At 35.3% G+C, this 106,182-nt stretch overlaps 18 protein-coding genes, 1 long non-coding RNA gene and 1 other non-coding gene across 24 annotated transcripts; 8 read left to right on the top strand and 12 right to left on the bottom strand.

Annotated features, from left to right (window-relative positions):
• Positions 1–908: 908 nt before the first annotated feature.
• PIT1 (RING/FYVE/PHD zinc finger superfamily protein) lies at positions 909–3,493 on the top strand. Its single transcript, XM_007051026.3, has 7 exons — positions 909–1,152; positions 1,271–1,342; positions 1,885–1,964; positions 2,228–2,378; positions 2,901–2,981; positions 3,060–3,155; positions 3,300–3,493. The coding sequence occupies exons 1-7, from the start codon at positions 1,018–1,020 to the stop codon at positions 3,372–3,374; spliced, it is 690 nt and encodes a 229-aa protein (XP_007051088.3). The 5' UTR covers positions 909–1,017; the 3' UTR covers positions 3,375–3,493.
• A 309-nt stretch (positions 3,494–3,802) lies between these two features.
• Positions 3,803–12,716, bottom strand: MSH6 (MUTS homolog 6). The gene is made up of 21 exons (XM_018127583.2): positions 11,600–12,716; positions 11,134–11,230; positions 10,716–10,821; positions 10,581–10,634; positions 10,429–10,503; positions 10,169–10,237; positions 9,959–10,042; positions 9,317–9,511; positions 8,584–9,131; positions 8,375–8,504; positions 8,036–8,127; positions 7,744–7,922; positions 7,468–7,670; positions 7,261–7,362; positions 6,679–6,841; positions 6,119–6,408; positions 5,908–6,045; positions 5,496–5,575; positions 5,305–5,404; positions 4,917–5,046; positions 3,803–4,409 (listed from the first exon to the last, which is right to left on the bottom strand). The coding sequence occupies exons 1-21, from the start codon at positions 12,462–12,464 to the stop codon at positions 4,159–4,161; spliced, it is 3,951 nt and encodes a 1,316-aa protein (XP_017983072.2). The 5' UTR covers positions 12,465–12,716; the 3' UTR covers positions 3,803–4,158.
• Positions 12,717–19,872: 7,156 nt separating this feature from the next.
• CKI1 (Signal transduction histidine kinase) lies at positions 19,873–24,371 on the top strand. The gene is made up of 7 exons (XM_007051029.3): positions 19,873–19,926; positions 20,242–20,478; positions 20,581–21,267; positions 21,635–22,010; positions 22,112–22,686; positions 22,773–24,041; positions 24,156–24,371. The coding sequence occupies exons 1-7, from the start codon at positions 19,873–19,875 to the stop codon at positions 24,369–24,371; spliced, it is 3,414 nt and encodes a 1,137-aa protein (XP_007051091.3).
• Positions 24,372–24,831: 460 nt separating this feature from the next.
• Positions 24,832–25,817, bottom strand: LOC18613687 (uncharacterized). Its single transcript, XM_007051030.3, has 2 exons — positions 25,676–25,817; positions 24,832–25,262 (listed from the first exon to the last, which is right to left on the bottom strand). The coding sequence occupies exon 2, from the start codon at positions 25,249–25,251 to the stop codon at positions 24,994–24,996; it is 258 nt and encodes an 85-aa protein (XP_007051092.3). The 5' UTR covers positions 25,252–25,262; positions 25,676–25,817; the 3' UTR covers positions 24,832–24,993.
• Positions 25,818–26,441: 624 nt separating this feature from the next.
• On the bottom strand, positions 26,442–28,154 carry DIM1A (Ribosomal RNA adenine dimethylase family protein). Its single transcript, XM_018114065.2, has 2 exons — positions 27,673–28,154; positions 26,442–27,445 (listed from the first exon to the last, which is right to left on the bottom strand). The coding sequence occupies exons 1-2, from the start codon at positions 27,985–27,987 to the stop codon at positions 26,717–26,719; spliced, it is 1,044 nt and encodes a 347-aa protein (XP_017969554.2). The 5' UTR covers positions 27,988–28,154; the 3' UTR covers positions 26,442–26,716.
• Positions 28,155–29,701: 1,547 nt separating this feature from the next.
• On the bottom strand, positions 29,702–43,417 carry LOC18613689 (WD40 domain-containing protein). The gene is made up of 25 exons (XM_007051032.3): positions 43,096–43,417; positions 41,859–42,229; positions 41,176–41,324; positions 40,586–40,825; positions 39,215–39,324; positions 39,029–39,106; positions 38,843–38,949; positions 38,456–38,550; positions 38,238–38,368; positions 38,018–38,121; positions 37,846–37,920; positions 37,617–37,695; positions 37,248–37,416; positions 36,085–36,155; positions 35,504–35,584; positions 35,301–35,371; positions 34,210–34,306; positions 33,999–34,058; positions 33,756–33,810; positions 33,271–33,671; positions 32,395–33,197; positions 31,387–32,314; positions 30,725–31,288; positions 30,540–30,598; positions 29,702–30,134 (listed from the first exon to the last, which is right to left on the bottom strand). Exons 2-25 carry the CDS (start codon positions 42,209–42,211, stop codon positions 29,939–29,941), a joined length of 5,076 nt encoding a protein of 1,691 aa, XP_007051094.3. The 5' UTR covers positions 42,212–42,229; positions 43,096–43,417; the 3' UTR covers positions 29,702–29,938.
• A 1,043-nt stretch (positions 43,418–44,460) lies between these two features.
• On the bottom strand, positions 44,461–51,108 carry PRL (Minichromosome maintenance (MCM2/3/5) family protein). Of its 2 annotated transcripts, XR_001926260.2 has the most exons (16): positions 50,952–51,108; positions 50,793–50,860; positions 50,585–50,644; positions 50,226–50,449; positions 49,439–49,616; positions 49,076–49,198; positions 48,888–48,977; positions 48,530–48,672; positions 48,150–48,327; positions 47,688–47,879; positions 47,208–47,380; positions 46,821–47,024; positions 46,215–46,380; positions 45,695–45,916; positions 44,826–45,002; positions 44,461–44,586 (listed from the first exon to the last, which is right to left on the bottom strand). XR_001926260.2 is itself a non-coding variant. In XM_018114334.2 (15 exons), the coding sequence occupies exons 1-15, from the start codon at positions 50,980–50,982 to the stop codon at positions 44,898–44,900; spliced, it is 2,157 nt and encodes a 718-aa protein (XP_017969823.2). In that variant the 5' UTR covers positions 50,983–51,108; the 3' UTR covers positions 44,461–44,897. The 2 variants fall into 2 exon arrangements, 1 of the variants encoding a protein (XP_017969823.2); XM_018114334.2 differs by having other exon boundaries at positions 44,461–45,002.
• A 178-nt stretch (positions 51,109–51,286) lies between these two features.
• TRNAH-GUG (transfer RNA histidin (anticodon GUG)) lies at positions 51,287–51,358 on the bottom strand. The gene has a single exon. It is a non-coding gene; the product is annotated as a tRNA-His (tRNA).
• A 279-nt stretch (positions 51,359–51,637) lies between these two features.
• LOC18613691 (Vps51/Vps67 family (components of vesicular transport) protein) lies at positions 51,638–59,110 on the bottom strand. The gene is made up of 20 exons (XM_018114007.2): positions 58,761–59,110; positions 58,428–58,567; positions 58,115–58,169; positions 57,896–58,003; positions 57,529–57,627; positions 57,320–57,397; positions 57,156–57,233; positions 56,679–56,834; positions 55,949–56,049; positions 55,747–55,814; positions 55,223–55,296; positions 55,018–55,084; positions 54,405–54,520; positions 53,780–54,046; positions 53,534–53,650; positions 53,204–53,275; positions 53,046–53,096; positions 52,674–52,904; positions 52,410–52,586; positions 51,638–52,272 (listed from the first exon to the last, which is right to left on the bottom strand). The coding sequence occupies exons 1-20, from the start codon at positions 58,929–58,931 to the stop codon at positions 52,153–52,155; spliced, it is 2,346 nt and encodes a 781-aa protein (XP_017969496.1). The 5' UTR covers positions 58,932–59,110; the 3' UTR covers positions 51,638–52,152.
• Positions 59,111–62,399: 3,289 nt separating this feature from the next.
• On the top strand, positions 62,400–63,657 carry BZIP53 (basic region/leucine zipper motif 53). Its single transcript, XM_007051040.3, has one exon. The coding sequence runs from the start codon at positions 62,951–62,953 to the stop codon at positions 63,386–63,388; it is 438 nt and encodes a 145-aa protein (XP_007051102.3). The 5' UTR covers positions 62,400–62,950; the 3' UTR covers positions 63,389–63,657.
• A 2,191-nt stretch (positions 63,658–65,848) lies between these two features.
• On the bottom strand, positions 65,849–66,547 carry CP12-1 (CP12 domain-containing protein 1). Its single transcript, XM_018114211.2, has one exon. It carries the CDS (start codon positions 66,458–66,460, stop codon positions 66,071–66,073), a length of 390 nt encoding a protein of 129 aa, XP_017969700.2. The 5' UTR covers positions 66,461–66,547; the 3' UTR covers positions 65,849–66,070.
• A 925-nt stretch (positions 66,548–67,472) lies between these two features.
• On the top strand, positions 67,473–68,532 carry LOC18613694 (uncharacterized). Its single transcript, XM_007051042.3, has 2 exons — positions 67,473–67,629; positions 67,817–68,532. The coding sequence occupies exons 1-2, from the start codon at positions 67,560–67,562 to the stop codon at positions 68,371–68,373; spliced, it is 627 nt and encodes a 208-aa protein (XP_007051104.2). The 5' UTR covers positions 67,473–67,559; the 3' UTR covers positions 68,374–68,532.
• A 2,431-nt stretch (positions 68,533–70,963) lies between these two features.
• LOC18613695 (uncharacterized) lies at positions 70,964–71,972 on the top strand. Its single transcript, XR_016023083.1, has 2 exons — positions 70,964–71,080; positions 71,264–71,972. It is a non-coding gene; the product is annotated as an uncharacterized LOC18613695 (long non-coding RNA).
• A 1,119-nt stretch (positions 71,973–73,091) lies between these two features.
• LOC18613696 (Prolyl oligopeptidase family protein) lies at positions 73,092–78,700 on the top strand. Of its 2 annotated transcripts, XM_007051044.3 has the most exons (11): positions 73,092–73,424; positions 73,526–74,519; positions 74,791–74,919; positions 75,470–75,769; positions 75,847–76,305; positions 76,437–76,502; positions 76,620–76,680; positions 76,775–76,924; positions 77,076–77,213; positions 77,506–77,819; positions 78,276–78,700. In XM_007051044.3, coding segments are annotated over exons 1-11 (2,925 nt in total). In that variant the 5' UTR covers positions 73,092–73,111; the 3' UTR covers positions 78,277–78,700. The 2 variants fall into 2 exon arrangements, with proteins under 2 accessions (XP_007051106.3, XP_088661462.1); XM_088805336.1 differs by lacking the exon at positions 78,276–78,700 and having other exon boundaries at positions 77,506–77,823.
• Positions 78,701–78,961: 261 nt separating this feature from the next.
• LOC18613697 (Cytochrome c oxidase subunit Vc family protein) lies at positions 78,962–80,802 on the bottom strand. 2 transcript variants are annotated; one of them, XM_088805337.1, is made up of 3 exons: positions 80,661–80,723; positions 80,477–80,580; positions 78,962–79,463 (listed from the first exon to the last, which is right to left on the bottom strand). In XM_088805337.1, the coding sequence occupies exon 3, from the start codon at positions 79,433–79,435 to the stop codon at positions 79,244–79,246; it is 192 nt and encodes a 63-aa protein (XP_088661463.1). In that variant the 5' UTR covers positions 79,436–79,463; positions 80,477–80,580; positions 80,661–80,723; the 3' UTR covers positions 78,962–79,243. The 2 variants fall into 2 exon arrangements, with proteins under 2 accessions (XP_088661463.1, XP_007051107.1); XM_007051045.3 differs by lacking the exon at positions 80,477–80,580 and having other exon boundaries at positions 80,661–80,802.
• A 786-nt stretch (positions 80,803–81,588) lies between these two features.
• Positions 81,589–84,198, top strand: LOC18613698 (Calcium-dependent phosphotriesterase superfamily protein). Its single transcript, XM_007051046.3, has 2 exons — positions 81,589–82,157; positions 83,486–84,198. The coding sequence occupies exons 1-2, from the start codon at positions 81,722–81,724 to the stop codon at positions 84,025–84,027; spliced, it is 978 nt and encodes a 325-aa protein (XP_007051108.1). The 5' UTR covers positions 81,589–81,721; the 3' UTR covers positions 84,028–84,198.
• Positions 84,199–84,514: 316 nt separating this feature from the next.
• TBL6 (TRICHOME BIREFRINGENCE-LIKE 6) lies at positions 84,515–87,752 on the top strand. The gene is made up of 5 exons (XM_007051047.3): positions 84,515–86,128; positions 86,226–86,418; positions 86,518–86,708; positions 86,992–87,150; positions 87,239–87,752. Exons 1-5 carry the CDS (start codon positions 85,362–85,364, stop codon positions 87,576–87,578), a joined length of 1,650 nt encoding a protein of 549 aa, XP_007051109.3. The 5' UTR covers positions 84,515–85,361; the 3' UTR covers positions 87,579–87,752.
• Positions 87,753–88,420: 668 nt separating this feature from the next.
• SWN (SET domain-containing protein) lies at positions 88,421–96,214 on the bottom strand. 2 transcript variants are annotated; one of them, XM_007051048.3, is made up of 17 exons: positions 96,055–96,214; positions 95,517–95,618; positions 94,951–95,225; positions 94,322–94,483; positions 93,736–93,820; positions 93,448–93,594; positions 93,277–93,324; positions 93,125–93,196; positions 91,814–92,502; positions 91,295–91,445; positions 90,518–90,738; positions 90,166–90,297; positions 89,690–89,777; positions 89,534–89,581; positions 89,293–89,421; positions 88,985–89,062; positions 88,421–88,915 (listed from the first exon to the last, which is right to left on the bottom strand). In XM_007051048.3, exons 1-17 carry the CDS (start codon positions 96,091–96,093, stop codon positions 88,724–88,726), a joined length of 2,658 nt encoding a protein of 885 aa, XP_007051110.3. In that variant the 5' UTR covers positions 96,094–96,214; the 3' UTR covers positions 88,421–88,723. The 2 variants fall into 2 exon arrangements, with proteins under 2 accessions (XP_007051110.3, XP_017979678.2); XM_018124189.2 differs by lacking the exons at positions 95,517–95,618; positions 96,055–96,214 and having other exon boundaries at positions 94,322–94,488; positions 94,951–95,092.
• Positions 96,215–97,290: 1,076 nt separating this feature from the next.
• On the bottom strand, positions 97,291–99,230 carry LOC18613701 (DELLA protein RGL1-like). The gene has a single exon (XM_018122461.2). The coding sequence runs from the start codon at positions 99,228–99,230 to the stop codon at positions 97,413–97,415; it is 1,818 nt and encodes a 605-aa protein (XP_017977950.2). The 3' UTR covers positions 97,291–97,412.
• Positions 99,231–103,226: 3,996 nt separating this feature from the next.
• Positions 103,227–104,432, bottom strand: LOC18613702 (uncharacterized). The gene has a single exon (XM_018116456.2). The coding sequence runs from the start codon at positions 104,221–104,223 to the stop codon at positions 103,378–103,380; it is 846 nt and encodes a 281-aa protein (XP_017971945.2). The 5' UTR covers positions 104,224–104,432; the 3' UTR covers positions 103,227–103,377.
• Positions 104,433–106,182: the final 1,750 nt, after the last annotated feature.

The following is a 106,182-nucleotide window of genomic DNA, read 5'->3' on the forward strand; positions in this document are numbered from 1 at the left end:
ACCTTGCAAGACCATAAATATTGAACAATAAATTACTCTCAAAATTCTCATAGCAAAATATATTTATCTAATTTTAAATGTTTCTGCTCCATTTAATTGATATTTTTACTCTTTATATTTTTATAAAAAATAAAAAAAAATAATCAAACGGAACCCTAATTTTTAAATCCAAATATCCACTTGAATATTATTTTTCTACATTTTACATAATATTATATTTTACTTATGACATTCAATTAGTATTATATTAAATTAAAAATATCGAAGGCATAAACCTATTTGTTTCACGGTGCACAAGCAAGGAATCCTTGCTCCAATGCCAAGGAACTACTATAAGAACACGAAAATGTGGGGTTTCTTAATGGAAAAGGCGACTTGTTTGTTCTTTTTCAAATTTACCTAAGAACAGCAAATCAGATTTCTTTTTTTATTATTTATAAATTATTTTCTTACCAATTTAGCATATACCTTATCTTCATCAAGGTTCATTCAAAAGACTCCAACAACCTTTCCATTTTAAGGATGAAAATCCAAATGTACTATTACTTCATCACAAATTACATTGTCTTGTGCAAGTATTAATCCAAATACAAATAATTACAAAAAAAAAAAAAGGTTTACTGTTTTCCTGGATTTAAGTTCTGTTTGACCTTTGAATGTTTAAATTTTGTTTTGAATGAAAGCAAGTCAAAGCGTTCCAGTTACAGCTTTCACAACCGGCTAAAAACCGCGTCACGGTTTACTCAAGTCTTTCTCATTCAAAAAAAGAAAAAAAAAACCCAAATAAAATAATAAAATAAGGGGAAATAAAATAGCCAAGCAAAAATATTTAATAATTTATCAGTTAAGATAAACAGGGGGGCATTTCTGGAATTTCGAGCTCTGTTTCTCATATTTAAAGTCCAGTCTCTGAAGGAGAGGAGAGACATTGAAAAAGGAAAACAGAGGAGAGCAAATTTTGAAACATCCGTAAGAAAAAGTTAAGTTTTCAAAAACAAAAGGGAAAGCTGAGAGGAAATGGGGGATGCTGTTGTGTTTGTTGATGATTTATCATCGAATTATTCAATTTCACACTGTAGAATTTGCCATGACGAAGAATTTGAAAGCTTTAAGAGCTTGGAAGCTCCTTGCGCTTGTTCTGGCACTGTTAAGGTAAGACTTTTTTTTTTTTCTTCTCGTTGGTGTTTTTTCATGCTTCTTTCCAGATTCTGGTCATTGAGTTTTCCTCTGTTTTGATGATTAATTCCTTTTTTGTTTTTGCTGTTTTCAGTTTGCACATAGAGATTGTATACAGAGATGGTGTAACGAGAAGGGAAACACAACCTGTGAAATTTGTCTTCAGGTTCGACTTCTAATGATCAGAACAAATTAAAGAAGATGTATTCATTTTCCAAAGCTTTAGTTACCAAAACGAAATTTGACGCTTCTGTCTTTGATGTCAAACTGGGTTAGCTGTTCACCAGGATGTTTTGTTTTCTCAAACTCTGTTTTCATCGTTCTTTTCCTTTTTCTTTGTTCTGTTTTTTGAGTTTTGGGGGCGTCCAAAACTTGTCCTGTTTGTTCAACTTTTCTTTTTGGCTAAGTCTCCCTTCTCTTCTTCCATGTGATTCAGCGGATTGTAAAATGTTTTATTGGATTCTTCATTATTAAACAAACTAAACTAAAATCTTAATGATTTCCAGTTATGATTCCATTGCTTCATTTAAATATCAAATGTCAATACCCTCAGATTCCTGGACTTCTCTTTTAAGAATGTTTTAAACAACTATTGCTATGATTGTTTTATTTGAAAAAACAAATTATTCCCAGAGATTTATTTAATCTTAACTTAATTATATATTAGAATTTGCAGTTAATAAATATCAAATCTCTTCTTACATGCAGGACTATGGACCAGGATACACGGTAACAGTAACAGCACCTTCAAAGAAGTCTCAGCTGATTGAAGCTGCAGTAACCATCAGGTAATTTTAATTTATTGGTAAAGCCGCGTGGCTTGCCAGCTGGTGCTGTAATAAAAAAACATTGCTTCACTTTAACAAAAATGAAATCATCTTTATATAAAAAGTGTTGTAATTTAATCTAAAAAGCCAGACATGCTTTTCCGCTAATTATTGTTCTGCAAACGTGCCTAGTTGCTCATACTAAAACCTGGAATTCTTTAAGCAGTCTCTTTTATATTTATTTAGTATTAAAAATTAAAAAAAAAGAATTGTTTGTGTCTCAGAGATAGCCTACAAATTCCAAGAAGAGAGCTTGAGCCACAGCACCAAAGGTTGGTGGCCTTAGCTGAAGGAATGAACGTCGAGAATGACTTCTCTCAATGTACTTCTGCTGCTGACAGAGGCGCCTCTTGCTGCCGATCACTGGCCCTCACTGTACGTTTTCATTCCTAATTAGAACCTTCAACCTTTAGGTGAAAATCACTCCAAGAGATCATCATTTAAACAAATGGTTTTGTGTGTGTGTGTCAAGTATTTTTCAAAGGTACCCAAGTGGGAGAACGATCAGAAAGAATGGGGTTAACTATTTTCTTGAAGTGGCAACCACGCTGGTAGTTGAAGAGGGTATGCCTAATTTGTAATATTAAAATCAGTACAAGTAACTTTAGTGTAGTGTGTAATTCAAACTACACCTATAATTTAGTAATTTCGACGGTTATGGTGGGTTGCACCACAGCCAAAAAAGTGGGCCAACCATTCCTACAACTGAAATTTGAAAGGGAAACAAACTGTGGAAAACAGTCTACCCACCGGTAACGGATAGCTGAAATTTTTTAGTTTCACTTTTATTCCCTCCCCAGTAGCCACCCCCTCCCTCTTTGAGAGAGAATGATGATTCTGTTGCTATTGGTTTTAGTTTAAAGTTGCTGACGTTGATAATGGTTAATAACTTGGCAGTTTACTGCGGTCTTGCTCGTCAAACATCTCTTTGCAGTGCTCAATGGCGAAACTGATCATTACCCATTTGCACTCCTTACCGTAAGTATCCATTTTATATGTGTAGATTACCTAAAGCTACTATCACCGTCATAGGACTAATTTTGGCATATTTTACAGATACTCTTTTTAAGAGCTACTGGAATTTTACTCCCAATGTATATATTGGTTCGGACAATTACAGCTGTTCAAAACAGCATTAGGCGACATTATCATGTCAGTTTCCTTTCTCATTTCCACTTTTTTGTTTTCTGTATCGACCTGGGTTTCTTACAAATTTTGAAATGGAGGTTTTACAATCTCGATTTTCCAGATAAATGCCGGCTGCATCTAATTCGATTCATTTGCTTCTTGTAACAGGATTCTGACGAGGAGACCTCCAACTCTGACGATGAAGACGATGTTGAGCAGCAACAGCAACTCCACACCAACTGACTCTCTTACCGTATTATCTCTAATTACTTCCATTTGTATCTGAGCATTACACTGATGCTCATCCTGTCTCCAATTTTTTGGCATGAATTGAAAAATCATAAATAGTGCTTTTGCCTACAGATTGATGCGGCAGCTTACTTTTTAAAAATGGAGGATTATTAACAGATTTTACTTTCTACCAATCCACCAACCCATTTCCTACTATAATAAAGAGATTTAAAAAAAGGCCTGGCAGCTCTATCTTAGTACCATGAATGGCCTAACTTGGTAACTTATCACAAAGTTTATGATTAATTTATATTTACTTTCGAAACAAGTCAGTTGATCAGCGAAATTTTACATATAATGGTGTAGGGTGACCAACAACCTTTCCCTTTCTTGGTTTAAACTGCTTCATTGACATTACAACCAGAATGCATATAGTAAAATTACTCTCAAGAAACAAACACGTCAATAAATTCTCTCAAAAATGTTTACTGTATGTACATAAGGGGATGGTCAACCCATTTGACCCTTTCCAGCTACGTAGGGGTTGCTCAACCCAACGAATATTATTTCTCCTTCCCAGCTAAACTTTACCAAAATGTTGGGGAATAGTAGCATTCACATTAATTGCTCAAACAGGATGTGGATAGATGCTGGTTCACATCACTAAAAATGGGGAAATAATGACCCGGTAAAACTAGGAATACTCCAGCAGCCCCGAAGAAATACTCTATAGTCTACAAACGTCAATGACTGTCGAATTACTTCCGCAGACATGAAATACATCCAGAAGATTCCATTAATGTTGCTGCAGAAGTATCCTTGCCCTATGTTGAAGTTCGGTCAAGGAGTTGATACAACTATCCTCGTAAGTGTTTAAGCAATTTGCATTTGCTGTAAGGCTGATCAATTCTCGAATAAAAGCTACCATCTTATCTGCACAACTTTGCATTGGCAAGTCGTCTTCAGATCCCTTTCTGTGTTTCCCATACGCAGACTCAAATTCTCTAGACTTAGCAGCAGCTGTCAGTAGTACTGAGTCCGGAAGCCCTGAAATAGTTACTAGTCAGAGCTGCAATTTATCATAACAAATGCTCAATTGTTGCAATTAATTAATTAATGGTTTGAAAAATTCATTCGGTGGATTCTCTACAAACAAAGAACTTATATGAACAAGATTTATTCATTAGGCTCACACCTCTATGTCCTTGAGAGCAAAAGATTCTTAATAAACAGAAGTCCAATTTTTTGTGAATATGTACTCCATTCATGAAAATTTCAGCAAAAAGCTAAATCTTTTTCTAGTACATGGGATGTGTCACATGAATTCTATAATGCAAACGTACTCTAATTAATACCACATCCTTGGTCGGACAAGTAAATGCAAGGTCCTTTGTTATAGTTTCAACCCTCTAGTTCTTCAAGTGAGTCTCCATTTTATATTTTTCATTGTATCAAAGTTATAAGCAACCTTTGAAGCTAATGAGCCCCATCACCAAAAGTCCAAATGTAGGTCCACAAAAAGGGGGAACTAATATTACAAGTGAAGACCCTTACCAGCTAGTCGTGCAACATTCACCCCATAGCTTTTTGGACAGGCTCCAGTGGTCAACCTGTAAAGAAATGTAACTTCTTCCACACCTGCAACTCCATTTCCAACTTGGCATGCCATATGGCAGAGAGAGACCTGTATAAAACATGGGGCAAAAAAATGAAGAACATAATAGGAGAGAGTTGAAAAGCCATGAAAATAACTGAGTCATTGACCATACAACCACAAATTTTCACTCAAAATAAATGACACATATGACTTCAAAAAAATTTTACTGAACTTGTTTATAATTTGTTATTCACTCTATTTGCACCTAATATAACTCCTCACGTACAAACACAATTAACTTCAGTTTCCAAAAAATGTTATCCAACAGAAGAAGCAGAGACATACCTTGGAATTGTTTTCATAGTCCACAGCCAAACGGTGATAGTGTGTTGAAAACATTCCTCGACACTGCACCTTGTGTACAAAATGTTCAAGAACTGATTCTCTACACAGAAATTGAAAAATGAGGAACTGAGACTAAGTCAAAAGTATCACACAAACATTTAAAGAACATGTTAAATACAAAAGCAACATACGCAATGGCTTGTCCATCAGAAGTTGATGTTCCACGTCCAAGTTCATCCAATGCCACAAGTGAATGTTGAGTTGCTGAAGACTGCATTAACCATCATGGATATGTTCACAGAAATTAAATGGTAAAATCAACAATTTCTACATCTATCAAGGAAAATGAATAATTTGGACAATGCTTAAATACACTGGAAACCTGATAAATAAATAAAACACTAATTTCTTCTCATGTAGATTGAGAAATGGCAATACTTGTATAAATGAAAACATGCACATATATAGTTTTCTCAGCAAGGATGTTTAGGATGATAAGAACAGTTGTGAAGAAATACAAAATAAGTCACTTTTCATGAAATGCCACAATCCTAACCAAATTCACATATATGGATTTCTTTAAATCAGAATGAAGTAAATTACCAGCATTAATGCAGTTTCTGAAAGCTCTGTTAAAAATGTACTCTGTCCCGCCATAATATGATCTTTGGCACCCATCCGGACAAAGATTCGATCAACAGGAGATAGTTTGAAATGTTCTGCAGGGACATCGGCTCCTACCTGGGGAGAACCAAGCGTGAAGGCCATTGAATATAATGAAACAACCTAGAATTAGCAAGAACCAAAACTTTACCTGGGCCAAAATCACAGCCAAGCAAACTTGGCGAAGAAGTGTAGACTTTCCACCCATATTAGGGCCAGTAAGAAGGATAAAACTTGCATGACCAGAGCCCCCAATAGTAATGTCATTGGGGACAAATGCACCGTTGCCTAAAGAATCACTTCTGAGAATAGGATGTCCTAAACTTTTTGCAGAAAGGCATGGCACTTCATTTGAACATGAGGAGCCCAAGATAAGAGGACGACATGTTGGCCCTTCATAAAAATCACTTGCAATCGCTAGACTGATCAGTACATCCAGTTCTGCAATATGCAACCACCAACTGAGATATGCAAAGTAAATCAACCTATATCGCATTCAATTCAATTATTCCTTTAGAATCAGTCATTACATGCAGAACTAAAGTTATAGACTAGAAATACAAGTATAAATGTTTGTATTGTATAGAGGGAATAAATTTTAAAAAAAGCTTAAAGCTGAGCAGTGCTATAACAAGAAATCTACTGGATTATATGATAAAGAAACGTGAAACCAAGCTTCAGCCAAATTTGCCTAGAAGTGGGCAAGCATACCTGCTGTTGTTGAAACTAGCTGCCGCCATTTATTGTGATCCTCACAGAATTGTCCGATTAACCTCTGGAGAATGTTCTTCAAAGCCATCTCCTTTTCAGATTCAGCTTGTGAGAGTTCTCCAATGACCTTCTTGATATATTGAGTCCAGTACCGGAAGAAACCCTGTACATGTCAGGCAGGAGATTACAAAGAAACTCGATTCAAGAATTACTTCTAATTTGATCAACTTTCAAAGTAATCTTGACATACTAATCATAGCAAAAGATTTCTTTCAAGCAGAGGTTATAAACTAATAAGCAAAAAATCTGAAGGGATGACACGAATTGAAAAATGAACATCAAAATTTAAACACGACTTCTAAATTTTGAATAATTTTTGACACAACTCTGGCAAGGTACAAAGTGAAACGTTTAAGAATAGTAAATGAGCAAGAAGCAGAACACATCTGCAGCAACTCTGGCAAGATTCTTGATAACATTGTTAGACAGTACTATAACAACAGAAATCTATTAACAACTGGATAAAATATCTTATATTTAACATACAGAGGGAGTCATTTATGCATAATGGAAGTAAATTACCTTTTTGGATGAACGTAACTCATAATCCCGAGGGACACTTCCGCGCAAGTTTTCTGGCACTTCCAATAGATATACATCTTTTCCAACTGTGACATAGGTGATCTGTAGTAGATGATCATATCAAAGAAAGTTTATTAAGACATTTCAAGAAGTAAACTACTGCTTATACCATCAGAACATCCAAGCATTTCCGAACAGAAATCTTACTGATGAATCTCCAAGTAACTTGCGCTGTTCCTTGAGGTGCTTAGTCAAACTAGATTCGATCTCCTTAACTCTTTCACATGCAGAGTCATACTCCATATCAACTCCTTCATGAGGTATTATACGTCCAGAATTGTTGGCATCAACCCAATCAAAGGCATCCTTGAAATGCTTAAGAATTGAATGGATATTGGGAAGACCTTTACCTACGCAAAGTCAAAAATATAAGCTGCCAGATGATATTTGCAAAACTATATAAGAAAATAATTTTTACAATACCAGCTGTTAACAAATGATGAAGCTGAGTAGACTCCACATTTTCTAAAATGACACCAAGGGAAGAACATGCTTGAACCATCAATTCACAACAACGTAGAGCTGATATGAATTCCTGGAGTTGCTTCTTTGCTGCATCTTCATATAAAATAACTTTATTTGCATTTCTTCCAATAGCTTTACTGCATTCAAACATAATAAGAATTTAAATACTAATAAGCAATGCTCAAGATATTCTGTATGCAACATGAATGAAATACATATTAATGAGCATGCATTTCTATCCAAGCTTTACCTGCTAGCAAAGATACGTGCAAGCAACCTCTCCATGTCAGGAAGCCTGGACAATGCCTTTCGAAATTCAAGTGCATATGATAGATTTTCACCCTAGAAAGCAGAAAAGACAACATAGTAAACAGAGCAGTAAACATCATGAAAAGGGCCACAGATTCAGATTAAGACCTAACACTAATCAGTTTAACTGAATGTTTGAAAATTGAGTAAATAGTTATGCAGACAAATTCAACACCCCCCCCCCCCCCCCCCCCCCAACCCAATAAAAAAGTAATCACCTTCAGTTTGCAAATCAATTTTAGTAAAATATAAAAAGTCAGAATATTTATGAGAAACTCACCTTTAGGCCTGCTACAGCATCTTGGCGTTCCTTAATCAAATCCACATGATATAATGGTCTAGCAAGCCATGTTTTTAGCAACCTTTTCCCAAATGCTGTCACGCAGTGATTCAATTGTGCATAGAGTGTCCTTCACAGACAAATATATTGCCTACATATAAGCTTGGAACTACTACAACTTTTAACATTTAAAGGGGATGCACACTTACCCAGAAGAGTCTCCATTTCTGCTGTTTTCAAAGATCTCAAGGTTCTCCAGGGCAGCAGCATCAAGAAGCATGTAGGGGTTTTGAGCAATACCACTGAAACCAGAGGACGGAAGTGACTCAAACTTCGCAAATCTAAGTAATGTCTCATCTAGAAAAGCCTGTTTTAGGTAATAAAGAGTGCCTCCAAGAGCTGAGAGTGCTAGGCTGCCATCCGCACCAGCACTCAGTAGATTGGAAAGGATAGCTGGCAGGCAGCATGACCCATCTCCCTCACAAGAATTAGCAGCATTCGGACCCACATGATTAACAGATCTAGCAGCTGATTGATCATTAATACGCTTGTAGATGGTTTTAACTTCACAAACAGTTTTCCCCGCATCCCAGAATTCTGCAGATGGGACCAACTCATTCACTAAGAGATTTCTTGTATGTCTCAACATCGCCCTCTCAGTTTCAAGACTGAGCAGTTTAGTGGGTTTTATAATTTCTACTGGCCTCAACTCAGCCAATAGACTACACAATCCGCTGCACTCAAAATCATCCCCAAACTGGAAACAGAAAGCCAGAGCAGATCAGCCCTTTAATATAAAATGAAAAACATCACATATGCAGAACATTTTTAAATCCTGTTGGTTAAAGCACTTTCTATTTAGAGGGAACAAGTCATACTACTGGTCAGATCTGAACAAAGGAGGCATAAATAAAACATTATTATAAATGGAACGGTCCTGACCTGTCCAAGAATAATCCTGCTAGTTGCAACATCAACGGCACACACACCAAAAATACGATCCTCATTCTGGTTTGTTGAACTTTGACAGCATTCAGTCACTGCCATGAGGTAAGAAGGGTCAGGATTTGCTGAGAGCATCTCTCCCTCAGTTAGTGTTCCTTTTGTAACCACTGCACAAATTTCACGTTTGACAACCTAAAACACATTGAAAAATATCAATGACTATACAGCTCCAAACCACACCAAATTCTCCTTCCCAAGCAATTCCAAAAGAAGTATCCCAAAGACAAATAACAAATTTAGAAAATAAAAAACTAAAATATATTACCCAAAAAACATATAATAAATATATGGTAAATCAAATGACTGAAATGAGCCATTAACCATCTAGCCAGAAGCCAGATGAAAATCTAACAGTCCTCAGCAACATATCTAAGAAAAGTTAAGACATTTAAGTATGCTACTAAGACCATGATAATATGATATTTGACAACTAGACAGACAGAGACAATAGATAATCAACACATTAGCAAAAGTTTAGAGAAAAGTACAGTTATTCAATGGCCAATCTGGGCAAAAATGAAAAATATGGGAAAACCAATTTAAAAAAAATAAATTGATCTTCTGTTATATCATGCGGACCTTATCCTTGGCACCTTTCTCTTTCCGACGAAGCTCCAGCTGTTCAGGAGTTTCAGTTTGCTCTACTACAAGAACTCGATAACCCTGTTCTGTCAATAAACTAGAGTAAAGTTTCCTCCATGGCACAAATTGAGCTTATAAAAAATATGCAATCAAAACAAAGCCCATCCGGGAGAACTACAACCTAGAATAAAAATACATAGGACCAACCTTTCGAGCTAATTTCTCCACATTCATAGAGAAGTTCCTCTCTGGAAATCCACAATGAGGTTGTTCCCCCTAAATATGAAAGTAAATGTAAGAGGAATAGTGAAAAAGAAATATCAGGAAAATAAATTTGTTAAAGAGTTGATAACAAAGGAGCTTCTGCTTCATTTCTATATCTTTTCCCCTTGGCCATGAAACAAAATTCCGATGCCAAAAATAACAACACTCCAGTTTCAGTTGAAAGAACACAGAAAAGGCCATACCTTCATATATTGCAAATCCAGTTCTTTTGCCCCAATATGAGCATCCATTTCAAAAAGTTCATAAAATTTACCCATCTGCTCCAACAAAGGTAAATGTTAAATGACTTTACAAGACAAATGACATCAATAAATTAGAGTAGACTCTGCCATACCTTGAAAAATAGAACTTTGTCCATATGCTTTGACTTAAACTCCCACCATTGCCTCTGCAAGGTAAAATAGGTCATTTGATAGAAGCCAAGGAAAAAAAGGGTTTTTCAAAGTACTTGACAATTGAATGCCCTTACCTGGCCACCTGATAGGCTCTTCAAGAAATCAAGAGGCAAGTATAAAGTCTTTGGATTGTAGTTTACATCTTCAGGACGTTTTCTATTTGCATCCCTACGCTCCTTGCTTCAATTCCAAAATACATTTCAGCATTAAATACATGGGTCCTCCTTACATTAGAGTTAACAATCTCCCTCTAAATCTAAAGCAATTAGCAAGCTTATATGCACTTTGTAATGTCATAAGCAGATGTTTACTAACTAATTGGCAATCAAATAGGTTAGATGGTTGCAGCATAAGACACCGGATGGCTGAACTAGTAAAACCTAATTAGTTAAGGAAGCCTGCATATATGTTTTCAAATCCTAGAGGCATAGTAATATTTTTGCAGATTCTATGTCACTTGAGGGAAATTATAAGAACAAAACAAGAACTTACGGTGTGAGGAAGTGCAACTTCTCTGCTTCACGCTTACCAAACCTTTCTGATGCATCACCCACCAAAGCATTATCAAAACCATTAGATGCCTTATCACCTGCAGTAAAACATTCACTTCTTCAGCACTCAAAGATTTGGAATCATTTATTAAGGTGGATTCTGCAGGAGAAAGAAAGACGGGAAAATAATCTGTTATATGTCAAAAAAATTTTGAATAATAGACTAGTTAACATAAGCCGAGGTTAAATAAATTTCTATGCAGATAGCAGCCATAAAAAATGAACAGATATAGCAGAAAATATTCGCTACAACAAGAACTTGGGAAATAACCCCAACTCTCATTGGCTTTAACTAAAACATACTCGTTTTCATTCATCTCCCAAAGAGAAGAAAATTTTAATTATTAATCTCTCATTTCAAACACAATCAACTAAAAGAATAGTACACAAGAAACTCCGCCACTTACTTTCTATTTTCTTCACAGGTTCCACCAAAGACACCTTAAGCTCTTGCTTACTAACATTTGCATTCGTCTTACTCTTTTTGCCAGACTCCAATTTCCCTCCTCCACTCGCCTTCCGTTTCTTTGCTTCAGTCTTTCCACTGCTTTTTCTTTTCGATATTTTCATTTCCTCCTCATTTTCTTCTTCTTCCTCTTCCCCATCCTCCAAATCCATATCTTCCACCTCGGCATCCTCACTCACTTCCTGCTCCACATTCTTCCCCCAATCTTCATCACTAGAATCATCATCATTATCATCACTCTCTGGCTCCACATTCTCTGTCACGCCCTCATCCTCATCATCAATCACCACCTTCTTAAAAACCGAAGAAGAACCCCCTCGCCGCAATCGCCTAAGCCTTCCCGTGCTTTCTTTAATCCACTCAATCTTCTCCTTCCCCAAATCCAACTCCTCCTCCTCCGCATCATCATACTGAACCAAATGCCGACCCGATTCCTTATCAAAAGACTTCACCACACCTTCGTACCACGCCTTATCCAGCGGCCAGTAAACCCTAATCCTCTTATCAACAACCTCCTTGCCGTAAGATTTGTCGGCCGGCGTCGAGGGAGTCGGGGAGGGCGTTTGGCCAATAACTAGGAGGGGCTTTTTGAGCTTGGATTGAACGGGGGACGGAGTGGTCGGACTGGGGCTTGGGCTTTTACTTGGGCTCCGATTAGGTTTAGAGTTAGGGTTGAGTTTAGAGGTCTGTTTGGAGATAGTAGGAGAAGGGGAAGGTGAGTTGGTTTTAGAGAAGAAGGAAGTAATCTGCCGTTGTTGATTAACGAGAGGTGATCTACCGTTGCTTTGCCGACGCGATGATGCCATTTTTCCCGATTAATTGATAAAAAATAAAAAAGAGAGCAACTTAAAGCAAAATGACAGACAATTGGGAAAATAAAGTGTGATTACTTTTTCTTAAAAGTGTAGAGGAATAAAAGGTGAAGCGGCGTCAATGTCTCCTTCATTGGCAAGGAAGAATATAGGCGTAAGATAAGGCGGGAATTCCCGGGAAATGTTCTGATCAGGGTTTTTCATTGGCGGGAACTCGGGAAAATGCAGGGCAGTTTGCACTGCACATCCTTGTGGGCTACTGACCGTACGCTCATATACTTATTATTATTATTATTATTATTAAAAAGAGTTTAAAAGTTGGACTGCAAATAGGCCCAAAGACAACCCAAATAAATGGACCGTAGGTGGTCCTGAGGACCTGAGCCAAGCCGAGGAATGACGTTGGCAGATCTAAATAATTCGCACCAACCCAACGACTTTACCGTTTGGTGTTAGCACTCTACCACCCTCAAGGCTCACTTGCCAGCTGCCGCTACACCACCGTCCCCGAACTTTAATTCTCCGAATTTCGCTTCCATTTACCTAAAAAATTAAAATAACTCCTCAGTTCCCGATATCCTCCTTTTTAATGGCGGTTAAATGTCTGTTTCTTTAAGGACTTCCATTAAGCCTCGAGCTCGAGAAAAGCTACTCATTGTCGATCAGAGACCAAGACTACGAGAAAAACGACGACGTCGAGGAGAAGACTGCTTTCCTTGGTGCACCTCTCTTCCCTTGTTTAGTTGGCCTCATTCTTCTCTTTCTTTATTTTTCCCTTTGAAAGGCTTGTAGTTTCATAATTTGGAAGATGAATAACAAAAAACAGGTAGATAGCGAAACAAAAACAGCCAGAGACCTGAGTATCCAGACCTCAAAATCTGCCTATTCTAAGTAAATCAAGAGGTAAAAGATTTACCAAGCATAGGCAGAAAGCAAAAGGGGCCTTGCTACACAAAATCACATAGAAACAAGAAATCATAAAAATATATGTACACGTGGATTCATATTACTTAACAAAAAAAAAAAGTCACTGTATTATTATTTAGGAGTGAACATTAACGGTGCAAAGTAAAATAATCGATCGAAATTGATTAAATTCAATTAATTCGAATAGAATTTTTTTTAATTTTGATATTAATTATTTCAGAAAAATAATTTATTTGATTATTTTAATAAATTCTATTGAATTTTTATGTTCAAAATTTACGATTGAATCTATAAAAAAATTTGAATAATATATTTTATATATGCGTGTATTAATATTTTTATAATATATCTCAAAAAATATGTTATGTATATGCATATTATTAATATTTTTAAAATATACTTCAAAAATACTCTCATTCAAATTGATATAATCCAATGAATTGATTGAAATAAGTCGGTTTCTCTTTTTTATTATAATTCCATTGATTTTAATTATTTTTTTTATAAAAATTCAATTTTAAAATTTTTAATTAAGTTGAATCAACCAAACACTCATCCGCCAAATTTCATATCTTTTTCCACACTGCTTTTCACTTCATTATTTTTGGGAAAGATTGCTGTTCAATTCTGCATGTTTATAAAAATCTTTTAACCCTAAATGTGACTGGGTTCCTCTAGCGTTACTAGTCCAGATTGTTGAGAAGCATGGTGCTACATTTTTAGGGAATGCATACCATATGGACAGCAACACAATACGAGTAGGAACATATTCAATTTACCATGATGTATGCTTGTCAAATAAAATGCATTTGTATGCTTGCTATCTTATTTTCATCCAGCTCACGGGAAAGCATTTACTTTGCATTCCCACCATGAACAATTCATTTCCATTTGCATAACATATCTTGCAACATTTGTCTTTAAACATAAAAATATAATTACTTTCCACCAATTGGTCCACACTAAGAAAGCTTTGGCTTACCTTTGGCGCGCACATGACCTCTACAATTGACTTACTACCAGTTATGATTTGCACTCCCACTATTCCAAAACCTTCAATTTCTAAGCAGTCACCATTTCCATTCTCATCCTGTGACTTATAGCTTCTGTCAAGGTTGATAAATTTTTCTTCTCTCCTTGTTATATGATTGGAGCAAGCATTATCAATAAGCCAAATATTTACTCTATTTAATTAATCAGGTTTCCTCACCATGAACAAAAGTCCATTTTCTTCTTCGTGTTGTTCCACCACCGTTGCTTTCTCTTCATTACACGTGCCTTTTTCCTTACAAACTTTTTCCATATGACCCATTTGGTTGCGTGATCTGTACTTAACATTGGGTTTAAACCAACAGAATTTTTCTAAATGATTTTCTTTTGCAATAAAGATAGAGAGGAAACTTTGCTTTGCCTTTTCCTGTCTTCCATTAGTTGCTTTGCCTTTTCCTGTCTTCCATTAGTGTCTTTCTTTGCTTTATTTTTTGTCATAATCATTTTTCTTGAAATGACTGCTATTGCTGCCTTTTTCTTTTGCTTTAGCAACCAAAAGCTCTTTCAATGGAATTTACTTGTCTTAGAGCTATTCGTTGGTCTTGGGCTTGAAGAGTATCAATCAACTCAGTTACTGAGAGTTGTGGCATATCTTTGGAGTCCTCAAAAAAATAAATTTTGACTTCAAATTTTTCTGGTAAGCTCACAATAATTTTATAAACTATCTTTCTTTTAGTCAAGTTTTCTCCCAACAATCTAAGTTGGTTCACAAATTTCGTAATTTTATCTATGTAATCTTTGACACTTTCATCCTCTTTCATTCTTGATATTTCAAATGCTTTAAGTAGATTAAGAATTTGAATTTGCCTAGTCTTGTCGCTTCCATCAAATTCATCCTTCAATTTGTCTCAAGCCTCTTGGTTACCTCACAAGCCATGATCCTGGTGAAAATTATGTCGGACACAGTAGAGTAAATGCATGATAATACTTTAAATCTTTTAGAAACTTTTTTCACTATGTTGTTTTAATTGGGTTATGTTGTTTCACTATGGTTGGGTTTGGTTGTCTTAGTTTTGAGAGTTGACATCCTATTTCCACAATATCTCAGAGATTGAATACTTTAAAATAGACTTTCATTTTGACAGCCCAAATTGAATAATTTTCACCTGAGAATATTGGAGCTGCAGTAGCAATAAAATTTGAGGATGCTATGAAAAGCTTTTAGTTGGTAATATTATCTGGAATGCTAGATATTTATTTGACATATTTTGGTTTTAAGATGTTGGTAGTTTAAGCTCGTTAAGGGGTTCTAATACCATGAGAAATTTTGCTTTTTGATAAATTTATCAAGTTAAAAATAAATCAAAAATTTTGATGGAGAGAAAATATTTGAGAAAAGTGAAGATAAAGAATAACACCCAGATATCTATATTCATAAAAAGTCGACCTTTTTAAAAGGAACTATTGGTTATTATATAGTTACAAAGAGAAAACCATTGAATAAAAATCTAACAATCTAAACCAATGAAAAAATGAAGCGTGGGCCCTATAACTACTACTATAGCAAATACAAAGTATCGTTCTGATCCAAACACAATCATTGAGCGTTGTCTCTTGTAAAGAGCCACATTTTCTATATAAACTTGTAACATTAAAAATGATGCTATATGAGTTTATGAATCACGTGACCCATTTATACGTGATTGTCTTCTTTCTTGCAACAAAAGACCACCTGGGGCAAAGAACAACGTTAAATATCTCCATGCACGATGGAACTCATTTTCTAACACATATAACTTTGAGTTGAGGGTGAGGGCTCCTTGCAAATCAAAGAGAGGAAATAGTTATTGGTGGGTCCATTCCTTCAAGATGGCTTTCTTTGCACTCAAATGGCACTTATCGTCGATCTGTTGAACTAAAGCTATAGGTGGTGTTCTTCAAAATTTTGCAGATGAATGGCAAGGTGGATTCACATTCCGGCTTGGGAAATGCACGGCTTATCGAACAAAACTTTGGGAGTATATCAGGGATTAAGCCTACCTTGGGACTTGCATCATCGAAAGATTGATCTTCAAGTTGACAATAAACTTGTGACACAAGCCATTACTTCCCAGTCGATTCATCCATGTTTCAGTTCGAACCTAATTCAGAGTCTACTTCATGGTCAATGGGATGTCCATGTTCGTCATGTTTTTAGAGAAAAAAATGTATTGACTGACTTTACTACGAACAAAGGTTTTTTTACAAACGAAGGATTTACTTTTTTTGACAATCCACTTATCAGAGTTTAAATCTTGATAATGAACGATGTAATAAGAGTTTATTTCTCTCAAATTATTAAATTGTAAATTTTATTTTTCACGTAAAAAAAATTGAGTGTATTTTGTCATCGCATAAACATTGTTGTGCTATAGCAAGACAATATTATTTACCGATCTAAAGAAATTAGTCTTGGAGGTTTATTATTTTTTAGCTATCTCTTCACAAAATAAGGTATTAGCCCCATTAAAGAAATCTGCCAACGAAACAAGAGGCACCAAATTGTTTATTACAGTTACGTTTGTTAAAGCTATTTATTTCTAAGATTTCTTTCACCTCAAACATTTATTAGGGCCACTTTAAGTGAATTGATTGAAGATTTTTCTGACCCTAATTATTTGTGTACAGTAAATATTTATAAGAACACATATATAGTAAAAGTATCTAAGAAATCCTTTTTCTTTTATTGTTACCATATCCTTCAGGATACAAGGAAGTAATTACCATATCTCCTATCATTAAATTCCAACTTTTTCACTTTTATTCCAATAATAATCATTGTAAAAAGTAAATCCAATAAAAGAAAGAGTCCATGGAAATTATATCTTTTCATATAATCGTAACAAAAAATTATATTAGATTAGATCTATGGTCTATCACATATCATCGTAGTTTATATTTAAATATTCATTTTATGATTTTAACATCATTTAGTATATTTATAGCTGACAATTTTTTTTCATAAAAAAAAAAACATGCATGAATTATGTTATTCTTATACTATTGTATGACAAGTGCAAATTATGTTAAAAAAAAAAAAAAGGACAGGGCCAAAATTAATATAATATTCCTCTTATCTCGAAGATTTTTTAGTGAAGTATACAATTCAATTTTTTTTTGAAAGGTTATACAATTCAATTTAATGAATTATGTATGTAATTTATTATTTTCATTAAATTGAATATGAATATAATAAATTACATACATAATTATTCCATCTATATATTGATCTAATTAAGGAGCCAATATAAATACAATACCTTTATAATTTCATATGTACTTGTGATTAACTCTTGTGTTATCCTCAACTCAACATATTTCCCGTTTGGGGGATTGCCCTGGTGTCGTGGTGTCATGAGGGCACCTTCAAAGGTTGTTCTCCTTGAACTGTGTCTTGATGTAACAAGGACAGTTATTTCATAATAATATCGTATCAAATTTGTAATTAAACTGAATATGACAATATATTTGAATCGATATCTTTATAATTTTTGTCATTATCAATATGAATTATGTTTTAAAAAAAAACATATAGATTATTATTTTCCTCAATTAATCATCTCTTTTTTCTGTTTCTTACAAAGTTACAGCAATGCTGTTCCAAGATCTTAAATATTACCATGTGCTGGTGCTTCTGTTGACATTTATTTTTTTTTTTCTTTTGCATGAAGCCCACATGCCTTGCTTCTATTAATCAAACTTGAATGCAGCTTAGCTAATTCTATTTTCACATGCCGACGTTGATTTCTTCTTTTCTTACCTTAATTGATTCCCTTTAATCTTTGACCCTCTATTTAAGCATTATCATTATGAAAAAATATCCAAAAAGAAGTCCTAATTAAATCTTTGACTGATTATTGAGCAAACAAAGGTCTGTATCTTGGCTTTCCATAAGAGTGTATAAAAGAGCTTAAATTCTTGTGATCAAAGAATAAAAGTCACATAAATCTAATTTCTTCAACATCGATCATAGACACGAAAGAAGAAAAAAAACATATTCACTCCCACAGAAGTAATAAGTCGCCATAGATATCCTTCCCCGGCTCCATCCTCATCACCCTTTGATGGTGTAATCATCTCTCAGGTTCTCATCTTTTTCTCCCAAATTCTCTCTCTCTCTCTCTCTTTTTTTTTTTTTTTAATTTGCTACATATATATGCTTAATATTATTCAAAGTTGAAAGTGGAATTTTCACAGTGGTTGCCTTTGAAATTAAAAAAAAAAAATTGACTTATTGGTTTAATGCGATATTGCTCTCAATTGGAGAAAAACTAAGATATTAGCTCTAGACAATTAGTAGACTCAAGCAGCTTCTTGAAAGCATGATAGTCCAGAAGGTTAAATTCCCTGCTTTGTTTTCTTTTCTCCAATTCTCTCATTGCATCGTTTGGCCTTATCCTCTAGTGCCTTGTTTCGAGTTGATTCGAAAGATGTTCATGGGATAAATAGGAGTAAAATTATTCCTTTTTTTTGGTGAGAAGAAAGGGTTGTTGTAAGCCTTTTCAATTATTTTAATAATAGAACCATATATTTTAGTTTAATATTTTATCTTTAGATGGTTGAATAATACAGGTCTTCCAAAGTGTAATGGCATCGCTTCCAAATTTTTTTTTTTTTCATAAAATAAGGTCTTATGTAGGTGCCAAAATGGTAATATAAATTTGGGGAAGTGGCAAGAAAAGGAAAACCATAAAGGGGAAGATGCTCAGCAAATTTAACCAAGTTATTACTCACACTAGGTTACAAAAGAATGAAAAAGATTCAACAACGTTTTGAAGTCAACTATTGAACTTTTCCCCCTAGATATTTAAATTTTTAGACCCTTTAAAAAACAAATATAATACTAATTAATACCCTATACCATAGAAAATAAGAAAAACTAATTAATATATAAAGCAGGCTAATTAACTAACTTAAATCTATATAAAATCACCATTAAACTCATTAAAAATACAACAAAATTACCAAAAAAAATCTTTAATTCAAGCATCTTCTTTCCATGTTGCGCGAACCTCTCTATGCTAACCGAAAAGTATATAATTATGTCTTTCTTGTTCATGGGACTTGTTAAAAAGTCTCAATTGGTGAATCTCCTATAATTAAGGAAAAAAATATAATGAGATTGCTTTTTATACGAATTTAAGTTTAATGTAAAAAAAAGGGGGGGAAAAACAGATTTGCTAATTTACCAAGGTTAAATGTACGAAGTAAGAGTAGGTTAAAGGAAAAAAAAAAATAAGGTCAAGTTTAAATTAATTAACCAAAGAGAGAAGCCCTACTCCATATATATAATTGTCTGAAATGGAAAAGAGAAGAAAATTTGAAGTTTCTTATGATCTTTTTATGAGAAAGAATTAATTTTGCTTGTTATTATTTACGAATTAAAATTTTCTTCTATTTTTTATGACAATGCAGAATTATTGAATAGTCGCTTGATAATGATCTAATGAAGCTCAGCACATTCATAGTAGCACGACCAATTTTTGTCTTCATTTCCTTGGTAATCTCTAGAATCTTATTTTGCTGCTAAAATTGTCGACCAATTTTCCTTTTCATTCATCATCCTTAGTAATTCATCAAGTATCAGCATGTAAATTTTCTTAATTGTTGTATTGTTTGATTAACGCTTTCACAGTGAGATTATGATACGTCTAGTCATGAATTTGATAGGGAAATCGTATTCCACTTTTCACCATCATAATCTACTATTAAGTTCATCATTGATGCTTGCATTAGGTATAATTTTTCCACGTAGATATGCGTCTTCAACCTGTGGTCCTCTGGAGAATCTCTAATTCACAAGTCTTCAATGCAGGCATTGCTGATATTGCTCCTTTCAAGTTTAGTGATCTCATGTTGGTACAAAATAACCAGACGAATTGAAGATAATGTAGATTTGAACACCCAAAACTTATATTCTGGATTGCTATCTGAAATTGAGAGCATAGCAAATTTGGTGCACCCACTGAATTCATCTGCTACGAAGTTAGCAAGACTTTTGAGTAGGTCCGTCAACCAAAGTGAAATCTCCTTCAATGAGATTGAGACTAAGGTAAGTATCCATCTACCATTTTTCTTGATATCGAAAAAAACAAAGAGATACATATATATATATACACATATAATAATTAGGATTCATGCATTATTGTTACAGGTGGCTCCTATATTATTTCAAGCATTGTCAACAATTCCTTACATATCACAAATTTCATATGTTGGATTAGACGGCCTCTTGTTTTCCTACTATATTGATGGCAATCAAACTCTGTCAATCTACGCCAACTCTTCATTGTCCTCCAATTCGAGTTCTGTGAAAGAACGAAAGAAGAATGTTTGGTACAAACAACCGGTGGATGATAACTCAGGAAAGCTCTATGGAGAAGCTGTTAGATCCCATTCTTTAGATGTTGTCAACACGAGCTGGTTTCAAACAACATTGAATGATTCGAAGGGATATTCTTCTGTCGAAAAAGGATGGAATAGTGCAGGCGATCCTATGTTTCTTAACAGTGCTAGCATACATGGAAGAGGTGTTGTCTCCTTAGCATTTCCAGTTAAAAGATTAACTGATATCTATGCTGGTATAGATCTTTATGGTGGAAGCTTAAGCTTGGCTACAAAGGATGGGAAAATGCTGGTAGATGGAATCCCGAACACCAAACTGATTTCTGTTAATAACTCCATTGCCTTGCAGTTTACGAAGCTGGATGGTGAAGTAGTTTACGCTCAAAATTTTACATGCACGCCTAGAAATGACACATCAGCAACCTATATAATGGACATTGGTGAGAAAAAGTACTGTGTTCATTGTTCGCCTGTTGAAATTTCAGGAGTGCAATCGGTATGTTCCAAATATTCACATAAGAAGTTTATTCCTTCAATAAAATTCATCCATGAGTACAATTTCGTTTTCTAGGTTATTTTTTTATGGTAATTACATTTTATTTGGTGGTATAAAATACCTTTTTTAGACAAATATATACTTTGGGCAATGTCTAATTATTTCATGATCAAAGCACATTCTGATTACAAGGGAAAGAATCAAAGGCTTTCAAGATTATGCTTGATGTTGATGTAGTTTCTTGCTCTTATAGGGTCAAAAAACATTTCAGAGAATAGAATTAATTAATGAAGGAAAAACAACATATCATACGCATAAAGCATTCATTTTAGCTAGTGTTTAATAACAATCATTAGTTTGGTTTCAGGTATATGCATTGGCTTTGCCTCATGAAGGATTAGTAAGCCTTGTTCACATGAACAGCAAGCTTTCTCTCATTCTTCTTGTAGTAATGATTGTCATGGTGATGATCTCCATTTTTAGTTTTGTGCTCTTAATGGTCAGAACGGCGGAAAGGAAGATGTGCTTGCATGCCAAGCTCATAAAACAAATGGAAGCAACTCAACAAGCTGAGAGAAAAAGTATGAACAAGAGTCTTGCCTTGGCTGGTGCAAGCCATGATATTCGTGCATCATTGGCGGGCATTACTGGTTTAATAGATTTATGCCTCACAGATGCAGCTCCTCGTTCTGATTTCGAGGCATATTTAAAACAAATGCGTAACTGTGCACAGGATCTATTAGGTAATTCAGTTGGCTTTTGTTGACAATCTCTTCTTCTGTCTTCACAAACTTTTTAGTTATCCCTTATTTTGCCTCAGTATTAACTGCTCAAAAGTTTTCAGGCTTACTAAATTCTATACTTGATACAAGCAAAATTGAAGCTGGCATGATGAATTTGGAAGAAGAGGAATTCAATTTGGCCGAACTACTTGAACACTTAGTTGATTTGTATCATCCTGTGGGTATGAAAAAAGGTATAGATGTGGTTTTGGACCCTTGTGATGGATCTGTTATCAAGTTTTCCCAAGTGAAAGGTGATAGAGGGAAACTCATGCAAATATTAAGTAATTTACTGAGCAATGCTGTTAAATTTACTCCTGAAGGACATGTATCTCTTAGAGCTTGGGTCCAAAAGCCTGATATTGAAAGTGCAATACTTGCTTCTGGCCGGAATGGCCTGCACAAGTATTTATCCTGCTTGTTTCACAATATCAATGAAGCGCGCAGTGACATGGAAGTGATAACTGCAGTTAGACAGAATCCTAATTCCATGGAGTTTGTGTTCGAGGTGGATGATACAGGTAAAGGGATTCCCAAAGAGAAGCAACAATCTGTTTTTGAAAACTTTGTTCAGGTCAAAGAAACAGCCACTGGACAAGTAGGCACTGGCTTAGGTCTTGGTATTGTTCAATCTCTGGTAAGTCACAAATTAGTTTTATTGTGTTGGTGAGATAACTTTTAAGTTTGTCTTATTACTAATTCAGGGCTTTAACTTCTTCTAAGGTACGTCTATTGGGTGGAGAGATTGGAATTGTTGATAAAGAGATTGGTGAAAAGGGGTCTTGCTTCAGATTCAATGTTTTCTTCACTACAATGGAGACTTCCTCCAGCGGAACGGAAGGGGAAAAGGAGTCTCAAGGTGATCCCATGTTGGGTGGCACGCAACAACATTCAGGGTTGACCATCCACACTCCTAGTCCTAGCTCGACCGTTCGAACTTCGAGTCCCAGACTTCCCATTCGTAGTCCAAGTACCAAGTTGGAGGGATCTCAAGTTGTTCTCTTGATACAGTCTGATGAGCGACGAAGAATTTCACAAAAATTTATGGAGAGTCTTGGAATAAGTGTATTGGTTGTAGATCGATGGGAGAGTCTTCCTTCTGCACTCAAGAAGATAAAATCCAAGCTAATATCCTCTCACCATTCTTCAAGGAGATTAGATTTGAGTTCCAGAAGTGACATTTCTAGTACAAGTTCCAAGGATATGCCTCTAAGTGCCATGGACGGGACAGAGCATAAGTTACCTTTGAACAAACGAAGAGGTGCACCAAGCTTCATACTACTTGTGATTGATGCCAACGCAGGACCATTTTCAGAACTCTGGAGGGTTGTGTCTGAATTTCGAAGAGGCCTTCACGGTATATGTTTTAAGGTTGTTTGGTTAGACAAACCAACTTCACGTAGCATCAATTCTATAAGCCTCGAAAAGGAGAGGCTTGATCCTGATGATGAAATTTTGTTGCAACCTTTTCATGGTTCTCGTTTGTATCAAGTGATTAAACTTCTTCCAGAATTTGGAGGTACCTTGTCACAGGGAATTTCAGCTAATCTAGAAAGTTCATCAGCGACAAAGAATTCTTACATCACAGCAAGGTCAAGAAATCCTCTACATAATGAAGAGATACAAGAAGATGCTAGCTCAAGCGATGAACGATATAGACAGAAAGGCTTCTCATCTGCTCCAGCTCACACTCATGTTAGGTTGAACTCAAAAATATCCCCAATTCATCAACTTGGACAGACTGAAATGAAAACAGATGGTGCTGAGTCAAGTACCAAGCAGCCCTTGAGTGGGAAAAGAATCTTGATTGCAGAAGATAGCACACTGTTAGGCAAACTTGCTACAGTTATTGTTAGACGGCTTGGTGCTAATGCTGAGCACTGTGAAAATGGAGAGGAAGCTTTAAAACTAGTTTGCAATGGTCTTAAAGATCAGAGAAATGATGGAGGTCATTATGTTCTTCCTTATGACTATATATTAATGGATTGTGAGGTAATTTATATGATTTCTTACTATTGCATAATTTTTATGTCTGGTCATGATTCGACATGCATGGTAGCTTGATAATCTAATGGGATATGCTCTTTTGGTCTGTGTTTGCGGTAGATGCCGATTATGAATGGATATGAAGCAACAAGACGGATTAGAAATGAGGAGAGACGTTATGGTGTTCACATCCCAATCATCGCACTAACTGCTCATACATCAGGTGTGGAGGCAAGCAACACACTTCAAGCTGGAATGGATGCTCATTTGGGCAAACCTTTGAATGCAGAAGAACTGATGGAAGCCATTGAAAACATCCACCACAAAAGGATGTAGTGATACATTTGGCCAGTAAATTTAGAGAATATAGAAATAGAAATATATTTTTAAATGAATTTTTTGAGCGCACAAACAGCAGCGAAAATGATTTGAATCTTTTGATGCTGAGATTAAGATAGGCAAGTATGAAACTCTTTGAACAGATGGATTGGTTAGTACAATTTGCAGTAAACGAAGGGGGATTGAGCAATGCTTTTGGTTTTTCACAGTTTCACTTTCGAAATTAAAATCCAACAATAAATTTATTCACCTCATTTCACCTAAAAATTGTAATTCTTGCTCTTTTATGAACAAAACAACCATAAGGCTAACTCTTTCCTAACAGGAGAATGTGTGATAAAAATTTCACAAATCAAACTATAAAATGGAGAATTCAAATAAACAAGTTCATAGAAATGCTATACAATCACAAACCAAATTTCAAGATAATTATGTCATGCATAATTAAAAACTTCCATGCTCCAAAACTTGGTCTTTACCATTTCCAAATCTATTCCACAAAGCATTTGGTCAAAACAATGTTTAAAATAGTTGACTCACCCTTATATTCAATAACCCAAGGAGAGCTTGAACACTAAAAAAATTCCATACATATTTTTGGAGCAATACAGAGCTAGTGCTAATTTATCTTTGCTTTCTTCGACTTGACATTAGGCTTCTTGGGTACTTCTTCCTCGTCTTCAGAAGAGCTCACAACCAATTCATCAGGGACATCATTGGGAACATTGTGTTTGGTGATGAATTCCCTCAATATGCTCATGCTTTCTTCTTTCATTGAAGACAGCTGCTCAGAGAGAGCACCATCCTTTTTGGCATTCACCGTATAAAATTCAGAACCAAGCCGAAGTGTGGCTTTAACCTGGGGTTGAGCTTCCATTACCACAATCTCTACAAAATTTAGGCAATTCAGAAAATTAGAATTCAATCAAGGCAAGCAGAAAATTAGTAACCCGGTAGCCTTTCAAAAGGAAATCCAGCTTATTTTTAATTTCTTTGTCTTTAAGCCACAAATCAGTGCTTGGGTCCTCCCTATAACTAGAACAGAGGAGAGTAGAATCCTTCCCTTGGTTTTGGACTAGCCTTATTTTTCTGTTTCTTTTTCCAAGTATTTAGTGCTCCAGCTCCTGAGCTGAAAAGTTTCTATGGCATGAATTATTCTAAAAAAGTGATAATACTAGGAGATAACTGCTAACTACTATCATTTGTTCTACCATTACCCCTATCATATGTAGTAAACATTTAGCTGAAAAGACAAAGAAGAAAAAAGGAAAACTTTGAGGAGAAAGAGGATAATCCGTTACCTGAGAATCTCCAAGCCGTAGCCCTTCTTTTTGTACTTCTTTTGGGTTGCGCTCTCTCTGTTTCTCTCCGCTGTTTCAGGAGGATTTGCGCTTAAGCGTTTCGTCTTTTGATTTAGGGTTTTGACTTTGTTGAAACGACGTCATTTTGACTTCTTTTGATTTACGGGTTTGGGTCCTCTGAAATCCCTTCAACTGAGTCTCCGTGTATCATTTTTTCTTTTAAATTTTTTATTTAAACATCCGAATATTTGATTTAATAATTTATACATGTTTTATTTTTATAATTCGGGAACAGTTTTCAGCTCTGGACTCTGTTTAGAATGTAGTCCTCTTAGTTGTTCAATTCTTCTTTTTTTTTCTTTCTTAATGCTTAATAAACTTATTTACAACAATTTGCCAATGTCAACTGGCAGATATCCATGCAAAAAAGCTGAGGACAAAGAAAAGAAAAATGGAAAACATGAATCCTTACATTACATCCTTCCAAGAAATAACAGTTCCAATTTCTTTCTGAAGATGAAGTAAATGGTACTTTCGTCTTGGTCTTCACCAAAAAGAGAGAACTCCCAAATAATTGATAACTACAAGAAAATTGTTTTAAATTGTAAATCTAAGGATTAGACTTGGTTGATAAGAGAACAAGCCAAAAAAAGCAGAACTTTAACTGGGGAAAATATAAACCTAAAAAAAAAAAAAAAAAAAAACCAAAAGGGACTGTTGTAGAATCAGGAGAAATGTATGCCAGCCTTGTTAAACATTAATCATTCAAAACTGGACTGAATAATATTTCTTACATAAATGAGATAAACCAGTACAAATAATACATAGCATAGCATGAATGTATGTAATGAATAGCTTGGCTAGCTAATATAAAACAACATAAATACATCCCTGGCAGAAAAATCTTTAAAATTGATGAATCTATTAATTAACTTTAGTTGGTATGGAAACAAGCCTAACAAAATTGGATATTCCTGTTACTTAAGGAAGGAGGACAAAGGAAGCACCAAAAGGGGAAAAAAAAAATGTAATGTTGCAGAATCAAGAGAAGTGTATGCCAGCCTTGTTGAACATAGAGAGTAAGGTTAAAAAACTTTCTTGTGAAAGCTTGGATGCCCTCTGTTCTTCAAAATTTCCCTCCTTTAACACACTTAAAACCTTATTTTTAAACTCAGACACCTCTCCTTCTGCTTCATCACACTCCACATCCATCTCATCATCCATTCCATCGTCCAATTCCATGCTCTGATTCCCTAGTCTAGCAACATCCATATAATCAATCCCACCCAAGGAAACATTTCGCGAGCCCTGTAGCGCCTGCAAAGTCTTATAGTTCTTCTCCAAAAGAGCAAGTACATTTTTTTGCTTGAAAATGGAACCAAGAGTTTTATTCTTCCGAATGAAACAAATCCTTATTAAACCATCCCACTCCTTGTGGTTCACTTCCGGACGCGGCTTCCTTGGCTCAATTCTTACCACAGAAGAATCAACCTTAGGCGGAGGCCGGAAATTGTTTTTCCCAACTTTGAGGAGATGGGAAACTCGAGCATAAAATTGGGTATTCACAGAAAGCCGACAGTAAAGATTGTCACCTGGCTGAGCAACCAAACGCATAGCGAATTCCCTCTGGAACATAATAACAGCACACCTAAAAGCAGGCTGATGAAACAGTAACTTGAATGTAAGCGGTGAAGATATTTGATACGGAATATTTGCCACACATATATCAAAATAGGGTAAATCCGTCTTCAGCACATCGCCTTGAATAACCTGAAAAACATTAGCATTGTATACAAATTGTCAAATTCCCAATTCTAAAACATTCAAATTTACCAAGTTATTTACTACTTAACCCCCTAAAGTTCGGAATTTTACAGATAAAAGAGCATGAATTTAATAAATGGGTCAAAAAATTTGGTCAATAGTAGCCAATTCATCACAATTAAAATTTTACAAAGAGAAGAAGCGCAAGTGAAAAACAGATAAATAGTGGATACCGTTAAGCGACTAGAGAAAGGGGTGCCCTGAAAGCGGCGTTGAAGCTCGAGGACCATACGAGGATCGAGTTCGACGGCGATTACCATTTTACCGGCTTCGAGAAGCTTCTTGGTGAGGTTTCCGGTACCGGGACCGATTTCGAGGATGACATCGGTGCTCTTGATGCCGGCTTTTTGGACAATAGAGTCGACTAACAGAGGGTTTTTGAGGATGTGTTGGCCTTTGGATTTGTGGAAAGTGACACCTCCTTGGTAGTGATTCGAAGGTGCCCTTTGCCCCTTCTGCTTCTCTTTCTTTATCTTTCCTCCCGCCATCAGAAATCGCGATTGATTGAGTCGCAGAGACAAGAGGGGAAATTGGTAGGAAGCTCGACTTAGGGTTTTGAGTTTAAAGTAGTGTAAATAAGTACTAGGGTTTTTGGGACCTAATGCAACTGTTATGGCGGAGAGAAACTTGCTTGCACGTGAGACATGAGATAAGATGTGGCAAAGGCATCGGAAAGTTTACTTACATTTTTTTTTCGGGTAAAAAAAATACTAAATTAGGAAACGCCCTTTATAATTAATTATAGGCATGAAATTGGCCCAAAAAAAAGTTGAATATAATTGAGAAATAAAAAAAAAAATTGGAGAATGTAAGTAAATTTATACAACGCGTGCCGTCGCCCTTTAAGAAAAGAGTTGTAGCACCTATTATCCTGCTACAAATGTAAATTACTTCGATTAACAAAATGTAAAAGTTCAAAAAGGGAAAAATACTCTATTTGAGCTTTGTCTATATTAGGATTTAAATTTTTTTGATATAATGATAAAAAAAGTCATTTAAATAATTTTTTTATTATTATTACATTCATTCAAGTTACATGTTTAGATAAACTGATACTTTTTGAATTGGTTGAATTAAGTGACTTTTTGTAACTGGGGAATGGAGGTGAGGTGAATGCCTTAGTCCTCATGTTGCAAGGTATGGTTTATGCGTACAAGTTTCTTCGAGTTTCTGGTCTATTGTGTAGTCTTGTAGGTGACACTTTTGAAGATGATTCTGAGCTGTTATTCTCAATTTTAGAGAGTAACGAATATGATTTTTTTTGTTTTTATTTCAAAAGTGGAGTTTTACTTTTTTATGTTTTTAATATATTATGAATTATTTTAAAAAAATATCTACATGATGTTGATGTGAAATATGATAAATATCACATGATCATATTATTATGTCAAATTAACATATCATGTCATCATTAATTAAAATATATCAATATATCACCTTACGTACACTATAAAATGACAAATAATATTTAATTAAATTAATCATTAATCGTACAAGTCAATAATGAATTATAAAAATTTATTTAACTCAAAATAAAAATAAAAAAATTTGTTTCACTTAAAATAAAAATAAAAAAATTTATTTAACTCAAAATAAAATTATAAAAGTTTGATTGAGTGTAAAAAAAATATAAATTTATTTAAATTTTCTTAAATAGTTTGATTTTTTTTAGATATTATACTAAAAAGTCAATGCCTTTGAAAAACTTACTTTTTAATCAATTTATGATATAATACTTACAAAATTTAAATAAATTTTTATTATTTTATTATATTCAGTTAAATTTTTATATTTTTATTTTAAATCAAATAAACTTTTATTCTTTAAAAATTAACTAATTCATTAGTCAATTGTCATTTAGTATTTACATAATATCAAACAAACATAAAATGATAAATAATATTTTAATTAATAATTAATTATAAAAATTTATTTAATTTAAAATAAAATCATAAAAACTTGATTAAATTAAATAAAAAAAGATAAATTTATTTAAAATTTTTTAAATAATTTAAAAAATTTTAAAGCATTATGTTATTATCATATTTTAGTCCGACATTTAATTTAATATAGTATTTTAAAATTCAGCACTTGCATCAACACCTCCAAAAGTAAAACCACGCCAGAAGCGTCCGGCACCGCTAACACAGCGGCAACATAAAAAAAAAAAAAAAGAAAAAAATGAAGAAAGCATGGACGATGTTTTTCCAAATATGCTGTGCATATTTTTCCTAAAACTCACAAGGGACATGCATCCATGCAATGAATAAAATATCTAGTAGATATGCATCCCTTCCCCTTTGAACCCCGTTTCTTTTATCAGTGTTCAGTAATGCCTAAAAATGATTTGTCTTACAAAATTGGACGGATGAGTTGTAAGAGATGTAATTAAGATTGAAAAAAAATAAAGAAAAAAGAAAAAAAAATCTATACAGCTTCCTACAATTTTGACAATGTCTTGGTAAACCAGTCTGATAGGCGCCTCATCTTGGAAGATAGGTGAGCACTTCGAACGAAATAACTCTCCGCATTTGACAGCATTATGTTTATGTCATGCTTCACTGCTTCCAAGGTCCGATAGTAGTTGTTCTCTAACCTAAGCCGGATCAATTCGGGATACAATGGAACTGGAAACCTGTAAGAATTCCAAAAATTCATTTATGTTGCAGATGCCTATGAATTACAGGCCAATGAATGTTCAATTATCTGTCTGTTCTGGCACAAACTATAATTTATAGAGAAGTGTAATAATGCACACAAATTATCAAAAAGAATAAACACTACTCAGTCATTTGCACAACACTTCTCTCATTGATTCTTTCTAAATACTCGAAAATCACTGATCTTTTCTATTTTCCTAATAAGACTGGAACTAATATAATGCATAAACCAAAAAAATTGAAACATGAGAATAAAAAGGTAGCTTGATATAAGTAAAGTTATATATGCCATTAGGCAATATTTTGAAAACAAGGTAGGAAGAGGCAGCATAACAGGAAAACAAATGCGATAAGGGTAGGTGTGGAAAGGGGAGTTATACCTGTTCAGAAATTCTGATTTCTCAGCAGCTTCATTCAGTTTCTGAAATCCATAAAAGTCCTGCACCGTTTGAAATGCAGAAGAAAAAATTTAACCTTGTGGAAAAACTCATCCTCTCCTACATTTAAAACAAAATTTTCACTGCAAATTCCAGAACTTCAAGGAAATAAGTAGTTAGAAAAGAACCTGATTTCTGCTCACTGAACGATCTAATTTAGCAAAAGAAAACAATAGCCTATTCCTGATTTCAGAATCAATATTTGGGTGCTCCCATGGAAAGTTAGGATCATGCAGTTCCCAAGCACTGTGCCGATACTTGCAGCCATCCTTGTAACTAACTTCGTATCTTTCCCAAGGACTATCAGGGAAATCCATAGATTTGGCCTGTGAAGCAACAATTCTACCATCCCACCAACTACCACCCTCCCCATTATCGTTCTTCCACCACACTAGGCATTTATCTCTACGGGTCCATTCTCTCCTCATTGCAGCATCATATCTTGTTTTCTCAATAAGAAAATCAGGAAAGCCAATCAACTCAGGCAGGGTCAATATAAATGCATCACCAAATGCACGTGATGAATTATCTACAAATTTAAGTGTGATTTTACAGCAACTCTCTCCAGAACCTGGAAAGTGGGAATAAGCAAGGTTTTCAACTCTGCAAATTTCCACTGCACTCAGGTATCCCCTTGAGCTCCATGGACCAGGCCCCTTTAAGCGACCTGATTCAATGCACTCTTCATGCCCCTGCAAAATAACAAAATCCATGTTCTGAGTTGTGAAAAAAAGTTATGTTTGAGTTTGTTCAGAGCAAATACAACTTATCCAGAGGAAGCATAACATACCTGTCTGAAATATACAACTTCATCACCCAGCTGGGGTATATAACGATAACCCTCCTCCTGCTCTGATAACATCAACCATGATAATTTTCTACCAGAAGGATTTGACTTCCTTCCACTTGAAAATTTTGAGTTATTGTCAGGATCTCCACCCCGCTTGGTTCTGGTGGTTCTTGATCTTTCTCTCACTTTGGAACTTGACATCCATTCTTCAGATATGATGTCATTATATGCTTTCACAGAGAAGTTGTCCTCATTTGTTGATGTCCCTGCTAAAGCATGCTCTACTCTTACCTTCAAGTTATGGTTCCAAGCATGCTGTTCCTGTGAACTTGCCTTCATCTTCATGGATCGTGTTCTACGTACTGCATCAGCTGCTGCTTCACTGAAACCAATTTCTGAATCATGATCATTGATGGCATTTAAACCTGTGGAATCAGTTTTGTCCTTATATGGGCTTTCCCCATGAATCTTGTTTAAATTTAAACCCGAGTGCAATAAATGCAGAGAACTTGATCTGTCAGAACCTTCACCTATTTCTTGCATGCAGTAACCAGGATTGTGGTCTACAGACAAAGTGTCTCTGGACCTCACATCACCTCCACTGCAGGTTGGATCATGCACTACAGTGAGGGATTTTAGTTTGGAGGGACTTCCAAGGTCTCCTGAAATTGCTTTTGTCCTTATTCTTAATTTCACCAATTTGTGTGGAGTAATCTCTTTTGATTCATGAGATTGGTTAACACTACCGACCTGATGAGTTTGTGATGAATCATGATTTCCATATTTATCACAGCTGCCATTTAGTTGGTGGTCACTTAGGGACAGAAACTCAGATGTTAAAGATTTGTGCACCTCATCAGGAGCAAACTCTTCCATTGTCACTCTATTCAGATCTTGCACTGCATGACTCCCTAACCGTCCATCCTCCCTGCAAGACAAAATATATCCATAAATATGGATTTTTATATTAGGAATAAAAGTTCCAATTCATTCTCAGATTTAACATACCCATTGACAGTAGAAATCCTGTTTTCATTGTGGACATCAGTTGGCATCATATCTCCTGATCTTGAACGCATTGATGTCCGAATTTTAACCTCACCCCATCTGATTTTGTTCTCTTTGTTCTCCTTGTCCCCCACAAATTCCTCCAAATAATCCCCAGTATTTATAGCTTGCCTTGTATCTGCCAGACCAATCCTGTCATGGTCCAACAGCTCCACATCTGCACAAGATAAGCCAGGGTGTTTGATGCAGGCATTTCCATTCTCATCAAAAGTTCCCTCAGGTCCAGAATGGTCCAGTAAATTGATCTGATTGTCACTGTTCAAAAATCTGGTGGCCTCTGGGGCCTCTGGCTTCTTAGAATCACGTAATGAGAACTTTAGGACCAATCTCTTCCTGTTCACAACATTAGATTGAGATTTGGGGAGTTCATGAGACCACGCTACATCCTCAGACTCTTGTTCTTTTTTCATGGACATTAGTTGTATGCTCTCCAAGTTTCTCTCAATATCACTGCTTTCAATACTTGAATCTTCCGAAAATGACTCACTATTAGATGAATCACCTTCTAAGTCAACTTCATCCTCACCATCTGTAGATGTCCCAGTGATTCTAGACATCATGCTTCGAGCATTTTGTGCTGCGACTCTCTGAGGTCTCAATGACTTAGATTTGGAAGACTTTTTCTTTGAAGCTTTTCTGCCACTTTTTGAGTTTTTAGTCCTATTGTTTCCAGATATAGAGCCATCATGCTCATCCAAGCATCTCTTTTTGACTCGCCTCCCTGATGAAGTCTTTACCTCAACCTGAAAATAATAAAATTCAGTTGACCATGGGCCAAACAATAATCAAAACTGGTGGAAGACCAATGCCACTTACTTCAGGGTTATATTTTCTTCTTCGTGATCTGCGAAGGCCATCTTTATGACTGCATTCAACGTCACTGTCTTCTTCACTACTCTCTGTGCCTCTAGAAGAGCTGAAGCACAATGCCCCCCGTTCACCTTCTGTAGAACATTCCTCAGCAACATTGTACTCTGAATCAGTGTCATCACTGATAACTTCATTTTCAGGTTCCCAATACATGGCATCTATCAACTCAGGTGGTGGTTCCATCATTCTCTCCAAATCTTCCAAGGCTGGCATTTCAAAATCCTGGCCTAAACTGATATCAGGGCCAATAGCAAACTTTGTGGAAGATGGACGCCACTCAATACCCAGAGCACCAAGTCGTCGTTTCTGGTACATAGTCTGATAAGGTTCTGGGTATGGAATCATGCCTGGAATTTCCCATCAAATCATTAGCTAAATTATGTCAGTATAACATGCTAAAAAATCTACAGAAGTAGGAGTTCTAGTCATACTGGCATCACAAATAAGATCTTGCATGTTCCTACGATGTGGAGGAAGTTGTGTCTCCTGCACCAAAGATTAAGTGAATAACACATCAGTTGCAAACAGACGCATAAGCATCACACAGAAACAAGAATAATGCTTCAAAACTCTCACACTTGTCCATGTTTTATGATGCAATGCAAATTGATACTGTCTGAATTGACAAACATGAGATCCACCGCATATTAGTTTAACATGGAGTTGCAACATACCTGATCAAGAGCATTTCCACCAAAATCCCAAATAAGGGGGCGATAGTCCCCAAGAAAGAACTGCCAGAAGAGAACAGAAAGACAACCTCATAAAGCAATTGCACGACGTCAACTTATATTATGAGCAGAGAAGGGAAAAGGAAAAAACATAAAGAAATAAATAAATAAAGAGAAAACGGGAGATATGCTTTACAAGCAAAATTTCAGCTACCTGATCATACTTGGCATCCTTTTGAGACTCACCCTGGCCAGTGTTCAGCAAATATATCTGCCCAACTTCATCCGAAAGTACAATTGATGTCCCATCCCTATTAACAAAAAAGAAGAATGCTACAGGTCTCTTCACAATAACAATTCTTAAGATTTAACAAAATAGTTCTGATTTGAGATGCACATAACAAGAATATGTAATTAGTTTTTCCAATAAAACAATTGCTGGCAAAAGAGCTACAAAATATGAACCACCCAGCATAGACACCTAATAAAGCAGTCTTAGTTAGACTCTTGTTATTCAAAATTGTAAACACATGTGTGCACCTCTCTTGCAAGTGTAAAATGTCAAACTCAATAAAATTCATGCTTGAGCATGTTGATGCTCCACAACCTTTTGAAAACAATACCATGGTTGAGCAACCACAAACAGACTAGAACAGCTGGAATATCATGCTAATAAAGCTAGAAACAGAATTCAATGTAACAAGGAAAAGCATATCTAATCCAAGTTTGGCAAACAGAAATTGTGCGAAAAGAAGCAGAATCCAGAAAAGAAATGGTTAAGGCTAACTAACATTCATATGATACAATCCATTCTCAAGAGATGGTTAGCCTAGCTGAACAGATCTGTTACAGTAAGATATACATTATACATAATAGTAAGATACTCTCTAAAGGCCCAAATTCTGCATTTTTTGTGGTTGTATCATGAAGTATAAACTACTAGAGAATTAAGCATCTGACTTGAATCATAAGGTATTTCATATAGAAGCTTAACATGCCTTTTTCTATTGTATCAACAGGCCCATATAACCAAGATCTAAAAACAATAAACACTAACTAGTTGACTTGATCATATAATCAAGTCTGATGAGAGAATACATGCAGTCAAGGATCATAAAATGGATGGACACATACCAAAATATGGAATGCTATAGAAATAAAAGTAATTGTCTAGATAAGACAGAGCAAGGCAATAATCCATGTTTTGACAAAAAAAACTTTTTCAGAATAATAAAAAAATGTAAGTCATCTTTCCAGCTAAAGAAAGAAAAGAAAAGAAATTAATGGGTGAACATTTTCACTTACGGAGAAAACTTCCCATCAACCAACTTAAAACGACCAATTTCATATATCCTGATGGGTATGCCCTCCCATATCTGGAAATATAGTTCCCAAAGAACTCAATAAACAGTCCACACTTGCATTAACAAATAAATAAAAAAATAATTTGGCAGTTTCAGAAAAAGTCAACAGATCAATGGAAAATATATTAAGAACAAGAAACTCACATCCCAAACTATTGTTTTTCCATCATATCCGGCACTCATAGCAATTCGAGGGTTGAAAGGATGGACATCCAAAACATAAGACTGCCAAAAGTTCAAAACCAATGAGCAACAGAATTAAAATGACAAATTCTTTCCAACATCATGATAACCAGTTGAATTGAACAAATTGATGTCCCAGAACACCAAGGCAACAAACATGTGAAGCACTATCAGAACATACCAAGCAATATTAATTGCATGAAATTCATCTAAAATCAAGTGAACAAAAAACTGAAATCAGGCAAGCAACTACATCTTGTTAATTGAGTACATTTTTAACAGTGAAGCTCAGATTAAGCAAATGAAGTTTATTCAAGTTATCCTCTTAATTAAAAAAGAAAAAAAATAAAAACCTGCTATCAACTGCATTTAAAAAGAGGCGAACAACTCCAATGAGGATGAGTTTCTGATACCCTCAAAGGAAATCATCTTTCTATAATTGTTTTATCTTGGTCAACAAGAAAAACAAAAAGACAAACAAATCAATACCACGATCATATGAATCTGTTGTGAAGGGCAAGAAAATGCTAAACACAACTTACTGATGCGACGTGACCGGTCAAAGAATGTACCAAGCTACCATCAACAGCATTCCACACACATATTCTGCAATCTGAATTCACAACAAATAGTTGAGATGCCCCAATGAACTATATTAGCAATTTTAAACAAGCAGCTCAAAATTAACCAAAAACAGGGCATTTTACCGCAACTTCAAGGCAACATAATCAGTAAAGGTTTATAGGATAAAACTAAAAGAAAAAAGCATATAAGCTCTAAAAATTACACGATAGACTAAAAATACAGGAAGTTTAACAAATAAAAAAAACACAGCTGCTAAATTATTTTAAGGGTTGGACTCAGTAAACTAAAAGGCCGTATAACATTGATGAGGAAAATGATGAAGGCTTTTACATTTTTACTGTAGTAACCATACGCCTTTTGTTTAAGATGGAGTAGAAAAAAGATTCAGCATGTTCTACCAACATTTTACAGCAGAAATATTCTAATATGAACATGGTTTCCAAGATACTGTTTTATTGATGGGGAAAGAGGCTGAAGGCATCTCAAGATATGTAATAGCCTCTTATAGCTTGCAAGTAAAACTGAATATACCAAAAATATTTTAACACAAAATTAGCAACACCCTACAAAAAGGATAATAGGGTTTACTATAAGAACTTTAAATTTAAAAAAAAAAAATCATGACAGCAAAGCATCATTGATTCAGAGAGTCAGTCAAACACTTTACAGAAGAGCAAGTTTTTCATATTCCTTGTTTATTTTCCCCTTCACAACTTTCATAGTTGTAAGATGTTAGAACATAACTTGATGAGAGCAGAACAAGATTAACAGATGCTGTTCACAACAAATTTTTGCAATAAGAGGTGTGCACTTCTGAAGGGCATCTTAAGATGCAGTCCAAAAGAAATTTCAAAATAACTATGCCGACAAAGAGAAAAACATATAGAGTATGTTCCTATAAAAATAGAGCAAAATAAATGTACCAGAGAAGTGCTTTTAGACTGTTGTGTCACCATTCATTACTTATAAAATTCAAAACACTAAAGCCACTAGGTTTTAAGCATATATTTAATAGTGATATATACAATGCACATAAACCAATAGAAGAAAAGTTATGATAGACATGTTATCTTAATGCTGAGTTTTAAATAAACTTCCATGTCCATGATCACTACTTTACCCATTATAGCTGCTAGAACAAAACGATTATCCAGGCTCCACACAATCATATTGACACCACGAGGAGTTGGGAGAAATCTCTGACGTGGGCCTCCTCGAGGAGGTTGAGGAGGTAGCGGGGGAGGTGGAACTTTCAGATGATATGCCTTTGTCCAACGTCCAACTTTTCCCTATAACAATGGAAGAATTGTAAAAGGAATTAATCTTCATTCAGTTTCATATTATTGAATTTAATTGCAGCACTACAAGCTTCATGGACTTTAAGTGCAACACAACTCCAAAATGAGTTTTTTATCCCTTTTTTCGTAAAAAAATTTTGCAGTTGAAGGCATTAACTGGAACTTGATTGTGGTTCATCAAAAGAACTCACATGGGATCTACGTGATCTGGGAATCCATATGATTGCACTACCATCACGAGAACAGGTAACAATGTTGTCCTGACAGAACCTAAAAACATTAAAATTTAAGCAATCAGATCTCAAGAGGTAGACCACAATAATTAAACATAAAAACAATAAACAGAAGAAGTAAAAGAACAACTAAAGAAAGTCTTAAGTTACAATAAATCACATTATGTAAGACGAGGGTATTACAGACCAGGAATTTTTAAATTTTGGAACATTCTCCTCCTTTGTATCAGACATTGAGGATCTTGAAGGTACAGCACAGCCACTGCAAACAGAAACAGAAAGCTGCAATGATATTTTGTTGCGAAAAAGAGGTATAGTAATATTAATAACAAAGTAGCTGACAATTCTAACTGACCAACCTAAATTGAACATAATTAACATCATTTTCATGGCCTGCCAAAACATCCAGCTCATGAACTGGTTGTTGTGAGTCATCTGTACTAGGCTTACAGGCACTCCAGACCTGCAAGTTTCTAGCTCTTACTAAAGAAATCTAAGCGATATAGATCAATTAAAGTTAAATAAATTGAACATGATTATAGATGAACCAAAAGATGCATTTGACAAGTTTAGACGCACCCTGGCAAAAGTGTCAGAGCTACCAGTGACAAAAACAGTCCCATTGACATTGAATGCACAACATAATATCTGATGGTTTTGTGGAACATTACTTGAGGAAGGTCCATTATTAGATGGAAAATTGCTCCTCCCTGCATAAAACTTATCAGTTGCAGTGTAAGTTCATATTATACAACAATACAACCATTAACAAAACAATCTAGAAGCAGTCCTCCAACCAGTAACAGCTTCAGAAGGCTTCGGCAGGTATATCTGTGGGCTACAATGTGAAAACCTGGCATCCCAGATTCGGCAAGTCCCATCATCAGATGACCTACAAATGTTAACAGAGAAATAACACCATCAACTATAAACTGAAGTGCCATAAATTTATAATTTGCAGCCTCCCAGCCAAGTAACGATAGAACAAATTATCAACATCAAAGACACTATATTGAAACCTTTCAGAGAAAGCTTCTAAGAACTAGAAGAAACACCGAATAAGTAAAAGCTTACACATGAAACAAACATATATTAAACCTAAATAAAAGACTAAAGTATCACAGCAGATCAACCAAATGAGAGGAGCTACAACAGGAAACTGCAACTGTGGAAATGAGGCTCACGATAAAAGCTGGAAAGCGAAGGCAGGCCTGGGACTAAATGCAATGGCAGTAACAGCTCCAGTATGCCCTCGCAGAACTGAAACTGGCAACCCATCCGGCAAGCGCCACTGTAAATCACAAGGAACCATTTAGTCATCCAGGGGTAGAAAGAGGAGCATATTATAAAGCAAGGTGAGGCATTCTTACAACTCGAATCACAAAATCATTTGAAGCAGACGCCACCAAAGCATTGTTTGAACTAACAGCCAGGTCCGTTATGTCACCCTGCATATACATGTAACAAGAAAATTGCTTTAGTTATATAGAAAAAGCAATAAAATATTACAGGCTACACTGATAGATCAAGAATCTCATATATCAAAATGAACTCACTTCATGTCCACGGCAGCTGGCCAAACAAAATGCAGTTTCCATAGACCAAATTTTGACAAGGCGATCATCGGAACCAGTAATAACATATCTCCCGGAGCGATCAAATATAGCTATAAGGCACAAACAATATTTGTTTAAGTCCGTTGTCTATTGAAGCTTGAGCAGTTGTACAGATAATATACATGATACATTATCAATACTGCACTTAATATAGAGTTTCATACCAAGAATAGGAAAGAAACGGAGTAACATTATTCCTTTCTTGTGAGAAGAAAGGATTGTTGTAAGCCTTTTCAATTATTTTGATAATAAAACCATATATTTAGTTTACTATTGTATCCTTGGATGTTTAGATAATACAAATCTTCCAAATGGTGAACTCAAGGAGTAAAAGTACATGGAGAAATGCCATCACTTCCAAAGAGTTTTTTTGCAAAATAAGGCCTTAAAATAATTACATAGGCACCAAAATAGCAATATAAATTTAAGGAAGTAGGAAGAAAAGGAAAAGACACTCAGCAAATTTCAGGGAATAACTAAGAAAATTGAAAGTACAATTTTATTGATTATTGCAGCTACAGCCAAGTTACAACTCACAATTACACATAACTCAAACAAGAACTAGGTTCAAAAGAATAGAAACAGTCCAACAATAACTGAAGTCAATAATAAATTTTTCCCCTAGGTATTTAAAATACCTAAACCCTAATAAAATATAGTACAAAATACCCTATACTCTAGAAAATAAACAAAACTAATTTATATATAAAACAGCCTAACTAACTTAAATCTGTAAATCACAATTGAACTCATTAAAAATATAAAAAAATTACAAAATAAAATCTTTAGTTCAAGCATCTCCTTTCCATGCTGCATGAACCTCTCTCTAGAACTTTCTCATGTTCCAATCAGCAACATCATTAAAAACAAAATACATTTTTTCCATAAAAATGAACAATGGAAGTCACTAAAAAACATATTGAGATAGACAATTTGGTCCAAATCTGAAAATGTTTATTGAAAAGGATTTTTCCATTACCGAAAATGAACAATAAAAGTCACTAGAAAACAAATTGTTTCACGACCTCAATTGTTCTGCTTTGAAGTTCTACAGAAATATAAAACTAAAAGATATATTTAGCCAAAAAAATTGGTTAAACCGGTTTCACGTGCACCATATTTCACCATTCCTGAAGAAAGGAACCCTTATGCACTACTAGACATACAAGGAAATTGACTACACCAACAATTTTACTAATGCTGTCAAATTCCAAGGGTTTCTTCAGATACTGACAATACCATACGAGGAACATCGACTGGAACAAAATTCCCCAAAAAGCAGATTCTAACTGTAAGTTCAGTTGATCATACCACAATAGACAGCATTGCGATGCCCCCTCAACTTTTTTATATTCTGCATCTTTTGCACCATGGTTGATGGTTTAGCAATAGCATAGCATGCAGAGCGAACAGAGGGTGCTCGGTGGTGCTTTCTGAAACCTCCACCAATTTCTCTTATACTTAGCCCCCGAACTTGATCGGCTTGCATATGGGGCCAACGCAGGTAGGCAGGAATAGGCTTGCCCTGTCTATTTCCCACACTTGAGTCAGCTGCAAAACAGAAAGGTAAAAGTTGCCACATAAGAAGAGAGATTATTGCTTTTCAGAAAAAAAGCAGACAGATTATGCAAAAATCGAAGGACATAAATCAAGGAAGAGAAACACATATATAATTCGGTACTCTGATCATCCTTCCTGCGTCCCAAAGTAACAATCTCATTAAATGTTCTTAACATATTTCCATAATCAATTATAAATACCAACTACATCAATTTTCAATTATTGTCTGTCAAACACAATCTCAACAGAAAAGTTGCATGTTATTATTTTTGCAGAAGAAAGGGAGGGGGGTTGTGTAGCAGACGGAGAATCAAGTAAATTACTATGAAGGTATCACATACAATTCAAAAGTGAAAAGGAACCAGATCCCAGTAATGTAGGGACATCAGCAGCATTTGGAGCATGGGCATCTCCTACAACTTCACCACACAGAGTACACAGTAGTTGCTTCAGAAGCTTTATCAAGTGATCCTTCTCAATGTGAGGATACCTGAAAGTTATACAAGGCAGAACTTAGTAACTTGAAATGGAATCAAGACCAAACAACTAATGAGAATATAAAAAAGTAAATAAATAAAAGAAAACATTGTTTCAGTCCAAGCTAATCTATGCCACTAGAATTTTAAATAAGATGTGGAGTTAAATATAACATGCCACCATTGATTTGTTACTCATAGTTTGACTTTCTGATCGTCCCTTACTTAATCTATCGAAGGGCAAGCAATCACGTCTAATATCTTTCAAGTACAGTTGGTTCACTTAGGTAAAAGCAATTTGTATTGTTCAACAAAAGAAAGAAAAACAACAACTAACTAGCAAGCAAGTATTCTTTAAAGGGGAAAACATGGAGTTAGGTGCTGTGAAAAATGTGAGAACTAAGTGGCTAGCATTATGGAATATGATATAAGCTATCATGACATCAAACATAAATGGTATATAGTTTTTCAATAAGCAGAACTACAAAGCTAAAACCTCTCAGCTAACATTGATGATTAATACCAAATGATATAAAATGCACATATACCTCTCCACTAAGTTGTTATAACTTAATGGGAAGGAGATGCCATCATCATTTTTGTTCCCACTATGCGCACCACTTCTTGAAAACCAAGCATGATATCTTCTGGGTAAAAGCTGATGTTCCAATAGTTCATTTGATAACTGTTCAAAAGTTCTCTGGCAAGGGCCAGCTGACAGAAATTGCATTATCAAGAAGTAAATTTCTCTAAGGTCTATATCTACATTAGTCTTCGCAGCATGATCAGTAACCCTCCTTTGTTGCTCAACCAGAGCCTTCTCCGGCATTGTAGTCGAGACATTCAAAGGTGCCTTGCAAAGAGAAGATGCACCAGCAGAAGATGAACACTTCCAGTCCATGTTTTGGTGCAATCCAACCTGACTATCCAAAAAAAAGCAGTTATGCGAGAATGAAGTCATAACAGAAGTGTATTAATTGCATGCATCAGCAATCCTCATTTTTTTAAAAAAAGAAAGAAAAGCCTAAAAGACATACCAAGGATGTCCCTCGAAAGGAGACAGGACAGCTAGTAACTGAATTGTAGGACATTTATAGCCTAATTCCAATAACTTATTCTCGTAATAGTTGCCAGGACAATAAGTGAGAAAAAAAGAGTCACAAGGAAGAGAAAATCCCTAAAGAAAACACAAATGCAACCACAGAAAAGATTTCTGGTTCACAGCGGTCATGTCTAATTACAAGCTCAAAATTCTTTTCATTCATTTGACAAATCAATAAAAGATGGAAATGTTTTTGTAACAAGTGGTCACCTTATGGTCAATTACGAGAAACAACGGTTAAAGGATGCTGGTAATAACATATCATCGCGGGAAGCCTAATTACAACTATCATACTAACTAAAATTTCTAGGCTATCCAAAACAAAAAACCCCCTAATTACAACTAGAATCCTTAAGAGGTTTAAACATTTTAAATTTAAAAGAAAAAGAAAAATTCAATTTTAATTTAAGCCTTCAACTTGTTATAGAGACGCCCATAATTTCAACATTTTAGCCATTTGCATGAGCAAATCATTCAACAAAAAAAAAAAGAAGTCAGCAAAAAAATCTTGCCTCATATCTAGCGAAATAAGCATCAAATTGGAAGCTATTAACACTCCGAAACGACAGCAGAATTAAAATTAAACGGCTCAAGATCTAATAAAAAAGGCACGTACAACAGCAGCCAGGGAGAATCTAAACGTAATTTTATCCAAAGTAGAAAATCAAAGAAGATCTTATTACCTTAATTAGAGTCGGCTTAGATAACGAGCATCAAGCACGTGCTTTCCTTTACTTCGCAACACTGATTTTGAGAGCTTTTTTAGTTATTGAAAATTTGAAATTAAAAAAAAAAAAAAAGTGGAGGGTTGAGGAAAGATAACGAGAATCGAGAAGTAGAAGCAGCTAAAAGTTACATTATGAAATTTCTGCGTTTTACTAGTTTTCTGGGAGAATTTGGAGTCGGGGTTTTTGCGTACGAGAAAAGAACTAAACGAACACGGAAATGGAGGGATGATAAAAAGAAAAAAGAATACATTTTTGGACAAAGCTTGAAGCCCTGCGATTAATTAACAAGTTTAAGAAAATAATTAGGACACGTAAAGTAATAGAACAGGGAAAATTACAAGTGATTTGGGCGCCTACCAGTTTTGATAAAGAGGGCGCTCCAATAAGTGAAAGACAAGCAAGCCCCCATGTGCGAGACGGTCTTTGACTTTGTCTGCTCTAAAGGGATTACCGAAATAGGGTTACGATTGACTTTTCTATCGGAAAATTGTTCGGTGGAAGTCAGAAAGTGGCCAAATGGATTTATGGAATTGCGAGCCGTTTTTCCCTTATTTCGTGTTGGCTGATATTTAGAATACTTCCTCTCATTTATTTTTGGGTAATTAATTACGTACTTAGTGTATCTCATATTGTTGCCTTTTGTCTGACAAAACAATCAAGTAGAGCTGCACCAAAGAAATACTAACATTCAACTGAACAGAAGTCTTAAGTCTAACCGGCCCGCAATATCCAGTGATTTTTTTTTTTAAAACTTTCAGGTATTTTTGCCAAATTATGCTGACTCCACTCCTTTAGTTGGTAAGTTCCCCTTTTTAGAAAACTCAGGAGAGTTGTTTCCTCCAAGGGAACGACTGATGACACAGCAACATTCCATCCGACAAAATATTTGATTAATAAATGACTAGACTATTTGCACATCGACACAGCCAGAAGAAATACCACATTATCCATTTATCATGATTGACAATTGGCTAAAATATGGTGGGAACCAATTTAAATTTTGAATTACCGCAGAAAAAAGGAGCCAAAATTGTTACTAGTACTTAAACTAGGGAATACATGAACTACATACAAGGTACCGAGAGAGTGAAAATGGTTGCACGTCCTGCCAAGGCCCAACAAACACAACTTTTATGGCCTCATCATACTTCATGATTTCATCTTTCCTTTTCACTTTTCGTGAAATTAATATTAGACAGCGGTACCACATTCTTTTAACATGAAAGATAAACCAAAGCATGAAAAGATGATGCCGTTCACAAAGCAGATATTCCGTACTAGACTACCCAGGACCTAGTACACACTAGAAAGGCAGAGAAATTGTTGCCAGCAAGCTTAATCCTGTACTTTTCAACAATCAGTGAGCCTCGTCCTCAAGAATTTCACTGTTTCTTTCACCACCATCAGTCAGTTCACAATCGATCCATCAAAATATATTCCCATGTGCTACACAACAGAAGGAAAGATTAAAGAAAAGATAAAGTTAATGACGATTGTTTTATCAGGTTAGTTAACAAAGCAAATTCATTCCGCTGATAAATAATCACTTCCATATTTCATGGTTCAAATGAAGCACAAACTCGAGCAGCTGGTATTTGACGTCTGCAATGCTGAGTACTTACACTAAGAAGGGTACATTGGACAACAACTTAAGCAACGGATGTGATTATAAACTTCCCACTCACTTTTCCCTTTGAGTGCTGATGGATGCAGCCTACTCTCCCGTTTGGGTTGCCTCCAATTAATTTACAGGAACTTCAGGCATCAATAAACCGGATGTCAAAGGTGTGAGGATGTATTTGCCACACATTTAAGGCAGCATATTCCTCTAAACATTCTTTCAACTGAGCTTCACTATATCCCTGTTTAAAACAAAAATCTTAAGCTGTAAGAAACTTTACGTAATCTTGACAACAAAATATACGCATTTCAGTCTCAGGGAGAAGAAGTATTAACATGCCAATACATAAAACTTATCCAAAAAGCAGTAAGAATAAACATCGAACTTTTGAGGTCTAGCTTCTAGACTACCAGCATTATATTGTAGCTTTGGGTGCTAGAATGGAAAATAATACACAAGTACCCTCCGAAAAAATGTCAACTGCCAGAGTTGTTTAATTAGATGAATCAAAACATCTTTAATCCTATTACTTAGTGGTTGGTGGCATCTATTGTACGGGCATATAATGTGACATACACCACCAAAACCCTTGGGGTTGCCAAAAACAGCACTCTGGGTTATAGGCTCGCACACCAACCATGTCCTCATCCTACTAATCAAAGATTATTTTCGTCCTAGGTGCCAGGTTAAGACAAAGCTTATTCCCATCAAAATGCAGTTCTACGGAGTTCCCAGAATATCAGTGATGGGTCATTTGTTTCTAGAGATGAAATAAGTCAAACAGTAACAACAAGATTCCATATTAAGGTACCCTATGTCTACAATATCGTCCTTGCCTTGGAAGGTGACTGGCTTTCACTCAGATAGCATTTCACTTCATTAAATAATAAGCAACAATAACTCAAGCTCAACTCTCATATATCAAGAACAAACCTTTCTAGAGATCCAATTCAGTGCATGGGCATAGCTCACATCCATCTTGTTAGCCCTTGCAGCTTCATCCCTTAAGATTGAATATATATCAGAGATGGCATCCAGACCAGATTTCTGACGATCATCTGAATACAAAGAGAATTTAGACATTTGCATCAACCTAAGAGCCTCATCCACGTCACTCTGGGCCACAGTTTCAGAGAAACGAAGCCTTGCTAGCGCCTGTGAGAAAATAATATTGATTTTATGTTAATTCACAATTCAAATAAAAGAATACTCCACTCAAGTGAAGATGTTTTTGCACAAAAACTTATAATTGTCAATCCAAATGCCAATATCATCTTAATTAATAAATCTGAAGCATTGGGTGGCACCTACATTTCAGATCCAGACAACCCACATCCTTTCTGCCCTTCTCTCTTTGCCCAACCCAAAAAAACTCACCCTCCCCACCCAGTTTACCAAGAAATAGGAAAGTATTATCAATTATCAAAAAAAAGTAAAGAAAATGATGACTTACTGCTGATATCCGAAGAATGCTGAGTAGAGTCCTCACAGTAGTATATGAATGAGGGGTATTCGATTTTGCTTCTTCTTGCCGAATGCTGGAATATGCTGTAGCAATATACTCTTCCAGCTCCTTTGGAACATAAGGTGATAATCTTCTTGCAGCAGAAATATATGCACTAGAAAACAAAAACAAAAGCCAGATAAAACAACTGCTAGAGGAGGCAAGGCCTTGCTTAGAAGATCCTGACAAACATAATGTTAGAACTTAAACAAAACCAACAAAATTTTAAGATATCAATACATGTAGCTACTGAATAAGTGTAACACAAACAGGATCTACAGAACACACATGACAGTATCAACTAATGTAACAGACCAGCATCTTCAAATTCATAAAGAAGCAAAGAAGAAAAAAAGATATGCAGACTAAATTTTCAAAGCTTTAATAATTTATCAAACTGGCGCACATGATTTTGCAACCATTTTTATCATGTTAACAACAATTAAAAACCAAGTCAGCAAAATGACTCACATAAAGTTATACTTTAATCAGGTGGGAAGCATCATCTATAAAGCTTAGACAAGTTCTCCAAGTAAAAGTAATTCTGGTACTTACCGAAGAACAGAAGGTTCAAGCGGAGTGAACCCAAGAGCAGGAGATTCTTTATTCTGGTGCACATAAACAACATGCCTTGCCATCTCAAGATCACTATCCATATCTGCTCGATCTAGGATCAACCACAGAAGATCAAATCTTGATAGCAGGGCTGGAGGGAGATTGATATTTTCAGCTGGAGTCCTACGTAGGTCATATCTTCCCCTTCAAAACAAGTTATATGACTCAAGTTAATAAAAATTGATCTTTCATACAGATCACTCTGACAAAGAAGGAATTCTCTTCCTTCTAACCCCCATTTATGTCCCTTTCAATTTGTGAAGGGAAGTTGCCAATATGATTAGAGTTACATAAAAAGAACTTTGAATGACCTAGGAACATTCTTACCAGGCTGGATTAGCAGCAGCAAGAATTGCAGTTCTTGCATTCAGAGATGTGGTGATCCCTGCCTTTGCAATACTGACAGTCTGCTGCTCCATAACTTCATGTATTGCTGTACGATCAGATTCGTCCATCTTGTCAAACTCATCAATAGCACATATACCCATATCTGCTAACACCTGAACAGGGTCAAGAAGTCTCCATTAAACCATAGGAAACTTGGAAAAAAACAATTAGATGAAAGGAATCATATTTGAGATGAGATATACCAAACGAAACTGTAAAACATAACCAACTCAAGTTAATAACCATTAAGAGAACAAGACATAATTTTGTAACATGGTAGATGCTGAAGAAAGGTCAACATGGTGTATATAATCCTTACAGGAAACAGTTACAGTTGCCACATTCTTTTACGCCATCTCATGTTCATATGTATCACTTAAAATACAATAATTACAGCAAAAAGAAAAGAGCACATCTCACCAAGGCTCCACCTTCCAAAACCATCTCATTTGTCACAGGATCTTTCTGCACGGCTGCAGTTAAACCAACTCCACTGCTTCCTCTGCCAGTGGTATAGACTCCCCTGGGTGCTATATTTATAATGTGCTTAAGAAGCTGACTTTTGGCAACACCAGGATCACCCATCAAACAAATATGTAAATCTCCTCTGATCTACAATTTAACCAAGTTATTCATATGTCAGAATGAAAAATAAAAAAGTAAGCAAATATCACAAGTAAAAATTAAAGAAATGCATGCAGAAGAAGACTCTTTGAGGAGGGAGAGAGGGAGTGAGGAAGATTATGCCATATTGCTCATAGGCATACCTTGCACTCTATGAGTAAAATAACAATCAAAAGATTTGTCCAATCTTTTGTAGTAAAGAAAATGACTGCAAACATATACACCACAAGAAAACATAAGATACAACGGCATTTTTACCTTCATCCCATCCTTTAGCTTCCGATGAGGAGCACCCACAAGAAGAAGAAGCAGAGCTTTTTTAACATCTTCATGTCCATAAATTTCAGGTGCTAATGACCGTGCCAACTTGTTATATATATCACCATCCTCAGCTAAACGTGCAATTTGCTCTTCCTCATCTCCCCTAAGTTCATACCTGCAGTAGAGCACAGTTGAGGGTAAATACTTGCACATCTGTATTGTTTAGCCTCATAGATTTCTTTCAGCATATTGAACTTCAAGACCTCTGTTTCAAATGCCAAATCTTCTTTACAAGCTCACATACTGACATTACAAAGCATGAAGATAGATGCTTAACCAAAACTGCCTTCTGTGATGAGATTTGGAAAGTGGCTTACTCTTCATATTTTTTCTTGAAATGGGTGACAGACATGGCTTCCAAGTATGTATCTGCAACTAACCCAGCACGCAGTGCCCTAAAACCAGTGTAAGGAATAGGAAGAAAGATCCCTGATAATTCAACAACATCACCTGGAGCTACCTGAAATTAACGAACAAGGTAGAATATAAATACATTGTTAGTGCAAAGGAGTTAAAGTTCATTATGAACAGGATGGTAATGTCTCCAGCCATGCAATGGGACATTGTAAGAGAGGAAGGGGAGAAAGGAAACAGTTGCAATGTGTACACTCAGAAATTGCATGAAATCAACTTTTTTGGTATTTTAGCTACAAGGAAATCAACATTAACACCAACCTTTCTCGTCAGTTCTCCTCTAAAATGTACCGTCATTGACCGTGGAATGTGACCTTTTGGAACATGCTCTGCCAACTCTTGAATCTTAGCCTGAAAAAATATATCTTACACATTATAAATAAAGCAGAGTGACTTCTTACTTGCTATTACTGTTATTTTTATCAATGAAAATCATGTTAAATTAGAACCTCCTGGAACTTCAAAAACTTGGATGCTCTAAGTTGAAGGATGAGGTTCCCCTTTGTCTTGTTCACTGAACAACGCTTTGATGGGCACTCAAACAAGGGCATGAATACTCGAGCAGTTACATCCTGTTTAACACGAGTGGAAGATGAAACAATAAAAGTTAGTGTAAAGCAGAAGAGACCAAACTGGCATTTTAAGCTCCCTTTAAAATCAATTACACAGATAACTATGTTATATGATATCTAGCATAATGGAGTTCTCTTTTTAGATGACTGTTCAACTATCAAATTGAACAAAATTGTATTAAACCAAAGAGAAGAAAATATTCAAATAATGCAACAGCATATCTGACTAGAGTTATTTACCTGATAAATTTCATAGCCACATTCTTCACATGTGTACACAGCTACCTGCATCAGAGGCTTAACATCTGAACAACGGGTCACAATACCAGATATTTTTACAAGCTGGCCAATATATGAAGCCTTAACCTCCCTAATGGTAAATGCCTGCCCCTTTGAAGGTGCTCTGATATAAACTTCACTGAATCAAAAACAAGCAAGCATCAGCCAAAAGCAATCACGTGTATCAAGAACAGATTAGATGTTCCCACAAGTTAAACAGAGTAAATGCATTATAGAGCATGCTAAACAATATAGCCTCACATGGAACGCTTAAGATCACATCATACCTACATTAAAAAAGAAAAAGCTCTTGTAACAAATTATCCACTCATAACAACTTAGAAATTGTAAGCCTGACGATAAAACAATAAAAAGTAATCAGTATCAGAAAGCACTGAAGCTAGCAGTATTTTGACGTCAGATTGCACTTTAATTCTGGGACTTCTGTTTTTAAAGGGAACAGTCAGCTACCACTTGCCATAACAAACTTTTGCATTTACTTGGTAAGCAAAACATAAAGGTGGGTGGAAAGCTCTTTTCATTCCAATGGTTTAGTCATGTGTTTTCTTTCCTAAACTTCAATTGTGCGGTTGGTTTCCCACACTGTAAGGATAATTTGACTAAAAAACCTACATCGACACTAAAATACCAGCATAAACTCAGCAATGAATACGTTAATTCTCCAAAGGGAGTCTTTAGAACAGGTTAAGTGCATCAAGAGTGAAAGGGTTTTCTTCTTGAAGCTTACTAGTAACGTTTAATCTCAGAAGGCATCTTCTGATGCGGATCAGACCCATCTGCATTATTGGTTCCATCCTCAGCCCTCTGTGTCATCAATATATCATGATCATCATCAGGAAAGGCCTCAGTGGGCTCCGGCAAGAGCTCATCGATTGCACCTGCGAAAATTCCAATATATCTTCGAGTGTTCTCAGTAACCCGCCTGAGAAATTCCTCATCCAAGTCTTTGTACTGTGAAGAGCGAATTTACAGCGAACGCACTAAATTAAGGGTTTTAAAGTGAAACAAAAAAAAAACATAGGCAACAGAGAATAGTACAAAAAAATAATCTAAAATAAATTAAGAGGAAAATAGGAAAAATTTTACGTTAAATAGGTCCTCAAGATCGATCTGCACTGCTCTAATTTTATGATTTGCGACATCTTGCTGAAATGGAGAAAAGGTCAGGGTTAAAACATAAGACGAGAACAAAAAAATCACTAACAATTTTCAGAATTTTTTCTTGAAGCAGAAAACTAGAGATCTAGGGTTTTTAATTGGTGAGGATGATGGGAAAGGAAAGACCAAGATTCACCAGAATGTTCATGTATTTGGCCTCGCCAGTCGCATCTGCGAAGTTTGAGAGGAACTCCTTGGAGAGAACTGTTAAGAAATAAAAAACAAAATAAAACAAAAATCAGGAAAAAGGATAAATGCAGCAGAGAGAGAAAGAGAGATAGGGGGAGGAGAGTACCTTTGTCTGCGTTGAAGTCGAGGTCCTTCATGATTCAAGCACCGAGAGTGAAAGAGCAAGCGAGCGAGAGAGAGAAATGTGAGGATGGAAAATGAGAATTGGACAGAGAGAACAATAAGATTTGGCGGCAAAAGATGAGAAGGGAGGAGTGTTTTGGCGGGAAACTGGGTGCTATAATTTGATACGGTGTAGCCAGGTGTAAATTGTGAGTTTGTAACTTAGTGCGTGGAGAGTGATGTGCGCTCTTGATGGATGTCGGTAGAAAAAGTTTGAAATTTTATGGGGCAGTGATATTGTCACAAACTGTAGAGTACGAAAAAAGAACGAAAATTTTTTGTGGCTGCTGGGATTCGAGCCCAGGTCTCTACGGCCACAACGTAGAATTCTAACCACTAAACTACAGCCACTGTAATGATATCAGGCGGTTCTAGACTTAAAATCTTACTATTCAAAATTAATAATTGAGTCTCGCTGAGTATATCTGCTTCTCTTCTGGGTGTAGCACGTTCGATAAGGTTAATGGAAAATCATAAGATGTTAACAATAAAACAAAATTTGGCAGATTATATCACGCTTCAGCGTTTGGCTCACGATTTATCTCTTAACATCAGCTGCTATAAAACAATATTAATGATCAATTTTATCTTATCTCTGGATATCAAGAAAATTTAAACCGCCTTCAAGCCTGGCATGCAATGCTTAATGTCATTATCATACCATCAATCAACAAGTAGTCTCCGGTAAAAGGGGACGGAACTTTCATGCGGATGTGATGAGTTTAATGTTTTCTTAGTACAAAGATATGTGATACCCATGTGCTACAAGGACCCTTTCATGGATAGATAAATGGAATTTTTTTCTTACATTTTCATCATTTCATGTAATAGTTTCCACTCGTTGTGACAGACGAGAAGCTCCCGAAGTGTTGGTTGTCCACAAGCTATGACTCATTTCAAAATGGTTTTAAGTCATACAATCAGAAATCCACTAGCCCTCCGTTGAATCAGATCATCGGATTACACACGGTAAATGCCAATGCCCGTGACGTGAGCGGTAACTATTGAACATGAATACCCTTCAGGAACCGTATGAACCTTTCGACCAAAGAATCACATCAGAGTAACTGAATTTGATGCTCAAGAAAATGTAGTCCGCGCAACAAAGAATTAGGGCCATTCATGCCTATTTCACCTTCCAACATCTAGGAGGCAATTGGATTCTGTTCCTTCGATTTTGCTAACTTGGCTTGTATAAGTCTATCCAAAATTGGAGGCTCCAGAGGAATTGGGTCAAGACAACGCTCTGAAGCAGCAACAATCACCTACCAAACAGAAATAGTTCCCACATCTTCATTTTTGTTACCAGTGAACTAAATTTAGATAAAAAGGAGAAATATACATAGGAGTTATGTAGTATATAGAAAGATCGAAACCCATAGCCAGGGAATTTATCTATTACCTCATCAAGTAAAAAGTCAATTGCCGCTTCATCTTCAACAGTTTCCTTTAAAGGAGTCCTTAAAAACTGAATATCCAGCTGGATTTGCTGGAATCCACTTCGATTAAAGGTCTGGAGTCTGACAAATTCTTGCAAGCTCTTAAGGCAAAGTTTTACTATTGTTGTTACAACTGACTCCTGCAATAACAAGCAAACGCAGTTCATTTTGCTTCATTAACAGCACTGGATATTTTTCCACCAGCACAACCATTCATAGATTCATACCTGTGTATATTCAACTTTGGTAAAAATTTCAACTTTTTGCTTAAACAATTTTGCTAGATGTGTTTCTAAGAGCTGGCTCCTGCCTCTGTGGGTATTAGACCTACTCATTTTATCATCTCGTAATGGGTTACTACGTGATGAGGTGGTGCTTCCATTGCTGTCAGAGCGCCGATGCTTACGGAGGAGCCCTTGAGGTAAAATCTGCTTCACCTCACTTCCTACTGCTTCCAACTAGTGCAGAGAAATTTGAGGTTATGCACAATAGATTTTAGAAGTTTTGCATAATCAGAATATTTAGTCATATTGAACTGTGCAGGAAAAAGTTTAGAAATTATATCCTTGTCTGATCAGAAAGTTTAAAGAGACACTAACCTCTTGAAGAAATAAATCCACAAACATATGAACTTCCCTAGGCTCCTTGTGCTGCAAATATAAAAAATCAGAAATTGTTTAAAAGGTGAATGTCAAACCATTTTCATGATAGGAATTTCTTTCAAAATTAAGGAAACATAGCCTTACAGCATACTAACCTTAACCCAGTTTGGTGTTGTAAACCTCTTTCTTAGCAGAGTAGATACCCTCTGGGTGCTCATATTTATATACTGCAAAATGGAACAGAACAAACTAATAATTAACAATGAGATAACTAACTTTACTTAAAATATAAAGATATTTGAAATGGTTCATCCCACGCCAGAAATAAAAATCATCAGAACTAAATATGTGCTCCCCTGAGGCAGCAAATTGGTATGACATCAACATTCTCATGAAACTGATAAAGAGCACATCCACACAGTTCCAATAAGTACTAATTTTAGTAAAGTCATTAGTTCAAAATGAAGAAAGGAATCAATTCCTACATGATGCAGAAGCTTTTCACCAGCTGACCTAAATATTCTACATATCTCCCCAGGAACAAAAGCAGGCCCATTTTCATAACCTCGAACACCACCACCAGAGAAGGAAGCAGCTATTTCCTGACATAAAACATGAAGATCTGACTGAAGCCCAAGAGAGTAGGGAAAGAAATAGAATTATTCCACTTTATTTTTTGAAATGGCTGTCAGCCGGTAATAAAAAAGTATCAGGTGAGGACAGAAAGTTGCCTCAGTAATTCTTGGGATGGCAGTTTGTTCAATGAAGACAGAAAGTTGAGCCAGCACCAAAACAAGACCGGCAAGAACTTTTTCACTTTGTGTTCCCTCCGTCAAACCATTATCTTGACTTGATGAATTATTTTTTCCAGAAAGCAAGAGAAAACGATCATCAAGAGCCCTGAAGAAGTCCTGAAACCCCTCTTGAACCCAATCAATTATGAAATCTCTCAGTTTAACTAGCAGCCCTAAGTCATCATCAAGAAGTTGCCGGAAATCCTGCAGTAAGCAAATAGATCAAAAAAGACACTCAATGAATAAGCTGCACATACATTATAAATTCTTACGCAAAGAGTAAAGAAAATGTAAAAGGTACAAGTACAGAAAACATAACAAAATAAATGGCCAGACCAAATAAAACCCACAACAAAATGCAAAGCAGCTACCCAATTGAGGCCATTTTTCAAAGAATTTCATTGTGCAAATTCATTTAATATGCATCCAAATAAGAGAGATAAATGCATATGAGCAGCATAAAAGATGGACTCAGATACATAAAGTAGCATATAAGGGATGCAAAGTTTGAGCCATTTCTGCATGCATAAAACAAGATTCTCTCCAGCATCTCATGAGTTACCAGTAAGACATCCATGCTGCCCTGAAGCACCGCTTTTTTGCTGGCCTCCAGAGCAACCTGCAAGGGGAACTCCTCTGCTGCCTCTTTCGGGCTAATATTAACTTTCAGGAGGGCATCTGCAAATTGAACAGAATAAACTCAAACTCTAAAGTAATTTTCATTAGATAATCTACATGAATAAAAATATCAAGTTTATCAAAATTTTCAAACTTATAAAAATCTATGTAGAATCTATTCATACATATGGTTTAACCCTTAGTGCACCTATCATTTTTCTTAAACAAATGCCAACTGAACATGCACTTGAAAGTATTAATAATGCAGCTATGGACATCAATTCAAGAATAGCTATAGTTGTCAGCGGCAGATCATAAGTATTATTTTGCCTAAGCTTCATTTAGGTTAATTCATTTTAGTTAGAAATACAAGTGAATAAAGACTCCTACAAAGTGGAGAATAGGTTAATAAGATTTCTTTAGACCTCCATCATAATATAGGTAAAAACCACAATCTGTCCATTGTTATTAAATCTAAAATAAGTTGTTATTTATTGGTGATTTGAAACTCCAAATAAGTAATAATATTATTCTGGAATAGCAATAGTAAAAAGAACCTGATATATCCTGTAGAAGGTGAGTGAATGTGCTGGCAACATACTGTTTAACAGCAACTTGGGCAGCCTGAGACCACATAGGATCATTATATGGAGCTCCATCCCTCAATATGGAAACTATGTATCTTTCTACTCAGATTAGAGGAGGAAGAAATGCAATATAGATTAAAAAAAATAAGGGTTTCAAATGAAATTCAAGAAAGACCTCCAGGGAAAAATCAGGTAGAACAGCCTCACATAAAATTTCATCCATCAGAAGCACATCTGTCCATATAGTCCCTACAATGGTTTGGCAATTAAGAAAAGGTATTTAAGTTGCAAAATAAGAAGAAAACAACTACTATAGAAAATATAAGCTATAAGTCCAGAGCAGACAACAATCGATTTCAACCAAACTCAAAAACATATAAAGTTGAATTCACACCATCACCAATAAACAGTAATAAGTATCAAAAATCAATCTTTTCATTGAAACAAAAGAAGGCTTAGTTGAGGCATTTGTTCAACAAGCACGAACATCAAGAGCACTCTCTTATCTCCATCAATACCCTACAGACATCTCCAAATATCAGGCAAGATAAAAAATTATTTGACTTATGTGGTCACTTGTAGAATTGCATTTGTAAATAAGGACAGGTTTTATAATTAGTTATGTTCAATATTTGGCTAGCATTGTTGAAATCATGAAGGAGAGGAGAAGGTGAGAAAAAGCACATGCACACTACTTACGAAGAACACCCAGGAGATTGGCAGAAGAAATCCGTCTCTTCACATATTGCTCAGTCATTTCAAAGTGCCTAAAAGAAAGGTAGCATGTGAGTAAAATGTTGTCATGCTTTCTAATCCGAGGAGAGGAAGAATCAACTCAGAGTAGGACTCAAAGATAGGTTACAACTTGTAAAAAAATGGGAATTCTGATGAAGCTGCTTACTTGATAACCAAGTCCTGTGCAAGTGTAATTAGTTGCTTTTCTGAGTCAGGAAATATTACTCGATAAGCACAGATAGCCTCCGCAAATTCACGGACAGAAGCCTAATTTAAATAACAGGAAACAAGAGTTTCTTCATTAGTCTATCTAGATGGCATTTTTTCTCCCTCCCCACTCCCCCCCAGCCTCCTTTTCTTTAGGGGATGACTGATTTAACTACAATCAAAGAGCCATAAACAAAGAGGGTCCTATATGGTAAATTAATAGGAGATAAATTTGGGAAAAGACATCATCTGGTCATCAAAGAAGATCCACTCACCAGGATATAAAGCACAAATCTACCAGCATTCAAGTACAAATGAAAATGTTTGGTCACTACATATGTGATACTAAGCATATGTTGGATTATGAAGAAATTCATTTAATATTTACCTAAATAGACAGCTAGAATGGCAATGCAGTAGTAAACTATTTTATGCATCCTGCTGCATCATGCATCATCATTCTCATTGAAGACAATGAATTCTAAAAAAAAGACGGAAAAGATTTCCCCGAAGCAAGCCAGGAAGTTTCACAAAAGAACTTGAATTATCAAATAGAGATAACCATCTAATTTGCACAAAAACAGTTTTCTTTTTCCTTTTGTAATTCCTTTATCCAACCCAGTTCCTACCCAACAAGCCATATATAAGAAATTGCTAAAAATGCTACTTCATGGCTCATGCTCACTTACCTCATGGGGCGTACTACGAATCGAATCAGAAACTTTTCCCTGTTTAGAAGGATCAGTAGACTCCACAGTAACATTCTCAAGTTCATCTGTTTTAAGCTGAAGGTCCCCTAGAGACTGTTCTAACTTTTCAAGAAGTTTTGCCTTTAAGCTATCCACCTGCCCAATTACAGGTAATATGTGCCATGCACAGGTATATATGTCAAAAAGATATATATCAAGTGACCTCAAATACTTGTTTAGAGAATAATATTACTGTACATTTAATACATATGGTGCACATACTAGAGGCTGTCAGCAATCAGAAGTTTAAAATATTTTAATAAAGAAAACATGAGATAAAGGGTGACTCAATTTTCATCTTTTAGCTGATGCAATTTCATGTGGAATAAAATGGCATGCATGGAAATGTAGTGTTTAAGCTCCATTGGAACTTTCGCAACCAGCTAGATAATTCAATCTGAAAGTTGCAGTACGAACCGGAAAATCCAACTGCTTCAAAAGCACTGCAGCTTCAGCTCTAGCTTGTATGGATTCAGAATCTGAGAATAGCTTTCTCTGAGACGGGAAATTTGACAAAACATTACAAATTTCTTTTATTTGCACCAAATCACCGTACGTTCATAAGACAAGAATAGGCATACCTGCAAGTTTTTTACTATTATAGCAACCGCTTCTTCAGATGCTCTTTTACAGTCCTGGAATGATGAATCTCCATATGCCTGGTAAGAAGAAAAACAAAGGTATGTTAAATCTTCTGAACAGTAAATTTTGAGATAAAAGCACAATATGTACTAACAACAGAATTAAAATAGAAAATACAAGAGAATGAACAAGGTAAGCAACAGCTGACCTTAAAAATTGGCATTGCTCCAGTGTAGAACTTGACTGCATCAGCATATGCTTCTGACTTGATGCACTTTCCAAGTCTAGCAGGCAGATCATAAATGAACTGTTCTTTTCCACAAAAGACAAATTTTGAGTAACTCACCGTAGGCAAACACCAATGCATAAGTAAACAGGGAGTATATCATACGAATCCTACCTAAAATTTTTCCTTAACAGTTTTAATTATGAGCTGTAACATCTAAAAACCATAAATTTGCCATGGGCTTCCCTATCTATTATTCGAATATTGCATTACACTCATAAAATTCAATCCTAGGGCTGCTGTCTCATTACTCACAGGTCACCACAAACATTTGACAGTTCTTTAATACCTGAACTTTACGCAGAAGATTACGTGTTCGGTGCAACTTCTCTATGTGTTCTCTCTTCTCAAAAAGAGAAGTGTTGACCCCATCGCTTCTAGATTGAACTGACATTATCTGAAATTATAAATGAAGAAAAAATTTAATTTGCTGTAATCTCCCTGCCTCATTTCTTCTACATTATTGAAAAAATTCAACTAGAGTTGACACAAAAACATTCTAACACACCTTGTCAAGAAGCTGCTCCATATTTGCTTCCATGCCTACAATATTACTTTTCATCCTGGTAAAAGCAAATTTTCAGTACCAGTGAATTGAGGTTCTTAAACAGCAGTTATGTAAGAACTTCAAGGATCCAATTGCAATAAATAAATTGAACAACAGTTACTAGCACATAAAAAATCCAGCCAAAATAAAAGGAACAACAGAATTTGAACAGAAAGATATAATGTTGATAAACCCTAATCCATTCTTCCCACAGTAAGAGTATAATGGCAGTGGCAATTGTTCACCGACGATTTTAAGAATTGAAAGAAGTTACCGTTTAATTGCATCCGTGGCACTGATAAACTTGTTATAGTTCTCGTAGACCAACATTTGCAAGTCAGTATCGAGATTCTTGATTTCGGCAGCCATTTCAACGTGCCTTTGAAGAAGCGCTTCCAAATTCGACTTTTGTACCTACACATTTCAATCCAATCCATGCGTAAGGGATCAAACCTTCCCATTTAACTACAAGTCCTACCTAAAACAGCATTAATCTAATCTAAACCACGAATTCCATTCCGAATAATTGATTTCTATAAAATCTATAATTAGAATTCAATCAAATTTTAATCCGTGATCTGGATCGAATGAATTAGAGTGAGCGTACGAGGAGGTTCATGTACTGATCGGCATTGAAAGAATTGGTGTTGATGGCATCTAATGCCCCGTGCTTTGAAGAAGCGTTGGGAGTCGACGAAGGATCTGGAGAGTAGAAGCTCGACAATAGATCTCTCATTCTCTTAGCCTTGTCGTCCAACGGAACATCGTCCGTCCCCATTTTTGGCTCTTCCTACTATTGATTAATTCTCTGCGAATTAGATAGAGATAGAATTTGGTTTTAGATCGGGAAATTTTAGTCAGGAGCAAGCGAAATCTTTGCAGGCAAGAGAAAGAACTACAGCAAGAGGAGGACGAAGAGCCTGAATCATAAAACGATATCGTCTCAGAATGAACAAAAAATCCAGCCTGGATTGCTTTTGACGTTTTTGGTGCTCTAGACACGATCCAATCAGAAACCGGGTATTTGTCCAAAGGACCAAAACAGTCCCAAATTATAAAAGGACCAAGACAGATATGCAAATTCTACAAATTTTATTTGTCTTTTAGTATAATTTATGTTTACAACACTTAACTCTCCTTAATTCCGCTACATTTCCACTCAAAATTATCAAATCTGATTTTTTTTTTTTGTGTGTGGGGAAATGAAAAAATCATATAACTTTTTCTACATATAATGTTACTAATGGTGGCAAAAGAAAGTCACAATGATCCAAACATTCCCCCTGAAATTGTGTTGGCATGGCCGCTTGGCTTATGTAATTATTTATAGCAGTTAAACTGTCCACGAAATTATGGAAAAAAAAATAAAGGAAAAAACACTAGAAGGATGACATATAATTGACTGCCTAACTAATTAGTAATTACTAGAAAATAGTACTCTTCTATTGTTACTTCAAGTTTTTTTTCTCTTTTTTCTTTTTCTTCCTCGCTCGTCATTCCTACTTCTCCTCTTCGCACCATTACCTACCTTCAAACGTCCTATGCAAAAGTCAAGTACTCACTTTGTTAACGTTCATACTGCCCTGAAATACTTATTTAAAAATATAATTTTAATTTCATAAAATTTGAATACCATTATTAAGATTTAGATAATTTGTTAAACTTAACATATTACATTAAAAAAAATATAAAAGAAAAGCTTTAAATGCATTTGATATAATATTTTAAACAATTCAAATAATCTTTATTCTTATATAATATTTATTTAAATTTTATATTTTTATTTTAAATTAAATAAACTCTTATGGTTAATAATTAATTAATTATTATTAATTAAAATATTATTTATTATTTTGATTAAAAATTTATTATTTATTATTAATTAAAATATTATTTGTCATTTTATATCATGTAATGATGACATAACATGTTAAACATGTTAAAACGAATTGATTGTATAAAATACTGACTTAATATGATAACAAAATTACGTAATATTTTTATATTCCACATCAATATCACGTGAATATAAAATAATAAGTGACATTTTGATTAGTAGAAGTTGATCAATTACTAATTATAAAATTAGACATCATCCAAAATAAAAATGTAATACCTTGATTGATTGGAAGTAATATAAAATAAAACTTTATTTAAAATTTTTTAAATAATTGATAAATTTTTAAATCATCATTCTAATGTGTTTTCATACTTCAAACCATTTGCAGAAACATAAATACCACATCCATCAAGGGCAATAAGGGGTATTAAATTCGGGTACTAAAAACCTACGACATCGCATTCATAATTCTCACCTTTACAATATTCTAAATGTGAAGCCTTGTCAACATAAAAAAAAAAAAATTTACATCCAAGTGTGATACTAAAAAGACCTAAATTTACAACTCCTGTTTGGCAATAGATATAGCGATTATTAAATTTTTAATAGAAAATTTGAGGTCTAAAATTTGAAATTCCACCTCTCTGATATTTCTTACATGAAAAAAAAACAATTTAAGTGGCACTATTTATTGTCATTACTGTTTATTAATTTGTATCTTTCAATTGGATTAGTCTATTAGGCGGTGAATAAAAAAATCTCTACTAGTTCTTTTTAAGAACATATTTATTGCATTGCAATATTGCATTATCAAGGAGCCTAATATCCTGCAAACTCGGTTTCGTGCTAACTACTACAAAACATTCACATGATTTCACCACAACCATATATTCTAATTCATAATAATAAATAATAATAAATATTTAAATAATAGGCCCTCAAAGCATTTCTTTTTTTTTTTCCTTTGTAATTTTGTGTAAAAAATAAATAAATTTCTTCACATAAATGAACACAATAACATGCCTGTAAATTTGAGAAACATAGTAGAAAGTTAAATACAGATTCTACGTTGGAATAGGAAAAAAAAAAGGAAAGGACGAAAGAGATTCTTTTTTTTTTTTGGGTTTTTAGACGATAAGCATTTATTGGTTTTACTAGTAAAAAATTTAATTTAAAAGAAAAATCTAATTTTGTTAAATTTATTAAGTAAAAGGCATTCAAACTTTAGTTATTTAAAATAAATTTATTATTTATTACGAGTCAAATTTATGTGATTAGGATAAAATAATGTAAAGATTCCATAATAATTATTACAAATTGAATTTGGATTATCATCACGTTTTGGGCAAACTGAGATAAGTGATAATATCATCAAGTAAATTGTTTTTTTTAAAATATATAGTATTGTTATTTTGATGCACTTATAAACAAAACGTTCTCATATTATCTCACATAATTTTACAAGATGTTAATTATTTTGACATGTTTGGATTTGTAAAACTATTATTAGTGGTGCTACTAATCCAATTATTTATTTTTACTAGTACACGATTAAAACAAGAATATAAAGATCTCAAGTAAAAATTACCCTCTTTATCCCATTTTGTTTATTTCTTTTTTTTTGGTTAAATAAATTCAATTTTTACCATTATTAATTATAATCTAAAAAAATATGTTATAATTTTATTAAAAATAAAGATGAAAGTTAAGTTAATTTGACAAAAAATTAATAAAAAACAAATAAAATGAGACTGAGAGAAGACTTAAAAAGTTAAATTATAATGTAAAAATTGATTCTTATGCACCAGACATGCCAGGTGTATTCCATGCAAAGTAATAAACATCTCACGATAGACAATTAGGCATGCAGATAATGGGACAACTGAGTACTACCCCAACAAGATTTAAGAGTAAAAGGAATCCAACGCACCTGCCTTGTATGTAAAGGCCAAAACAACAAAATTGGAAAATACAGGAAATAATACTGGAAAAGTTTGATTACCTTCTACTCTCATATTAATTTGGAAAATTTTGCTAATGTTTGGATGGCACTTATCTTATCCAGCAAGAGTTCCTTATTCAACAATCAGTTTGGTGGTATAAATAGTGGTAGACTGCTGTCAAAAAATAAATTCAAGATAAAAATAATTTCCAAAATTTCCTATTTTTTGGAAAACTAAAAGGAATCCAATGGGTTTATTCCAAATAGGCTGTGCAAGGGGGCGTTAAATGCTTCGCTGGCGTCACTTCGCACGCCAGCGGTGACACCAAACCCATAAACCCTTTCAAAAGTTAACCAGGGAAAAGACCCTAAATACCCCTCGAATATTATATTATCCACTACCTAGCCAATCAACCAATGAAGCCATCCTCTTTCCCCTATAAAAACCCCCTTCCGTTGCTTAGGTAACCTTCTTTCGTTTCGCTCTTAGTCGCTCTCGTTTCGTCCACTCGACGTTTCTCATCGCGTTGCCTTGTCTTCAACCAGCTAAGTTTTCTTATTTCTTAATTTTCTTCTCTCTTTTCTTTCTTCTTCTCTACTATTCGTCGTCCTTGCTTTTTCCTTTTCTTCTTTCGATCTATAGATCTGGTTTAGATCTAGGGTTACTCGGGGTTCTTCTTTGTTATTTTTGGGCTGTTTTGTTCACGTCCGATCTGCGGATTAGGGGTCAGGTATTTGTAGAAACATTCCAATGATTTTAGATTTTCTATGAGCTACGCAATCCTCATGCGTCGAATCCGTATTCTCCACTCGTTCTCGGTCGTCTTCCTTTATTGGTTCTACGTTTTCTCATGAATTAGCCCCCTCTTTGTTCATCAACCTCCTTATCTAGATCTAACCCCAGTTAATTTCTCTGACTGTTGAAAATTTGAATTCCCTAATTATCATTCAATTTATTAATCTCCATTAAATATTTTCCCGGATAAAAATAAAAGAAAAAAACCCTTCCCCTGAGATGGCTCCTTTGCAAAGGCCAGCGAGTTACGGATCCGATTCCGACCCGCGATATGCGAACGTCGACGAGAGGAAAAGGAAGAGAATGCTGTCAAACCGTGAATCTGCAAGGCGATCACGGATGAGGAAGCAGAAGCAGCTCGAAGATTTGGTTAGCGAAGCGAGCACATTGCAGAAAGATAACAGCCAGCTCTCTGAAAATATCAACGTCACCGCCCAACGCTACATCGAGATGGCATCTGCCAACAACGTGTTAAGAGCTCAGGCAATGGAATTGACCGATAGATTGAGGTCCCTGAACTCGGTGCTGCATATTGTGGAAGAAGTGAACGGTTTTGATGTTGAAATCCCGGAGATTCCGAATCCCCTGTTGGAGCCGTGGCGGCTCCCCTGTCCGATTCAGCCAATTATGGCGTCGGTCGATATGTTCGAGTGTTGAGCTGTTGATGGATAGACTCCTCTTCCTTATTCGGATAATGTGGGTCTCTTGTCGAAGTCAGTTTGTGCTCGTGAGTCGTTCGTTAATGTTATCTTTTTCCTCTGTTTTTGTCTGTGTTTTTGTTAATGTTAGATAATATAAACTTAGGTTTATTCTGATGTCGAGTCTGTTTAATGGGGAGTTTGGTTTTGCAGAAACCTTTTGGTGTTTTTTCTATTATGGACTTATGGATTTCCATGGATATGTGGAAAGTTAGTTTTCCGATGCAATGGTTCCTCTTTATAGTATCAGTTTCTTTCTGATTATTTGTTGGTTTGGATGCATGAACAGGATGTTTAATTGAAAAGTTGCTATAGAGTGATAAATGTGTAAGTTATGGTTTGTTGCTACGTTTGGTAGAAGAAGCCAAGAAGGGGAAGTTAGTTGTTTGAAACTTTGAATATATCCAATGCTTTGGTTACATAACAAGAGCGAAACGTTTTAAAAAAGAGTTTCATAACTACTATATTATTATTATTATATGAAAATGTGTTCACGCTTCCTCCCTAATGACAATCTCGGCATGTGCCAATACTTGTTGTTTTGATGACAGCAAGTGGCATTTATGTTGTGATCAGCTATGTCAAGAGTTTAATTGAAATTCAGCATTCCTTTGCGATAGTCACTCCATTTGTTCTTTTTCCAAATTATTATTGAATCTGATTTTCAGAGCAACGTTAGTTCACTTTGAATTTGGTTCTGTAATAGAAATTGTAATGGACTTTGTCTTGCCTGTGCTGATGTGCTCCTTTCTCCTGGACAGACTTGGATTCTTCGATGTGAATAATGAACTCTTTCACATCTCGTGCTGTTTAATTGATTAGAGTATGCCTTAAGTAGAGTACTTGGTTAAGCAATGTCCAATGCTGCCAAGGATTTCTTTATTTCTTCATTCGTGTGAATGCTTGAAAAAAAAAAAAAATCTCCCGTTAGAATGCAAGTGTACAAGCATGTTTGTGGTGATGGGAAGTTCATTTGTTGATCAACGATTAGGATTAATAAAATTTTTTAACTGATCTAAGATGTTTTAGAAATTTAGATAAGGTTGATGGTAAAGGAAGTTTCTAGGTGGATGGGTTCTTTCCCCCTGGGTGCCTTGTCTTCCCAGTTAATGGATATGAGGATATACCAGCTGTCAGGCTCTAGTTTCAACAAGTTTCACTTGCTGCTTCCTGCCTATTACTAGTAGGGCTGGAGGGCATTCGCTGGATTGCGGATGAGGATGGACTCAGTCAACCGATAGTACACCGAAGTTGAAATTTGTATCGACAAGGCAGGCACACGATTCACGTTCAATTAAGTCGTGCTCATTTATATGTGTATTGTCAAATTCAAAAATAACACGTTTGATAACGTAAGCATTCCCCACAGCTAATAGAAATAGCTGTGACGGACGGACGATTGCGCAGGCGAAGGGGCAAGGGCATCCTTGGCCTTGATTAGTAATCATCGTTGTTCTGGAACTTTCTCATTGTCATGCAGTTTCGATAACTACTGCCAATCTTAATAGTGGGCGCACCGCGCTATGTAGGAATAATAACCAAAGAACAGGCAATAATATTCTTAACAGTAGGCGATTTGGGCGAGGCAACAAAAAAAAAATCTTGAATCTTGCCTTTGCTTCCCCGGTTAACTCTATAGTTTTCATCTAATCATTATGTCTGAATCAAATAAGAAATAATTCGTTGCAGCCTCATAAAAATAGAACATACTTTTCAGGAGATTAACTCAAAGATTCTCCTATTTAATAATGTAGGTTGCTTACAACCTCCTCTTGGATGCTCTAAGCAGAATTCTATGAAACAGACGAAACCGGAATATAATTTTATTGTACATATCTTTTCATTGATAAAAAATAAAAAAGAAGAAGATTATGATGGCGATTTAGTTTCGGTGCAAATTTTTCAGGTGATATCATAATTACTTTTTTTCGCCATCCCCGTCATTGAGATTGAGCCAACATCTCGAATCATAATTGCATCTGTATTTGTTTTCCTCATAAATAAAGAAATACTATGATAAGGCCTAATATTATATTCTGAGAATCTTTTGGATTAAGGAAAACCAAAAATTGTCCGACCTTTCTTTGCCTTTGTTCTAAAGGTCTTTTAAAGTCTTCCTTCGCATATTCTAACAGGGAATTTGGCAAATAATTTACGGAGAGTAAAGGTTCAATTTGATAAAATCCGAAAAGCACGAGGGAATTGGTGCAGAACAACATCAATGGTTGGCGTCATTTTATTGTGCTGATGAAGGACGATGTTGAACAAGATTTGGACATCTAAAAAGGTCACGAAAATTATCTTTCCTTCCTCAAGCTCATTAATTATCGATTTACCTTAACTAGATTGCGGCCGTATGTGCATGAAATGTGGAAGACCTCATTAAGACAGCGTCTGAAAACATAAAAAAAAATCCATGTAATCCATAAAAACGCTTAAATTAAAAATTATCCGTTTCCCGAGTGTATGGTATGGGATTACAATCATTATTACCAGTTAACCACCAATAACATCTTCAGTTTCACATAAAACAGAGAGGTTTACAACATCTAAAAACTCCATCATCATCGATATCACCATATAAAAATTCTGACAATTTTCATCATCTAAGGAAAAAGCTCAATAAGTTAAGAAGCCCCTTTCAATCCTCGTACGTGCGGCACTCATCTGTCTCCGGGTGGTCTTTGCAGTAATTCTCCAAAGGATCGTTTCCTTTCTTCTTCTCCCTGGCGTGGCTGGCTGCCGCACTGAGCTCTTCCACCTCGTCCCAAGCCGCTACGCACTCTCCGCTCGCTGGGTCACCCGAGCATGCCTCCTCTGCTTCCTTGATGCTCTTTTCCACCTTGTCGGATATGCTGTCAGGGGCAGCTCTCACGGGTCTGATCACCTGCATTCGCCTAGACCCCAACTGGGAGACCCTTTTCCAGGGCTGGTTCAGGTATGGGACCTTGACGGAACTAGCCTTTGTGGAGTCTAGTACGTTGGCTACGACTCTTGGGCTTACGAGGTTAAGACTAGATAGGGTTGCCATTGTTGCTTGTTGGTGCTCGCTGTTCCTGTTCCTGTTTTCAGTGAAGAGTGAAAAATCTGTCTTAATGTTTTCCGGAGATGAAACGATAACAAGGAAGGTGTTTAATTGGGAACTGTAATGGCTCGTGAACACAAATTTCTTATCATCTTGGGACCAATAAGAAATTTCCACGTCGGAGAAAAGTTGAGATATTTTATTGGAATATCATATTTTTTGCTCAACATTTCGCTGGAATATCTAGTTCTAAATATTTGTTAACCACCCATAAGGACGTTAAAGATCTAGGGGGTCCCGAACTCAAATCGGATTTTCGACAATCATTCTATTAAAGTTTTTTCCTTTTTAGTGTTTTTAAATTAAATAGTTCCGTGATAAATAAATTTACTATCTTCATTTAAAAAATTAAAAATATCCATGACAAATGTAAAGGATTGGAATACCCATGAGAAGCGTAACACACCATAAATAATATCTTGACCAAATTCCCAAAGCAAGGGTTCAGACAGCGATATGCTGAACTTTCTTTCCCTTTTTTCTTTTTCTTGTCATTATATTGATCGGTCATTGTAGAACACACGAGAAATTTCAAGATACCAACAGAGAATAAAAAAAATTTAGACAAGAACAACAAAAATTGAAGTTATTGTAGTACGTTGGAATCTAAAATTTATGTTTTATAGTCAATTATTCTCTACTCATGTGAAAAAAAATATAATATACTAAGTATGCTAAATTGAGGTTGTTTACATTAAAGGATAACTAATAATAGTAAATATTATTTTGTTTAACTATATAAATTAACAAAGATTGTATTTAATTGTAGTTAAATCGATTAGAATACGGAACTTTCCTGAAGTAAAGTAAATCCGGGAAGAATGAGTGTGTCGTTAATGCAGGAATAAAAAATGAGTTTCACATGTGAAGGTATTTTGGCTTTGCTTTGCTTGTTCATGCATCGTGTTTCTTTATTCCACAGATTTATTGTATTCTTTCTCTCCTTTCTGTGACTTATTTTAAACCCTTGACAGCACCTTACGGCAGCAGGCACTTCACACATTGTTTTTGCATAATTCTCAATCCCATTTCTGAATTCGAAGACATGAATTTTCTTCGTAGCGGAAAGGTTCAGCCGGTTCTCTTCATTTTTATCCTTATCATTGTTCTGACAGGTAACTCAAAGTTCATCCAACTCACATTTGTAATTTGTTTTTTGTGTCTTTGTTGTCACTTCGAATCTGAACTGAATTGATTTAGTTTTAATCTAAAGGTCTAACCCTTCAAAAAGTCTCGCCTAGATTATATATACAAAACTTTAATTTCGTTGTGATATTCATGAATTTCTCTTTTTTTACGCAGCCAAAAAATGTCGTGAACTCAATGATGATGAGCAGGCTCTTCATAAAACTAGGCCCCAGCAATATAATTGCTTCGACATGAGAACTGGGAGTGCGTTGTGCATTGCGGAGGCGGCTATGAAGGCTTATTATTTGATGAGCTACAATCTGGACCCTGAACAAAGAAGTAAACCTGGAGTTCCTTTTGTATCGAAACACAATTTGGCACCCTACGTCGGTTCCGGGTGGGATCTGTTTGGGAGCCTTCCATTTCAGAGTCGCCCCAAAGGAGAGGTAGCCAGTAAGGCTATTGGAGCTTTTATTGGGGATAATGTGGGGCGCTTTGTTGCCGAAAAGTTGGTCGGGGGTGAGACGAATTATGTTGCAGCCAAAGACGCTTGGGGACGGAACAAGGTCAGATTGGCGTTTGTGTCGGGGAGTTTATTAGGGGGTTACGTAGGACGAGAAGTTGGGGTTATGGCGTATGATGTGTACCACGGGTTTGAGCATTTGTATAATTACCTTTTCCACCATCCAGAAGCAAAGTCTCCAAGCCCTGCTCTTGATCGGGAGCTGTGAAAAGCTACAAACAGAAAATTAAGATTAACCGGTTTAGGATTCAACTTAATTTGCTGTGTTTGTTAATAAGTGGCTGGACTTTGCACATCACAAATTAAAGTTGCATGCAACTACGTAAATGTAAAGCAAAGGGTGTGATATAAAAATTAATTGTTGCAGATGTTTATGAATTCAGTATGTATTGTTAGATACAAAGAAAAAGAATGAAAATAAAATTCATAAGATTCAATTTCTTAATCTTTTAACAAAATTAAAATATTACAGGTGTTGATGTTCAAAATTTTTCATTAAAATATATTAATTTTAAACAATTTTATTATTCTCTAATATTATAGTAATACATTAATATGCGAATTTTGTCTAAATGTTGTGGGTATGCATAATTTACTCTGACATTATAAAAGGAAAATACCATTTTTTTTCCTTTTAGCCGAATGGTTTAATTAGCGTATAGAAAGGGCGTACTAGCCACCTTTGTAGCATGCACTACTGCACTCCCTCGTAGTACGTAAGAACCTTTCCGATCAAGAAAACAGAGAAAAAAAAAAAAGGAAAAGAGATCCGTAGATTCCTTTGGACTACCATCTTTTAACAAGATGACGATTATATTGGACATGGTAACAACATTTTGAGTTCATACTAGAAAAGCTAAAACAAGGTTGCCAAGCATATCAATCAAATGAGGCAACTGCAAAGTCATCGTCAACTAGCTGTAACCTCATCTTGGTTTCAGTATCTTTGTCCCCATCAACTATTTTCTAGTTGGAGGAGCACTTACGCCTTAGGCAGAAATTTAGAAAATACTAGAATCTTGGCTATGGGTGCTTCTTTATTGGACTTCATTTCTAGGTTTTTTTTTTTTTTTTTGTCTTTTTTTGATTTAGTCAGATTTTATTATTGGTTTTCTCGACGAGATTTTGATATTGAAAATTTTTTGCAATGCAAATCTCAAAAAGGAAACCACTATATTTAGTTAGTGAAATCTAAATTAAATAACTCCTTGTTTTATTTCAAAGGCAAGACTCAAAATAATATGAATTCAAATCCACTACTCTTATTTTTTATCTCATTTTTTACTTTGATTCTTACAAATTGTCACATGTTTATTTTTTATTATTGAGTTAATAGATGTTTGATTGTAATTTTTTTTTACTACAAGAATAGATGTTATTAGTCAAAAAGTCACATACATAATAATAAGAACTCAAAGAAAATTGAATTTTGAGGATTGAAAAGTTATTTGACTCAAAACCAACCAAATTGATCGAGAACCTGTAGATTCTCTTTTTGTGTTTGGTTAAAATATATGAAAGAAAAAGAGAGAAAAAAAAATAAAACCAAGCATGTATTAACTCATAATAAAAAAAAATAAAATGTGACAATTTGTAAAAGTCGAGTTAGATAATGAGATAGAAGATTTGGATTCATATAATATTATATGAAAGCAATTGTACAATCAATTAAATTCTAATTATCAAATAAAATTCCATTGCATAAGTTATGTTTAATGAAAAACAAATTAACAAAGCATGTGCCTTTTATACCAACAAAAATGCCCTAAATATACTAAATAGGCATGATGAATATTGTTGTCATTCAAAAAAATGAAGAGGGAAAAGTCTTACCTTTTAAACTCATTGTTGGCAAGGTAATAATACGTCTTATATTGTTTAGATATACAAATTAATGAAGATATATTTAGCAGCAGTAAATCAATTTAGATAAAAAAAATTGAAAACTGATCTCTTCCGAAGTACTAAACTAGATGTGTATCCTAGAATCTAAAATAAGTAACACGTTTCAAGGCATTTTTTTGCTTGCTTTGCTTGTTCGTGGCTATTATTTCTTTATTCCATACCTTGATTGGATTCTTCCTTTCCTATTATAATCTATTTAACCCTTATAACACGTGTTACAGCAATCATATTATACTTACTTCTCAATCATATTTCTAAGTGATCCAACGAAGATATAATTATACAGGATTAAAAATGTCCATGACAAGCGTAAAGAATTGGAATGCCCATGAGAGACGTAAAGCACCATAAATAATAACTTGATCAAATTCCTAAAGCAAGGGTTCACAGCGATATGCTGAATTTTCTTTTGTTTTTCTCTTTTTATCTGTCATTATATTGATAAGTCATTGTAGAACACACGAGAAATATCAAGACACCAAGAGGGATTAAAATAAAAAAATTTAGACAAGAGCTAAAAAAAATTTAAGTTATTGTGCTAGGTTGGAATCTAAAATTTATGTTTTATAACCAATTATTCTCTACTCATGTGAAAAAATATACAATATACTAGGTGTACTAAATTGAGGTTGTTTGCATCTTATATTGTTTAGAGATACAAATTAACGAAGCTATATTTAGCAGTAGTAAAACAATTTAGAAAAAAAAAAATTGAACTCTCTCTTCCGAAGTACTAAACTAGATGTGTTATCTAGAATGTAAAACAAGTTACACGTTTCAGGGCATTTTTTTTGCTTGTTCATGGCTATTGTTTCTTTATTCCATAACTTTATTGGATTCTTCCTTTCCTATTATTGCCTATTTAACCCTTATAACACAACTTACAACAACCATATCATACAAACTTCTCAATCATATTTCTAAGGGACCGAACGAAGACATGAAGATTTTTCAGAAAGGGATAGTTCAAGTGGTTTATTTAGTTCTGGTAGTTTTGCTCTTTCTTGCTGGTAATTCAATTTTCATCCAGTTGGTTTTTTTTTTTTTTTCAAATTATGTATTTACTTCCACAGCAAATCTGCAATTTATAGTTATGGACTATTACGATACATATATGCCTATAGCTAAATTATGTTAACGTGTATAATGACGAAAGGAACTGATTTTCTAATAAAATTTTGGCTGATTTGCAGCCAGACTAGGTTTTCATGAAACCTGGCCACGAAAATCTGATTGTTTTGACATGGGAACCGGCACCACCACATGCCTAGCGAAGAGCCTCTTGAAGTTGATTCCTTTAATGAAGTACGTTCCTGACAGGCAAACAGGGGATCCTCAATCTGCTTTGGCAAAGTACAATTGGGCACCTTACATTGCTGCCTCGACGGATCTGGCAGAATCCCTTTACTCTAACCGTCCGACGGGAGAGGTAATCAGCAAGGTTACGGGCACTTTCATCGGTGATCAAGTGGTCTCCCACGTCGCAAAATTTTTGTTCGGGAGATGGAAGATTTGGGGGTTTCGTACGGGGAGTATAATCGGGGCTTACGTCGGAGGAAAAGTTGGGGTTATGGTATATGATTTGTACTATTTATACAATTTCATTTTCTCTGGAAGTGGAAAAAGTGTTGGTAGCCCCGTTCATAAGGAGCTATGAAAGCTACCGCCTAAAATGGCTAAAGACAGAACAAGTAAGCACGTTCATGGAGAAGCAACAAATTAATGTCTTTCCTCTTTTCCTTGGAAGCTTAGGATTTAACTTTGTTGTGTTTGAAAAAAATAAATGGTCTGCCTCGAACCATATATCACAGAAGTTTTAGGGTTAATAATGCAATGGATGGAATAATCTGTTATTAATGTTGTTAATAATTGTTAATCTTAAATAAAAATCAGAATTATTTATTTCTGTCTTTTCTTTCTTTTTTTCTTTAACATAAGACTTCTTTTAACTACAATATTATGATATTTAATTTAGTGCGAGATATAATTAGTTTTAAAATCCTCTCCAATTACTTTTTTTTGACGAACCAATCCTCTTTAATTACTATGACATTAGATTTTAATTAATTTATATTTTAATTCAATTACATATTAAATTTATAAACTTATCTTAAATTCAATTATGCATTAACTTTGAGATGAATGCTTTAAATAATCTTTAGTTAAAATAAATTAATTACCATTAATGTGGAAAAAAAGTCTAACATCAATTACTTTTTTAAAAAAGATAAAAAGTATTTCTCAAACTGATAGAGGAAAGTTTATATTCAATAAAGCTTAATGAATGTTAATTATTTTCCTAATTGAATTATATATAACATTTTATAATATAATACATAGTTGACTTGTAGTTTAATCAATTAAAGATGACTTTAAAGCTAATTAAATCTTTCAACCTATTTATAACCAATTAAATCTCACAATTTTGTAACCAAAAACAAAAAGTTTTGAAAAAAAGAGATAAAAAGAGAAATAAAAAATAAAATAAAATATTTACACTTTGCATGTTCTCCATTCTTTTTTACTAATGGATTCTAAAACTTTTAATTTCTTTAACAGTTGATTTTTTTTTGAAAAGCATTTCTTTAACGTTGATATTTATTACAAATTTGTATTCTAAATTGTTGTTATTTAGATTTAGAATCAAATGAATTATTTTATTTATTTTTTAAATTATTTATATTTAATTAATATTGTATATATCAATTTAATATTATTTTTATATTAAAAATACAATTCAAAATTTCACATGCATTTGTGTGTGCCCAATTGCTAATATCTACTTGGAGTGTGACTTTTATGCCATGTTGATAATATGTACTAAGTTGTACTTCCTCTGATTGGCACAACTCAAGATAATGAAGCGCACAGAGTAAGGAGGTACACTCCGTAGCAGCAGATAAGAAACTCCGGCTGAAAATCTACAGATTCCTTTCGGCCCGCAACCTTTTCAACATGATTGGACACGAGGGCAACAAGATGAGTCCACGCCTAGAAAAGCAAACATAAGAATAGAATATCAATCAATCAAATAAAAATAAATGATGCGCCTTCAGAAAGTCTATCATCGCCTCTCTCTCCTCTCCATCTCTCCTTTCTCTTCCTCTCTTCCCCCCTTTTCCCTCTCCCCAAACACTAGGTCCCGATTCCCTTCTTCATCATCCCTCCGAACACCTGGCCACCTGAGAACTCATTCTAGGAACGCCTCCAAAACAGCCATGACCGGCTCCCGATTCCACCGTCTCGTCCCTATCAACTCTGCTCTTACTGAAGACGCTGCCGGCGGCAATGGCTCTAACGGCTCCGTTTCTTCTTCGGCTAACGCTTCCGCTACTTTGACTGAAGAAGACGATGGTACTTTACTTCTGTGAATTTTTAATCTGCCTGAACTGAATTTGAATTTGCTTTCATTTAAAAGTTAGTTACTTAAAAGTTGAGTTTTGAATTTGATGTAGAAAATGTTGCAATCGGAGTTAAATATCGTCTTCCACCGCCGGAAATTAGAGATATTGTTGATGCTCCACCGCTTCCCGCACTGTCATTTTCACCATTACGGGATAAAATACTGTTTCTCAAGCGGAGATCTTTGCCGCCGTTGGCAGAACTAGGGAGACCGGAGGAAAAGCTTGCTGGTATTCGAATTGATGGGAAATGTAATACCAGGAGCCGCATGTCTTTCTACACCGGTATAGGAATCCATCAACTAATGCCTGACGGCTCGTTGGGACCGGAGAAAGAGGTTCAAGGATTCCCTGATGGTGCTAAGATTAATTTCGTTACCTGGTCAAATGACGGTCAACACTTAGCCTTTAGTGTTCGCGTTGAGGAGGAGGATAGCAGTAGTAATAGTGGAAAGCTTAGAGTGTGGGTTGCTGATGTGGAAACTGGAATGGCTAGGCCGCTGTTTCAGTCACCGGATATATATCTGAATGCAGTTTTTGATAATTATATTTGGGTGGATAACTCTACTCTGTTAGTTTGTACCATTCCTTTGTCGCGAGGAGACCCCTCAAAGAAACCTTTGGTTCCTTCTGGCCCGAAGATTCAATCCAACGAACAGAAAAATGTCATTCAAGTTAGGACATTCCAGGATTTGCTTAAGGATGAGTATGATGAGGATTTATTTGATTACTATGCCACCTCGCAACTTATTTTGGCTTCTTTGGATGGCACTGTGAAGGAAATAGGCACACCGGCTGTTTACGCATCTATGGATCCTTCCCCTGATGAGAAGTACCTTTTGATTAGCTCAATCCATAGGCCGTATTCTTTTATTGTACCGTGTGGAAGGTTTCCCAAGAAAGTGGATGTATGGACAAGTGATGGGGAATTTGTTAGAGAACTCTGCGACTTGCCCCTTGCTGAGGACATTCCTATTGCCTTTAGTAGCGTGCGGAAAGGGATGCGGTCAATCAATTGGAGAGCAGATAAGCCTTCAATGTTATATTGGTATGTATCTGCATCATTTACTCAATCATGCATTTCTAAAGATGAAATTGACTATAATTATGTGGGACTTTACAAGTTCCAACTTCTAAGTCAGAGTGCAAAGTTTTTTGCAATCATCAGCGCATGAAAGATGTTATGTGTAATCATGTAATCAACATGTAAACATATGATGTAACCACTAACTTTTAATGATAAAATTTAATGTAAGCTTTTCTCGATGAAGTTGTTTCTCTATGTAATTTTAGTTGCCTGACTGTGCTGAAGTTTTTAGGGCAGAGACACAAGATGGAGGTGATGCAAAAGTGGAAGTTTCGCCTCGTGATATAATTTATACACAGCCTGCAGAGCCAGAAGAAGGTGAACAGCCAGAAATCTTACAAAAACTTGATCTTCGCTATGGGTATGTATATATGTTTCATTTCTTAAATTTACTTTTACCTGCATAGTTTTCTTAACATATTTAAATTAGTGACTAAAGCTGACGTTTCTTTCTGGTGTATTTGCAATGATGTTTCAAAACCTCTGAGATGGGGAGAACATTGTGTTTGACTGCTTGCATATGTCAAAATTGTTTCCATCAAAGTATTGGATTTTTAAAAATGAGTCAAGACTAGTAGTAAATGGAGTAAGACACATCCAATGAACTGAATTGCTAGTAACTAATGTATGCTTATATTTATGTTTGACCAGCATTCCTTGACACTCATTTCATTCCCTAACATGAAGATCTTTGAATTCTTTGGTTAAATGCATCATTCCTAAGCTTATCATTTATGGCTAAGGGATTGATTGGCTTATCAAGTATCAAGTAGTGGATCAAGCTGTGGTTTGCTGGAAATAAATTTCAAATATTGGGCAGACAGTTAATAGCAAGCTACTGTTTTGTCTTGAAAACCCCAAAAAAAGTTTGAACAATGTTATCTAATATGTTTGATTCTTCATATTGACAGAGGGATTTCATGGTGTGATGATTCACTGGCTCTGGTTTATGAGTCTTGGTACAAGACACGTCGAACAAGAACCTGGGTGATATCTCCCGGATCGAAAGATGTGAGTCCACGCATACTTTTTGATAGGTCATCTGAGGATGTGTACTCTGATCCAGGTTCTCCCATGCTGAGGAGAACCCCTGCTGGGACTTATGTGATAGCTAAAATAAGGAAGGAAAATGATGAAGGCACTTATGTTTTGCTGAATGGAAATGGTGCTACACCAGAGGGGAACATCCCCTTCCTTGATTTGTTTGACATGTAAGTGTTTAATTCACCTTTGTTTGTACATTCTCATTCTGGGTGGTGCCATAGTAATCTAAAACATATTCTTCCAGAAATACAGGCAGCAAAGAACGAATATGGGAGAGCAACAAGGAAAAGTACTATGAGAGTGTTGTTGCTTTGATGTCGGATCAGAAAGAAGGGGATATACATCTTCATGAGCTGAAGATACTTACTTCTAAAGAGTCAAAAACTGAAAACACCCAATATTACATTCAAAGTTGGCCAGATAGGAAAGTATGTCAGATCACAGACTTCCCTCATCCATATCCACAGTTGGCATCACTGCAGAAGGAGATGATCAGATACCAGAGAAAGGATGGGGTTCAACTTACTGCAACATTATACTTACCACCAGGCTATGATCCATCAAAAGAAGGCCCTCTTCCTTGTCTAGTTTGGTCTTACCCTGGAGAATTTAAAAGCAAAGATGCTGCTGGACAAGTTCGTGGTTCTCCTAATGAATTTGCAGGCATAGGTCCAACATCAGCTCTCCTTTGGCTTGCTAGAAGGCATGAAAGTCTTCCTTCCTTATTTGCTTTTGTACTCTTTTTGAGTTTTTAGTTTGCACTCCACTGATTTTTCCTTTTGAACTGGTTGCTGGTAGAGTAGATTATGGTTACCCCTATCTTCTGCTTTGCAGATTTGCTATTTTATCTGGACCGACAATCCCTATTATTGGTGAAGGGGATGAAGAAGCGAATGATAGGTAATGCACTACTTCTATGATTATACACACAAGCACACGCATGTGAGTGTGTATGTATATCCCATCCTATGACTTGAGTCCAGCCTAAGTGGCATCATCATATAATTATTTGTGTAGGTATGTTGAGCAACTGGTTTCAAGTGCAGAGGCAGCTGTTGAGGAAGTTATCAGACGTGGAGTAAGCATCCTCATTCCCTCACATACAACCAACATTGGCATCATACTAATTATAAATTTCTGACTCAAGCTTTTCTGATGCTGTGTATGTTTAGGTAGCTCATCCTAACAAAATTGCTGTTGGGGGGCATTCCTATGGAGCATTCATGACAGCAAACCTCCTAGCACATGCTCCTCACCTTTTCTGTTGTGGGATTGCTCGGTCTGGAGCCTACAACAGAACCCTTACACCCTTTGGTTTTCAGGTAGTGCACTGGAGCTTATAAATATATTCAATGTAATGCATAATGCCTTTTAGATTTTGAATATTATCACCCCATAATTTCTACCCTTTGTTCTCAATCTTCACCATTTATCTTTGGATGGATTCATGGCTTCCTTCTCTCACTGGCACAGAATGAGGATAGAACTCTCTGGGAGGCAACTACTACCTATGTAGAGATGAGTCCGTTCATGTCTGCAAATAAAATCAAGAAGCCGATCTTGCTTGTCCATGGAGAAGAAGACAATAACCCTGGAACACTAACCATGCAGGTATATGGCTCTCCCACACCTTTGCATGTGGCCCTTTTACGTTCAATTTTCTACCAGATTTATCAACTGACCGCGGAATAAGTTACTGATAAAGTTTATTCATTCCCCCGTTATCCGTGTGTTGATTTATGGAATGTTCACCCTCTTGCATACCTTTTCAACCTTAGCTCAAACACATGACTTCGTCCTTTTCCTTTTTAGCTCTTTGATATTTTTTAGTGATTTGACTTATCATTGATCTCTTCCTAACTTCTTTGCTTGCCTATTTATTGGGCTTATATATATGATGCAGTCCGATCGTTTCTTCAATGCTCTGAAGGGTCATGGAGCTCTTTGTCGCCTTGTCATTTTACCCTTTGAGAGCCATGGCTATGCTGCGCGAGAAAGCATCATGCATGTCCTCTGGGAAACAGATAGATGGCTTCAAAAGTATTGTGTGTCAAACACTTCTGATATCAGTGCAGGTCTTGATACGAGCAAAGATGCTGCAAGTGATGAAGTTACAGAGTCTGAAAACAAAGTAGTTGCTGCCAGTGGAGGCAGTGGTGCAGAGTTGGCAGATTCTGAAAATGAAGAGTTCCAATCAAAGCCCAGGTCATTAATGTGGTAAGTTCATAATTCCTATCTTCTTTTTGGTCTTTACTTTCTTCACACTTTGTTGAGGAAAAGATTCATAAACACAAGGTTAACTTTTTGGCATTAAAGGTGCTCTTTTTTTTTTTTTTTAAAAAAAAAATTCATTTGCTTTTTCTTCCATATCCTTTCCAAATGAAAATGTCTGCAGTGTATTTTGTTCATGCTTGTCTGTCTTGTCCTCTTTGGAGCGTACCTTCATTTGAAGAATATGAACCTGATTGGCTTTTACAAAACTGTAGTAAAATAATTGTGTTATTGAAAATACTAGTTTAGTTTTTCCAGGCTTGTCCAGAATTTTCTGATCCCTTTAGTTCTTGGTGTAATCATATTAATGTTTTCCATGGCATTGGCAATTGAAGCTTTTTCTGGACTGTTTTACCAAGTTTGTTGTTGACTTAATTACTGCTATCAATTACGTTTTTGTAGATTTTATCGCTGATCTTTGGCCTCCAAGGACTAAAATTGGACTGCGATGGTTGGTACTGAAACAGCGAATGCGAATTTTCATGATCAGAGATTATTTCTGATGACATCATATGCAACTGTAACTTTAGAATGCCATTTCCCACTCTTGGAGTAATCAGATTAATGTTTTCCATGGCGTTGGGTTTGAATTCTTAAAAGCACAGGTACCTGGCGGGCTGGCCGATGGTCTATACAATCTACAACCACGCACAACGTAATGCTCATTCCTCCCTTTTCCCCCCTCTATCTTATAGGAAGTGTAGCGTTAGCCGATCAAATTTAGTTGGCGATTACTAAATTGAGTATCGTGGGATCTTTGGCAAATTTTAACAAATTACAGACGACCTATTTATTACTCTTTATTATAAGTTGGTTATGTTGCCAAACAGAGGATGCTTGGTTGATAAACCCAATTTCCGGTTGTTTTAACAATTCCAATAAGCTTGTTCATAACATTCACAAACTCATGGCGGGCAATGCTGCTTGCCATATGCCCATAACAGCGTGGGAGTGATCAAGTGGAATCCCAATCCTCCTACTGAGATGCAAACATGAAGAGAAAAAAATAGAACACGGCCTTATCTAAATGGCGCTCAACCTGTATCAAACATGTCTAAATCAGAAACAACCAACTGCCCAGGGGCAACTTGCCACTACGGAAGAGACAGTTGCATTCACAATTATATTTCAAGTACAAGCATCATCCCAAACAGATGTAGCAAGAAACCAAAAGAGAGGAGCCACTGGGACACAATACCACGAAAGCCATTGGGGTTTGTTAAGCAAATATGTGGTTCTGATCTTACTACAATAAAATTATTCTCAAAACTCCAAACTGAGTTCGCTCATCTTGAACCAAAGAGCCAAAAAGGGAACAGAAACGATCAAATATTGCCAAAGCTGTCCACAATTTCACAAGACATTAACATTTATTCTTCTGCAACAACAGAGATATCACCTTTCTCAAGCATGTCATAGAATGCTCTCACTTTCCTCTGCTCATTCCAGTGATGCATCTTCCAAAGCCCACCAGCACAGAAGCCAAGTGTTATTCCAATAATTATCTCCTTGACAACACTTGGTCCTTTCAAGGTAGCATGAGCAATCCTAGGACCGGCCATTTCACTTTTCTAGTTGAAACTAGTAAACCTAGAAAAAGAATTAAACATTTCATTTTATGTTATGGAGGAATCTAGGATCATGACACCCACATATCACTTTAACAAGCAAATCAATTAACAAACAAGAAACATAACCAGAAGCAACAACAAATATCCATAACATAATGCAATTCATGAAAATTGAGGTACTATAGATAGAAATTAAACCCGATATGAAGGGACTAGCTAATTTTAACTTATAACATAAACCTTTATGTTACTCCTGAAAACCATATGGCTTAACTAGCAATGATTTCGAGCTCTAGCGCTCCAAATGGAAGAAAAATAAACATAAGAAAATTTCTTTATACAAATTCTCATCTATTTACCTGGTTTGCATTTGCATATTGAGTTAAACCACTTTCACGTTAGTCCCATAAGAGATGACTCAGGCTTATACTTAGCCAAGCCCCACTAACAACCTTATCACTTGAGTTATACTAACTCATTTGCTGTTTAACACCTAACAAGTCAAATATTATCACCGGAGCCAGACCCTAGTGTTTTCTAACCTTCAATTATTCATTTATGTAGACACTTCAATTCAGTGGCAGTTTTAGGTTGTGGATTACACGTCTTTTAAGTCTAAGAACTCAAATAGAAGACATGGTAGCTTGAGATTTCCACTCTCTCAGCTGCCCAACAGTTAAAAGAGAACATATCTAAAACATGAACTAGACTCTAACAACAAAATTATAATACAATACTAGTCAATCAATCAATAAATCAATACGGCCAATCCCGTGTCTGCCCCTAACTAATGCTCAAAAAGAAGAAGATAATTGAAATATAGCCATCATATTGTAAAAAGGACTTGAACAATATTTATGACTAATATATCACTTCAGGTAAAAGTTATACATTTCTCTAACGGCAGTTTCAAATCTCAGATAGGTGTATCAATAATAGCTAATGGAAAAGGAAAATTCTCCCAGATTTTGTCTAAGCATAAATGAAATAATCCTAAAACGAAAAATTGATATTAAAATAACCATAGCGCACACTGTAAAACCCCCAAATCGATCTCAAGATCTTCAGGACTAATAACTAAAAGAAACAAATCATCAATTCCACGCATGCAGCTAAGACGGAGACATCGAAAAACGCTGGGTAATGGTCACGAAGCACGAGTGAGAAAATCGAAATAATAAAAAAAAAATAGAACAGAGGGTGGAATTAGGGTTACCTGAACGAGGCAGCGATGAAGACTAGGATCGAATTGGATTGAGATTCAGAAAATGGGGCTCTATTTCTGTCTACGACCCTTCTACAACAACACTTCCGAATTCTCTATTTTGCCCTTGTAGAATAATGGGCTCAGGGCTAGTCTAACAGAACAAACCAGATATTTTAATGGGCCACTGGGTCTAACTAGGTTTGATCATGGGCCGGATGTCCAACATATGATCTTTTTAATAAAGAATTAGAAATAGATTTGTGAAATTTCTTTTTCTATTCATGGTAAGTGACAGACAACTTCTCAAAGGTCAGGTTGAGGCTAAAAGAGGGAATATCTCAATAATGTTAAATTCACAAGATTCTACACTCCTACCATCTAAAAATCCCTTTCTTTGTCCTAGTTAAAATGCTATACATTAAATCTGAAACCAACTTAATTGGCAGTCAAAGTTTTCTACACAAGCTAAGAATATAAAATATATTTAAATATTTCTTGGTTCAAGAGTCTCATCTAAGTACTCTACCAAGGAAAATACAACAAGCATAGTTTGACTGTTTACAAGCAAAACGACAATTTTCTTTACCATGCCACAGAGTTGAGTTCAAATCTTTTTTTTTTCTTTCCTTTTGTGCCAGAAATCTACCATATTTAATTGCTTCAAAGTTATCAGTCAGAGGAAGATGCACCTTGTAAATATATAAAGATGGTAGTTATTGCTGGTGGGCGATTTTGGCAGAAACAAAGAAGGAAAGAAAGAACAGAAACGTGAGGTGATTAAATATGGGCTGATTCCATTAATTAGCATGGTTGAACAAGAACAGTATCACCTAAAAATTCAACGAAAATATTGAACTTGAGAAACCTTCCACCCAACCCAACCACCAGGGGTAGTAGAGAAACTCCACTGTCTTTTCCTTTCCACTTTATATAAACAAAATAAAGAATAAAATAATTCAAAGTCGAAGGAGGCAAACGTTTGAGCAAAGTTCAACAGCCTTCCTCTTGGACTTTACTTCAACTTTTTTTTTCAGTCACTTCTTCCCAAAACAAAAAAAAAAAAAAAAATCATGGCGCTTTCGCTTTGCTCTCCGAGATTCCTTATTTTCATCTTCCTCGTATCGGCAATTCCCGTCGCTTACATCATCTCCGTAGAACGTGCCAAGCCTCCCACCCACGTTTTCCACTACCACAGCTCCGGATTTTTCCGGGAGTGCGCCAAGTGGGACGACCAGGGCCGTCGGTTCCTCGTTTCTTTCTTGGAAGGTGGCGTCGGTGCGATCCACGTCCCGGAAGATTACTCACCCGACCTCGTACTGAACGAGGTCACAGTGGTCAAAGACGTTGACTTGACCGGAAATGCTTCCCTCGGCATCGCCGTTGACCGCCCCAGAAACCGGCTGCTTGTGGTTGTAGCCGACTTGCTCGGCAATCGGTACAGCGCACTTGCGGCTTATGATTTGTCCACGTGGAAGCGGCTCTTTCTTGCCCAGCTCAGTGGCCCTAGTAAGTGCAACCATTTATCTTTTGCAAATTATAAATTACTATAAAGTTATTATACTACAACAATATTTAATTTTATAGGTTGTGTTAATTAGCATTCAAAGGTGTTTATAAGATTAATTAAAATAATTTTTAATAAATTTCGAATAAGAATTGTAAAAAGTGTCTTTCAATCCTTAACAAAACCCTAATTTAATATGTAAAGCAAAGGACAATAAATTCTAATTGGGTTCGTCTAATCCTGTTTAAAATCCTGGTAGGCTGCTAGTAGCATATTCACATGGTCTTTAATATAAGCCGTCCGATTTTTTTTGTTTGTTGGTGATTGGGTAGGGCGGGCAGGTGATGTAGGTGGTCCAAAGTTGTTTCTTAACAGAAGCGTATCATTTATTGAACTTGTCGAATTTGTAATCAAATTTTCTGCCGAAATCTGAACTTGTCTCAAGCTATTGATATTTTGCTTTTGTCTGAGCAAAATTTATAATCCTCAATATCTTATGGTAGTTTTACATTTTACCATAAGTATTGTACAGTAGAATTGGATTAACCTCTTTATTTTATGATGATAGTTAGTGCATCTTAGGAGGAATTTTGCATGATATTGAGGATTATAAAGCATTACTACTAGTAAGTGAATTTTGGATAAACTTCTGAGGCTATGGACGCTTGTGAAGGCTGTTTTTTTGCGAGACCAGGAGGCTTGGTTAGGGGCTAGTGGGCCATTGAGATGATTATGTTATGACTTATTTGCAACATTGTAAGGGTTATGGTCAAGAAAGGGCTGTGCCCTTACTTCACTTTCAATGCTCAAAATATCTTTAAAATTATCGTGGCGTTTGATTCTGGCCTAAACTAAGCATAGTCAAAATTCGAAGCCCGTGTGAAGCATGTGACTCGGGCCACTTGGACTCCGAGACTTTCTCTCATTTGCTCAACTTAGAGACTTTGTGCATCTTTAATTTTAGTTTAAGAGTTGCTTGACCAGACAATCTATCAGGCTGTGAACCCATTCATTATTCACCCATACCAAAACTTCTGGCCTCTATCTGTATTGATAAAATCAAGAAAGTAATGTTGCCAACCAAAGGCCAATCGTGCCAGCTCATATGTCATAATCTGCTATGTGTATAGTAAAATAGATTTGGTGAAGCACCTCACATGACACAATAAAGAATGCAATTGGTCCCCTCCAAACCAGAGTCCAACTCACCTCGTGACATTCTAGCATTTCTTAATTGGTTTCTTTTTACATGTTCAATGCTAAACCATGATTTCTTTATGCAATTAATAAACGATAAATGTTTTTCTGACCATAGTTACTTGATCCTTAGGTGATGAGAAATCCTTTGCGGATGATGTTGCAGTAGATGCTGAAGGTAATGCATATGTAACCGATGCCAAAGCCAGTAAAATTTGGAAAGTTGGTGTCCATGGTGAGTTATTGTCTATCCTCAGAAGCCCACTCTTCTCTCCAAAAGAGTGGTACAAAAGCTTGGTTGCATTGAACGGAATCGTTTACCACCCAGATGGCTACTTGATAGTAATTCACACTTTCAGTGGCAATTTGCTTAAGATTGATCTAACCAAGGGAGAGGAAGTGAAGTTGATTGAGGTTGCTGGAGGTCCACTAGCATTTGGTGATGGTCTGGAGCTAATTTCTCCAACTAAGCTTGTTGTAGCGGGGAACCCTTCTGGGAGATTGGTGGAGAGCTCTGATGGATGGGAGACGGCTTCTGTCGTGGCAAAGTTTAAAGGCCCTGCGCATCGTTTGGCCACTGCGGCGACTGTGAAAGATGGCAAGGTTTATCTCAACCATTTGGTTGGCATGGGGTACCCCAAGAAGACACATGCCCTTGTTGAGGCTGTCTTTTAAACTTGAAAATGAACAAGCGAATTGGTGCATGAACTCGCAGTTTTACAGGATATATTTAATCAAATTTTCATGTTTCAAAAAATTGTTGGTTACGGGGTTTTAACTTTGTATATATCACAAAATGAAAACTCCTTGCTAGGTTTTTTGAATGAAAATTGGTCTTTCTTTCCAGTTGATTATTTATGCAAATGGCATTTTTTCCCCTTAAATTACTGATTAGTTTGATATCATCAGATCAAGTGGGTAGTATTTAATTTTCTGAGGAAAATCCAAAATAATTAATTAAATAAATAAAACAAATTTAAATCACAACATCCCCAGTGAATGCCCTGCGTTAATGATAAAACATACAATCAACTTGAATTCCAATTTGTCTCGGAATCTAGAAGTTCAATTTTTCTGGTTTTGTTTGATCTTATCCCTTAGCTCACGGAAAATAAGATCACGAGTCCTTTCCTTCATGTATCATTAAAACAATCCATGACACCAGCATCTCTCTTGTTTTTCCTTTTTCTTTTCAGTATTACTACTACTTAGTTACTCTCAATAGAATCATATTCTGTTTCCAGTTTATTCTGGAAGAACACATTTACCCAGATATCCCCGACCATTTGAGTTTTGACAACGGTCAAAGGCTCCAGCAACCCTTTTCTGAATGCTCCATAGCCATAGCTTAGTCGGAGTAGAAGGGGGAAAAGAGAAAAGGAAAGAAGAAACTGTCATCCCTTGAGACGGAAGCAAAGGCAACCAGCATAGTAACCTTAAACAGGTGGGAAAAGTTGAAAATAGAAGGATGTTTCAGCATGTTGACCAGCTTTGTCAAAGGAATTTGCTTGGGTAATCACTTTGTTAAAATCTTGATTCCCAATATAGGGTGGAGAACGTCTTCTTTCCGTTTCTTTTAACCTGTGACAAAGCTCATGACAACTTGAAATGCTGCATTCTACTTATAATTGCAGAGCCGCCAGCAAAGATATTGCACACTGGCACGAGCGAATACATGGTTGTGAGTCGTGTCGTGTCGATAAGTGTGGTATATTTTAGTCATTTTCATATTTCATGCTCTTTTGGCTTTGTTGGACTCTTTTTTTAACAAGGAAAACATTCGGTAATTAAACACCCACAACTTGAAGCCCGCTCTCCTAAATCCTAGCAGTGGATCAGCCTCGAACCCTTCTCATATGGTCAATTGTTCTGCTGTCTTTTTGAAAAATTTGCTCCATCAGACGCACAAATACATGCATAAAAGGGTAAAGTCCTCCTCTCTACCAAACCCCGTTGAAGAACTGTTCTTCTTACTGTATTTTGAAGCGATTTGCCGATGAACTACATTGATGGAGAGACAGAGAAGTTTCTCCTTCAAATCCACAAGATTCTTGGTGTTTTCTTTCACAGTATCTTTTTCTTTTATCTTCCTGGTTTTCTTTTTTACTTGGGTCGTCAAATCCAACCCTTCAGTTCATCAGGCAACCCATTTTCAGTTCAACAAATCATTCGTTAATCTGGGAGGTCATAAACCCGTAACTGTAGAGAGCTTGAGTAGTTCCATTAGTAACGATTCAGCAGGAACCGTAAAGCGTTCAACTGTGAAAGATTCCCCTTTTGTTAAGCCCGAAAATGCATCTGGGTCTGATAAATTTTCAGGTTTGAAGGAGATCCAGAGACAAGAAAGTGAGAGTGAAGTGCTAGAAGATGGTGACAGTGAACTTGAGGATCCTGAAACCGATCAAGAGGGTGCACCTGGACCTTCAATAGAAGATATTGAAGTTGAAAGCAGTGAATTAACGGAAAAAGATGAGATTAGAGCAAATTCAGTTGACAAACTGGAGCTTCCAAGCAGTAGTGAAAACGAAGAAGCGAAGAAGACAAGAGTAACTTCGGTTGATAAAAATGAAGTTCCAAGTAATGGGAAAATTGAGGAGAAGAAGATAAATAGCTGTGATATAACGAGAGGGAAGTGGGTTTATGATGAGAGCTATCCTCTGTACACAAATGGATCGTGCTCTTTCATTGATGAAGGTTTTAACTGTGATAGCAATGGAAGGCGTGATAGGCATTACATGAAGTGGAGATGGCAACCACAAGATTGTGATTTTCCTAGGTAATTTTGATTTGCTTTATACTTTTTCTTTGGATACACACATTCTTGCAAGTGTTGTGGTAAAGACTGGTTTATGTTGTGGGGCTATCTGTTTTAGGTTCAATGCAGAAAAAATGCTGGGTTTGATCCGAGGGAAAAGACTGGTCTTTGTGGGAGATTCAATCAATAGAAACCAATGGGAATCCATGCTTTGTATGTTAATGAAAGCTGTAAGAGATCCAAAGAAGGTCTATGAGACTCATGGGCGACGAATCACCAAAGAGAAGGGGAATTATAGTTTCAAATTCGTGGTAATCAATTGATTGTTTAAAGTTCATTTGCTCTTTATTTCACTTATAATGCAATTTTGACCATTTGGGGTATTTGATATTATGAGGTTGGTTTTGCAGGACTACAAATGTACAGTTGAATACTATGTTTCTCACTTTTTAGTTCACGAGAGCAAGGCAAGAATAGGACAAAAGCGGAAACCCACCTTGCGAATTGATGCCATCGATCATGGTTCATCAAGATGGAGAGGAGCAGATATTTTGGTCTTCAACACTGCACATTGGTGGTCTCATTACAAAACAAAAGCAGGGTTAGTGCCATTGTCAAACTACATGAATCTTTATGAAAACCTTTAGCCAGTACACTTTAAAGTTGTAAAATTTGATCTTTCTTTTAAGGTTTCAATCCTGCATTGACTGTAAGCTGGAAAATTCGATCAAGATTGGTTTTTTATTTGGAAAGCATGTTAAGCTGTCTTTGGAAAAGACATTGTTATATATACTTCACAGATTGTAAACCCATGTTAGATAGACCTTTTATATGCTTTTGTAATGAGTTAAGTTTGATGTCTACTGCCACTTTCCATATTTTAGGATCAACTACTATCAGGAAGGGAACCAAGTACATCCACGACTTGATGTGTCCACAGCTTTTAGAAGAGCTTTGATGACCTGGGCATCATGGGTTGATAGACACATTAATCCAGGCAAAACACAAGTTTTCTTTCGAAATTCAGCACCTTCCCATTTCAGGTTTGCTGTTGTTTATGCTGCTGTGAACTTCTCTCCTATATAACATCCATATATATCAATTTCTGAGTAGGCTCTTATCATTATACAGGGGAGGACAGTGGAATTCAGGTGGTCACTGTACGGAAGCTGCTTGGCCCCTCAATGGCACTTTGGGCATGAACTACCCTGAGAAGAACAAAATTGTGGAGGAGGTAATTTTGCAGATGAAAACTCCTGTAACATTGCTGAATGTGACTGGTTTATCTGCATATAGGATAGATGGTCATCCATCAATATACGGGAAAAAACCCAGGAACCGTTACTCGTCCAACATTCAAGATTGCAGCCATTGGTGTCTTCCCGGTGTTCCAGATACATGGAATGAAATTTTACATTTCCATTTGCAATCCAAACAAAAGCACAAGTCTCACTCGAGATTTGGATTGTGATATTCAGCATGTATATTCTCTCAATTCTTTCAGCTTGTGGTCTTGCTCGATAGCATGCAACAAATGTAGTTAACATTTTTGGGCCATGTCTAATGTCTTGGAAATTCAATTGAGAAATTTTGGATGATGTTCCCTTTTTTGCAAGTCAAAATTCACAATTCTCATCGAAAATAACTCCCTCCTCTGTAGTGATGTTTGGTAGTTTATCTGTCGGCAATGCAATAACATATAAAAATCCCAATGAAGCAGGTTCCGCATAAGATGAGAGAGAAAGGCGACAGACCACGACAAAAATAAGCCTCTACGTACAAAAAAGAAACGACGAAATTCCCCACAAATCTTTTTACAAGTGTAGGAGTAATTAAAGCGTCGAGCTGATAATATCCTGATGATATGCCTTTTTCCCCAGAGAGGCAGGCATGCCAGCCTGATGGCTTTTGATCCTACTGTAATTGAGACTTGTCGACAATTAGAGGTTATAAAAACTTTTAACACTAAATACCTTCTTTCCTTGTTTTCATCAAAAAGTCCTTAAGGAGTAGCAATAAATGCTCATTAACATTTGAGCTTGAGGACGAGACTCATTAGATACGTGAGCCAGGAAAATTAATGAGTCGTCGCAATTTTTTGGGAATGAACAGCCATGACGGAGAAGGAACGTTGTGAAGCATTCCTTCCATTTCACGTTGCGATTTCACAATTACTATCACTACTGTGAATGCGTTGATACAAATACAATCATAGCACTGCAGCTTTGTCCATCATGTCATTATTCAAACAGGTTTCAGGTTTCAACTGTCAACGTCAGGCCAGAAAGCATAAAAAATGAAATACTAAATGCATACGGAAAATGTAAATAGCTATTAAGAAAGAGAAACGTCCCATTATTATTTCTTTAAGATTACACGCTTTCTCCCACCAATTCCTATACTTTTATTGTTAGATACCTAGCTTTGTTGGCATAATAAATGCTTAAACCTTATTTCTATCTAATTCCTTGACCCTAACATCTGTAGGACAACACTTATGCAACTATACACACAAAATGACAATTTCATATATGCTTGCTTATGAAGAAACGAAGATGGGAAAGTAACTGAAGATAATATAGACCAGATGCACATGCTAAACCAGTCAAAAGTGCATCAATGAGACTGGTGTTTCTTTGCTCTACCTTGAGAGACTGACGTGTCATCTCTCTTGGAACCCTCAGGCTTCCTAGCCCATGCAGGTGCTTGATCTGGGCCATAACGATAATCATAGAAGAGCTCCTCACTAGCTTCAATGCGCTCCTTGGCAAAAATGCCTACTCGATGATCCCCAGCTACCAACATTACCTGTGCAAGCTAAGGTATTAGTTAAACCAATAAAAAATATCCTCAAAAGAATTGCAGACAGTTGTATACCTTGGCATAGCAATTTGGGTTAGAAGAGTGGTTTGCGAATTTCAATTTGTCTCCTTTGCGATAAGCATCAAGGACATACTGCGAATATAAAATCGCAGCTTCTATCAGATTTTATATGCCACTCTAAATCGTGAAGATAGTGGTAACATATATATATAATCTGAACCAGACATAGAAGCACTGAAATTATGGTGAACTTGGTACTTCCATTATTAGAAACATTGCAGCATTCTTGGATACTAAAAAGAGATGTTTCTGTTAACATAAGGAAATTTCAGGCCAAACGTGGGGTTTTGAATGTCACTTGCCTGATCATTCAAGTCAAAAAGGAATGATGAATTTGCACGATCATAAATTTTCCCACGTTTGTCTGCTTCTCGGTGGGAGATCAATTCACCAGTATATTCTCCAAGATAATCATTTTTGTTGACAGAATTCTGAACCACATCATTGAGTTCACAGACAAAGAGTTAGAAAGCAACTAAAGAAAACACCAGATAATTTAACTATCCTAAGATTTTCCATTAGGCAAAGAAAATAATATCCTACTTTGAGAAAGGCTCCCCACCCAGCAACATCAGATTTTGCCAAGAGGATCTGAAGAATAGAAATATGAAAGATTAGAAGTAGAGCAAAAAGAAAAATAATGCTTTAAAACCATCTCCAAACTATAATTCTACAACTAAAACATTCTAATTTGCTCACTCTCTGCTGTTGCCTTAGAAGCAGCCTCATGTTTCCACACTGACCATCTCCTCGTTTTGGTGGCTCACCCAACGAACCCCCACCGCAACTGCAAAAGGTACAAGTATTTAACACAAATGCTGGAGATAAATGAACTAAAAGTATTTGTCCGATCAGTGTGATGTCAAACCTAGACAATACATAAAAAGAAAACCAGAAAAGATTAATGGGATCAGAAAAGAACCAAAAAAGATCTTTTTCAGCAAACCAACCTTGACAACTAAACCTAATGTCGAAAAGCTATTCCAATGCTCTAAACCTGGGCATTTCTCCTATGGACTTGGAAAGGGGTTATAACATCTATAAGAAACTTTCAGTCTGATTTTTAACCAGTAAAAACTCCTTTAAATGAGGACATTTAATAAACATAAGAAATTTCTATACAACTCCATGCTGACATGATATACTATAAAATTGCAGAGAATACAAAACTTTACCTAACCCAACAATTCCGGCAAACATCTGGGTCACATTCACGTCCAGCAGCAAAACATGGGCACTGCCGGCTTCTGCATTGGCTCTTTGCACAGTGGCATCCCCTAAACCGGTTTTTGCAACTCTTTGAGCATCTGGATGCAGCTCCAGATATTTTTAGTTCAAATAAAAAAAATATTAAACAACTCAGCTTATCCATTCCAAAAGCAATTGGTCAGATAACATATATTTCAGATTCACAGAGATGTAGGATTACAGAAAATTTAAGCTTACATCACTTCTAAAATTGTATAAAAGGGCTGTCCTGCACCATATATACGTTTTATATTTGCAAGTTAAATTAATTTAACTTACCCACAATACTTTTCACAGCAAGTTCCATTGTGCAGACAAGGGCACTGCTTTCCACACATTGATTGGCATCCACATGGAGTATATTGCTTGCAAGACTGATTTTTTCCATCTGCGATTCTTTTCCAAATTGATGGATGGCCAGCAGATTTCCAAGAATACTTAAGCTTCCGTGTTCTACCCCTTCTACGAAGCAATCGTGGTCTTGTTGACATTTCTTGCTCCTAAAGTGCAGAAAGAATAATAGTAGGGGAAAAATATTTATAATGCAGTGTAAAGCGGAGAAAGAAAGGTCTACAATGCAAAGCCAACTGTGGACCCTGAAAAATACAATGCCCACTATAATGAGGTAATAGAAATCAATTGATAATGAAGTTCCAAAATTAAGTTGAAAATCAAACTGCAGTAATCACGTCAGCATGGTTCTATCTGTATAAGCTTGACTAGGTTCAACAACTTTGAGGATGGATTTCTTCTTATGAAATTGTTTTAACTAAATGGCCAAACCTTAATGAGAAAATCACTGCAATTGCATATTCTAACTCCCACTCTGTACATATGGATTCTCAACCCTCCATAATTAAAAGTTTCAGGGGATAATTTAGTAATGATTTTTATTAGTAAGCATTAAAACAGAGAATGAAGTGTTAAAAGAAATGCTCACAATTGTAGCTTGCAAAGACTGATATGGCCTCAAAATAATCATGCAGGTTGGAAACCTTTCTTTACCACGTTATCAAAAGGTATATACTAGGAAATAGATAGGGCTCTGGTATATACCATATAATCTGATTCGGATTTCCCATTTTCTTCCAAAAATGAACTTGTCATGATGGTTCTATTAAGTGTTGAAGCTCCACTATCACACATGTAACTTGATACCTCTATGCAAGTCTTCAAACCAGAAAGCAAGTTCCTGGCTATAAGGCAACTGCAAAGAATGAGATCATGCATTAATAGACACATGATAATAGGCATATGATCATTGTCATCAAGAAGGGGGAAGACAATGTCTAGAATTGAAACTGTCTAAACGTAACAAGTCCATCATGATCAGAAAGTAAAAGAAGGTGTGGAGTACAAAAACACAAGCGTGTTACACAACTTTCATTATGATTTCATTTGCTCAGCAAATTTTAGTTCTTCCAAGGAACCTTTTGCAGATTAGTCCATTTGAAAGTTAGGACTGCAGAAACCAATGCCAAAGATATAAACACGAAGATTTAGATTTAATACTATCAGCATCCATTTGCATTTTATGCCAAGAAAAGACTGAAAATAGTTGTAATCCCTTTCTACCTGTTTCTCCCAAATATCTCTACTCCCTTCAGATACAGTTCTCTCTCAATAGGTTTCCACTCAGAAGATGACCACTTCAATTCGGGCACCTCTGTAACATCTTTGGCTCCATCTCGTAAGTTATCCACAGTTTCATCACTGGATACAGTAGCAGGACAGGCAAACGTTTCTAATGCGTATTCACCAGATTCATTTTGGGTGTTTTTGGCTGTAGTTTGAGCTTCCTTTTCATTAAGTGCAACAACATGATGGTTACTACTTTTAGAACTGGAAGTGTCATCTGGACTTGGTATAGCTTCAGATGACTTTGTAGCCACATACACAGCCAATACAGTCTTTTGTTTCTTACTTACAGAATCAGAACAGTATATAGAGTCATCTAATGGTGCATTTCCTTCTTGGGAGGCCTTTCGCTTTCCAGAAATTTCATGGTTATCTATTGGTATGGAAGATATCTCCAAATTTTGAGCTTCAGCAGCACCTTCTGAGTCACAAATACATTCTAAAGCAACAGACTTCACTTCTTCAGAGATGCCTCTTTCATCTTGCATGAGATCTGCACCAACATCAGTTATTGGCTCTTTGGCATCAGAGGATGCAGCCTGGTCTTTCTCTTCTAAAGTTGTAGTCTTCGCTCCATGCAATGCATTGCCACCTAAACCTTCTGGAACATCTTTAACAGCTCTTAACTGCAAAGAATTGGTGTTGAAACACAAGACTTCTCTCTTTTCCCACAAAAGAATTGTCTCAAATCCAAATAAAAAATTAAATATGGCATTTAATCAAAATGATAACTAAATACTAAAAAAATAAACTAACAGTCACTCCAGGGATACAAATGAGTGCAAATTCACATCCAAATCAAATGTGTCCCAGCAAACACGCATGCACATAAGCACTAAAACAATCTTCTTCTTCTTTAATGAGTAAAAACAAATTAGAGCACAAAAAGCTGGACTATACAGGGATCATATACAGCAGGCATATTAGTGAAATATGTAGACAAACAGACAAACCCAGATTTTGAGTAAAGGGACAGCACCAGAGAACAAAAAAGAATGCAAATAATTGGATAACCTGGCAGAAATTGAGTCCATAAAAGAATCATCACCACTTTCGTTAACCTACAGTCGCAATATTTTTAGCAGTACCAACTATAAGATCATACCAGACAGCTAAATCCTAGAGAGATTTTTCTTGAAACACATGAAATACCTATTGAGCAAAAAGTTTTTCAATCAAAATAGTGATACAAAGGAGAGACCAATAACATTATTAAGTAACTAGAGAAAAAAATAATGAGAACCAGACCCGGAGGTAACACTGATCGCTGCAAGGTTTCCTGTCATCTTCATATTCAGACCAATATGGCTGTTTTTCAGTCTGTAAAGCACTAGTTCTAATCAGATAAACTAATGAAACAAACTCACATTAAATTGAAAGATAAGAAGCACGTAGCTTACAGGATTTATTAAAGTTTGAGAACAGCCATGAAGACGACAGTCAAATAACTGTAAGATAGATACAAAGTAGATGAGAGCAGGAGTTAAAGAAATTCAAAGAACTACATGTGATCATGACAATGCTTCTCTTTAACAAATATCATTAATAATGAGTGATTAAAGACAAAGTACCAAGCAACGGCGGCAAAATAGATTATCAAAAGAATCTAAAGCGGCACTGAGGCTCTTCTCCAAAGATATACCCTTCTCAGATCCAGAGTCCTCAGAATCTTTGGCATTTTGGTCACTGTATTTCTCGGTGAGTATGCCATGCCGTTCCTGCAAATTTCAAATAACAAAGTTTCTAACAAATATTAACTAAAAAGGTATGTAGATAAAAACATTTGAAGGAAGGAATAAAGAAACCAAATATCATCCAAAATAAGACAACCATGTTGACATGCTAATAAAGCAGGATACCTTGATGTCAGAAATGCCAACTCCAATAAACTGGCTGACAGCCTGCAGTATTTCCTCACCTAGTCCAAATTCCTGAGAGACAGTCCTGTCAAATTAATACAAAATGATTGAATGGTTTTTTTCATAAAGTTGGAGATAAATCAAAATAAACATCCTCTATGGTGATAGTTTGTCTCTTCTGTAAATCCTTGGAGCTGTTACTTAAACATAGAATTTGAGCTCCATACGGAATAAATGCAAGTCAAAGAAAGACTCAAACACAGTTTGAACAGAAACACAGCAGCCTTTTAACCAAGCACACTATTGCTGTCTTGATGTTTCATCAGTGTCACGCCATCTTCTGACCCACTAAAACAGAGACAAGTCTGACATCACTTATACATTGCAGCATTACAATCAATCTCTACCACTGGCATTCTCTAGCTGGTGTTCACTTGTGACTTATATACTGATAAGAAGGCAGAAGAATTGCAACTGCGTACTGCCAACTTTCTTTCCTCCAGAGGAAAGTATATATACTATGTTTTTCTTAACAAATGAATAATAATCCTCCTTTTTTATGGAGGTTGCATCTTATTTTACTTACCATAAAATACGATCTTCACCCTCAGAAAATTCATGTTTTTCTTCCTCAGGCTCTGCAACATCTTCCTCACTGTCACTACAGATCAAGGCTTCACTGCCATGTTGGTCATAGTATATACGTCTCCTCCCCACAACAGATTGATCTTCAGCCATTCTCTGATTTCTGTGCTGAATGGTGCATATTTAAGATAAGACGAGCAAAAACAAAACTCATGCAAAACAAGCTGGGGAGAAAAAGGTGGTAGATTTATGTGCAACTTTGAATTAAAAAACAGTCAAAAAAAACTTGAGAGGCTTAAATAGCTGCTAGCTTTTCAGATAAAGGAGTGTTCAACATGCTATGAAGCCCTTCCATGAAATCTCCCCAAACATAATCCTCAGTGAGAGATGACATAGGAAGCATAGTTAGCTCATGACTAAATGACTTAAGGGTTTCAGATCAAGTTGTCTCCAGTATGTTATTAAGTCTTTAAATGAAATTTCTGCAAAAATTGTCCCTTACAAAGAGAATTTTATTTCATGCTTTGACCAAATATATAACCAACCAATTTAAAACCAAAGTATTGTTAATAGAAATAAACAGAACAGAATACTCGTACTTAAGCCAACAACTAGAGTAATCCAACATACTTGTCCAAAAATATCCAGGTTGTATAAGGTGGCAACTTCTCAATATACGGAAGCTTTGCATTTGTTGAAGATTGAACTTCATGTCCAGTAGCATAGTCTCTATCTCCTGAGCCTTGAGCAAATCCAGAATACTTACAAAGAGGAATTTCGATTCTTGAAGAAAGCACTTTACCAAATCCATTCTCCTCCACACATATTACATTCCTACATGATGTAGCTGACAAAATCTCCGAAATATGACTCTCCAGCTTCTTTCTGTTCTTCTCAACTTTTTCCTACGCACAATAAATATGATTTATTCGCATCTTGCCTAGTAAATTGAGCACAAATAACTTCAATTTAGACAAGTAGAACACAACAGAGTCCTAGTTATTTATCTAATTCGCATGCCATTAATTGAAGAAAACAAAATTTAGATTTCATTTTCCTTTTTTTTTAAGAAAAAAATGATCATGCTAGTGAAATTCAAGGCAAATAAATAAAGTGGCATTAATTTAAAACAACGATAATGAGTATAATAGGTAAAATATTAACTGACTAATATAACCAAAGCATAACTAATCTACCTTTATTGAAGCATTTCTCTCTGCTTGAATTTGCTTTTTGAGCTGATTTAACTTATATGTCAAGTTTCCTATGCCGCCACCAGAGTTTTCTCCATTTGATTTCTGCCACACAAAAAAAATTCTACAATAAATTGTTGGTGATCATTGATCAACCTCAATTCCGAAACATTCTTTCTTTTCTCTATTTTGTTGATGCATAATTGATAGCAGCCAAACGGAGCATAAGTTTAGTGAATAGTGATGGAATTAGGAAAAAGGCTCTGCTCCCACAAAAACCAACTGACTTTTTCACGAATCATATTCTATGAACATTCAAGTCTATGTTATCGATTATAATCTAACGACCAAAATAAGAAAATTAGGAAAAATAGTAAAATGACTCGAAATTAATTATTCTTCCGTGTCAAATGAGGCAGTAAATCATCCGACCAGTATCAAATTTCTGATGATAAAGAATTAACTATTGAATGAATGAAAAATGAAAAGAACGATAGCAAAAAGGAACTAAAGATCGAAAGGTGGGGAAAGAATTTCTAACTCTGGATTTGGAGGGAGAGTCGGTCGCCTTGGAGACCATGGCCGGCTAAATTGGTGCTGCTCTGCGACTCCTTGGAGGCAGAGTGAAGAATCTGAAGAAAAAGAAGCCCAGCCGAGAATCGACACGTGTGAACTGTCAGTGACGTGGCCACCATTGTGGGAATCGACCTCTCTGTCCCCCTTTCATTTTCCACACGGGGCTCTGGCCCGACTCTCTAGCCACTTTTTTCCTTTTCTTTTTTACATACCTTAAAACATGGGCTCGAGGAATTTGAACGGCCTTTTATGGTCCGTTTTAGGTCGCAATGATTGTGAACTTTTAAGTTAAGGCTTCTCCAGTAGTTAATGGGCTTTAAAGCAAGGCCCAAGTTGTTGTTTGCCTCTCAAGTTTTTGATTTTTTCTACTGGAAAATGCTATGCTGATATATATATTAAATTTTAAAATTAATTATTCTCATACATCTTATTGAAAATGTTAAGTTTAAATTAAACAAAATGCTATAATTTTGATGAGTATTTTCGATCTTATTTTTCTGAACAGTTTTTCTTGATTGTGTAACAGTAACTTGATCATTGGAGAAGTATAACAACTTGTTTAAAAAATAAATTCTACTATTATTTATTTTACAACATTAACTTTAAAAATGGGATCCATCAATGTATAAGTCGAAGTACTTTTCATAAGAAAAGTAATTATTTTTATTATTGATGTAAGGGTTTTGAACTTTTATTGTACCGTAACGGCATCATAATTTTTACGAAAATATTCTTCATGACTTAAAGGACGAATTTCTTGACTTTTACCTTATTGGTTTTTCTAAAGAAGTTGTAAATGTACCAAAAAATCTAAACACTAAACGCTTATAGGCTTCAAAGTTTAGAGCCTTTGTGGAAGAAATTAAACCTCATTGCCCATTAATTACACCTTGACGATTGTACCTAGTTCTATGACATCAATAAACAACAAAAGAGCAATTACTAAGGAAATTACAGCTTGACATACAACTAGAGTAGCAAGTTGGAAATTTTATATATAAATATATATCAACATTGTTATCCTACCGTCTCTTGTTTACACAAGAATGAACTTCTCTTGAACGGCATATAAAATGGATTTTAAATTCCTATGAGAGAACGAAGGATATACGGATTTGGTATCCTCACTCTTTGTTACATAGATTACACTCGGATGTTTGTGGATGGTATGTGCCTATAACAACTTTTAACCTCCCCAAAAGAAGAAAAGGAAAATGGTGTTCTAGCTAGAGCTGTCTATAAAAACCTGGATTTTTATGACTTGTTAACCTTCAACTCAAGGAAGCGACTACAACTTAAAAACTAGTACTAATAATTTCAGATTCAGAACCTATATTTTGCAAATGCCCTCCCTCTATCCCTGGAAAACTTCCAGGCTGAAACGGAATGAACTGGAGTTCCCTTCCATCCAACAACCAAACTCTTCCCAATCCTACCCAGTGTGCAAGAACTAGCACAAGGAAACCGTTTGATTACCAAATTAGCTTGGTATAAGGACGAGTCACTGAACCCCAATTCCACCATTCTAAACCTTGCAAAGAATGCCGACCACACCTCCATCTTCACACTTCTGGCAATCCTCTCGTCGCCCTCCATTGCTACAATGCTTCGGATTCCGTTGTAAAACACAGATTCAGTCTTCGTTCTTAACTGAACATCGTGCGCCAGGCAAGTGTCAATGCATTCAAAAAAGGCACTGTAAAAGAACAGTGCTTCAATGAAGCGACTTCCGAACGAGGGAGAATTGTGGTTCGCTTCGACTTCAATGACCACCATTATAACAGGGTTTAGATTTTTTATCACTCGCATTAAATTTTCCAGGCAACTAGGCCTCCAGACCAATGTTCTCAGCACCAATGGACAGTAAACGGCCAAAGATTCATCGCTCCCGATTTTGAATAATTCTTCCTTGATATCTTTCATGTCGTCAACATAAGTTACACGAAATGAAAACGGTAAGTTTAATGATGCAGCAACACTTTCCAGCCTCTTTCCAGACTCCTCTATCTTCTGATTCCCTACTAGTTCTACCGCAGTTATCTTGAGGAGCTCAACCCGGCGCTGTTCACGCTCCGCCAGAGCTTGCATCAAGCCCGTCCATTGAACTCCACTCCTGATTTGAAGATCGATTACATGGATCTTACTTGCAGATGCAACGTTTTCTATAATGGCTTGTATACCTGTGAATTGCATTACTTGGACAAATGGAATGTACTGGTGAACTGAGACTGAGGTAACGTTAGTACCCAACCCGTGATCAATTTCATTCTTCACTTTTGCTTCCAATTCATTTGATATGATCCTTCCTGTTCCTTTATCAATCCTCTCTCGAATAGCTTCAGCAAAATTGTAGACGACTCTCTGGACAGGATTGGCTCTCTCAGACGCAATCCATTCACAACGAGAAAGCAATCTGCTAGCACGTTCAAATTGTTCATATCCTACTTTCTCTGCCGCTGCCAGGAGTAAATGCACAAGCTCCACATCTTTTGTCTCGTCAGCCGACAAACCGGAGAGAGCGTGACCAAATGGATGCATAACCATGGAAAAATCATCGTACCTCTGGTCAGAAAATTGAACATATCTTGCTCCAGCTACCCTCATGATCTCCTCTGTTGAAAGTTTCTTGTGACCACGTGCATTAGTTTCATTGCCAGTGCCGCTGGATTTGCCCATTTTCAATTTTTTTAAACTGTTTCCATAACTACTAAGGAGTTCCAGAGATGACAAGTATAATGACGACGGTATCTCCTTGATGGGTTTGACTAGTTCTTGGATATTTTCTTGCCTTGGAAACTCTTGGAATGCCAGAGTTGTTGAGAAAGCAGAGCTGAAATCGAATTCATCCAAATAATCTAACTTGGTTGCTTGTCCCAGCTGTTGCTGTTGTTCTCCCTGATCTACAGGTTTCTTTGCTACATTCTCTTGATCATAAAGGCCATATTCAGGACAAAGAGGATCATAGTCTCGATCCTCTCCAATTTCCTGGACTCCGAACAAATGGTCCTCTTTGCCTTTTATCACAGCAGCCTCTTTCTCATAATCCTGAAGATTGTAACTTCCTTGGATTCCACTGAAGTCGAATGGAGTACTGAAAGAGAATAAGCCGCATGCCATCTTAGAATTATGGAAACTAGTCATCAAAATTTCTTTCAGGAGAGCACCTGGTAATCTAAATGAATATGGACTCCACTCTCTAAAGATTTTTGGATTTCTTTATTCTTGGCATATTACAACGATCATAGTAATGGATGACGGATGCAAATTGTAAAGAAAAAGAAAATCGGCTTCGATTACGATTGTGACGGTGACATTTCGATGTGGGCAACATGTCCTGCCGCCAGCAAATGCCAAGTAATGGTGGAATTAAATACTTCTGACTACTACTAGTATTGCATGTAAAATTCTAGTAAATACATTTGGAAAGAAGGACGATAAGATAAAATATTTGGTGATTATTTCCACAGGGAAAACGAGGGCAAGGATCCAAGATGAATGTTGAATGAAAAAAAAAAAAAAATAAAAAAAAAAAAAAATATATATATATATATATATATATATATATATATATATATATGTGGAACCAAAGGAAGATTATTAGATTATACATTGCTCATTTAAATAAAATGAATCAAACTAAATGACAAGGATATAGCTATATATCTTTGATAAGTACGCGAGAGAGCAAGGACACGTTTAAAAGACAAGTGCTAATGTTAGTTGGAATTTACAATTTGAATATAATTTTCCCTTTCATACATATAAGTTCGCATAACTTGAGGAGTTTTGCAACATATATTCACCAGCTTGCATTTCATAATCTATGATATGTTGTTACACATTGTCAGTACTCAATAAATCAATTACATCTTAGAAACAAAAATAAATCAATTATATACTTGTGATTTGCAAGATTTTGGTTTTTTAATTAAGGTTGCATTTTGAAACTTGAATCTGAAAAAAAATGGATTTAATTAGATATTATATTTAGTGTGAATTGTACATATAAATATGATTTCTATGATTAATTTTGAATTCATGAAACTGTTGGCATCTCTATTTGGTGGTGAATTTGAAATACTTATATGAAGTTGTGAATTTTTAATTCATATTTCTATCCCTTTTCAAATACAAAGGTATATTAAATTTTAACCAATTTTTATATGATATGTGCATTTCATCCTTCCTTTCTTTTGCAACCAAATTCAAATTCACTTTCCAAATTCATTTCCAAACATAGCTTGATATAATCTTCATAATATGAACTTCCATTCAATACTCTCCATGTAATTTTAATTTTTAACAATTAATTGTGTGAAATTATTATGAATCTCACATTTGAAACACTAACATAGATTCTTTATGAAGATGCCCGTTTGGTGGTTTGAGCAAATTCATGGATTTAATGTTATCCGATTATATGGCTGCTTAGGAGTCATTAGGAAACTGCTCACTAGCAAGTAGCTGAAAGCTAGATAGTTTTACGCAGTCGTATTGGGCGGTTTCTCATGGTTTTGGCTTTTTTGGGCCAAGAGTGATGAGTAGTTTCACTAGTTTCCATATTTGCGGAAGAACCACGAAGTCGGAGACCTGAAACACTTAAAAGTTCTCTATTTAACACTGCCGTCTCGGTGTGTCCGTTTGTAACATGAAAAGTTGACTGTTAGATTTTTTGATCACCCAGTGTGTAGATTTCAGACAGAGTCATAGACTTGTTACTCTCACGCCCCCATTGAGGTACAACTACGAATTTCTCACTTTTTAAACCTTTCGGGCACATTTGGTATGGGGAATAGGCTATTCCCCTGTATTCTCAGCTACTGGTTACTCTCCTTGTATGGTTGGTAATTTAGCGATGCCTAGCAATTCTTTTGTTTTAACTATTTTTCAAAATGATTAAAAAAGTTTTTCTAACTACACTCACCTCTCTCGAAGGTACTAGCAATTATATGTCTAATAAAATAGCTTTAAAAATTATTATGAATAAATTAGTCTTCATAAATTTAAAAATTTATAATCCTCAAATATTAATGATTAAATTATAAATAAAATATTAATATTTAAATAATCAATTATTAGTTTTTTAAATAAATTATAAATTATTAATATTTAAAAATTAATAATCATAATAACATTTAACTTATAAATAAAATATTAATATTTTTAAATATTAATGATTAAATTATAAATAAAATATTAATATTTAAATGATCAATTATTAATATTTAAATAAATTATAAATTATAAATATTTAAAAATTAATAATCATAATAACATTTAACTTATAAATAAAATATTAATATTTTTTAAAATTAATTATTAAAATATAATAAAATATTAATATTTTAATTATCAATTTTCAATATTTTAAATAAATTATAAATTATTAATATTTAAAAATTAATAATCATAATAACATTTAACTTATAAATAAAATATTAATATTTTTAAATATTAATGATTAAATTATAAATAAAATATTAATATTTAAATGATCAATTATTAATATTTAAATAAATTATAAATTATAAATATTTAAAAATTAATAATCATAATAACATTTAACTTATAAATAAAATATTAATATTTTTTAAAATTAATTATTAAAATATAATAAAATATTAATATTTTAATTATCAATTTTCAATATTTTAAATAAATTATAAATTATTAATATTTAAAAATAAAAAATCATAATAATATTTAAATTATAAATAAAATATTAATATTTCATAATGTTAATGATTAAATTATAAATGAAATATAATATTATTATCAATTATTAATATTTTAAATAAATTATAAATTATTAATATTTTTTAAAAATAAAATAAAAATAAATAATCATAATAACATTTAATTTATAATAAAATATTAATATTTTATAATGTTAATCATTAAAGTATAAATAAAATAATATTATTTAAATGATCAATTATTAATATTTAAAATAAATTATAAATTACTAATATTTAAAAATAAAATAAAATAAAAAATAATCATAATAACATTTAAATTATAATATAATATTAGTATTATATAATGCTAATGATTAAATTATAAATAAAATATTAATATTTAAATTATCAATTATTAATATTTTAAATAAATTATAAATATTTTAAAAATAAAATAAAAATAAATAATCATATGTATAATAAAATATATTTTTATATATATTTTTTTTTTCAAAGTTATTTTTAACAACCAAACACTACAATAAGTTATAATAATTATTCTAACTTTATTTCATTCATTGTACCAAATTATATAATAATTATTTTATTTTATTTCTACTTTATTTAATTCTCATAGAATAATTATTTTATTTTATTTATGTCTAAAATATGCACCAAACATGACATTCTAGTTTCTTGTAAGTCATGCCTGCCGTTGAATTGGTCCCTCTTTCTTTTATCTTTGGACATTAATTAGGTGGACAATGACTTTAGAGTTAAAGTAGATGATCATGGTCAACAAGCTTGCACATATCAAAATTTGAAAATTTTCTTTTTGCCCCGTTCGTTCAGGCAAAGGGAATGAAATGTTGGATTTGCTTCACAATGAAATTACGTGGGAATAGAAATTGGGAATATCGCTTGATATACTATCAATAAAGTGGCCTGTTGCCTTTACTCAATCACACTGTTAATGGGTAGAGTGTAGACCTCTTTCCTCTTTGATTGTTCCCATTTCTCGTCTTCCCCACCTTCCCTTTTTTTTCACTCTCTTTTTCAAGTTCCTTGTTAATTAATTCTACTCAAGAGACTAAGGCTAGAATGAATCAGTATTAATATATAGTTTATAACTAGTTTAGTGCATTTTTTTTGAGAAGCTAGTTTAGTGCATTTAGGTAACTTTAAACTGTTTATTTTTAATTTCAACATTTCTTGTTCATATCGGACTGCCCATTGAGCCTTCATATCAATTTAATGTTGAACTAAAGTTTCCTCTATTAAGCACATTCACGTCATAATTACTATTGATTATGATTTGATTTTTTTTCTTTTTAATTGATTTCGCCCAGTTCCAAAGAAGAAATGGGTTTTTTATTTGCTAATAATTTGATTATCATTTGGTTTCAATGAAGAGGCAGCGACAGCAATAATATATTACATAATAAAATACTTGAACAACTTTCTTGAAGAAAAAGAATTCCTATATATTTTGTGCGACAAGTGTACAAGTTGCAATTAAGAATTACGAGATCGTGATTGATTCAAGCACCAGAAACAAGAATATTTGGTGGGGAAGAAAAAAATAAGAAAGAATTAAGAAAGGGTCAAGTTCAGACCTTGTCTTGATCTTCCTCGCTAGTTTCATCATTGTTCCTTCTTACCCTTCTACAAAGCAAGACAATTCCAAGCCAGATAAGAGCTTTAACAACTCTAACCATTCCAATCGTCACGGTCAAGTAATACAACCACCAACTAAGAAAGTCAGCTATCTCAATATCCATTGACAGCTCCTTCTTAGCTTCTGCCACAACCACCAACGACTCAACTTCATCTCTCAGCTTCCACCACCAGAAGGTGCCAATGCTCAGGGCCATGGCGGCCCTATGAATCCACCTTTCTTCTCTAACAGCACCAAAAATAGTGTCATCTACCACGGGTTTCACAACTGTTCTAAACCAAAGAAGCATAATCTCATGCAAACCCAAGAAGAATATTACTCTACTTAACAGACTCCTCTCAGCTCCAAAACCAGCACCATCAATTCCTGATACTATGCTTCCTTCAATCCCCAATCCAACAGAAACTTGCAATATATATAAAACTATCCACGCAATGTACAAATGGGGCCAGTAAACCACATCTGGTGACTCATTTACAAATGCGATTTTCCCTGTCAATCCATGGACAAGAGTGGCGATGCTAGCAGCAGATACTAGAACATAAAGAACAGCTGGATTGGTGTAGAAATAGAAAGACAAGAGAAAAGATGGGGAAGGCTGTGAAGGATTTGAAGTGATGGTTAAGATGTAGTTGACACAAGAGAGCCTGGCAACCAGGAGAAACGAAAGGGGAAGTAAGAGGCTGAGGAGGGTGATTGTAAGGAGGTGAAAGGAGTCTTGCAGGATGGGAGAGGTCAGGAGCTTCCTAGCTCTCTGATACAAATTCTTCCAACCCATTTTGCACGGTAGCAGAAAAAAAAAATGGGATCTGAAAAACTCTCTTGTTTGTGTGTGTGACAAGGATCATAGATCCATATATGTGATTGGATTTATTTTGTAGTTCCGAAGGAAGGAATTAGAGTGGTTGCCACGTCCATAGTTTGAATTAGTTGACACAAAGACATGGTATCTTATTCCAGGCCTTCATGCATTTTTTTTATCAGGGAATATATCCAACATGTATTAGTACTGTATCTAATCAATTATCTAATCTGTCCCTGGAAAACGCTACTACAAATACAACCTAATATTCCATTTGTTGAAACCATTACAGTTAGTAATTAGTATTACTTCTTCAAACTTTGCGGATTTGTCTGCATAACGAGCTTTGGGACCTAGATATATTAAATAAAGGGTAGAGCTAAGTCAACTCAAGTGTAATTAAGGTCGAATTTATTACTTCACATAGAGGGCAAAGCTTATTAAGATAAATAATTTAATGATTAATTAATGATGGAAGTTGAATTAATTGTTAAAATTAAAATTTTACATCCGAAATCTGAACAGTCAATGCAGCTTTAACCCGGTGAATGAATCGGGCTTGTCAGATTGCTTAAGCACTTTGTTTAGCTAAACTGATTGCTACATCTCTACCACCAGATGCAATATGTATATAATGGTTACCTTAGAATATGTGACATTAAAAATAGTAATTGTAAGCTAAGGCCAAAATTATCAAACTCTGAAATAAGCAATGGGGATTGGGGACCTTAATTTGATTATAAATTTAATTAGAAAATGCTGAAACCCTAAGGCATCGTCGCATCGATGCGGTGTGGAGCTGAGCGCAAGGAGAACCAGAAAATTTATCCACTCTTCGACGGCAAGAAATAGATCATAAACTATTACACAGTTTCACAAAAAATAAAATAAAATAATAAAAACTCAATTTGGGGTTTCTCTTAATATTTGCTTTATCCATTCCAGATATCTTTTTTAAGACATATACGAACGTAGCCATAAAAAAAAAAAAAGAGAAGATAATAAAGTGCCTAATTATTTATTTGCAGTCAACTTAATCAGAATATATTTTAGTGATAAAAAAAGTGTACTCAAGCTCATTATTTCTTCTCTAACATATACCAGTATAATCCTCAACAATATTGTGCCTAATAAACAAAACAACATGTTTTTGACCCTAAATTTACCTCCGAAAGTTGTTTGATGTAGTCGTTCCCATGACATCTACCAAACAATCTTCCAATCATAGACATTATATTCGTACCATATATGTTATACTATATAGTTTACTTCGAGGTTGCACATATGGCTCCAATGTTTCGATTTGATTAAGTGTCCGCTTGGCTTAATTTATTTTTAGTTTATTCATTTTCTAAAAAAAAAAAAACTAGGTCAAACAGTATTTTATAAGAAATTTTTTAAAAAATAATTTTTAAAAAAAAATAAAATTAAAAAAAAAACTTTAAAAAACTCCAAATAAGAGTTCTCTTTTTTTGAAAAAAAAAAACATTTCAGCTTTTTAGGAAAGTTATATTTTTTTCAAAAAGATCCTCTCTAAAAAAAACCTATTCTCTCTCTTTCTATCGATCTCTCTTTTCTCTCCCCCTTCTGCAAATCTATAAATTAAAAAAAAATCTCAAATTCAAAATTACATTCAGGTATTATTTTTTCTTTTTGTTTTTATTTTGTTTTTCATTTTATTTGTTATTTTTTATCGTTTTTTTTTTATTTTGAAAACTCTCTTTATTATTTAATATTTCTTAGTTTGCTGTTTGATATGATAATTATGTAATATTTATTTGTTCTTAACTTCTTTCTAGTGTGTATAATATTTGTTAATTATGATTGAAATAATTAGTCAAATGGATCAATTGTTGTTGAAATAAATTAGACGAAAATTGAAAAGTCAATATTTGTACTCATTTATGTTAACTCAGCTTTAAAGAAATTTTTTTT

The sequence above is a fragment of the Theobroma cacao genome, chromosome 1 (assembly GCF_053813885.1).
Source record: "Theobroma cacao isolate CCN51 chromosome 1, ASM5381388v1, whole genome shotgun sequence".
In the NCBI taxonomy this organism is placed as follows: domain Eukaryota; kingdom Viridiplantae; phylum Streptophyta; class Magnoliopsida; order Malvales; family Malvaceae; genus Theobroma; species Theobroma cacao.

Coding starts and splice junctions, on each gene's coding strand:
- PIT1 (XM_007051026.3), top strand. CDS start 1,018: ATGGGGGATGCTGTTGTGTTTGTTGATGATTTATCATCGAATTATTCA. Junction 1,965..2,227: donor GAAGCTGCAGTAACCATCAG/GTAATTTTAATT, acceptor TTTGTGTCTCAG/AGATAGCCTACAAATTCCAA. Junction 2,982..3,059: donor ACCCATTTGCACTCCTTACC/GTAAGTATCCAT, acceptor CATATTTTACAG/ATACTCTTTTTAAGAGCTAC.
- MSH6 (XM_018127583.2), bottom strand. CDS start 12,464: ATGGCATCATCGCGTCGGCAAAGCAACGGTAGATCACCTCTCGTTAAT. Junction 10,043..10,168: donor TGGAGAAATTAGCTCGAAAG/GTTGGTCCTATG, acceptor TTGACAGAACAG/GGTTATCGAGTTCTTGTAGT. Junction 8,505..8,583: donor AGAAATGGAGACTCTTCTGG/GTAAGTGTGCAT, acceptor TTGTCTGTGAAG/GACACTCTATGCACAATTGA.
- CKI1 (XM_007051029.3), top strand. CDS start 19,873: ATGAAGCTCAGCACATTCATAGTAGCACGACCAATTTTTGTCTTCATT. Junction 20,479..20,580: donor TCAATGAGATTGAGACTAAG/GTAAGTATCCAT, acceptor TTATTGTTACAG/GTGGCTCCTATATTATTTCA. Junction 21,268..21,634: donor AAATTTCAGGAGTGCAATCG/GTATGTTCCAAA, acceptor GTTTGGTTTCAG/GTATATGCATTGGCTTTGCC.
- LOC18613687 (XM_007051030.3), bottom strand. CDS start 25,251: ATGGAAGCTCAACCCCAGGTTAAAGCCACACTTCGGCTTGGTTCTGAA.
- DIM1A (XM_018114065.2), bottom strand. CDS start 27,987: ATGGCGGGAGGAAAGATAAAGAAAGAGAAGCAGAAGGGGCAAAGGGCA. Junction 27,446..27,672: donor CTTTCTCTAGTCGCTTAACG/GTATCCACTATT, acceptor AATGTTTTTCAG/GTTATTCAAGGCGATGTGCT.
- LOC18613689 (XM_007051032.3), bottom strand. CDS start 42,211: ATGGACTGGAAGTGTTCATCTTCTGCTGGTGCATCTTCTCTTTGCAAG. Junction 37,696..37,845: donor CCAAAATTTAAAAATTCCTG/GTCTGTAATACC, acceptor TAATGTTTTTAG/GTTCTGTCAGGACAACATTG. Junction 33,198..33,270: donor GAAGAAAATATAACCCTGAA/GTAAGTGGCATT, acceptor TATTATTTTCAG/GTTGAGGTAAAGACTTCATC.
- PRL (XM_018114334.2), bottom strand. CDS start 50,982: ATGAAGGACCTCGACTTCAACGCAGACAAAG. Junction 47,025..47,207: donor GCTGCTGCTAATCCAGCCTG/GTAAGAATGTTC, acceptor CTTGTTTTGAAG/GGGAAGATATGACCTACGTA. Junction 46,381..46,820: donor CTTGAACCTTCTGTTCTTCG/GTAAGTACCAGA, acceptor TTTGTTTTCTAG/TGCATATATTTCTGCTGCAA.
- LOC18613691 (XM_018114007.2), bottom strand. CDS start 58,931: ATGGGGACGGACGATGTTCCGTTGGACGACAAGGCTAAGAGAATGAGA. Junction 58,170..58,427: donor GCCACGGATGCAATTAAACG/GTAACTTCTTTC, acceptor TGCTTTTACCAG/GATGAAAAGTAATATTGTAG. Junction 56,050..56,678: donor TTCGTAGTACGCCCCATGAG/GTAAGTGAGCAT, acceptor TATTTAAATTAG/GCTTCTGTCCGTGAATTTGC.
- BZIP53 (XM_007051040.3), top strand. CDS start 62,951: ATGGCTCCTTTGCAAAGGCCAGCGAGTTACGGATCCGATTCCGACCCG.
- CP12-1 (XM_018114211.2), bottom strand. CDS start 66,460: ATGGCAACCCTATCTAGTCTTAACCTCGTAAGCCCAAGAGTCGTAGCC.
- LOC18613694 (XM_007051042.3), top strand. CDS start 67,560: ATGAATTTTCTTCGTAGCGGAAAGGTTCAGCCGGTTCTCTTCATTTTT. Junction 67,630..67,816: donor CCTTATCATTGTTCTGACAG/GTAACTCAAAGT, acceptor TTTTTTACGCAG/CCAAAAAATGTCGTGAACTC.
- LOC18613696 (XM_088805336.1), top strand. CDS start 73,112: ATGATGCGCCTTCAGAAAGTCTATCATCGCCTCTCTCTCCTCTCCATC. Junction 74,920..75,469: donor AAACTTGATCTTCGCTATGG/GTATGTATATAT, acceptor TCATATTGACAG/AGGGATTTCATGGTGTGATG. Junction 76,306..76,436: donor CTCCTTTGGCTTGCTAGAAG/GCATGAAAGTCT, acceptor TCTGCTTTGCAG/ATTTGCTATTTTATCTGGAC.
- LOC18613697 (XM_007051045.3), bottom strand. CDS start 79,435: ATGGCCGGTCCTAGGATTGCTCATGCTACCTTGAAAGGACCAAGTGTT.
- LOC18613698 (XM_007051046.3), top strand. CDS start 81,722: ATGGCGCTTTCGCTTTGCTCTCCGAGATTCCTTATTTTCATCTTCCTC. Junction 82,158..83,485: donor TGCCCAGCTCAGTGGCCCTA/GTAAGTGCAACC, acceptor CTTGATCCTTAG/GTGATGAGAAATCCTTTGCG.
- TBL6 (XM_007051047.3), top strand. CDS start 85,362: ATGGAGAGACAGAGAAGTTTCTCCTTCAAATCCACAAGATTCTTGGTG. Junction 86,129..86,225: donor CAAGATTGTGATTTTCCTAG/GTAATTTTGATT, acceptor TATCTGTTTTAG/GTTCAATGCAGAAAAAATGC. Junction 86,709..86,991: donor CATTACAAAACAAAAGCAGG/GTTAGTGCCATT, acceptor TCCATATTTTAG/GATCAACTACTATCAGGAAG.
- SWN (XM_007051048.3), bottom strand. CDS start 96,093: ATGGTCTCCAAGGCGACCGACTCTCCCTCCAAATCCAGA. Junction 95,619..96,054: donor ACTCTCCCTCCAAATCCAGA/GTTAGAAATTCT, acceptor TTTGTGTGGCAG/AAATCAAATGGAGAAAACTC. Junction 93,325..93,447: donor TATTTTGCCGCCGTTGCTTG/GTACTTTGTCTT, acceptor TCTATCTTACAG/TTATTTGACTGTCGTCTTCA.
- LOC18613701 (XM_018122461.2), bottom strand. CDS start 99,230: ATGACTAGTTTCCATAATTCTAAGATGGCATGCGGCTTATTCTCTTTC.
- LOC18613702 (XM_018116456.2), bottom strand. CDS start 104,223: ATGGGTTGGAAGAATTTGTATCAGAGAGCTAGGAAGCTCCTGACCTCT.